This window comes from Corythoichthys intestinalis, chromosome 1 (genome assembly GCF_030265065.1).
Source record: "Corythoichthys intestinalis isolate RoL2023-P3 chromosome 1, ASM3026506v1, whole genome shotgun sequence".
NCBI classification, from domain to species: domain Eukaryota; kingdom Metazoa; phylum Chordata; class Actinopteri; order Syngnathiformes; family Syngnathidae; genus Corythoichthys; species Corythoichthys intestinalis.
Window position 1 is genome coordinate 70,278,401 of NC_080395.1, and position 122,185 is coordinate 70,400,585.

The following is a 122,185-nucleotide window of genomic DNA, read 5'->3' on the forward strand; positions in this document are numbered from 1 at the left end:
TTTCTTTGGCGCTTCCAAACAGAAGACATAAATCATAAGACATGAGAACCCTGTGCTCTTTTCTTAATGCATCACTGTCACACACTCACTTTTTCAACCTCTGCCCTTTTTTTTATGTCTCATATACGCACACACGCACACACACTCACACACACATTCTTTGAAATGATTAAATAACAAAATGAATGTATACATATGCGTATACAGTATGTATATGCATAAATATGGATCTATACCGTACTTTTTGGGTTATTACGGGTTTTTTAAAGTCACCACTGAGTATGTTCCCAAAACCTAAGGATTGAAAGTACATACACCTGCACATTCTTCGCCATATTGACAGAGCTCTTTCCAAAAGGCCTTCTTTTCTGAAGCTCTTTCAGGAGGGAATGATTGAAATTCCTGCTAACCAGTCCTGTGACTAGTTTGGAATTGAATTCAGGAGGGAATGATAGACATTTTAGTGAACCAATCCTCTGATTAGTTTGGTCTTGATAGATTAATAATATTTTGTTAATAAATAATTAGAAGAAAAATAATTGTTTGGGACAGCCCTAATTTAAAAAAAAAATCATGATCCACATACCTACTGTATTGCCTAAATGTGGTAGTTCAGTGAAGAATAACAATTGCGCAGATTAGGAGGGTAAAAATCTAAACTGATGAATTTAATTGTTGTTAATGTACTGTATGAAGTACGCAGCAGAAAGAGCGGCTTAAGGAAAGTTAGGGAGTTGCACAGCGTTTACTTGGGGTGAGGAGAGAAGAAAACACTGTTAGTGACAGGGGTTGGACAAAATAATGGAAACACCTAACATTTTGGCATCTTAATCATAGAACATAATTGTTAAAGAATGGCATGAAGAACATTCTAATCAAGTTGAGCATCTCTTACGACCAGCACAATCCCTAGACCTCAACATTAATGAGCATTTATAGTCAGTTTCAGAGATTCAGTTAGGACGTCGATTTCCACCACCATCGTCTCTAAAAGAGTCAGAGTGTATTCTAACTTAAGAATGGCATACAACTAATTTGGAAACAATTCACAAGATGTATGAATCAATAATCAAGGCGGACCGACACCATATTAAACTTGTTATTAAATTTTTGTTGATGTTTTTAAGGTGTTTCCATTATTTTGTCCAACCCCTGTATGTCAGCAAAGCACTTTTTATCTTAAATAAATTTGGTGTATAGATTGTAAGGGTGGAGCGATGGGTGCCTCAAACGCTTGTACAGTAGGTGGCATTATGCACAGTAGGTGGCAGTCTGCACCTAATAGTTGCTGCAATCCCCAATCTCCCACCAAAAGACGAAGAAATCCGTCACGCATGCGCAGTAGATGCTAGAAGACCGTCACCCCTACTTCCGCCCCAGAATGGCGGGAACAGAAAACAGGATAATAGACATATATAATTTTTATCTCTCCGTTGTTATAGAGTATTAAAGCGCTACATTTATCAGGCACCGTTATGTTCAATTTAAACGTATGTTGTTGAACAAAATGTTGGTTAATTATTAGCATGCCTTGGTTGCTACTTAAAGCATTAAACCCATGAATACTTCCAAGTCCACACAAAATTGGGTAAAAGAAAATATGCGCCTTACCTTTCACCAGCCAGCCAAGCTAAGCAGGATAGCAAGTTGACAAACTGACCATAAATATCATAAATATGGCGCAAGATGTCTGATCTGCTGTGAGCCAATGGGACAAACGTCGTCACTTTTCGGCCATGTTGCGACAGAGACAGACAGTAGTTCACTCATTTCTACTGATTTTTAAACATGAGTTTCAAAACTTCAGAAATGCAGTAAATTTATTATCCATCTAAAACTAATTTTAACAATTAAAAAAAAAAAGGCAGATAATGCAGTTTGTTATCAACAAAACCGTTTGTAAAGGATATCTATCGTGGTCAAGGCACTCACTCTCTTTAGCAATCTTTAAGGAAGGTGTCAGATTTTCACAACAGTACTTGTATTCGATCTTTACATTTGTTTAGTGTTATTTCAGAAGTATAATGGTCCTTTGGATATTTCAAATATTAAAAAAAGAGAAAAAAAATCAAATCAGATAAAATTACAGTAAATATGAACAAGTTCCAAAGTAATTTTATTTTGAAATGTCATATAATTTTAGAGTTGATTTTTGTTCGTCTCCTGGGGTGATCCTGCATGCACCTGGAATGGACCCGTTCTTGGATTCTCTCCGTTTTTTGGGGTGGGGTGGGGGGGATAAAGGGCTTTCACTTGAAGCCACCACGTTGCCTTACCGTTAGGGGATAAAAACCTAGTATATGTTTATAATGTCATTTTGTTACCGTGAAAATACTTCATTTGCAAATACAGATATTTTAAGATAAACCCTTGTTTTGAACATCGGATGATCCGTCCACGAAAAGAAACCAAATATGTGGTTGGGTTCCAAAATAAAAGCCAACCAAATTCTGCACACAAACCTAATAAAAATGATGGTGTGGCTTTACTGTGGACTTTGCCACCTGGGCCATCTCATTTTATTTTTTAAAAATATTTATTTTTATTCAAAATTATCTTTTTAAATCAGTATGCATCAGCATATATAAAACACATGCATCCAAACAACATGTTTTGTTGACTTTTATTTTTGAGGTGGACGACGCAGCACGTTGCTGGTATGATACGGTAATGAACAATGAGCGAATTTAGTCCAATTTAGGATCGGACTGGCTTGGCTCGATCAGGTTTGTTGCCACTTGGGTGTAAAACACCCAAAAGGTAAACTAACCAAGAAGAATTTGTTTGAATTGTTGTACTATAACACATTTTTGTGGCTTGACTATCACAGAGTACTTTTGAAAACAAATGTTAGCTACTTATGTAGGTCGCTGTTTGCTTTATTTTAGCCAGCAATAGCCTAAGTGAACAAATGCAATCTTTTCAAATGAGAAGACATGAAGCTTAAACATTTTTTTTTTTAAAAAGGGGTGGCGGCCATTAAAAATTTTCAAATGTTTAACCTGATGTGCTTGTAATGTTTACAGGCACGACGCGATGTTCCCCTATGTCACGTTTAAAGCACTAGACTATGTCTACGAGGTAAGTTAATGTTTATAATAGTTTCAAGAACCGATAAAGCAACCAGGTACACATAATTTCGTTTTAAAAATAAATATAAAACTGACTTTCAGGCCAGCAATAGTATAAAAGTGACGAAGAACTTGTTGGCACTACCCACACCCAACATATCTTTCAAAGAGGACCATTATCTTCACAGCTGCCCTCCGGTGAAGGTCCCCTTCTGGATGCCATGGGTCACAGGTACACTTACACATGTTTTCTCAGGGGTTTGGTCGCATATGGAACGTTAAAAATCTATTCTGCAATTGAGATTTTTTTTTTTTTCACATTTAGAGAAGCCATTCTCCATCTGCACATTCAACACTTCTGTTTTAGATGACCTCAGAAGAATAGCACAACACATCAACTCCACGGAAATGTAAGGTACCACTTAAATCAAAGGTAGTCATAAAAACCCTATGAATTTTTTTTAGTGAAGAACGGGGTTGGTTGTCACATTTTTGAGTCATGAATATCTTTCCATCAAGAAAAGGTTTGGCTTGGATGTTTTTATTTACTTTGCAGTGATTTGTGAACAAATCAAAGACAGGCTGACACTAAATTGTGACAACCATCCCATTATCAGGCATGACAATCTCTCACCTTTCGGCGAAACTCGCCATTTTGAAGTCCAAAAGGGTGACCTACGTAAATTGTGTAGATCCGAGGAGAAAATTTTTTGGAAGGGGGCGGATTTTTTTTTAATGTCGGATGCATGGTATGCAAGCGGGAAAGCAGCACAAAGCTAAAAAAAAAGCGCACCACAGTGGCCAAAACATTGACTTTTTTCAACGAAACAAAGGAGGGTTCACTGTAGTGTCCTGTATCTTCAATGCTAAGCTTGGCTGCACGTCGGTTGTGAATGAACACCTAAAGCGCCGTCACCAAGTTGTAATTTTGGAAGACGACAGGAGACAAGCTGGCAGATTTTGAGTCCATCTAACTAACTAATGACATGTTTTATTGAAGTTGCTAAGCCTGTCGCGATATGCAATGAGTCCATTTAACGCACGGTAAATAAAAATGAGGGCGGTAATTTTCACAGCTGCGTTTTATTGGCGCGTGCGTTCATACATTTGTGCGTTCGTGTACACGTGCGTGTTGATGGCATATGAGACTCCAGTTCTTTTCACAGATGTTTGTTGGTCATTAACACGCCGTAGAATTAAAGTTCAGACACACAAAATAAGGAAACAAATCTATATCAAACGATCATCTATATTAAACGTTAGCATTGCTACATTGAGGCTAATGGGGACAAAAGACAACCTACTTTAGCTTGCTATAAAACATTGGCAGTCTTCTCCAAAACGCAAACTTGCGGTTAAAAGGTGACACTTCAAACATGAAAAATCGCTTCTTAACAGCATTTGCAAACGAAGAAAATGGTGAAAAAAATTGATTACTGACACTACATGCAATGACAAAGAGAGCCTTTTTTGCTGAGTGTAAAGCTTCCTGTTAGCGGTTTAGCGAATGTACTTCCAGTGACCTTTTCAAAGATAAAAGCACGTCATGTTCGTCATATAAATAACGATTTCTGGAGTTATTCCCACTTACTTCAGAATTCAGATTCTACACTAAGAGTAACTTTAAAATAACAGCCTTTATGAAAAATCAGATTGCAATGAATAATTATTATACTTCTATTATACTGTATATATAGTAGTATACCATAATATTAAAGCTAGATATTTTTTTTAAGAATTGTTTTGAATCATTTTGGAAAGGCGAAGTCAGTGTTCTGAATCTGTTTATATTCCATCTTTTGCACTAGTTAATGCTATGAGCATTTGACATCATTGTTTATTTGCGATTTATTGTTGTTATTTACGTGTTTATTTGTACTTTGATAAAGAATTTAAGAGTTCCAAAATGTTTAATAAGCGTCATCAAAAATGTCATTGCTAAATTAGTTTAAAAAAAAAAAAAGAAAAGAAAAAAAAAAAAAAACATTTAATGTGTGGAAAATTACAAATTGGCATATGGATATATTTTTACAATTTTTATTTTTGTATTTACTTTTATTTAAATTTTTTATAATGAATCCTTAAGTTTTGGGCCACCCTAGACAGTAGGGGTGGGCATTACGTCGATCGCGATCGACCAGTCGATCGCAACGCTAGTGTGGGTAGCTCGCAGCATCAAAACCGTCCATTTTTTATTTATATTTTTTTAAATGTACACAGTTATTTGTGTTTTGTGAGCAACATAACCTCATATGTTGCTCACAAAGCATAATTACTGTAACTGTACATTTAAATTTTTTTCTTTTTTTTAGTTCACCCTCCTCTCTTAAGGTAGATCGCGGGAGGTTGTCTCATTTAAAAGTAGATCTTGGAGCAAAAAACTTTGAGCACCCCTGCTATACAGTATATCAGAGATTTAGCCCACTAACTTTTTGTCGCATCTTCATCGCTGCTATTATGTTTGTGTTACTACTGTTAATACTTGAATGGTCTCAATGGACAAAGGCAGTCTAAACAGGAACGCCAAAAAAACATATATGACAAGAAATCGGATTTGTGCATTAAGACCTGTAGTATGAACCTAGCCTAAGTCGCACCAGCCCAAAAATGCGCAATGAAGAGGGGGGGAAAAAATCCGCACCGGAGTATAATTTGCACTTTGGGGGGAATTTTAATTAATAAAATCCAACACATACAGTAGAACAGATATGTCATCTTGAAAGGTAATTTAAAATAAAAATACAATAGATGCATGAAAACAAAACGCAAACATGGCCGGTATGTTAACGTAAGATAGCTATTAAGACTTACTCAGATAACTATAGCATAAAGAACATTGTAACAAGTTTACCAAACCATCGGTGTTACTCCAAAAACCCAAAATAACATGTGAAATGGTATTATAATGTGTTATTAATTTCACACATAAGTCGCTCCACAGTATAAATCGCACCCCCAGCCAAACTATGAAAAAAACTGCGACTTATAGTTCGAGAAATACGGTACATGCCCGCATGGTATGCCTCCTAGAGTCATGACATAACACAAACAAAATTATATGTACCGTATCTTTTTCAAACACACTATTTCAATTTACAATGTATTTTGTGTAAGTGTTTTAATGGATAATTTATAAACTGTGTAATATAGTATCTATGCTGTATACACGTACTATATATATATATATAGTGCAGCATAACCTTAATTTTCAGTTTTTTAGAAGACCAGTTTGTTCCACTCTAGACTTGATGTCCCTGAGAGTATCAAGCACAAGATGGAGAACATAGGGGGCTGTTCTGTCGAATTAGCAGAGCTTCTCCACCAGAATGATGTGTCGAAGCCTACCCGCTTGTGTATGGAGTCCTTTTTCCAGTTGAATGTACAGAGGGACCCCACAAGAGACAATGGTAATAAATACCCGTTTTGATATCTGCATTAGAATAAGTTAATGCCTTGACTCAAAATATTCAATTTAAAGAGCCACTAAATTCATTTTCCAATACTTTAACTGCTTCATGCAAAAGATGAGTAAGTAGGTCAAAATAAGTGCAAGGGTCTGCGGTCGTAATGACGGAAATCCGTCAGCAGGGAGTGCTAGAAGTCAATCACTAGCATTGGCGTGTCCTGGCAGGACCGGGTTGGGCGGCAAATTGGTTCATGCGTCTGCTCCGTCAATGATGATGTGAGTAAAGTGAACTAAAGACGCTGCACATACATTGTGAACATTCCTCACAATACTAGGTGGAGGAAGAGTTGTGTTAAATAGTCTTTCCGTGTGTGTAGGTTTTTTTTTTATCGCCAATGCTCATAATTTTTTAGTTTTTAGCTTGTTTTTTTCATCGGCTCCGATTGTTCGCATCATATCAAAATAATTAATGTGAGCAGTGAATGTAGTGGTTTAAAGGGCGATAGCGTGCAAATGTTCACTATAGTTGGTTTATAGTTAAAATGATTTGATTTAATGTTTAATAAGCTAAAAACAATAAGAGCTCTGTGAATGTTGAATATATGTCTGTATGTTATTCACCAGATAAAATGTGTGCACATGTATGCTAGGACCAAACGATATTAGAAGAAAATTGACATTGCGATTTTTTTTGGGGGGGTTGCGATATATTGCGATATTTAAGTGCCTATGACATGATAAAAAAAAGATTAAATAGTGTGGCAGATGCGATGTGTGAGTCTTGTTGGCCCGTTGAGCAGACGAGTTGCTGTGTTCGGCCGCTTGGGACTCTGCTCGGGACTGCCAACTTAGCCGGAACGTACACAGCTCTTAAGCATCTGTTGCCGGAAACGCACACGGCAAAATATAGTTTCCCCCCGGAACACAACGTTCAGTAGTGGCGCGGGTACCGGGACAGAAGTACGACTGCGAGGAACCAGGGCGGAAGCGACGCCATCGTTGGCAGTAGGGCTCTCGAGGCAGGCACCTTGGGCGTCTTTGAAGTCAATTTGTACGACGGTTCAAAAAGTCTGAGGAGATGAGCCTTGAGCCCCGTATACTTGTCCACCTTTGGCGGATAAACCACAAAGCGCTGTGCTCTAACCGCCGTTGAGTGACCGAGCGCAGCCACCACGTAGTAGAAGCGCATGGTATCGTCGGCAATACCGCGGAGGGTGAACTGCGCCTCCGTGCACGCGGCAGCAGAAGACTCGGTGAACATCGGTAGCTCGAGAAAGCTAGTAGCTGCCATTGCAATAAAGTGTTCGAAAAATGCCTCTGAGACTTCAGTGAGGCCAGTTGGGGTCACCAGTGTGGCGGATGCGATACGTGAGTCTTGTTGGCCCATTGAGGAGACGAGTTGCTGTGTCCGGCCGCTTGGGACTCTGCTCTGGACTGCCAACTTACCCGGAACGCACACAGCTGTTAAGCCACTGTTGCCGGAAACGCGCACGCAAAATATAGTTTCCCCCGGAACACAACATGCCCCACATAAGTTCCCTAGGTGAATTCTGTCAAAAGGTAGTGGACACCACAATAGCATTATTATTGGAATTAAAATCATATTTTTAGACGAGTCGACTATATACAACAATTTGGCAAAGCGCAGATGATGAGAAATGAGTCTTTAAATCTGCCGTTCATCTCCTCCTGTCATTATAGCGCTCTGGCGCCTCCATCTGCCTCCATCCATAACCACTTAATTACCATAGCAATGAAACAGCCTTACTTTCAATTACAAACGGCCTCCTCAATAGCTTCTAACTCTGGTTTATTATCAATCGTTGTCCTTCGTGATCTCACTGCTGCCTTCAACACCATTTCTTATTGGGCTACCCATTTTCAGTGATTCCCCAAAAAGTGATGTGGGATTTATCAACCCTTTTTTTCAAACTGGACAAAGACACCCAGCAAGCCTGTATCCAAATAATGAAAATATGTTGATTTACCTTCAAGATTTAACACCCCCTCTCCCCCCAATGTTTAGTCTCAGAAATGTAAAACAATAAAAATAAAAAAAACAATCAATACAATAGAATAGAAAGATTTTCTTTTCTTTTTACAGAGTCCAACAACATTTAAAGATTAGCCATAATGTGCATCACATTAAACAAAAAGAAAAGTACAATAAGGCAATTATAAAACACAGGCTACCGTGTACACAGATGGGGAATAAAGTGACTAGCAGCAAGTGGTGGTGTAGTGGTGATATGATATGATATGATATGATATGATATGATATGATATGATATGATATGATATGATATGATATGATGGTGCAAATGACAGTTTTTGCATAGATATTTATGTAACTGCAAAAATGCTATAATGTAACTGCAAATACTGGAAAGAAAATCAGATACAGTATCTGTGTATCAGATAATCAATCAGATATTAGTGTTAATCTTATTACGGTATCTTTCTAAAATGCAGCTAAAAGAGCAATTGGTATGGCTTTTGTTGACCAAATAATCACACATTTAGTGAGAGAGACGGTATATCAGTCACTCATTTGTGTTTTCACTGCTTTTTATAAATAAACCAGGCTATCTGCTATGTTTAATAAAATGTTCTTAAATGTGATTTTGAAAGGTCTTTAAAATCTATTGACGTGACTTTTATTTAGAACGTAAATAAACTTCAGTCTCGCTTTTAAAGGTTTCAATTTTCGAGGACGCCAAAACCTAACTACAACGTGTGCTGCCTGCTCATTTTCCTTCGTCTTGTTTTTAATTTTTTTAATGTTTTTTGGGGGGGGGGCAGTATTGATATGAAATTGGTCTTAAACTGTATTTAATCTGTTTTTAAAAAGTCCTTAAAAGTCTTAAATTCGGCCTGTTGAAACTTGCAGAGACCCTGGAAACGGATTGGACGTCTACTGGTAACAAATCAGAGGGATGAAAAGAGCCACATGATATCATTGCCAATGCCACTGAAAGAGTTAAATTCATTTGTTTGGTTTTGGCAGATCTGCTCCTGCCAGAAGAAATCTTGGCTGCCAATTTTCTACCACAGCTTAATCATTTGCCCACCCTCAAGCTCATGTTGTCTCGGCTGAAGACCATGTTGGTGGTCGATCCGCTAATTACCTTGAATGAAGTCTTCGTCACACAGCAAAAAATATTCAGATGCCAGAAGAGGTAAAAGTGCTCACACTTCGATGCTTAAAGGGTGCCTTGGGCATTTGCACTTACAGTATGAAGTACTCTAGGTCCGTATGTAAACATGATTTTACCAGTAAAATTCACACCCCTAAAATACTCTGTAGTCCTTTGTGTCAGCTTTCAGCTCATATTTGGACATCAGCATAGGGAACACCACAGCATTTACTACTGTTTATTACTAAGTTAATTTTTCTCCAAAGGAATTTGGAGCATTTAAGCAAATACTGTATGTCTATCAGGTGCATTGGGGCTGGGTGTACCAAAACCTCAAGAAAAAGGGTCACTCTGCAGAGAAATGTAATGCAATGCTTTTGACTTCCATTTTGGGGTGGATAGCTGAAAAGGCTCCTTCTAATTTGTTGTCGGCAGAATGGGTATACAAAGATGAATAAAAATTCATCCGAAAAATCAAAGTCAATCGTCAAATGAATGTGCACATCACTACTCATCCCCACTTCAATCTCTAAAAAAAGCGGGAGAAAATTTAAATGTTTATAATTCAAATTTTGAACTAAAGTTCATGGTTCAAAAAATGAACTTTCCTAGTTCTTTCACTCTTTCTCCTTTCCAATAATTGATTTAAGCTATTATTACTGGGTCAATATTGCACCACAGACAGTAATTATTTTAACCACTTTAACACTGAAACTGTGTCAGATTCAGTCTCATATTCCAAATTTAAAACCGCGTCGGTACTCACCTGTTTGTAATGACGACCTACTAGTTAAACTAATTTGACAAATTTCATAAAAACGAAAACATCGAGGAGTTTTAATCATTATAACTCATACTAACATTTATCCTTTAAGAACTACAAGTCTTTATACCCGTGGTTCCCTCTAAGGTTTGTTTGTTCAGTGTTTTTCGCCTATGGCTTAGTCTGCAGTTTTGTCGAAATTGCTCTAATTCTGAATTCATGAACGATGTTATGAATGCCTCTCACAACCGCTAGAATGAGCGCATTCACAATAATGTTCATGGAACAGAAATATGCATTCAATTCACGTTCGCCCAAAATATTAACGTGTTCATGAATGATCGTTGGTTGAACGCTTTCATGTACAACATTGACTGGTACTTTTTTTTATTTTCAAAGAACAAATGCTAAACATCCGAAAGACTTGCAGAGTTAGGTCTGTCTTTGACTCTCAGTGCAAAGTTGTGGAAAGTTTGGCGGTCTGCTGCGCTTTGAACAAGACTCTACGCTGTAGCTTTTAAAATCGAGTCGCGTACAGCAGCCTCTTCGTCAGATATACCTAAAATAAGAAAAGAACGTACAACACCTTCCCAAACTCCCAGGATTGTAAGGTTTTTGTCATTGCCACCTTCATATTTCATCACAAAGTCCTGCCCAGCGTACTGCCATGCATCGATCGATATTGGACCGTCGTTGAAATCAAATTGGAACCACACAGTGTTGTTTTTGTCAATAATGACGAGAACGAAAATAAATTTTCAAATCATTTTTTTCATGACAATGACGTCATGATGACGAGCTAAAAACGAGAAGAATGCCAGTTTTCGTCTGAGGAGACGACGAGATGAAAATACGATATAGTTTCTGTCTATGTATATGTTCACAATGCGTGACATTTTCATTTTGTACGTGGAGTACTTTATCTTGCATCGTAGCAGTGTTTAGGTCTTGTCACAAATGTGAGATGTGCTGCGCTTCTCCCTCACTCTCCTCACAGAGTTTAGGATGTGTCTAAAGCAGTGGTTCTTAACCTCACTAAAGGTACCGAACCCCACAGGCTTCACAGGTGCATTCACCGAACCCTTCGGAATTTCATAATGAATTTTTACGAATTCAAAACCTAGCAATCTAACGTCTAAGTCAGGGGTCAGCACCCCAAAATGTTAAAGGAGACATACTGGAGCAAAAAAGAAAATACATAAATAAATAAATAAATAAATATATATATTTTTAATTATTAAATTTATTAGGATCATGGAAGCTTCCACTTGGGGAAAATATATACATACAGTATATCCTGTATATACATAATAAAATAAAAATATACAGTACTGTGCAAAAGTTTTAGGCAGGATACCTGCCTAAAACTTTTGCACAGTACTATATATATATATATATATATATATATATATATACATACATATATATATATATATATATATATATATCTGGAGCCACAAAAAATTGGAAGCTTTACTGTATATTAGGGCTGTCAAATTTAACGCGTTAACGGGCGGTAATTAATTTTTTTAATTAATCACGTTAAAATATTTAACGCATGCGCGGAATGACCCGCTCTTACATTGCCTCAAACAGATTACAATGACGCACTTGAGAGCTAAGAGGCAGAGAAAGGTCTTGTTTTGTGCTTTTTCTTAACATAGGTATACCACACGCGACATGCTGGCACTTTGTTTCTTTATTAGCACATTCAGCTTCAACATTAACACAGCTTACGGCTCTCAGCAGGGCGTAACTGTAACTCACTCCTGCATCATGTGAGTAAACAACAAGTTGGCGCCGCGTGCACTTCAAGGTACCTCCGATAATTCTATATCAGAATATTAAAAAAGGCGAGTGGACACAGGCGTCCATTGGACTGCGCCGTTTATTGGCTTAAGCTTCGGCAACTCCTTCACAACAAACATAAGTATCATTTAGTGAAAGCACAACAAAAATAAGATCTCTCAAAAAAAAAAAAATGTTCACAAAAAGAAAAGCGCTTCAATCTATTATTTCATTTTCACACATTTTTTGTTTGCATGTCAATATTCTCATTTTATTGTCGCATCCTTGCGTCACATACTATTTTCATGGCATAAAATAACACAATTATTTTTTTTTTTAGATTATCTACGCAGTTTACGCTGTCTGTAAGTCTTATCCCAAGTGCCAATCAATCTTCCATTGAGCAAACCGATTTCTCCTCCCATTAGATAGAGGACCAGCATTCGAAAATTGAGGGCAAACCAGTCCAAAACCTGGTCTAAAACACCACTTTGCCATGATTTAGTCAGCGTACGAAATAGGGCTCTGCGTTTCTTAACCTTCACCGAACCCCTGGGGTTTGATCGAACCCCAGTTAAGAACCACTGGTCTAAAGCTAAGCTGTGCTCCATATTGCTTGTTTGGAAACACGGGAAGATTTGTTTTTTTATCTTGGCAAAAGAGAATATGCAATGCTGCTTTAGTCTTTAAAGGTCTGTGCTTAGTGATCAGACGCTAAATGTAATATGTCATTGAATATAACGTCATTCAACACGACGTACCCCACAGTATCTTATTTTTACTTTACCTTTTCAATGGAACATATAATACATGTTTTTGGACAGGTATTTTGAGGTTCAGGAGATATCTTGGAGTACTTAAAGGGTTAATTCTGACTTGCGCGTAAATTTGGGTGATATCGCCAGCCTAAGAAAGGAACTCGTTCGAAACACGGGGACTACCTGTACGGATTTGTTTTCAAATTTAGAGGGTAGAAGTAAAATGTCATCTAAGCAATACATAATTTCAAAATTGTCTTCAGGATAGTAACAAAGTATAATTTAAATACCACATTGCTATTGTCATAAATGCTTTTTTTTTTTTTTGTAAACATTTGCAGCTACCGTGCAACTTATGACGGGCTCAATGATGTACAGCATATTGCATGTATCACAGAGGCGTTTTCCAAAGCGTCACTAACTGAGGTAAATGAAAAAAAACTTTTTTTCTTGCCTGAGTAGCTAAAATAATATATTTCACCACGGTAGTCTTTGCTGTTACCCAAGCTTCTGATACCCAAGATGACCGTCGATGCTACCAGCAGCATGTCAAGCATTTGTTATCTTCTGAATGTTGGTGCTGAACAGCTGGATGAAAAACTTCCTGACTTGCAAGCTCTTTATAAAAGTAAAAGACAGGCTGTTGATTTTTTTAAAATGTATTTATTGTTAAACATACAAACAATAACGTTTATCTTTCAGATGAATCAGCTTCAGTGGAAATTTCACCGTTATCTTCCGTACAGAGTATCAGCAAAGAAGACAGGACTGAAGACGAGATTCCAGGTAGAAATACAAAATTTGGAGGCACTGGTTGTAGATTTGAGAAAACTTGGTATTGTCCAATGTCAAAAATACAAAAGGAATTTGTTTGCATTAATTCGATCCTTTCCCACATTGCAACAAACAAGTTACTATTAACTAAATCTACATACAGTACAAAAAAGAACACATACATACTAAAAACCACTGAGCAATGTAACTAAGGATACCTGTGGCAATTTAGTACTGAGCAATGCCAGCTTTGCACATATTTATATAATTAAATACAGTAAACAGTTATATTATAGACATAGGCGGAGTTTGACTTTTGGAGCTGGAGGGGGCACAACATGTTGATGACCCCGAAAGCAGTGTCAGCAATGAAATTAACTTACAAGAATATTTATAATAATAAGCTGAAAATGAGCGTTTCCCATCATTCTTGAGTGGTATTCTAAATCAGGCTGCCTAGGACAGTGATACTTTTCGCCAAGATTGTCATCCATTGAATATGGTACGCCTGTCGGTGTCATGCCAATGTAGTTACCCCCGTCAAAAATTGTGTCCCCTGGGCGGAGCCACTGCGCTGCACTGATTTGCTTGATTTCCGTGTTTTGGTGATGTAGCTATCTACGAGGTTTTAAAACATGGCCCATCCATAAAAAAAAAAAAAAATTCTGTCATATAACGTAACATACGTACTGAACGTAAAATAGGCAATATTTTACAGTTTTATTCGTAGGATGACCTATAACTGTTATTACTGTAATTTGGGTCCTATATGGAGTTTCCCCAGTTTAATAAACATCATTGTCCAAAAAAGTGGTTTTTTTCTGGCTTCGTTTAATTGTTTAAGTCGACATACAGTAACTCATAACTAATGTGTGTGTGTGCGCTCCCGCGGCCGGGGGATACAATTTTTGACGTGGGTAACTACATTGGCGAGACACCGGTGGTGGCTCTGTTGTACAATTAGCATCTTTAGGGGGCAAATTGAAATTCTGCTCCCATTTTGGCGGTGCTCTCTGGCGTTTCATGTTCCACGTTTTCAATCCTTGGTTTTTGATCAGTAGTTGTTGTCGCTTTTGAAAGCTTAGGTTTGAAAAAAAAAACGTATATCCATCTTGCCTCTTCAGTCCTTGGATGGTTTGGGCTAAGCAAAGCAAATGACTAAGGTGCTAGTCAGACGATCTGTTCGAAAAATAATTTTGACCCTTTATAGAATATCTTTTTTTGTTCATTTCATTCATTTTTGTTGTTTGTTTGATTGCTTTACAACTTTTATAGACAATATTTTACCGGAAAACTTCTCATTTTAAAATCATAAATAGGAAAGTCAATTACATGCAATGACACTTCGGCCACCAGGGGGGTCCAGGCCCCCCCTTAAACTCTGCGTATGATTATAGAGTTATATTTGGTGACATATTAACTTGTGTTTGTATGAAAAACATTTTTACTTAAGCAAAAATTATTTTTGAGAAAATTACACACAAAAAAAAAAATCTGTTTTAAAGTAGTGTTAAGTAGTGTTTTTTGTAAAATGGCAACAAAATACTGTATATAGTCCAGGCCTCCACTCATGATCTTGTGTCAGACCGAGAAAGTGACTTTTCTGCAGAACTGGGAGGGAATAGAGCAGGGCCGCAGTGCAGTGGGTCATGGTCCTTGTTACAGATCCAACACAGACAGTTCAACCAATGAGGTTTCTGCTAAAACAAGCAGCACATGACTGCAATCAACTAATTAGACTTGTAAAGCCTAATTTATGCTTCTGCATTGCGGTGATGGAGTAGCGATGGCATAGACCCTACGTCATCAATGAGCATTCAAAGTCCTGCTTTGCTCTGTAATTCACCGCCAAGCCACTTGAGGGGTGTTGCGTTGTGTTTGTGCGGTTTTGGGGGACTCTTGTCGACTTCCTCTAGTTTTCTTCCGGTTAAACAACAATGGCAACGGAAATGAAACTCTTGAATGTGGATCTTCAGCTCACCAACATTGAACAACAAATGTTGATCATACAAATGTTGAGGCGCAGGCGACACAAAAGACGATTGCGGAGGTAGTCTGTCCGACTGTTGATGCCGCGCCGCACAGACTGGCAGTCACATTACGAATTCTAGCATCAGGTGGAAGCCAGCAAGCTGTGGCGGTAGATACAACCTGGCATTTTGTCTGATTTCTTTGCCGTGTCCTACAACCAGCCAGTCGGGAGCCGTACCAGATTTCTGCCGGCTATGGAACTTCCCGAACTGCGTTGGAAGCCTTGATGGTAAACACGCTATCATAAAAGCACCGAGGCACTCTCAATTAGTGATGATGTATCAAGTGTATAAACAGTCTGTTGTTGAAAATTAAACATCTAAATTCTTTTGACACCAAACCTGTGCTTTATTCTTCATATATTTGAAGTGTAAAATGTAAACAAGTCATAGACTCACAGCAAACAAAAATACGCAATAAATGATAAAGTGCACCAACCAAAAACGAGACATAAAGTGATAAAAAGTTGGCAGTTTTTGGTCACCGCTTCATGTGGCCATTCGCTTGCTCCGAACACACACACATTTGTCTCGGAGGTTCTTCCATTTTTTTATGCATTCGCTGACCTCCAGCCCCGTATTTTCATCAATCTTCTTCCACGAATTGCTTGCCATTTTGAAATCTTTATAATGCGTTGACGAAACATTGTACAGGTGGTCGCACTTGAGGACCTCTTCGATGATCCTCTCGTCGGCTTGGTCCATTTTTAAGTATAGCGCAAGATTGTTTGTATGGCAGCGATTTCGTGCTGAACCGGAAACAACAGTCTGAATGGACCAATCACAGTTCATTTGCGTCATGTCACCACGCGTTGACGTGAAGCGTAGTCAAGATTTTGTGGAGGTGCACGTCAAGCTACGGCGGAGAGTCTTAAATCAGGTCTGCCTTGATGGCGTAGGTCCCCGCTAGGCATGTGCCAGTTACCGGTTTTACGGTTTACCGTGGTGTGAAAACGACGCGGTTTCAAAACCACTAAAATTTTCCGTCAGACCGTAGTACGGTATACGCTACTTTTCATGTGTTAAAAATGCAGCCAGAAATGGCTTGGCGCGGCAGCGCTCACACCCTCCCGTTAGTTGCTGTGAGTGAAAGTGACGCTATCGGCTAGACTGCCCAGCGAACTCGAAAACAAATACTCCATACATAAGGCGTACTTTTCTTCAATTTATTGAGCTCTCAAATCGTGGTAAGTGGAATATACAAAATGAATATATTTAAACGTTGTACAATTGTATTTTTCCATGTGTGAGCAGCTTCAACAGATTAGCACCATGAAAAAGTTCGCCAAAAACAAAACACACATTTTCCTTTCAAATTCAATATACAAACTAACTAAAAACTTACAAAGACAAATGTTAGCCTAGGCTTAGCTGGGAGAGGAACTTCGTCAAGTGTTACAGCCGCAGAGTGAGAAAACAAGCTTGATTTGCTTGAATGAAGGGGAAACGGGGATAGCGTCAAAGATCGCTATTTGCGAAAGATGATCTTGCCCTAAGCACAAATCCACGTTCGCTGGATCAAGAAAAGGTCTCACTCCCAATGTTTTTTTTTTTTTTTTTTTTTAGATGAAACCTTTCCACAACAATATATACATTTTAACTAACTTATACATTTTTAACTAACTTATGAGTTCTTTATGTTCTTTTTAACACAAAGGCATGACATCCTGTACACTAGAGTTGACACAGTGGCTGAAAATGGCGAAACTTCACTTGAGCTTTTCTGCCCTCAAAAAACAGTCATGCAGTATAAATTTTTAAAAATTTAGTACAGAAGTCCATCCATCCATTATTTTCCGCTTGTTCCGGGGTCGGGTCGCGGGGGCAGCAGCTTTATCAGGGAAGCCCAGACTTCCCTGTCCTCAGCCACTTCAACCTGCTCCTCCGGCGGGATCCCAAGGCGTTCCCAGGCTAGCCGAGAGACATAGTCTCTCCAGCGTGTCCTGGGTCGTCCCCGGGGCCTCCAGCTGGTGGGACATGCCCGGAACACCTCTCCAGGGAGGCGTCCAGGAGGCATCCGAACCAGATGCCCGAGCCACCTCAGCTGGCTCCTCTCTACGCAGAGGAGTAGCGGCTCGACGCCGAGTCCCTCCCGGATGACCGAGCTTCTCACCCTATCTCTAAGGGAGAGCCGGACACTCTGCGGAGGAAACTCATTTAGGCCGCTTGTATCCGGGATCTTGTTTTTTCGGTCACGACCTGAAAGCTTGTGACCATAGGTGAGGGTAGGAACGTAAATCGACTGGTAAATCGAGAGCTTTGCCTTTCAGCTCAGCTCCTTCTTCACCACTATGGAACGGTGCAGAGTCCGCATTACTGCAGACGCTGCACCGATTGGCCTGTCGATCTCCCGCTCCCTCCTACCGTCACTCGTGAACAAGACCCCAAGATACTTGAACTCCTCCACTTGGGGCAGGATCTCATCCCGGACCTGGAGAGGGCACTTCACCCTTTTCGACTGATGACCATGGTCTCGGATTTGGAGGTGCTGATCTTCATCCCAACCGCTTCACACTCAGCTGCGAACCGCTCCAGTGAGAGTTGGAGGTCACGGCTTGGTGAAGCCAACAGCACTACATCATCTGCAAAAAGCAGAGATTCAATGCTGAGGTGACCAAACCGGACCGCCTCAACGCTTGGGCTGCGCCTAGAAATTCTGTCCATAAAAATTATGAACAAAATCAGTGACAAAGGGCATCTTTCGCGGAGTCCAACCCTCACTGGAACGAATTCGACTTACTGCCGGAAATGCGGACCAAACTCTGACACCGGTTGTACAGGGACCTAACTGCCCTTAATTTAGAAGTGTTTTTACTTTTTTAGATAAATTATATTGTTCTTGCTCTAATCTTGAGCTGTGGGTATAGTCTATAAGTTATATTTATTTTAATTTTATTTAAAATATATATTTTTTTTATATTCATGTTCCAATTTGCAACTATGTTCTGAAAAATAAAATAAAATCCTGTTCAATGGGAAAAAAAAGTAATTTTTTTTTCTAACCCATACATCTCAAAATAATACATTTCGGAGCTATAATTGCAATACCGTGAAACCGCGGTATTTTTGCTCAAGGTTATCGTACCGCCAAAATCTCATAGCAGCACATGCTTAGTCCCCGCAGAAGCACAAACCAGGCTTAAGACACAAGATTGGTGAAAAGGTACTCCTCTCGTTTTGTTGGAATGAAATCTAGCACCCACTGTGGCCGTTTGAGGACCTGTTTGACACCCCTGGTATAAAGACTGCAGCAGGACACATCTGATTTCTATGCTAGTTTTGCACGTTAGAGGGGAGGTGCTATTAGAGCCGGGCGGTATGCCGAAAATGTACCGTTACCGAAATTCTTCCCGATGACCGACGTAATTTTGACCATGCCGGTAAATTCGGTAATGTAATAAAACAAGAAAATATAGTCGTTTCATCCCATTTTGACTCTGTGTTGTTCGGCTATGGTCATTCTCTTTTAAGAAAGCAGTCAGTGTCCTTAGGGACGAAGTCACGTGATCATCAGGAACTCAAACAAACAGAAGCCTGTAAGGCTAACGCTAGCGGCTATCACTACAAGCAAACGTGGTGATGGAGTCGGGCTTAAGGGAGCTTCGCCAAACTTTCACCCGACATTAAGTAGACCCTTGGCGGCCTCCAAACAGGCTTTCACCTGCTTTCCTCCCTGGTTCTCAAGACTTCAGGAGAGGGTGCTTTCTACTGGTAGCCAGGCCACAGGCTACGCTAGCATCTAACGCTATAAAATAAACTTGATGGAGTCGGATAGTGGCTCTAACCTTGTCAAAATGGCTAAACTTAATGAGTGGATTGGGCACGGACTGCATCTAGCAATTAGTATGTCACGCTATTTTGTATCTGTGTGTGTGAATTCTTTAATATCTTTTATGAGGGTAAAGCAGTCATCATAAATTATAATGCAACAGTGAAGCCTAAAATATGACCGTTTAATGGCCACAGCTATTTTTCTGTATGTGCTTGCTTCATTCTGTGTCATTGCTGCCATGATAAAATCAATGTTTCATTGGCAAAAGAGCAATATAGCTTTAATGTGTGTCTGTGTGGGGAGTGCATGTGTGCGTCCATGTATTAAAAAATGCTCTGGAGAAAAAAACCTGAACCCTTGAAGTAAACTCTTGTGTTGAATAACTGTCGCAGCAGCCATTAACAATAAGTTGTCTGTTTGAAGTGTTTTGTTCAAACTGTAAGTCATTTGTTTTACAATGACATGTTTGCACAGTTGTCGTATTGATTATTATAATATAATTATATAGTAATATAATCATAATTATAAATGTTCATACTTGAATTCTTATGGTTTACAAGAATTTTTTATATACTTAATGTTAAGACTGCATGTACTATTGTTTAAATATGTTAAATTGAAACCTGTTCAATAAATCAACGAGAAACAGTTAATTTGTATTTCGCGCATTGATTCAGATTTTTTAAAATTTATAACAGTCGGCTTGGGTGAATTTATGATCATTTATCGTTATCGAGGTAAATCTGCTGAATTTACCTTGATACGTACTTAAGGCCATATCGCCCAGCCCTAGGTGCTATGCATAAAAGGCTCTGCAGGACCGCACATTTCAGCAGCTCCCACTGGCAGACAGAAAAGATTAAACTATTTCTCAAACATTCATGACTGGTTAAAAAAAAAAAGGCTCCTGTTATGTTTTTAACAATGGAATGATCAGTTAATATGATTAAAAGCTCCCAAAAGCTAATTTTGTTTACCACCCCCCTTTAAAGTCTGACTATCACCTCAGGGGGTACTTTACTGAATTAAATCTTCCGCTGATAGCCGTTGATGTCGCCATCAGCAACTGGAAGTGATGTCTGGAAAGAAAGGCTTTTTTGACCACAGCATGCTCATCTGTGTAGTTTCATTGTCGTGGCGTCCAGTGGTTTAGGTGTTTTATTTTTCCAAGGAACTATATGTGTGTGTGTGTATATATATATATATATATACCTATGTATATATGTGTATGTTTAAAACGTGTAGTGTAGGAAATCAGTCAAACACATCATTGGTTCGAAGTATGTCGAGGCAAACCACTACAAAAAAAGATGTACTACAATTCCAATAGTAATGGGTCTGTGTGAGTCTTGATAACTAATTTTTGAATACCTTTTCACAATATTCAATCATTTTATTAGTGTGGAAAGAAATGACAGTGTGACTTTAAAAAATATATATAATATGTGTTTAAATTTTAAAGATACAGTATGTATATTTCAGTTAACCTCATCATTCGGTGTTTAATGTTACTTTTTCCCATTAGAATGGATAATGCATCCCAAGAAGCTAGATATGGTTTTGGTTCCAACTACTGCCGTCACCACTTACTACTGCTGCTGTCTAAGTCTATGTGATCTACAGAGGGAAGAATTGTCTACAGAGGGCCCAATGTTAGTGAAGATGTTACAATCTATCTTTAGTATTAGAATAATATATTGACGTTGGATATAACTCTTATAGCTGTGCAATTAGGTGTATATATTTTGCCTACCCTAAATCTATTCGTTTCAGATCTTTGGTATCAGCGGTAGATAAGATGGAAGCTGCAGTCTGGATGGCTGACAAGTATCCTGACTATGTGCTAAGCTTCCTTTTTGAAGGTACTCTTAAGAACTCCTTGCGCTAACATCTAACTTACTGTATAGCAGAGTGAAGCTTCGATGAATGACCATACAGACGGGTTTTTCCCGATACGAGCCATACCTTTCTTTTTTGGCCTTAGATCCGCAGAACATTTTGGTTACTTGCACTATGGAGGTAACCAAGCTAAAACAAGCAGGAGACATACAGTGCCTTGCAAAAGTATTCGGCCCCCATGAATCTTGCAACCTTTCGCCACATTTCAGGTTTCAAACATAAAGATATGAAATTTAATTTTTTGGTCAAGAATCAACAACAAGTGGGACATAATCGTGAAGTGGAACAACATTTATTGGATAATTTAAACTTTTTTCACAAATAAAAAACTGAAAAGTGGGGCGTGCAATATTATTCGGCCCCTTTACTTTCAGTGCAGCAAACTCACTCCAGAAGTTCAGTGAGGATCTCTGAATGATCCAATGTTGTCCTAAATGACCGATGATGATAAATAGAATCCACCAGTGTGTAATCAAGTCTCCATATAAATGCACCCGCTCTGTGATAGTCTCAGGGTTCTGTTTAAAGTGCAGAGAGCATTATGAAAACCAAGGAACACACCAGGCAGGTCCGAGATACTGCTGTGGAGAAGTTTAAAGCCGGATTTGGATACAAAAAGATTTCCCAAGCTTTAAACATCTCAAGGAGCACTGTGCAAGCCATCATATTGAAATGGAAGGAGCATCAGACCACTGCAAATCTACCAAGACCCGGCCGTCCTTCCAAACTTTCTTCTCAAACAAGGAGAAAACTGATCAGAGATGCAGCCAAGAGGCCCATGATCACTCTGGATGAACTGCAGAGATCTACAGCTGAGGTGGGAGAGTCTGTCCATAGGACAACAATCAGTCGTACACTGCACAAATCTGGCCTTTATGGAAGAGTGGCAAGAAGAAAGCCATTTCTCAAAGATATCCATAAAAAGTCTCGTTTAAAGTTTGCCACAAGCCACCTGGGAGACACACCAAACATGTGGAAGAATGTGCTCTGGTCAGATGAAACCAAAATGGAACTTTTTGGCCACAATGCAAAACGATATGTTTGGCGTAAAAGCAACACAGCTCATCACCCTGAACACACCATCCCCACTGTCAAACATGGTGGTGGCAGCATCATGGTTTGGGCCTGCTTTTCTTCAGCAGGGACAGGGAAGATGGTTAAAATTGACGGGAAGATGGATGCAGCCAAATACAGGAACATTCTGGAAGAAAACCTGTTGGTATCTGCACAAGACCTGAGACTGGGACGGAGATTTATCTTCCAACAGCACAATGATCCAAAACATAAAGCCAAATCTGCAATGGAATGGTTAAAAAATAAACGTATCCAGGTGTTAGAATGGCCAAGTCAAAGTCCAGACCTGAATCCAATCGAGAATCTGTGGAAAGAGCTGAAGACTGCTGTTCACAAACACTCTCCATCCAACCTCACTGAGCTCAAGCTGTTTTGCAATGAAGAATGGGCAAGAATGTCAGTCTCTCGATGTGCAAAACTGATAGAAACATACCCCAAGCGACTTGCAGCTGTAATTGGAGCAAAAGGTGGCGCTACAAAGTATTAACGCAAGGGGGCTGAATAATATTGCACGCCCCACTTTTCAGTTTTTTATTTGTTAAAAAAGTTTAAATTATCCAATAAATTTTGTTCCACTTCACGATTGTGTCCCACTTGTTGTTGATTCTTGACAAAAAATTAAAATGTTATATCTTTATGTTTGAAGCCTGAAATGTGGCGAAAGGTTGCAAGGTTCAAGGGGGCCGAATACTTTTGCAAGGCACTGTATGAACAATTAAAAAAAAATTTGTGCAGTTTTCCAGTATTTCCACTTTCAGTCAGCGTTTACTGTAAAACTGACCATGAAACAATGAATTTCACTTTGTACAGTATATAACATAACTTAGCTGAATGTCCTGTACCTCAAAGGGCCTAAATCATCAAGATTGTTCAATTTTTTTCCTAACATCTCACATAATGTATTTTTTGCTCAGGACGGGTCTACCTGTGCCTTTGCGGCAAATCTTCATCACACCCTTGATTGTTTTAACCTTGTGCAGCATATTGACGACCCTACTCACACCTAAACCCACACCATGGACCTTGTGTCCACATATTTTGCTCTTATGAACAATATTCAGGCGCATGATCTGACAACAAGGCCATTTCCCTGTCCAGATCATTTAGGGAGAAGTGGCTATAACTGCTCATATTTCAGGGCCATCAAAGGCATTGGACGTACAATCTATTTGGTCTGGGGCAGTCAAATGAACATTTGTAGCGCCGTCAGTGGCAGCCTATGAGTTCAATAAGTGCTTTATATAGAGTCAATATTAACATGAAATAGAAACAGCCTTAAGCTTTTACACAACTTATACTTGAACAGAAAATGCTAGCAAACATACACGGACTAAGTATACAACAGTACTTTATTTTCCTTTTTTGTTATGTGAAAAATATATTCTGTGCATCCTTGCCTGCCATGGTATTCTTCCAAATTTCATTACCAACTCTACTGTTTGTCAACATAATATGTTTACAATATGTACTGTCTTATACTACTTGCTGATGGCCAATAAGGTGCAGTAAAATAAAAGCCTGAAATCATGATACCCAAACCGTTTTTCTTTTACATTGGATTTAAGGTGCCTACGAAAGGATTTTAAAAAGTCTTAAATAGCAATATTATGTGAATTAGAATCATATTGTGAGACGATTCGACGATATACAACAATTTGGCAAAGCGCAGATGACGAGAAATTAGTCTTTTAATCTGCCGTTTATTCAAGCCTCCCATTATAGGGCTCTAGAGTCCCCAACAGGAGGATGATGTCGGCAGGGTCATGGTTTCATCTGATTTAGAATTCAGCCCATTGAGGGGGAATTATTCAGAATAAGGAAAATGCGACGAAGAGAGCCACAAATTGTCTCAGTCTCTCTACTCCAATATTTTTACAGGATATTCTTTTTATCGAAGTATTTTTCCCCAATTGCTAAAAAAATGTTATGGCCATGACAAATAACAGTCTTGTGCTAAATCGAAAATGTAATATTAAAAATGCATTTATTCAGTACGACATGGCAAAATTACTCCATAATGGTCAAACCTGTCCACTTCTTGCACCTCCCAAAAGATATTTTATTCCACCGTGGTTTGTCGGGGTTTTGTGATTTCCCTGCCCCAGCTTTCGAGAGCGTAAACAAACCAGGAGGCATGACAGCTAGCCGCCATGCTAACCCGAACCTAGCGATATTTTAAAGTCTATTCCCGGCTTTCGAAGCTAAAAATCACTCAAAACTACCCGGGATCATGGCACACGGCGGCAGGGTTGTCAATGGTCTTCGCCGATCGGCAACCCGCCTCGTGGCGAGCAAGTTACAGCTCGTCAGACTCGTTCCCCTGCTGCGGGCAGGAGAGATCGTTTGCCGAGGAAGCAGCTGGAAAATGACTGCCGGACAAACCGGCCGACATCGGAGCAGCGCGTAGCTGCCACATGGTCAACACGAATCTGGCGCAAATTAATGCTTAAAAACGCGGCGAAGACGTAAACAGTGAGAGAGCAGTGTGCAGTTGTTGTGTGCAGCTAAAAAGGCATGATGTGTCTGAGAATATTTCTGTCCGTCCATGATCAAACGTAAGTAAATATTCCTTTAGTTAAAGAAAGTTTGTTGCGTTTACTTTATAATCGCTGTATTCGCAGCAATCTTTAACACAAAGTTGCAATTTCTGATGGGGTGGAAAACTGACAGAACACCGGGCACACGAAGAGGACAAAAAGCCGAGTATAGCGCTCTCCCGGCGGCGGGGTATGTGACAAGCCGCCGGTCTTCTGCGAAGTGGACAAGGAGCATGTCAGCCACAAAATGCAAGCCACGTGTGTATTAAAATGTGTGCCAAAACAACAATTTTACATGCTGTTTTCTATGTCAACAATGGATTTCGTGAGTGTTTTTGGGAGGCTCGAACAGTCAAACTGCATTCCAATTCATTTTAATGGGAGCAGTTCATGACATGAGTGTTCTCAGCAATGTTCATGATCACATTATGCATTTAACTAACAAATTAGGTGACCTCTTTCCATGTAAACAACTCATTCACTCTTTTTTTTTTTTTTTTTTTGGAAGAACCTGATTTAGCAGAAGCAGCATTTGACTTCCAGCCACTGAGAAGAGCCTTGAAGTTGATAACCCTGCAAAGTGTGGTAGTGGAAATGGAGACCGAAGAGTGTTTTGGTAGCATCAAAGAGTCTCTGGAGAAGCTGAGCATGAATGTTACTACTCATGTGGATGACCATGTGGTGGAGGGATTTCAAAAAGTGCCTCCAGAACCTGTTGAAGCCTGTAAGTTTCCTACATTTAACTTCTCACCATGCATCAAATCATCACAGAAAAATGCTTAGTCAAGCTCCCACTTCATGGAGTTGACTTACTACAGTTTTGTGTTTATGGTGATTAATCAAATTTTGCAACCATGCTACTTATTGTTGTTACTAATCCCCTGCCTAATGTTTTGTGCATGGTTTTGTGACTTCCGGTGTAATTGAAAATTTGCCCACCAGTCCCAGATACCAGCTTCCGGTTAAACCTTCAGAAGAGAGAATGCCAACACAACCCTAGCCCAGGATGCAGCAGTACAGTTATTGAAGTCCAAGCAAGTGGTATGACTAAACAGACACAAATTATGAGTCAGTATAAACAATAACCAACCATTACAATGAAAGCCATGATTTATTAAATTAAGTACCGGTATAATAATTGAAAAGATCAGGCCCACTAGCATCATGTCCCTGATCTCCATCGTTTCCCCGGACTATGTCACACACGCCTACGCCAAGAGCCAGACTCAACCCCCCGCTGTCACAATCCCCAAAAGAATGCTGATAATAAGTCTTAAAAATGTCAACATGACACACCTGTTTAGACTTTCGCTGACCTGGCGTGCAAAACAATCAAGTCAGAAAGCCTCTCCTTCAAAACAAAAGGGCCTGAATACCTTGCCGGAAAAGGAGAGCACATGAGAGGCTTCATCGAACTTTCATGTCCATCCAGGCCAAACAACCAGCCGTATACAAACAGTCCCAAAAATCAGTCACTAACGTCATGTCTTGTGAAAGTGCTGGCTTAAACTTTTGATTCGTCTTAACCGCCAATTGGCACAGATGACATGATTTAACACACTGTGCAACATACTTTTCCATATGTCACAAGAAAAATTGCTTAAGAGTACACTGGTGCGTCCTGCGTACCCTGAAATGACCATTTTGATAATGGGCGGCCTTCAATACATGCGACCTAAACGCCTTCAGGACAACCAGCTAAAATTTACGGATGAGCAAGCCGCCTTGCATAAAATAGCCCTGGGCCAAATTTCGAATGTCGTCCGGCGACACAACCAGTTCTCGGGGGACAAAATGGAAATATCATTCCCTAGCACGACAACCCATTCCCCCCTTGAAACAGGACCAGGCAAAAATGGCAACACAACCAACTCTGCTAGAGCAGACGCCCCTACCACTAGCTCCACAGTCGTTCTAGACTGAACACGCGTCACAACACAACATGGTGAAGGACCTTTACCATTCCCCACCAAAGCCATTGGCGCATCCTAAAACAGAGAAGGGGGACCAACAGCAAAAACACTGTCCTCGTAAATATCGATGCCCAAAATCATCTCCACCCCGTCCACTGGCAACAAACCGCGACCTACGCCATGACAGAATGGACACGGCTCCAGGGTCCGGACAAATACAATAAAACAACAAGCGGGCGTCTCTCGAGTCATGAGGTGGCCATGCTGCAGGCTGATGGCATGACTGAACCTCACGCTGAGGTAGATCATCTCCTTGAATAAGAGATAGGCCATGAAGGAGCCCAACTGATAGAGAATCACAAACATGTAGCTCATCCAGGTAAATGAAACAAGTGGCGGCCCCCAGACCTATGGAGGAGAGGCTTAACAACCAGACAGCCCCCTGCATCCACAGGCCAGGCGCCTTCACATTAGAAACAGCAATGATGTCCCCAAAACAGTTTGGTTAGACCCATGACCCATAACAATACAGAAAGTTAATTATTGTTAAATACATCAAAGAAGAAGTAAAGATTTGTTTTAATGTGTCACACAGAAAGTCAGCGTCTGGCTTACTATGAGTTGCTGTCCTTGGCCCAGCCCTGTCTGTCCTGTTCCAAAGAGCTGGGCCTCCATGTCCCTGCCTGGAGGGACTTTAAGCACCTGGCACCGGACCAGACGCGCTATGTGCTCAAACAGCAGGAGGTTGCACTGCGCAGGAGGACGCCAGTGGTGGCAGTAGGTAGGACACGTTTAGGAATGATGAAGTTGTTGTTAGAGGAACCAAAACTGTTGACATGGTGTTGCGTGCAGATGAGGTGCAGCTGTTCAATAAGGTGCTTGTCATCCACATGCTGGTCAAGGCCAAGGAGCTGCTGTTAAAGTGTCACCTAACAGCTGCTTTGGGTTAGTAAGAGTATTTTCGCCCTCAGTTCTTCAGAGCAGCAATTCTCAGCTGGGGTCTGCAAACCTTAACTTGGCTGTCAGCGAAATCATTTTAAATAAATTATGTGGTATAGTTCGTATTGTTTTTTAAAAGCCTGTCCTATTTAGCTGGTGAGAATCGAAGAATGGGAATCTGAGTGTCCTTATGGGCTAAAGGGGTTTAATATGCCATATGGGAGTTTGGTATACTCCCATTGTGGTTGTTTACAGTATATTGTTTTGTTTATTATGGGGAGCACTGGCAAACTCATCGCTGCCACTGCCATCCGAGGGGGGAGTGAGCGCATTGTGCCATCCCAACCACCCGGAGGGAGCGACACCCCACCACTGCTAACAGCCCAGTGAGGGCCGCTGAGGTCCAAGGAGGACACCCGCGTAGATGGGGAGAAGAAGATGGTGGTAGGACAAGAGGCCCCTGCAGGGCGGAGTGGGGCTGTAGCCTTGAACACCAACGAACCACCCACCCTCCGCAGATGATAGGGCAAACGAGGAATTATGGATTTGTAGGTGTACCATTGTTATAAAAACAAAAAGTGGGCGAGGAGGTTCAAAAGAGTCAACATTTTAATTTCTGTGACATTTCATGCTATAAGTTATTTTTATTTGACGTTGGGAGTATGAGAGGGTCATTGAACAGTGTCATGAAGTTTGAGATCCCTACTTTAGAGTACCTGAGCAAAGCAAAAGAGAGATGCCGCGATAAAGATCTGCGTCTGCTGTTAAGGAGGCTACATGTCATCCTACACCTCAGTTGCCGAAACAGCGAGTCCAACATCAAATTGCTGAAATTGCAGGATCTGGTGGTGTCATGGCAGCACGATGACAAAGTCAGAAATTAAAGTTGTTTTTGTTACAAGACACATTAACTAACACACTTTTTTCTTTGTTGCAGATTCTTATCCTCACATCACTTAACTATGACGAGAGCAGCTCTACAATCATGCAATGCTTGAAACATCTGACGGGTAAGCTTTAAGTAACTTCCACAATATATTACATCTCTACAAATAGCAAGAACAAAGCATTTATGAAATGGATGGGTAAATCTAAGTGAGCAATTTACACACAAGGTGACATTATTTCACTGCATTCAATAGCACGAGCAACCATTCTTACATTTTCATCATAGTACTGAGGTTCTATAGAACCATGAACTGCATAGTGAAACAGTCTTGTAACAACTATTAACTGTTTCTGCAGCTGTAAGTGCCCTTCGTCCCAACAGCAATAAGGGGAAACTAATGGCTGCCAGTGTTGTCAGCAGGTGGGTTCATTGATTACAAAGCATGTCATGTACAGTTGTAGGACACCTAATTCACATTTATACATTCAGGGATCACAACTCCCTAAACCGATCCGCACCTGTTCTGATCTTCACACATACAAAAAATTGTTAAAAACTCACCTATTTAAACTGGCTTTTAATTTATAATTCTTTTTTTCCATTGTTTTGTACTGCGCACGTTCTGGGAGCCTTTTCTTTGTTTCAACTGTAAAGTGTCTTTGAGCAACCTTAAAATGGCTCTATAAATAAAATGTATTTTTATTTATTACTACAATTAAGACTGCCCTGTCTTTCTTCAAGATACTCTGATTGAAGAAAAATACTGTAATCTACAAGGGTCATACCAGAATTGAAGGACATTTTACGTCTCAAACAACGAGACAGGATCGTAACTCTGAGTACCGTGAGACCAGGAAAGGGCGTTATTAACACTGATAGTTTATGCGCTGTATCAATTTGCTGTGCGAGTAGACGGTGCCTAAAGGGCACAATTGAGAATGCCAGCATTTTAAAAGAAACATTGCGTGGATGTCGAGGTACCACTGTGTAGAGCAGGGGTCCTCAAATGCAAATCTTGAAGGTCCACAATAATTTTTTTCATACAAGCATGGGTCTATTTATTGATGTCGGTCAAGTACAAGGCAGGTCGAAGGTGGTAATGGTGGTTTTCTTTTGGCCAAACAAAAATACAATGTACATTGTGATTAAAATAAAACAACAAAACATTGTTTGGACTTAAAAATTAAAAAAAAAAAAAAAAACATGCAAATACAATGTTTACACATGTACACTAAATAATTGTCAAGATCTGTCATTAAAGTCCAAACAATAACTATTGACAGAACATTTTGTAACTGTAAAACACTGCTGGACGAAAAAGAAAACATGTGCAAGTAGTACAGTACATGTTTACTTGTTCAGAACATAAATGACAAGCTCTGTGATTAAGGTGCAAACATAACAATTATTGACAGTAACTTTAATTGTAAAACACTGCTCAATTAGAGAAATGGCATTTGGGGGGGTCACAAAGCTGTTTACTCACATCATTAGCCAGTACTTCAGTGTGTCTTGTGGTTGATAAATCTGAGAGTGAGATTTGTTTGATTTTTGTTGTCATTTCCTCCTTTTCTTTCCCTTTGAACATTGCTGTCATTACTTCAGTCATGCACTATTTTATTATTTCTCAATCAGAGAACTGCTTCTGTTGTTTGGCCAACACCCAGACACTCTGAGTGAGCACTCCATTGCAATTTGTTGTCCTGTCATAGATTTAACAATAACCTTGCTTGACTCTTTATATGACTGCTTCAACCTGTTAATTTCTTGCCTTCTCAATTCATTTAGGAAGAAACATCTTCAAAAGAGCTGTGCTCTTTAACAGAATGGCGTTTCACATTTTCACTTTTTATCAGAGCAACTGTCTTTAAGCATATTAAGCACTTGCAGTTGGTAAAATGGACGCATATTTGTCATTCCTTTTTTTTTTTTTTTTTTTTTTTTTTTTTTTTTAAACCTGTCCTGTTCAGCTGTTTGACACAGAGAATGGAAGTCTAAGTGCCCAGATTCTGAACAGTTTTAATGTTTCACATTGAGAGTCTGACATACTCCCATTGTGATCATTCAAAATACCTTTTTATTATGACAAAGCAGCGAACAGGAAGGGATTATGGGGGGACAGAAGAAAAGAAATACAAGAGAAGAAGGAAAAGAAACACATACACAAACAACAACTAGAAACACATTGAACATCTAAACTAGTTACTAATATGCTGGTGCTATCGTCAGCGAGATGTATTTCCGGTTTACACCATGTGGGGGCCTATTGGCCAGTGAAAGAGGAGAATGGGGGTGGGGGTGTCTATAAGCCTATAAGCTAAGTGATTGAAAGGGGTAGAGTGTACACAAATCAGTTCTGTGATCTAGAACCCAGTAATCGTGTGAATCTCTTATGAGTAAGCCCGTTGGCGACCAACCCTACGCCGCCGCATCGCCAATCCCGGCACCGGGACCCCCGACCCGAGAACGCCCTACCACATCCAGCAGCACGCAGGCCCCACCGGGCGCGCGACAGCCACGCAGACGGGTGGAGAAGCCGCGCGGGCGCCAACCCAGGGCCACGGCCCCCACCCAGCCAGCCCGGGGAGGGAGGGCGGGCGTGGGGGCGGGGGGCCATGCGCAGCCCATCCCTCTTCCCGCAGCCCAGCAAAGGAGCCATCGTCCCCCCCCCCGGGACCCAGGGTGGTCCCCCGGGCCACCCGCGCACCCATCAACCGGCCCTCAGGGATGGCAGGAGGGGACGCATCACCAACCCCACGCCTACACCCACCCCCGCCCGCCCACCCGGGCCACGAGCCACAGTCGCAGCCCCCCAACCGGCACGGCACGCCACGGGACCCCCAGCGGCCCACCAAGCCCCAGGCAAGGCAGGGTCCCCCGCCAGTGCAGGCGACACCCCGCTGATACACCGGCGCCCAGTCAGCGACCCGCGACGGAGCGCAGGGCGGATGCCCAGCCAGAGAAGAGAGGGGAAGGCGGAGGCAGGAGAACGCCCAGGAACTGCCACGGGGCGATGCACGATCGGAGACCCGACCCCCCAACCTACTCCCGCGGCCGGCAGCTGAGGCAGAGGGGAGGCCACACCCCAGGAGCCACGCCATATAAAAAAGTGTGGGACCCACCTACCACCCTATTACTGTGGCTGCCAGGTTCCCGACTGGCAGCCATCACCCAGCACCGTGATGGGGGTGTGAGGGGAGGGTAGTGCAATGTATGCATTAAAATAGGAGAGCTTGGCTTGGGGCAGTGGGACCGCAGCATGGAGCTTCTGCCCAGCCGCCCGTCCCACCGCCCTTTGCCAGAGCTCTCCTGTGGAGTATGATGTGTGGTGCATTTAAAAAAGGTGCAGAGATGGCGGGGCCTGTGGTGAGGAGGCAGCCGTGAGGTACCCCCACCCCCCAACAGGTCCCAACCATCCCACAACCTTGGTGTGTGGTGCATTAAAAACAGGGGGGAGCCGGGCCGGGACTGTAAAGCCCCGTCCCAACTCTCCCCGGAGAAATGTATGAGCATGTAAGTGCCAAGGTGAAAAATATTTACAGTGCCGAAGTGAGAAGTGCGTGAGTTAAGAGGCAGGCTCCCGCGGGCGTGGCCCGGTCCACCAGAACCACCGGCCGCAGGGCAGAAGAGGCGTCAGGGCCCCGATCAATCTCCGCCCCAGACCACCCACGGCGCCTCCGCGACCGCCCACCCCCCCCCCCCCCCCCCACCCACCGAGCACCCACCCCGCACTCCGAGCAGGCGCCACACCAAGCGCCGGCGACCAGGGGACGTCCACCCCACCGGCAAGGGACAGCAAGCCTCACCCAAGGCCCCGCGGGCCCCAAGAGGCCCCGCGAACGACCCCGCCGGCCGGGGGGCAGCAGCGGCCGCCGCGGCCCAGGGAGGCGGACAGGGCCGGAAGCAGACCAAGGGGACGGAAGCGCGCCCCCCACAACCCACCCCCGGGCCAGGAGGGGCGCGCGGCATGACACCAGAGGGCACCTCCCCGGCACCCGGTACAGGGAGACGCGGCTCCGGCCGGGCGGACCTGGGAGGGAACCATGGCTGCCGCATGCCCCCCCCTGGCCCCCACCCCAACTCCACCCCACCCCGGCCGGCCGGGGAAGGGCCGCGGCCCCGGACCGGCACCCGCGCGGCCCCCCCACCCGCCCACGACACCAGCGCGCGCCCGACGGGACCCCCGCACAGCCAGACGCAACCAGACAAGCCCCGGCCGAAAATCCCGGGGGCCAAGACCGGCGACGGGACGGCCCAGGGCAGGACGCCAACAAACTCCACCTGTAAAGCTGACAGAAGAAGAAGAAGCATATTTGTCATTCCGTTCCTCATTGAAACGGCGATTTTCGTTGTCCACTTTTCTTCTCTTGGTCAACTTTGAGCATGCCATTTTGTTAGATTCGGTCTTCTACTGGTGGCATCATGTGTGGTGTTACTGAACGTTGCTTAACGTTGTGATCTTGAACGTTGCCCGCATGCAGCGAGAGTGCCGGGGTAACACGGGGAGAATAAATAAACCACATTTTCTCACAGTATGACCCACGTTCTTGAATGAAAAATAAAGCACATGACAGCATGTACAAACAGATTACAAAGTGCCGAGTGCGACTCGTGTTTGAGGTTGCTGACACTGCTGCGGTTCGTCCACGCTAGCTAGTAGCATGCAGGCGCTCTCAGCCAATCAGCGCATCCATGCACGCTCTCTCAGGCAATCAGCATAACACGCATGCTCTCTCAGCCAATCAGCGCATCCATGCAGGCTCTCTCAGCCAATCAGTGCATCGTTGTCATAGAGATGACAACAGAAGTGACAACCTGGAAGATATTTGACTAAAAATGAAACAGAATTTAACGATAGAATAGTAGCGCATAGATAAATCGGTGATTCATACAAATGATATATGTTGAAAAAATGTTTTTTCGTTCGTCCGTTGGTCCACAGAGAGGTGTGGCGTGGTCCGGTCGTGGACTGCAGTCCGCTAATCGAGGACTCGGGTGTAGAGTATACCTATATGGTTAGGGTTGTTCCGATCATGTTTTTTTTGCTCCCGATCCGACCCCGATCGTTTTAGTTTGAGTATCTGCCGTCCCGATATTTCCCGATCCGATTTCTTTTTTTTGCTCCCAATTCAATTCCAATCATTCCCGATAATTTTTCCCGATCATATACATTTTGGCAATGCATTAAGAAAAAAATGAATAAAACTCGGACAAATATTTACATTCAACATACAGTACATACAGTGGGGAGAACAAGTATTTGATTGGGACACTGCCAATGGGAAATACTTGTTCTCCCCATTGGCAGTGTATCAAATACTTGTTCTCCCCACTGTAAGTACTGTATTTTTTTTATTATGACAATAAATCCTCAAGATGGCATTTACATTATTAACATTCTTTCTGTGAGAGGGATCCATAGATGGAAAGACTTGTAATTCTTAAAGGATAAATGTGACTTTGTATATTGTGACTAAATATTGCCATGTACTGTATTTGTTGAGCTTTCAGTAAATGATACTGTAGCCCTTTAACTGTTCTGCCCAAATGCATGATGGGAAGTGCAACCATGAATGGCGTAGTGGCACCAATTGATATATCTTCTCTGCGTTGGGAAATAACATAGTGTGTTAAGAAAATGATCAACTACTAACTTTCTTCCCTACATTGCCTCCCACGTTATTTCTTACTGCTGAGAGAGGGATTGTCAAAATTATCTCTACTCATTATACGCTTCCTTTCAGCTCTATACAGTGCCTTGCAAAAGTATTCGGCCCCCTTGAATCTTGCAACCTTTCGCCACATTTCAGGCTTCAAACATAAAGATATGAAATTTAATTTTTTTGTCAAGAATCAACAACAAGTGGGACACAATCGTGAAGTGGAACAACATTTATTGGATAATTTAAACTTTTTTAACAAATAAAAAACTGAAAAGTGGGGCGTGCATTATTATTCGGCCCCCTTGCGTTAATACTTTGTAGCGCCACCTTTTGCTCCAATTACAGCTGCAAGTCGCTTGGGGTATGTTTCTATCAGTTCTGCACATCGAGAGACCGACATTCTTGCCCATTCTTCCGTGCAAAACAGCTCGAGCTCAGTGAGGTTGGATGGAGAGTGTTTGTGAACAGCAGTCTTCAGCTCTTTCCACAGATTCTCGATTGGATTTAGGTCTGGACTTTGACTTGGCCATTCTAACACCTGGATATGTTTATTTTTGAACCAGTTCATTGTAGATTTGGCTTTATGTTTTGGATCATTGTCCTGTTGGAAGATAAATCTCCGTCCCAGTCTCAGGTCTTGTGCAGATACCAACAGGTTTTCTTCCAGAATGTTCCTGTATTTGGCTGCATCCATCTTCCCGTCAATTTTAACCATCTTCCCTGTCCCTGCTGAAGAAAAGCAGGCCCAAACCATGATGCTGCCACCACCATGTTTGACAGTGGAGATGGTGTGTTCAGGGTGATGAGCTGTGTTGCTTTTACGCCAAACATATCGTTTTGCATTGTGGCCAAAAAGTTCAATTTTGGTTTCATCTGATCAGAGCACCTTCTTCCACATGTTTGGTGTGTCTCCCAGGTGGCTTGTGGCAAACTTTAAACGAGACTTTTTATGGATATCTTTGAGAAATGGCTTTCTTCTTGCCACTCTTCCATAAAGGCCAGATTTGTGCAGTGTACGACTGATTGTTGTCCTATGGACAGACTCTCCCACCTCAGCTGTAGATCTCTGCAGTTCATCCAGAGTGATCATGGGCCTCTTGGCTGCATCTCTGATCAGTTTTCTCCTTGTTTGAGAAGAAAGTTTGGAAGGACGGCCGGGTCTTGGTAGATTTGCAGTGGTCTGATGCTCCTTCCATTTCAATATGATGGCTTGCACAGTGCTCCTTGAGATGTTTAAAGCTTGGGAAATCTTTTTGTATCCAAATCCGGCTTTAAACTTCTCCACAACAGTATCTCGGACCTGCCTGGTGTGTTCCTTGGTTTTCATAATGCTCTCTGCACTTTAAACAGAACCCTGAGACTATCACAGAGCAGGTGCATTTATACGGAGACTTGATTACACACATTTGGATTCTATTTATCATCATCGGTCATTTACGACAACAGTGGATCATTCAGAGATCCTCACTGAACTTCTGGAGTGAGTTTGCTGCACTGAAAGTAAAGGGGCCGAATAATATTGCACGCCCCACTTTTCAGTTTTTTATTTGTTAAAAAAGTTTAAATTATCCAATAAATGTTGTTCCACTTCACGATTGTGTCCCACTTGTTGTTGATTCTTGACAAAAAAATTTAATTTCATATCTTTATGTTTGAAGCCTGAAATGTGGCGAAAGGTTGCAAGATTCAAGGGGGCCGAATACTTTTGCAAGGCACTGTATATAGGTAAAACGGAAAAAATGAATTACCGCTGTTAACGCAATAAATTTGGTAGCCCTACTTTAAGCCAAAACTACTCTGGATGAGTGTAAGACATTTATTCTGTAACGTTAAATACAATTAGAAAACGATTTAAAAAATAAAATTAAATTAAATTTAAAAAATAAAATATATATATATATATATTTTCGGGCTGTCAAACGATTAAAATTTTTAATCGAGTTAATTACAGCTTAAAAATTAATCGCAATTAATCGCAATTCAAACCATCTATAAAATATGCCATATTTTTCTGTAAATTATATATATGTTCTGTAAAATAAATTGTTGGAATGGAAAGATAAGACACAAGATGGATATATACATTCAACATACGGTACATAAGGATTGTAGTGGGCATTTCACTCTACTGTCATTTAAATCTGTCTATGCTATTCTCACTCTGAAGCGTCTACTTTTTCCAAAGCTGGACAGCTAGTGAACGACGCCTTAATAATCAGACTTCTTCCTTTTTCATCTGATTTATTAATAAAATGGCCTCAAACCATTATCTTCTTTAGACCGTCGTAAAACTACAAAAAAAAAGTACACAAGCATTGCATTAGCAACAACGTTAGCTTAGCACGCTATACAGGTTCACTAAACATAAACAAAAAGCGTCTCATACAAAAAATATAACATTTCGCTAACTAACATAATATGTACATTCTTTACAACAACCATACTTACGGACAAATCTTGTCAAAGGATCATATAAGCACAACATTACAACGTAGGCGTCAGCCCAAGACGTCGTGCAGCCATATTGAACTGGCAAGAAAACAATAAACCATGTCGCAAAGCGACCACAAGAGTTCGCTGTTAGACAGCACAAAAAGCCTTGCTGTAAAACTTACCAAAAGGCAGAATACTGTCTGAGCGGGACATGTGCGTTAATTGCGTCAAATTTTGACAGCCCAAATATATATATATACATATATATATATATATATATATATATTAGGGCTGCAGCTATCGAATATTTTAGTAATCGAGTAATCGACTGAAAATTCTATCGATTAATCGAGTAATCGGATAAAACAAATATATTTTTAGGTGAAGAGCAATTATACATATACATGAGAAAACAAGACATTTCATCTAATCTTGAACCATTTTCAGTCAATGTCTTTATTTTCGATGTATATTGTTGAAAACAGCCAACAATTGCATCTCAGATGTAACTAGAATTAAAAAAAAAAAAGACTAATTCACTGCTTTCACTCAAAAAACTTTTAGATCTTATAAAAAAATATATATATATATATGTATATATATATATATATATATATATATATATATATATGTATATCTTACCTAAAAAGGCCGTTACGCTTGATAACACACATCACTTAAAAGTTAGGATTTTTTCCCCACGTGTTTCAATTGAATTTCTCTTTGTGTCAAGCCATTTTTAAGTTCTAGTTAAGTTTTAAGTTAGTCTAAACTGTAAGTCCTGATAGGATTTTGAGTTTTTGCAGTGTTCAAAATAAATGTATGATACAGGCTGTATTGGAGCACATTAGGGACCAGTGCTACTTGGTGTTTTATCCAGCAATGACTACTGAGCTAAAATTGATAGTTAGCATTATTGAGTTTTTATTTTACACCCTGATCACTCCACCTCCACAATGCTATGTTATGTTAAAGCCTGTATGTAAGACACGTTAGCCACGCATCGACAGTGGTCATAATTAATTGAAACCTAGCCCTCCGCAGGGCTAACGTTACGTGAGCTAGTAGCGACAGTAACGTTAATCTTATTTATTAGCACTTAGCGCTCTTTATTAGCGCTTAGCGATGTACTGCTTTAAGATGGCGGCTGTTTACAAACGCTGCCCAGACGCAGCCAAGTTTGTCAATTCGCACCTAGTTCAACATACATATGATCTCTATGAGACGCACCAGACGCTACCTGTTACCAATGTAGCATTGTGCGGGCTAGTATTTAGCAACGTCGGCGTCGTTTGTGGCGGCTGTCGGCTGCGGTAAGTTTTTTTTTTCCCCCTTCTTCCTCTCCGCACGTGACAGCGCGTTGTCCCGCATTAAAAGTAGTCCTAGCAAAACGTGATGCTTAGAGCTGTCAAAATAAAGGATTACTCGAGGTGAATAAAATTACTCGGATCAGTTTTTAAACTCGAGTTACTCGAGTTGCTCGAGTACTCGTTTCAGCTCTAATATATATACACACATATATATTTATATATATATATATATATATATACACACATATATATATATATATACACATACACACATATATATATATATATATACATATGACCCGATCGATCGGGACATCTTTATATATGATCCCTTTTGTCTGGTCTGCCCAGTGTTCAAGACAGTAGGTGCGTGCTTGTGTACGAGCAGCATCTTGGCCCCGACTTCCCATGGGATCTTTTTTCACTGGTAGTAGAGTACGACTGCCCGGGCCTGACGCCGTGGGCAACTGTATGCAAGGATAGGAGAGTAAAGCACCTCACCTTCGACACTGTCCTCCCTGACAGAGGTGAACACTTGTGATTCGCTCTCTTTCTTCAGTGGTCCAGATGGTCATTTTGTTTTGAAATCTACAGATGAGGAAGAGAGTCTGGAGAACAAGGTGGCGTATATGGTGTTCGTGACTGATTCGCTCCTCAACAACCCACCTTTGCTTCAGACACTGGAATCTTCGTAAGTGTTGCTGATGATAAAGAAAACGATATACAAAAACCATATAAAATATAAATCATACTTGCTGTTTTTGAAAATTTTGTTGCTGAAATCTCGAATGTCTTCCTGTGAATTATGGGGTATTTCCAGATTATTTACTGTTGACTATGCACTCAAAAAATGGGGTGTAGAACTGACATAAACAAATTATGGAAAGAATTTGCACCTGATAATATTGCTTTCCTTCAGCATTTAGCAATTGTGTCCTTTTAACATAAAGCACACATGTCTAGCCGACATAAGGCACTCATGTTCGCCCCAAAAAACATGTTGAACCGACATTAAAGAAATACAGGTACATAATTTGCACCTGATTAAATTGCTTTCCTTCAGTATTTAGCAATTGTGTTCTTTTAACATAAAGCACACATGTTGAGCCAACATAAGGCACAACTAGGGCTGTCAAATTTATCGCGTTAACGGGCGGTCATGATTTTTTTTTGATAATAAATGCACGGAATGACCCACTCACGCATTGCCACAAATAGACTACATTGACGCAGTTTTACGTATATACAGAGCTAAGAGGCAGACATGTTAGTGGAGTGGATACAGGCATTCATTTGGGCCATGCATTTAATTGCCAAAAGCTTTGACATCTCTTCCACAACAATTATAACTATTGGACGAGCGATGTGGGGAAGAGTGACAGGAGTTGATCTTTTTCTTAACACCCTGCATTGCACACATCGCAGAGAAGATATAGCATTTGCAGCCACCACACACAGTCATGGTTGCCCCACTTCCCATCATGCATTTGGGCAGAACAGTTAAGTCACTACAGTATAATTTACTGAAAGCTCAACAATTACACTAGATGGCAATATTTAGCCACAATATACAAACTCACATTTATCCATTACGAATCTATCCGTGGATCCCTTTCACAGAAAGAATGTTAATAATGTTAATGCTATCTTGTGGATTTATTGTTATAATAAATAAATACAGTCCTTGTCTACAGTATGTTGAATGTAACGTATTTTTCGGACTACAAGTCGCTCCTGAGTATAAGTCGATCCAGCCATAAAATGCCCAACGAAGAGAAAAAAAACATATACAAGTCGCACCGGAGTATAAGTCGAATTTTTGGGGGAAATTTACTTGATAAAATCCAACACATAGAACAGACATGTCATCTTGAAAGGCAATTTAATATAAAAATACAATAGAGAACAACATGCTAAATAAATGTACAGTGTACAGTGTATGAACAACGAAATCCTACGTTACTGCTCGGTCCTGGCTATACAGCGAACTCCCAAAAGACAATGCTGGACGTCCGTATAATTTGCTGAATCAATTTGGTCCTCGATAGAAAACAGGTTCGCATCAACGTAAATAAATGATAATTAGGTACTATTAGTAATAAGTAACAGGTTAGCATGCGTTCGCTATCATTAGCACATCGTTCAAACAACCACACAACTGGCTCTAAGTGTCCGATCGCGGGTGGAAAACACACAACAACAACAGAAAAGATGATACACGCAGACGTTGCCTCTGTAGAGATGATTTAAAAGCATAAACAATGAAAGTAGGTTCGCAGCCGTCTATTCTCTCTCGCTAACTCGCCCCTCACTCACTCAGAGCTACGTAGCTGTCCGTCTTCTTCTGGCGTGTGAGCACTCTTCACGTAAACAAGTGCGATTGCGCCCTCACGTGGGCGTGAAAGCGCCACAAACTAAATGCAGCCATTTCAAGTTAAAAAAGTCAATAATACAATTGAACATACAGTGCCAAAGGCAGAACGCAAACGTGGCCATAGCTATAAAGAGTTATTCAGATAACTATAGGATAAGAACATGCTAACAACTTTACAAAACCATCAGTGTCACTGCAAAACACCAAAATAACGTGAAATTATATCATAATGTGTTAATAATTCCACACATAAATCGCTCCTGAGTATAAGTGGCAGCCCCAGCCAAAATATGAAAAAAAACGCGACTTATAGTCCGAAAAATACGGTATATATCCGTCTTGTCATATCTGTCCATTCCAACAATAATTTACAGAAAAATATGGCATTTTTTAGAGATGGTTTGAATTGCGATTAATTTCGATTAATTAATTTCTAAACTGTGATTAACTCAATTAAAAATTTTAATCGTTTGACAGCCCTAATTTTAACGTAAATGGCTGTCAATGGCATTAATCTATATATGCCTCAGTGGAATCCAGTACATTGGCATCAATAGTAGCGACATTCATGATAGTCAATGGCATGGACGTACATAGCTGTCAGTGGTATTGACTTACTTAGGCGCCAGTTCAATGTCAATGGGTTGTAATGGTAAGTGGTCAAAAATCACCTATGTTTTCCTGTCATTGAAAATGAAGAGAAAATGCTTGCCATTAAAAATGAATGTAATTCCGGTCATTTTGATATTTAAACGGTTCCGGTCGGTCAAACGGTTTGGAGTCTCTAGTGCACCGAAAAAACGTGGATAATAAGATTATGAAAGAAAGAAAGAAAAATAAAGTTGAGGAATTTTACGAGCTGGGCGTGTGCCTTGCAAAGCCCCATCTAATAAAAATAAATCACTTTTCACAAACAAAATAATAATTAAATGGTGACGGTTATTGAGCCGGCCGGCTCTACCAATGTAGCCTGGTACTCCAGACTCACCGCTGTTCAGCTATTGAGTCTGGCCACCATTAAGCGGATAAAATTACCAGGGCGGAGCAAGCCACAGCAAACAGACAGCGGAGTGGACCAATCAGCGACGGGCAGGACGAGGGACTTGCGCGCCGAAGTAAACATACGAGGAGAGTGGAGTTTATTCAACAAGGCTCGCGCGAGACAGACTGTGGTCATTGACTTGTGTGGATGTGTTTTTGGTAATGTAAAACTGATTTTACCGTGGATTGGAACATATTCTCGGCTTTCCTGTTCGCCATCTGTGTTGTTGCGGAGACGACTTCCAGCGCGAAAGAGTGACGTTGCTCGTTAAGAGCACGTCACGCAAATAAACAAATCTGATTTGTCAATTGATTTTGTACTTGCTTGAGAGGCCGTTAATGGGCTGGGTCCCAGACTACCCTCTCAGTGTTTGAAAAACACAGGGAGAATAGTCTGGCCGTGCCAGGCAACTACCAATGAGGTGTCACTTATTTTTTCAGGGAGTTGGCAACCCTACTTTTAAATCTCGCAAGAAATGACGAGACTATTGCAATTGTTTGGAAAGGCACGTTAACATTATGTTGCATCAACATGATCTAATCTAGCTACTCATTCATTGTTCATGTTTATGTATGGACTGCATGATTTAATCATGCTCACCTTGGAAACATGATGTGTTTTTGCTGAAAATGCACATTGTCTTTTAGTAAACTTTACAACCTACCGGAATCATTTTTTTTGAATGTGTGTTGACTTTTTGTCACTTTCTGTTAAATTTTAGTGGCAACGCAGGTCACTTTCTGTTGCTTTTGGGTCACCTTTTGTCAGTATAAATTCAATGAGCAAAGTCACTGTAACTATTACTTCCCTTCGGTAACATCGACGACCACACCATAGTTCAGCTTGCAGCTGATATTTATGAATTTCTCACCGTCAAACTGACACAACCAGAAAAACAAAACACAACAATGACAAAGATCCCACAACAATGCAACTATTTAAACCAATACAGACACACCTATTTACAATTTAAAAAAAACATAACTCAATGGTTGCACAATACCGAGGGAAATAAGATAGCGGCCTAATAGCGAGCTAATGGGGGCATTGCCGAACCCGCGCCATACAGTGGGGCAAATAAGTATTTAGTCAACCACTAATTGTGCTCTCACTTGAAAATATTAGAGAGGCCTGTAATTGTCAACATGAGTAAACCTCAACCATGAGAGACAGAATGTGGAGAAAAAAAAAACAGAAAATCACAGTGTTTGATTTTTATAGAATTTATTTGCAAATCATGGTGGAAAATAAGTATTTGGTCAATACCAAAAGCTCATCTCAATACTTTGTTATGTACCCTTTGTTGGCAATAATGGAGGCCAAATGTTTTCTGTAACTCTTCACAAGCTTTTCACACACTGTTGCTGGTATTTTGGCCCATTCCTCCATGCAGATCAGATCAGAGTAGTGATGTTTTGGGGCTGTCGTTGGGCAACACGGACTTTCAACTTCCCGTGGCGTCAAAATGATAACAAGAACAGTGAGCAAAAATCCCAGAACCAGACGGGGGGACCTAGTGAATGACCTACAGAGAGCTGGGACCACAGTAACAAAGGCTACTATCAGTAACAATGCGCCGCCAGGGACTCAAATCCTGCACTGCCAGACGTGTCCCCCTGCTGAAGAAAGTACACGTCCAGGCCAGGGGTCGCGTTAACCGAATATTTTCCGTCGTTGACCGGTTTTTTAAAACGGTGACGGAAAAAACTGAAGTCCATCCGTCATTTTGACAGGTTGCAATTCACACCCCAGACCACAGGATGGCGAGTTAGCATATTAATTAGCTATTGACCCTCTTGATGCATGACGTCGTTGACCTTACTCGGAAAAATGTCAAGGCAACTGAGCGTCCGAACTAAGGCTACGTTCACACTACAGGTCTTAATGCACGAATACGATTTTTTCGTGTTTTTCCGACTCGAGTGAGGCATTAACTTGACGGTCTGAACGTGACAAGTCGCATAGAACGGGACCATTTCAAATCCGATCTGGGTCACTTTCGTATGTGGTCTAAATCCAATCTGGGCCACATTTTTCCAGACTGTCGTGGCGGTCTGTACTGTCCAGTCCCGCAAATCGGATTTAATGCAGCATTTACGTCATCAAAAAGCGAGAGACGGTACGGTAGCTACGGTAGCGATGCAGCTGTGCGTTATTAGCGCCTAGCTTGCCTTGAACACGGCTTTTTAGGAAAGGTCGGACTTGACAACAGTCATAAAAAAATAAAAATAGGTTTGAGGATAAGCCTGCTCCATATAAGCAATATTTCAACATTGCTTACACAGCCGAGAGTCGGGGCAAACTGCTCGTATGTGTGTGTGACATGCACGGACAGTGCGTGCATGCTACCGATCCATATACTTTGAATATAAACCTGTACAGGGATTATTTATGCCTGTTATTTGTATCCTCTTTTTAATAAGCAAAATATGATACCCCTGGAATGACGGATGACAGCCAGCATGTGTGATTGTATGGTCATTTGTTTTGATGCTTCTGCGCATGCGGGTCATCTTGCTCAGCGCATGTCGGACTTATGTCGGGCGTATGCGTAATACTTGAATGGTCTCAATGGACAAAGGCAGTCTGAACGGGCACGCCAAAAAAACAGATATGACAAAAAATCGGATTCGTGCATTAAGACCTGTAGTACGAACGTAGCCATATGCTTGTTGCTGTTAAAAAGAGGACACAAATAACAGGCATATATAATCCCCGTTTAGGCTTATATTGAAAGTATATGGATCGATAGCATGCACGCACTGTTCGTGCATGTCACACACACATACGGGCAGTTTGCCCCGACTCTCGGCCGTGTAAGCAATGTTGAAATATTGCTTATATGGAGCAGAGAGAAGCACAGCTGCTTGATGTGTGATGGCGCGGTGTGGATTCTGTTACGCTTGTTCGGACAGAATATCAATTAAAGATGAATGAAAACTAAATACTATTGAATATGTCATTATTAACATTTCAAAAATTTAAGTGACGGGTAAAAATAGATTATGACCGGATTTTTATGACCCTGTCAGTCAAAATGACAGACAACGAAAAAGTCTAGCGCAACCTCTGGTCCAGGCCCATCTGAGGTTTGCTAGAGAGCATTTGGATGATCCAGAAGAGGACTGCGAGAATGTGTTATGTCCTGGATGTGGGGGACATGTATGGCAGTGCAGGATTTAAGTCCTTCGTGGTTGAGGTTTAGCCATGTTGACAATTACAGGCCTCTCTAATATTTTCAAGAGGGATAACTTCCAAAATTAGTGGTTAACTAAATACTTCTTTGCCCCACTGTATACCTATTTGTCAGAGGGCAGACAAAAGGCTTGTGAGAGAAAATAAAGACCTTTGGATTCTACTTAATATAATTACAGATTTATATAAACTAACCGTTTCTCCGCCTTCTTGATGTAAACTGGCGTTCACTCCTGCCTCCCAACTAAGCCTGTCGCGATAACAAATTTTAGTGGGCAATAAATTCTCTCATAAATTATTGCGATAAGCGATATTATTACGCCCCCCCCCCCCTTTTTTTTTTTACCAATTTACAATAACACAGTATACAGTATATATTAATAATACTAAGTAATACTAAGTAAACCCATTTAAATGCAATAAACATTTACTCTTAAATTCAAAAATACTTTTTAAGAAATCACAACGAAAAACAATAGACCATGCCTCTTTTAAGTAAAAGACAACAATATCAATACCACACAGAAACACAGAATAAATAAAATGTCTTTTTCAAGAAAAAATAAAATTGCACTCCAATAACAGGGGTCTGCAAACATTAACTTGGCAGTCAGCAAAATTATTTTAAATAAATTATGTGGTATAGTTCTTATTGTTTTTTAAAGCCTGTCCTATTTAGCTGCTGAGAATCGAAGAATGAGAATCTGAGTGTCCTTATGGGCTGAAGGGTTTTAATATGCCACATGGGAGTTTGGTATAAAGTTCTAGTAACACAAACAATTGCACTTCAACAACAACAGAGAAAAATACATTAATTAAGTAGCAGGAACAAAAAATTTGGCTTCACTAAGGCTAGGTTCATACTGCAGTTCTTAATGCACAAATCCGATTTTTTGTCATGTCTGTTTTTTTGGCATGCCCATTCAGACTGCCTTTGTCCATGGAGCCCATTCAAGTATCACGCATACGAACTAATTCACAGTCCCAGATGCGCTGAGCAAATTGACCCGCATGCGCAGAAGCATCAAAACAAATTACACATGCTACCTGTATGTCATTCCAGGGTGATTATATTTTGATTTCCAAAAAGATGACACAAATAAGACATTAATAATCCCTGTTTAGTCTTTTTTTCAAAGTTTATATGGGCTGATAGAACGCACACACGCATGCACATAAGCCTTGACTTGTGTGCGTGACATGATGTGGGTGTGTCAATTTGCCCCGTCTCGGCCATCTAAGCAGTACTGAAATATTGCTCATTCGGCGCATAGAATGAAAATCGAAAATTGTAAGGCTTATCCTTTTCTTTCTTTATTTTTTTATGAATGTGGTCAAGCCCACTTCTGCATAAAAGCAGTGTTCAAGCTAGAAGCTAAGTCACAGCTACTTCGATCCCGTCCTGCGTGCCGCTTTCGCTTTGCTGACGTAATTGCTGCATGAATTCCGATTCGGGAAACTTGAAAGTTCAGACCGCCAGCTACAATCTGGAAAAATGTGGCCCAGATCGGATTTAGACCATATACGAAAGTGACCCAGATCGGATTTGAAATGATCCACTTCTATGCGACTTGTCACATTCAGACCGTCGAGTTAATGCTTCACTTGAGTCGGAAAAACACGAAAAAATTGGATTCGTGCGTTAAGACCTGCAGTATGAACCTAGCCTAAGTGTCAAACAACATTAAAAAGAGGTAAAACGGTCTCATTTCTTCAGCAATGTAGCGGACTACACTTTCCGTGATGGAACGCCATTTTGCGGGATCTCGTTTGTATTTCTCAAATCAAGCGATTACCTCTGTAATTGTCGATTGACGAGACGAGGAAGCAATCTTCTTACCAAGCAATGAAAACTAAAGATGGTGATAGTGTTTCAAATGAGCATCTAGGTTTGTTATGTTGGCCCTCTTTGTTGAAACAACCTCCAAACACATTTTGCAGACTGGTTCATCCTTTTTGGTTGCCTCGCCATTTTAATTTTATTAAATATTCCCACACCCCAGGGCTGTGGTGTTTGGCTTGAAAATCAGCAATTTCCGTCCATTTTCGTCTTCCTCACTCTGCTCCCTCATTGCTGTACGCCGACATTGCACTCGGTCCCGCCTCCAACCATTGAATGATGGTCACGCAAACTCAAATGTATAAAACGAACATACGCAGAAGTCAATAAAACAGAGTGAGTCCTCGTCACAGCATATTGCGCTGTAGGTAACAAGGAAGCCGGACTTTAACAGCACGTCTGCCGCACATCTGCCGCACGCGCACGCACGCACGCACGTACGCATGCACGTGAGGCGATAAATCGCAGCGGGAAAATTACCGCCTTCATTTTCATTTACCGTGCGATTATTGGAATTATTACATATCGCGACAGGTTTATTCCCAACGTGAAGTAACGCTTAAGACCAGACCGGAAGTAGCGCTGGCGTGATGTCAAACATGTCCGAGTGCAACAGAGGAAAGCGGAGCGCTCTTAAATAGTATAAATAACAAATTAAATGACAAATGCTAATTTGGCAGTTAAAGTAGCCGTGTCTCCATTCAGGGGCAGCACACTGCGAAGTGTCTATTCAAATGAAGTTAAGCCAGAGAATTGCACTGAGTGCTGTCCCACTCCATTCAAACCAAAAGAACACTTTACCCACGCATTCCTCTTATGTACTTCTTGTCAGGCATTTTGGGACAATTTGGAAGGATACATCACAATTGTCCTATTCACCCTTATCTTTGCGAACTGTATTCAGGATGCTTTACATGCTGCCGCTACAGTTTAAAGTAATCTGTCTCAAATTGCGGCATCTACTGGTGACACGATGTATAAAAGTATTCAAATTTCACTCACACTTTAAATTTGACTTATTTCAACATCCACGCTATTTGCAGTACAGGGGTACCTCGACATACGATCGGTTCGACACATGATCTTTTCGCTATCCGGCGTAAAATTTGACTCGCTATTTGTTTCTACATCCGACGACATGCTCGAAATACGACGATTTTTGACAGCGCCGCAGTTTCTTTGTTTTGCGGGAAGACAGACGCATGGCTGATTTTCTTGTGAGAGAAATCAACACTGGATCCAAAAAGGTTAGCGCTGGTAGAGAAAAAAAGAAGAGGTCACGCTTACCATTGAAATGAAGATGTAAATGATAGCAAAATATAAGCATGATGTCTGATGTGTGCATCCATGAACTGGGTCGACAATAGGGCGGTAGAATGTTGATCTCGGCCGGCGGTCCTCCTCCGTTCGCCAGTCTTTATAAATTAAGGTGACAATCCTTATTGTGGGAACACCGCCAAAGAAATCGTCAGCTACCTCAGGTTTCTAATCATTTACAGCCTAGTGTCCGCTGCTGTTGAGGCCGGCATCAAAACAGTAAAATAGAACGTCAGCCCCGCGGTGCGTTCAGGTACAGCAAAAAAAAGTCTGCCACATTACAACCCAATTCGTTACATTATCGCAGGTATTATTACTATTATCAAATTATTATTATTATGATTTTTATTCATAATCTATTACTTTTGCTCTTTGTAATTGCTATTTGCAATAGTAACAGCAGTATTTATTAGGGATTTAGTGTAGGTTTTTGGGGTGTGGAACAAATTAATGGAATAATAATGTCTTCTTATGGAAAAATAACCTAATCCTAGAGGTACCACTGTATATTAAAAATAAAACCTTAATATTTAATTAAAATCTGTGACTTTTAATGCTGAGCAATGTGTTTGCTTTATGCAATAAATACATCACTTTCAAATGTTTAATGGTTCAAATTTTGTATTAATTTAACGGACAATGTTAAAGTAGTAAAACGATGAATACACCGAAGGGTAGACTGTCCGCTCTGGTTATCGAGGAAGAGTGTCCTCCCCGATGTATCCACTGTTGGTAGCATCAGGGCCGGCCCAGGCAATTTGGTGGCCCTAAGCAAAATGATGCCAAGGGGCCCATATTTTTAGCCCACCATTTCGTCACAGTGTACTGTGAAACCCATACATGCTATCCAACCCATACGTCCATATTTTGTATATTAATCAGATTTTGTTGCACTGCATACTTCAAACTTCTCACCCCAAATGATTGTCAGTACTTACAGTAAATGGCGCCAAACCTTTTTCTGATTGGCATACTACTTGGTAATAATGTCCCATATAAATAAAATGACTATATCTACGCTCTCCAGTCCAAATGCATATTATGCCAATATTTCGTTTTACAACAATCAGCGGAAGCCATACATTTGCCGTTGCCGACAGGTGACAACTTGCTCGGCTTTACTTGATTCGCTCCGGGCCTTCGCCCTGCGGCTAATGGCAATTACCAGTACGACATATTGACAAGCTCGGCTGACAACGACGTTCAAGTGTCTTGCACAACAACAACAACAACATCAACAACATGCTCTATTACCTTGATACTGTTGTTTCTTTTCTTCTAAGATTTTCTTCTTCTTACGTTTCTCTGCTCCAGAAGGATAAATTCTCTTTGACAAATTCGTGCATCTATTTTCCAAGCAAGTTTGAGTACCAATCATCGCAAAGCAGGTTCAACGTCATTCCCCAGGTTGCCAGATTGTAACGACAAAAAAATGGGTGTTTGCATAGATCAACGGCAAAACGTGCCACATCATTCACGATGCTCTGTTAACAACGTATGAAATGAGGTTTCCAGATTGGGGGCCTCCTAGTGGTCAGGGGCTCTAAGCAGCTGCGTAGTCTGCGTATAGACTGGGCCGGCCTTGGGTAGCATGGTGTTGTGTCCTTCCTCCACGGCATTGGGAGCTGCCCACACAGCCCTGAATTGAGATATGACTTGTGTTGGTTGAATGTGCTGTTGGAAATGAATGGACCAGGTGCCCTCTGGGAGCTCAAGGCTGGCCTAGTGGCCAGCATTGTTGGCGTGGCCGTCAAAGCTGACCCAGTGGAAAATTCCTGTGAATAAATGCTTAAATCCCCAAATTCTTTATAGATATGGATTTAAAACAGTCTTGATCTTGGTTAAGATTAAAAAAAAAAAAACGTGCAGTTAGCGTTTTCTTTAATGTAAATTTGTCGAGGTACAATGCTACTCTGTTAGTAAATGTAGCTTGAAGCCCCCTGATGTAAACAGAGCTTTTCCGGTGGATATTCTTGTGACTAAATGCTTAAATCCCCAAATTCTTTATAGATATGGACGTAAAACAGTCTCGATTCTTGGTTAAAAGCACACACAAAAAAAACGTGCAGTTAGCGTTTGTTCCATGTAAATATGTCGAAGTACAATGCTATTCTGTTAGCGAATGTAGCAAGAAGCCCCCTGATGTAAACAAAGCTTTTCCGGTGAAAATTATTGTGAATAAATGCTTAAATCCCCGAATTCTTTATAGATATGGACGTAAAACAGTCTTGATTCTTTGTCAAAGCAAAACAAACCATGTAGGAAGCATTTATTTTACTGAAATATGTCGAATTTGCAGCTCGTCTTTACATTCACTGTGGCGCCGCCTAACCACAAGTCCACAACAAAGAGCTTTTTACATTGAAATTCTTGTGAATAAATGCTTAAATCCCTGAATTCTTTATGGACGTAAAACAGTCGCGATTCTTGATTAAAAGCAAAAAAACTGGCCAGTTTGAATTTACTTTACGTAAATATGTCAAAGAATGATGCTAGTCTGTTAGCTCTTTGTTATGATAAGGGGGCTGCCACAATGGCTTTTTCGCTGAAAATTCTTGTGAATAAATGCTTAAATCACTGAATTCCTTTTAGATATGGACGTAAAACAGTCTTGATTCTTGGTTAAAAGCGAAAACCGGGCAGTTGGCAGTTATTTTACGTAAATATTACGAGGTATGGAGCGGCTAATTTCGCCATTGATTTTTTTCACAATGTTTTAAAATGCCTGCATGGTACGAAAAATATAATAATTACCTTGTAAAAACGATATCTCGATTCTTTGCATAAGCGCATTGATAACCTTTTAGGATGCAAAGTATCACGATATATCACCATTTCGATATTTTGTCACACCCCTACTATCAAGAAGACAACTTTTATCCAAGTTGGTAAAATCAGTGGACTACAATCAGGCACTGCTTATTTCATTAGAAACTACACTAGTTAAACTGTCTGTGCTGTATCGGTTGGAAGAAGTACATTGCCTGCACCCACAACGGCCATTAAAGACTAGTTAGGACACCCCTTGCTGATAGGGTTATTTGTTAGTCTTTTTTTTTCTTTACGCTATATAGTTGTGTTATATTCAAAATATGTAATTCTTTTTCACGCACCTTGGTCAGGTGTCAAACTTCACATCTTGGTCCCTTTATGTTGGAATACCCTGAAAAGCAGTAGATTATTTTTGGTCTCCCTCTGTGTTTTAGGTTTAATATAACCCTGCTGGAAAGGCGCCACTGTATGTCCCTGCAGTTGCTGGGCATAACCAATCCCTTCTCTGTCATTACAGTTGATGAGAGCACAGCCATTGTTATTCAGGTGCACAAGCACGCGACCTACTGAGCTTCTATAGTATTGCAACCTACCTCCACGCTTATTTTCTGTGTTTTGTAGGATCAGGACGAGCTGTGTAAGGAGCGAGCTTATGAAGTGATTGTCAGGAGGCTCATTGCTCTGGCACTGCAATACAACTACTGTTGGATCATACTTAACTGCCCTGACTGCAAGGGGGGAGGGTCAGTTCTCATGTCAAAATCTATCTATAAATTAGCAAAGCAGCGGCTAGTATGTTACTATTTTGCATTGTTCAGTTCTTTAGGAATAACAGAAAGTGAACATCCATCCATCCATCCATTTTTTGCCGCTTATCTGACATCGAATCATGACGGCAGTACGTTGAGCAGGGTTGCACAGGCTTTCCCAGCCACGTCGTTTAGCTCTTCTGGAAGGATTCTGATGTGTTCCCTAGCCAGTCGAGAAACTCTTTCCAGTGTGTCTTGGATCAATCCATATGCCTCCTCCTAGTAAAGGGGTCTGCAACCCTGCATTTAATACACCTGAATCAAATGATCAGCTCATCAGCAAGCTCTGCAGGAACCTGATACAGTGCCTTGCAAAAGTATTATACCCCCTTGAATCTTGCAACCTTTCGCCACATTTCAGGCTTCAAACATAAAGACATGAAATTTAATTTTTTTGTCAAGAATCAACAACAAGTGGGACACAATCGTGAAGTGGAACAACATTTATTCGATAATTTAAACTTTTTTAACAAATAAAAAACTGAAAAGTGGGGCGTGCAATATTATTCGGCCCCTTTACTTTCAGTGCAGCAAACTCACTCCAGAAGTTCAGTGAGGATCTCTGAATGATCCAATGTTGTCCTAAATGACCGATGATGATAAATAGAATCCACCTGTGTGTAATCAAGTCTCCGTATAAATGCACCTGCTCTGTGATAGTCTCAGGGTTCTGTTTAAAGTGCAGAGAGCATTATGAAAACCAAGGAACACACCAGGCAGGTCCGAGATACTGTTGTGGAGAAGTTTAAAGCCGGATTTGGATACAAAAAGATTTCCCAAGCTTTAAACATCTCAAGGAGCACTGTGCAAGCCATCATATTGAAATGGGAGGAGCATCAGACCACTGCAAATCTACCAAGACCCGGCCGTCCTTCCAAACTTTCTTCTCAAACAAGGAGAAAACTGATCAGAGATGCAGCCAAGAGGCCCATGATCACTCTGGATGAACTGCAGAGATCTACAGCTGAGGTGGGAGAGTCTGTCCATGGGACAACAATCAGTCGTACACTGCACAAATCTGGCCTTTATGGAAGAGTGGCAAGAAGAAAGCCATTTCTCAAAGATATCCATAAAAAGTCTCGTTTAAAGTTTGCCACAAGCCACCTGGGAGACACACCAAACATGTGGAAGAAGGTGCTCTGGTCAGATGAAACCAAAATTGAACTTTTTGGCCATAATGCAAAACGATATGTTTGGCGTAAAAGCAACACAGCTCATCACCCTGAACACACCATCCCCACTGTCAAACATGGTGGTGGCAGCATCATGGTTTGCGCCTGCTTTTCTTCAGCAGGGACAGGGAAGATGGTTAAAATTGACGGGAAGATGGATGCAGCCAAATACAGGAACATTCTGGAAGAAAACCTGTTGGTATCTGCACAAGACCTGAGACTGGGACGGAGATTTATCTTCCAACAGGACAATGATCCAAAACATAAAGCCAAATCTACAATGGAATGGTTCAAAAAATAAACGTATCCAGGTGTTAGAATGGCCAAGTCAAAGTCCAAACCTGAATCCAATCGAGAATCTGTGGAAAGAGCTGAAGACTGCTGTTCACAAACACTCTCCATCCAACCTCCCTGAGCTCGAGCTGTTTTGTAAGGAAGAATGGGCAAGAATGTCAGTCTCTCGATGTGCAAAACTGATAGAAACATACCCCAAGCGACTTGCAGCTGTAATTGGAGCAAAAGGTGGCGCTACAAAGTATTAACGCAAGGGGGCCGAATAATATTGCACGCCCCACTTTTCAGTTTTTTATTTGTTAAAAAAGTTTTAATTATCCAGTAAATTTTGTTCCACTTCACGATTGTGTCCCACTTGTTGTTGATTCTTGACAAAAAATTAAAATTTTATATCTTTATGTTTGAAGCCTGAAATGTGGCGAGAGGTTGCAAGGTTCAAGTGGGCCGAATACTTTTGCAAGGCACTGTAACAATCCTGATTATTTGATCCATGTGTGTTTAAGGAGGGAGACATGGTACAAGCTGGATAGCAGCTCTCGAGGACCAGGGTTGCAGACCCCTGTCCTAGTGGGATGTGCACCTGACCAGGCAGGGAGGCATCCAAAAGGCATCCTAACCAGATGCCCGAGCCACCTCATCTTTCTCTTCTTGACCTGACCCAGAAAGGGCATTCCACTTTTTTCCCCATCTGACGACCATGGTTACAGATTTGGAGGTGCTGATTCTCATCCCAACTGCTTCACACTCCACTGCGAACCATTCCAGTTAGAATTGAATATCATGGCCTGATGAGGCCACCAGAAAAAAAATCATCTGCAAAAAGCAGAGATGCAATACGGAGGCCACCAATCCAAACACCCTCAACACCTCGGCTGCACAACGATATCCTGTTCATGAAAGTGATGAGAATCTGTAATTTGGGGCAGCCTTTGCAGAATACAACCATCACCAGGAACGAACTTGACTTACAGCCATTCAACCAGACCAAACTCCAACACTGGTCGTATAGGCACCAAACCACCCTCATCAGGGGTTCAGGTGCCTCATACTCCCAGAGCACCCCTAAATGTCACTGATGGACACGGTTGAACACCTCCAATTCCACAAAACACATGTAGACTGGTTGGATGAACTCCCATGGGGCCCTCCAGAACCCTGCTGAGGGTATAGGACTGATTCATTGTTTCGCGGCCGGTACAAAAACCACACTGCTCCTCCTGGATCAGAGATTCGAATTCCTGACAGACCGTCCTCTCCAGTACCCCTGAATGTACCTTCCCAGAGAGGCTGAGGAGTGTGAGCCCCCTATAGGTGGAACACACGGTCTGGGGGACTACTACTCTGGTTCAGAGGCACTGGTCCAGATGTCCACGTGATGTTGCAGGGGTGGGTCAACCAAGACATCTCCACAACTTCCACAGCCTTTAGAAACTCCAGCCAGATCTCATCCCTCCCCTGGGCCATGTCACCGAGGAGTTTTTTAAACCACCTCAATCACTTCAACCCCAGAGTTAAAGTTAGGAGAGTCTGCCTCAGAGTCCATGGGCTCTGCTTCCTCATGGAATTGTGTGTTGGTGGAGTTGAGCAGGTCTTCAAAGTCTGGCTCACTGACTCACAATGTCCTAGTTCAAGGTCAGCAGTGCCCCATCCCCACTATACACTGTGCTGTTGGTCCGCTGCTTTCCCCTACTGAGATGCCGAATGATGGACTAAAATTACTTTAAAGCCATACGGAAGTCATTCTTCATGGCCTCGCCGAACTCCTCCAATGCCGGGTTTTGCCTCAGCGACTACTAGAGCCTCTTGGCCAGCCAGGACCCATCAGTTACCTCTAGAGTCCCACAGGCCTGATAGGATTCCTTCTTCAGCTTGACTGCCTCTCGTTCTTGTATTGCCGTTGTGACAGGCACCCAAACAGCTTACAACCGCAGCTCTGGTCAGCTGCCTGAGCAATGGGCTATGGAGGGGCTAGCGGTCCACTCAGACTCAGTGCCCGCCGTCTCACCCCGGAGATGAGTGATGCTCTGCCGGAAATGGGACTCCACCAAGCACTCCCAGCAGACTCTCACAGAATGTTTGGGGCTGCCAGACTGTATCGGTATCTTACCCCACCATCAGAGCCAATTCACCCCCATGTGATGATCAGTTGAGCGCGCCACCCCACTCCTCAGCTGGGTGTCCAAGACATGCGGCTGCAAGTTCATTGACACGACTACAAAGTCAATCAATTTACTGAGGTTTAGGGTGCACTGGTGCCAAGTGCACATATGGATACCCTGATGCTTGGTGTTTTAAATACAAGGTGTTAATTTTTGACAATCCCCGACGAGCACAGAAGTCCAATAATAGAACACCATTCAGTTGTGATCGAGTGGGGGCTTTACTCTGAATCACTCCCCTCTAGGTCATTGACTATGTGAGCATTTAAGTCCCCCAGCAGCAACAATGAAGTCCTCCAAAGGGACGCTTTCCAGCACCCCCTCCAGGTTCTCCAAAAAAAGTTGTTATTCTGAGCTGCTATTTGGTGCATAAGCTCTAACCATAGTAAGGAGCCGTCTCAACTCTGGAAAATGGAGGATGGCTACCCTCTCGTCAACCAGGTTGAACCCAAATATGCTGTAGTATTCACTTTTATTTATTCATGTATTCCACTTCATGAATAGGACCCTTTTTCACCAATCTGATATCATACAGTACATATGGTAGAAATCATTGATCATAGTCAAGTGCTGTTTGTTTCAGCAGAAACCTCATTGGTTAAATTGTCTTTGCTGAATTGGTTGGAATAAAAACCTGTACCCAGCACAGCCCTGAAGGACCTGTCTGGACACCCCTGGTTTAGGGGAAGGTTCTTATGCATTTTGCGCTCATCCTGAAATTTCACCCCAAAGTCCAATTTTCCCAACATTTGAATACTGAGTGTATCATAGCGTAGCAAATGTTAATCCAACATATGTTAAAAATTTGCTGAAGTCATACATGTCTCCCTTGGTGCAGGTTCTCCAGCAAAGCTTTTAGAAACCTGGCGGTAGTCTACTCATCACTGGTACTCTTGAAGATGGAAGACCTGGATGTCAAGGTACCAAGATCAGGAAGTAAAAAAGTAGTACAAAAGTAGATCGTTACTGCTGTGCTTGTATGGAAGGTGCTGATGGCATCCGAGGTATTAGAGGTGGCCATGTGGGTCAACCGGATCTGCTTCCTCAGCTTGATGTCCAGCGATTCCGATCCCGTCGATTACCTGGAGCGAGATTGGCTGGCTGTCACGTCGTCACAGGTAAGCTCTATGTAAACTCTTCAAGTTGGTCACGAGCTTATATCCCTCCTCCCTCTGTATCCGTCAGGAGGAGCAATGCTTGTCGAACTTCCCCTGCGTTAACCCTCTGGTGGCACAGCTCATGCTCAGAAGGGCGCCTTCTGTGCAATGGCTACTGGCTGCCACCCTTACGCAAATTGAGGAGATGTTGCCAGAAGTGCCGCGCAAGGTCATCAAGGTATTCTCGCAGTACAACTTATGTGTGATGTAACAGTGTAAGGTGTACAAATGTGGTTTTTTCCTCATTCTCAGCTATTTAGAAATGCTACTTCAACTTGTGAAGCTCAGACTGTCCAGTTGGGTCTAGACCCCGAAAGTGGAAAGATCAGCTTCAACCACAACCTGAAAAGGCCGGACCAAAGCTTGCATCTTCACAGATTTTCCACAGCTGATCAGTGGAATGACAGAACCAGTCAGGAGGTGGTGTTAACAGTTCGCACGGCTCGAGCTCCATCAGGGAGCAGTGGGGTCGAGAGGGGAAACAACGAGCGGTTGCCACAAGGTTTGGGCTGCTCAGACACTAACTTGAACAACCTGGGCCTGCCTTCACAAACCCCCCAGAAAGGAGGTTCGACAGATAAAGGCTCGGACACAGGACGTGGATTGTCAGCTGAATATAAGTCAAGATTCTTGCTGGGACAAGAGAGGAAGAGGAGTGACCAGTTGGCAGACTTGGCTGGAATAGGTGGGATATAGTAGTACATATCTTTGCATTTAGACAATCTGTAGGGAGATGGGTAATGATGTTGCTATAATATGATGGGTTTGTGGTTGTACTTTCATTTCTGTTGTACTGGTACATAATGTCCTCCTCCTGGTGGTGCCCATGCTCCAAAATCGAAGTACTACCTGCATAGTAATTTCAAAGTTTGGGATTTGTTGTGCTCAGACATGGACAGTGAGTACTCGAGTTATGAATGAGTTCCTGGCGATGTAACCCAAAATATTCGCGCAAGTCTGGTTTAACCGTTGAAGTTGAAATTTAAATCAAAATACTTGAAAAAAGTATTGTAATGGATCGGGTTGCATGTATTTTTCCGGCTGCAATGTTGATGAGGCGAGTCTTGTGTTGTAAATACTATCCCTAAACGCACAGCATGAATGACTGGTACGAGACGGGGAGGGGACCGCGAAGGCTTTTGTTTTGGTTTTGTTGGTGTGGGTTACGGCTTTGGCTACGGTTCCGTGCTTTCTGTTGCAAATAAACTGTTGAAAGGTCTAACAAAGTTGGCGTTGTCCCTGCAGGTGTTACAATACATTTAGAAATATAAAAATAACATGCTGTACTTGCCATTACTGCTGAGAGGTGGATGAAGAAGAAAGAGGGGAGGCTGTGGGAGGTTTTTCTGTGGAAGCATGTGCACCGACTGACTGTTGGTTACATTAAGGTCTGTGTCATCACAAAAAAATTTTTGGGCCCGATCAGGCTTTTTCGTACAACGGTTTAACTTGGTCTGAACGCAGCATACCTTCACCGATGTTTGCCAGTGTCCCTACTTTCTCCAATGTTTTTGTGACATTAAGCTTCGTTTCAATGGTCATTGCTTTTCGTTGGGCTGGATCACCTTTGCCAGCAAATCCAGCTTTCTTCTTTGGGGTCATAATGTGACAAAAGGAGGGTGAAAAAGGCAACGACATCCCCGGTGCACAAACAAGACATGTACTAGGCCCGTGTTTTTCAACCTGGGTACTACAGCAAACAAGTGTGCCGTCAGAGATCGTCACGTGCGCGGCGAAAAATGATCAAATATTGCTTTTTTTAAATTCAAATAACATTGTTAGGGTGGCCGCTGGCGGTATTTTGAAGGACACTCAGTGTAACAGCTGTCAAGTTTCCCTGCAATTTTTTTGTTCTGCCATTAAGCAGAGCTGTTGTCTTGCTAAAATTAATTGAATTTTTACATGATGCGCAATTTGTTATTTTTTGTGTGTATTATTTTTGTTTTCCTGTTGTCATTGTGGAATTCTTGGTAGTATATTGTTAATAATTTGGTTAGAGGTTCATTTAAGATGGTGAAATTCATAAGTTTAATTACAGTGAGCGCATGTCGAATCAGGTCGCTTCCTGTTTTCAACTAAGAAAGTAAAGTCTAATGCAGCAGCAGTGTAGCATAAGCAGCTTAACCTCTGCCATGTTGCTGAACGTAACCTACAAATAAGGTTAACAAGTCAAATCAATTTCCCTGTCTGTTCATTAGCAGGCCAGAGTGGTATGTACATTTTCGTTTGTATTTTATATTTTTGCAAATGTGCGTTTATTCAACTGTACAACACTTCGTATCACCAGTTCAACCATGTGTCTATGGTTAAAAGCAAGACTGCAGTAAACATCAGTACAACAAGAACTCTTGAGTCTCCGTTTGGGAACAAGCCAGCATATTTAGCCTTGTTAACAGCGCGTGGATGTCGTCGGGGGGAGTTGCAGTTGGAAGGAAGGAGTAGGTGCAGGCAAGCGAGTTAATACTCATGTCTCATTCAAGAACTGCTCGACTTTTTAACCATCAGCCACCTTGCTGTACATGACAATGTGTTGGAATAAAACGCAGGGGGAGGATTGACGTTCATATGGCTAAAATGGATACTTTCATGTAAATCGGTCAATTGACGAGTCTAATCAAATGATGTACAGTAGGACGTGCTGGGGTCCACATTGTCGCGGACAGCAAGGTGGCTGATGGCTATAATTCTGAGCAGAGAACCTTCCTTGTGCATGGATAAGTTTTTAAAATGGACAACTTTGAAATCCAAACTGACCCCTGGACAAGATTCTGGCTCAGATGAAGGCCTTAGTATGAGTCGTGGTAAAAAGAAAGTGAAGACGGAGAGCTCAAAGGCAAAGCAATACAGTGAAAGCTATATTTCGTTCAGATTTACTTTCACCGGCGATGAGACAAAACCTACTCCATTGTGTTTCACGTTCCATCAAACACTACACTGAATAAGTATAAATATTGAGAAATTATAATTAAATATACTTTACAGAAATTCATTTTGGAACATTTCTAGATTGTGGTGTGTCGCAAAAAAATTTTCCAATGTAAAAACGTGCCTTGACTCAGAAAAGGTTGAAAAACACTGCACTAGGCACTAGTTGGGGACCAAATGCCACATGAAGCACAGGTGTCGTGAAGTTGAAACGTCTTCGCTCGAATGCATCGTAACACAAGGACTCCCTGTACTGTACTTTATGGTGCAAATTCTCTTATTTTGCAAACAGTTTTTGGATTATTTTGCCTTCCAGGTTAAATAAACTGGTTCTGTCCTGCCCACAGCAGTTTAAGACAGAGTTTCAACAATGAAAATTGTAAACATTAACGCACTAATAAAACCCCGACTGTAAGGTTTTTACAGAAATGCGTGGTAGTCAGGAACAATAAAGGTGTTAACTCTTTGAGCCTAGTGCGCTTGTGCCCCACTGTTTATCAAGCGCCAAAAGAAAAATGTCAATGTCCTGGAATTAATTTGTAACAATAGACATTAGGGGGTGTTCAGAAGTTCAAGCTGATAAACAATGTTTTACACATCCAGGTTTCACGATAAAATTAAATTAAAATTCAATTTCTATTTTGTGGAAACACAAATCCAGGTAAGGCAGTTGATTGCAGGGAACAAAGATCTTGTCCTGGCCAATCAGTACATTAATATGTGAACACCTGACACTTTCCCCCCGTGAATACGTAAATGGATAATTTTGAGCAAAAAAAGCGTGTTTTAGATTGTTAGCGTTAGTGTTGTCTTTTTTATGTCAAACTATCCTCATACTGTATATCAAGATGGACGTGGTGGTGTCACCGATGTGGGCGTTAGGGCAATATCACTCCATTATTTCTCTTGTTTTCCAGATCAGACACCGGTGGTCAGATGTGAAATATCAACATTTACTCACACATTATAAAAGTATGTGTGCTTGTGTGCTTCTCAGCGGTGAGCCCTCTGAAGAAAAGCAGGATGAGCTAGGAGGAGATGATGAAATGATATCGTAGATCCAGTCCAGCATGAATACTGCAGTTGTTGTGGGGTTTGTCTTTCAACACCTTACTGATGTTTGAAATGTTTGGAGCTATTGTTTTGTCTCAGTAAATTATTCAAAATACAAAGAATGATGTGATTATTGTTTGATCTATTGCTAGTCTATGAATTTTTGAGTTTTTATATGACGTTGTGTAATATTTGACATGTTTGTAACACATGGGGCAGTGTGGCTCATTTGAAGAGTACTTGCTCCCCAACACAGAGGTTGTGGGTCCGATTTCCTGCTCTGGTGACCTTGTCTTAGTATCCTTGAGCAAGATACTGAACCCCAACTTTTTCCTGATGCTGCGTCACCAGTAGATAAGTGAGGAGATTGATTGATTGATTGATTGATTGATTGATTGATTGATTGATTCATTCATTGATTGATTGATTGACCGACAGACAGATTTGCAGTTTAAAGGTACACTCGGTATAATGAATATAACTTTTTTTTTTATAACTTTGGATGCAATTTAACAAGGTTTACACAACAATTGTTGTTGAAAGTGCCCAGATTTTAATTTTTAAGCCAATTTAGGCCATGTCTACACCAGCAGGTTTTTTATTTTTTATTTTTTTTAAACCAAGGATCCTGCCCTCATATGCGCGGGAAAAAAATGATTACACTATGATGTGATACTGATTTACACTATCACATTTGTAGAAAAAAAAAAGCATCCACAGCCAACAACAATTCATTCATTTTTAAGTACATTCATAGCAATGCGTGAAAAATAATTTACGTAATCTCGTCCTCCGCATGTGTTCTTCAATATGGATCAATGTAAGAGTTTGTAAGTAAATGGTAGAAAAACCACCCGTCTACATAATTACATCAAAACCCACTACGAAGGTTTTAAAAAATATATATTTTATAAAGTTAGATATACATATACAACAGAATTGGTACAATAACCCATTACACAACCATATTAAGCCAAAGAAATACAAAAAAAATAAAATCATTGAATTCCAGCAAGAGGAAAAAAAAGACAGAAATGAAGCATTATTTGTCCAAAGAGCATGAGTGCCCTCTAGTGGAGAAAATATGTCCTAATTTGAATAGTGAATAATTCCTTCATAGTACTATTATGAGATTAAAAAGGATCATATCTCTGTATTTCCGTGGTCAGTTTGTCCCAAATAAAAACTGGGAGAGAGGTTTAAATCCGTGCTTTCGAGTCATGTTGAGGGCAGCACTCTATGTCAAATACTTCATTTTTTACGGTGCTTTGAAGACGCTACGTGATTAAAAAGGCTGGCGTGATCATAAAACGGCAAGCTTCCGTCAGATTGGTGTAATGGAGTCATGTGATTATTGTTGCGACGTCTCATCGGTGAAATTGGTTGAGCTGCTCTTGGCATTGCTGGCAAAAAAAATACATCTAATATGTAGAATAAAGAGGAAAAATGTAAACACTCTTGTGTAGCCCAATGTAACGGAGTAAAAGTAGCGTTTTTTTCTTCACAAATCTACTCAAGTAAAAGCTTAGTAAATCTACTCTTAGAAGTACATGTTTCTCAAATAGTTACTCAAGTAAATGCAACGGAGTACATGTAACGCATTATGACCCACTTCTAGTTGACTCCAAATGTAAACATTGGTCTTATGTGTGACGACAGAACAAAGTTTGTCGCAAACAGTGACATTTGCACAGCTAAATCTTTGGTTATCGGCGTCCATATGAACGAGGAATTTGCATATCTTCACTATGGTTGGAGTTATTAAGAACCCTGGTTTTCGATGCCCAAAATGTCCGCATGCGTGTGGATGATAGGCCACACCGTAGAAAAAGTTATTTTTGCAAAATACAGTACCCTTAGAAACTCTCAGGTTAAACTCAGAACAACAGAAGGAAAATTAAAAAAAGCCTACCATGGATGTGAAAACAACAAGATTGCTGATTCGCTCATTTCGCTGTCAATCAAAAAGGGATTCAGCCTCAGACAGATCATCCAATCTTCATGCAGAGAAGCAGAGCGTTCGGGCCAGCCGAGCCCCACCCACAGAACATAGACCCTGAGATGCAAAGAATCCAATGGACAGGATCAACCCAGCCTTTAGCCAATGGCTGAAGTGGAACAATGCGCTCTCAACTCTAGAGACTCACAGCAGCCTAGCGTCCACACTGTATAAAGGACTGTGAAGCTACGCGAACTAGTGATAAGAAGCTAATTCTGAACAAAAGTTGAGCGCGTTGTAATACATATAATATTGATCCTTTGCTACTTCGCACTTCAAACTTCAAGCCCTCAGTCCATCTTGGATTTTTTTAAAATAATAAAACATATATATATAGATGAGCTGTCCCGAGCCAATTGCGTAGTCTCACCCTCGCTCAAGCCCTCCCTCCCTCCCTGCTCTTTGTTCGTCATTTCGTGCACTGGAGTTGCTTATTAAAGTTAATGATGTTGACAAATGTTTGGATTTGATCTTGCCAGAACCGTGGACTTCAAAGGGTGGCATGCGTCAATCATCCTTTAACTTGTTTAACAGTTGCTGTGGCAACTCATTGTGTGTAAGTCAGAAGTTTGAGTGGACAATGAAGCATTAAATAAAGCCAAACATTTTTCTATTTCAGTACTATATTCTTGTTTAAAAATAATTTGGTGGGACAGTAACATGTTGAAAATGTATCATAATTATTACATTTGGATTGCTTAAAAAACATTATTCAAATATATATATACAATTAAATTTTTTTATTATACTTTGGGGGGAAAATGTGAATAAAGATGTCTTATATATATCTCTCTTTCCAATGCTAAATTTGAATAAATACATTGAACACCCCCCCCCCCCCCCAAAAAAAAAAAAAAAAATTGGGGGGGTGCACGACTTCGCAGTTTTTTACTTAACGCAGCGGGTTCTGGTCCCCATTAACTGCGAAAAATGAGGGATCACTGTATAGTCAACAGCGTAGACATCACAGTATACATTTATTCACTTATTTTTTGACTTTTTGGTGGAAGCTAAGCTTCCTTTGCAGTCTTAGAGCAATCACCATTTTCTACTTAAATAAAACATTCGCTTGACGGCAGCACATTCATACATACTGATGATACGGTGCATGGTCTTCATCATCATCAAGTGTTGGGAGAAAACACACAGGAGATGGTTGGGGGGGGTGCTTAAAATTCATCAGATGAGGACGGCGACTCTTGGTAACTAACTTTATTAAGTTTACATATCAGTCGCTAACACTCCAAAAAAAATCTGAGTACAATTTGAGGGCCATATTGTATTTATTTCAAACTGTTGTTTTATTTATTATTTATGTTTGTATTATTTATAAGTTTTTTCCCCACGTACTTTACGTTTTTAACCTACTCTGATGCTGCTCCCGAAAGCTGTTGATCTCGACATCTCTGTGCACAGCATGCAGATTGTATTTATTTGGATCATGGAATCTCCCACTTGGGGAAAAAAATACAAATAAATATATGCTGTATATATATATATATATATATATATATATATATGTATGTGTGTGTATATATATATATATATATATATATATATATATATATATATATATATATATATATATATATATATATATATATATACATACATACATACAGTATATATATACAGTATATATATACAGTATATATCCTGTATATACATAATATAATAAAAATATATACGGAAACAAAACACTGGCCTGCATACTATAATCCATGACTGGACTAATGTTAGTTACTTTATATTATAAAGTATTATTGGGTATATACATATAGTAAGTAGTACAGTATACTATGAAATTAATACTATATATTTCATTTTTGTTACTATGACTACGTGCCTTTCATTCAAAAATAATTGTGGTAATAGTTCATTGTGCCCTCTGCTTTATCTATTTTCAGGTTAAAACAAACAAAAGTTGAACAGTTCTTCCCCTCCCCAAAAAATGCACACCAGAAACAGCATCTGAACTCACACAAAGTATTCTGAAAATGATTGTCCGGGACATGAGGCCCATTGCAATTCATTTTAACATTTAGAGCAATATAGACATACCACAAAAAGATTAAGAACTGTTTTGACTCCTGTTAAAAAGGTGAAGTCACAGTGTTTCCGTTTACATTTCTTTTGCACTAGTTAATGCCAGCAGCATTTGACCTCATTGTTTGCGATTTATTATTGATATTTATGTTATTTATTTATACGTTAATAAGAATTTAGGTGTTCCAACATGTTTTTGTGAATTAATAAGCTTAAAAAAAAAATTCATTATTAAATTAGTAAAAAAAAAAAAAAAAAATTATTAGATTAGTCGATTAATCATAAAAATAGTCGGCTGACTAATCGGGAGGAAATTAGTCTTTTGGGACAGCCCTAGATACGAGTCATACACACATGCTTTTCATGGAAAATACTTAAATTATTTTTGTTCTGATGGTAATAATGTTGAGCTGTGGCTGTGGGTTCAGGCTCACCTCAAGGACGGCATTTATTTTAATTTTATTTCGAATATTTTAGTTATGTTTTCTTATTTTTTTCCAATTTATTTTAAGTTAACATTATACTTATTCTCAAATTTGGTAATATCTTTTGAAAAATAAAAATCCTGTTCAATGGAAAAAAAGTTTTATTTATTTATGAATTTATTTATTTTTGTTTAAACTCAGTTATCTCAAAGGTAACACATTTTAGAGCTGTAATTGCAATACCGTTAAACCGTAATACTTTGGCCTAAGGTTATCATACCGTCAGAAATCATACCGGCACATACCTATCAGCAGTGCTTTTTAAATAATGTATTGTCATTGTCATTCCGATTTTTTTTTTAAACTGAGGTACTGCACACAAGGAAATGACTCTTGTACTTTGTATTATTGGCCGCTAAAAGCGTAACTCGGTAGAATGTGTGCCGCGTACATGCAATTTTCCTAGTAGAAGAAGAAATTACGGAAGTACGGCTTCTAAACAGTATACCTTTTTGGGAGAATAAAAGATAGTAGATCGTTTCTCGTGATTGAAACGAGCTCAATCTTGGACTCGCGATTATTTTTCTAAAGCAATGGGCACCAGAGATGACGAATACGATTATTTGTTCAAAGGTAAAATTACTTTTTTTTTTTGCGTGTCCTGCTTTCTGTTAGCTGTCAAGCTAAACTTAGCTGCCCGCCATACCTTTGTGCTCTAGATTGCTTTCCGCTAGTGTTTGCTAACAAATGTCAAGTAGTTTGATTAAACCACACGGCACGAAAGCGTTAACCCCTCAATACAGGTCTTGGGTTTTAAGCTTGAAAGTAAGTGTGATCTTAAAATGCTGGGCCTGCTCGTCGTGCAGGGTGCGGACTAGCGGACACGCCTAACACTAACCGTTATTACATTATCTTCATGGCTTGGTCAGCCACCAGCAGAAAAAACAGCCAGTCCACAAGCTGTAGCCTATCAAAGATATACATTTTTAGAGACATATTTTGAACTAAATGCATTGTACAGTATCGTGCCAAGTTCATGAACAAATACATTGAACAGTTTTCCATGACATTTTGTTTTAATGAGGTCATCAAACGTCAACAGGAAGCCATTTGTTCATTTTCGGCCTTCATATTCAATGACTTCAATCATTAACTAAATAATTTACAGGTAGTAATTAAACTGTATTCAGCATCTGTGTTTTTTTTCTTTCTGTATTCAAAGGAGGCGAAAACACGTTTTCCGCCGTGTTGCGAAACTTTCATGGAAAATCTTCGTTTACTAATATGCATATTTATATTCGTGGCATGTAAATAACTAAACCCTGATCACCCGTTTAAAAAATAACAGATCTTCCAAGTAAATCTTAATAAAGTCTTCCAAATCCTGTATATCTTCCACTGAAAAAATCACGGCCCACGCACAGTGACACCAGCCTAAACGATCTAATTCAATTTTTAGTCCCTAGCCAGTTTTGAAGAAAGCTTTTTACTTATTTTGTTTGATTTTCATTAACCATCAATAACCATATATGTATTTATAGAGACTATATCTTTAGTATTTAGTGCTGTAGCGAATTCGGAAAACTTAATTGACCGAGAGGTGGGTAGAGTAGCCCAAAAAAAGTATCAAGGAAGAGTAGCATTGCTTTCAAATATTATTCAAGCAAAAATAGTCATCCAAAAATTTACTCAAGTACAAGTAAAAAAGTATTCGTTCAAGAATGTGATACAGTATTTCTAACCACTTTTGGAGTTGGTTTTATTTCGTTTTCCTCCCTTTTTGCACATTCGAGTTATCAAATTTGGACTGAAATCTAATTTCCTGGTGGAAAAAACAAACAAAAAATACTGTCACCCGTCCAAAGAGCATGAGCGTCCTTTGATGGAGAAAAAAACCTTGTTACCTTTGGTATAATGGAGCATGTGGTCATTGCAACGTCTCATTGGTGAAAGTGAGACAACCTCTGTCGGCATCTCTGGCAAAAATAAAGTCAATATAGTTTGTAGAATTAAGAGGGGGGAAAAAACGACTCTAGTGTAGCCCAAAGTAGCCGCGTAAGAGTAGTATTTCTTCACATATCTACTCAAGTAAAAGTAGAAAAGTATTGTGTTGTAAAACTCCTCTAAGAAGTACATTTTTCTCAAAAGGTTACTCAAGTTAATGTAACGGAGTAAATTAACGCGTTACTACCCACTTCTGCTTATTCCTATAATTCAATTATTGTTAGTTCATATGCCGCTACAAGAGAGGCAAAACAGAAAAAGAGCTAAGTCAGCTTGTACGCCACTGTTTTTTTTTTCTTCCAACCATTAGATATCTTTTATTAAAAAATTCAAAGACCATATTACAACACCACAATACAAGGAAAAGATTAATATAATAAAATGTGTACTACAATTATACCGCATTGGGTCTCCCAGCGATCCACTTTTAAAAGGCACCTATACCAGTGCTTTCAGAATGCTGACAAGCAGCGTGTAGAACTGTGCAAAATGTAAGTCAGACTCAGGACCAAAGCAACCACATTTTTAGAACCATACAACTGACTAATAAAATTAAACACCAACATCCTTAAAACAGACTGGAGAGTATTATTTCTCTGTTGGTTAAAATAAGGCAAAATCTTTGACAGAGCTTTTAAATTATGCTACATTACAGTCAAGATGTACCTATTAGTGTGGTAAATACAGTTAAGTATATCAGAATGATTCTTATGGGCCGAGACACATTTGTCTCTTATTGAAAGCTACTCTAGTGTTACAATCAAGAAACATCTAGGAGATAATGCACAAGTAGAGAGTACAACTATTCTTCCCTCCACAGTTATGCATTAATCCTATTTTTTCTCAATTATAGTGGTCCTCATTGGTGACTCAGGCGTTGGAAAGAGTAACTTGCTATCACGTTTCACTCGCAATGAGTTCAACCTGGAAAGTAAGAGCACCATTGGAGTTGAATTCGCCACGCGCAGCATACAGGTTGATGGCAAAACTGTGAAGGCCCAGATCTGGGATACGGCTGGCCAGGAGCGCTACCGGGCCATCACTTCAGCGTGAGTACTTGACGATTTGATCAAAACATCATGGTAAATTTAAGCAAGATTTCTAGCCATAGCTTATTATTGATGGTTATTTTGATCATTTGTGTCAGGCAAGTGTGAAATGCTGCTCTGACACAGCTATTTCTCTTTTCTATTCATAAGTTTTGCTCGGCTCACACTTAAGACTTTCACAGTCTCAGACTAAAGCCTGGAAGAAAGGAGGAGTCTTTTGAGTCTTTGTGGGGTCTTTTTGGAGTCATAGCACGTTCCCTGCCGAGCGCTCAATCGTTAGGTGTGAGATGGTAGTCTATGCCGTCTTTGGACGGTCTTTTCCCTGCCCTGAATACCAAACTTATTCGATATCATCACAAGTCTTTCAGTCTTTGCGTGAGATCACACAGCCAACAACCAATAGATGAGCTCGAAAAAAACAGGAAACGGTAATGCTCACCGAGCGCAAACACTTCAAAAGATAAAACTCTCTCTGAGTTGTTTTGACTTATTAGGGCCCGAGCACTAAGCGTGCGAAGGCCCTATTGTTTTGCAAAGGATTTTTTTTTTTTTTTTTTCCCAGGGCAAATGAAAACGGCCAATTTGGAGGCCTGAACATGCACGAAAAGTCACCAAAATTTGCACCTGCGTGCGGAAAATTGTAAATTTCGATAATTTTGTAACGTTGCAAAAGAATGTAACAAAATGGCTCAGTGGCGCCCCCTTGAAATTTTAAAATTCGCCTATAACATTAGGGTCCGTCAGCATAGAGCAATGAAATTTCGGGAGTCTATACCTTGTCCAAAACCGCTCCAAAAAAGCATTGGCACCCATATTCCAAACCCAGCAGGAAATCGGTTATTTTGGATCGAATATGAAATTTTTATCGATTTACTGGGTGCACATTTGAGACCTTATCGCCGAGGGAGTTAGTTGGATCATCTTCAAAATTGGTGAGACTGTTCATGAGACATATGAGATCTTAAGTTTTTAAAATGGTGCGTTTTCATTCACGGGTCTGACCTGGGCGTGGTGCCAAAGTCGGCCATTTTTTCAGCAAAATGACAAATTCAGTAAATGACTAATAGTTCCTTGACACAACGTTCAATCTTTTTCATATCTGGCATGTATGTGCTGTATCCCACCCTTAACAGGAGTGCATTGAAACATTACTCATTAGGCCTAGCGCCCCCTAGTGAGAACAGGAAATGCCTTTTTTTACGAGACAGGCTCCTCCTCCAAGGGAAAAAAATCTGGTGACCTCAAACCTGTTTTACGGGAGCCTCAAGACATGTGTTCAGGTGCCTGATGAAAAATATTGAGTTTTCGTTGAAGCGGAAAGGTCCAAACTGGAAGTGAAAATGACCGTCAACAATTTTTCTCGCCCAAAACTTTGAACAATCATAACTCGGCAGATATACAACATATCTGCGCCAAACTTCCCGTGTTTGTTGAGAGTCATACCCTGAAGGTTCTTGTAGGGGTCATTTGCATCAACTCTACAGTGTCAACTAGTGGCGACAGAAAGAAGTTTTAAAAAAGGCCTTTCCTATTAGGTTTTTTCAACATAGAGCGAGGAAATTTGGGGAGTAGATACCTTATACAAAACTGCTCCAAAAAGTCTCTTGCACCCATATTCCAAATCCAAAGGGAAATCGGGTATTTTGGATCGAATGTGAAATTTTCATGGGTTCACAGTAACAGTTTACATTTGGAGGCTTGAATATGCACAAAAACTCACCAAAATTTGCACATACATGCAGCTTTGGATAACGTTCGATAATCTTGCAATGTTACGAAAAAATGTAACAAAATGGCTCAGTGGCACCCCCTTAAATTTTTCAAAAAGGCCTCTCCATTTAGGTTTTTTTAACATAGAGTGATGAAATTCGGAGAGTCAAAACCTTGTGCAAAACTGCTCCAAAAAGTCTCTTGCACACACATTCCAAATCCCACAGGAAATCAGGTATTTTGGATTGAATGTGAAATTTTTATCGATTTACAGTGTGCACATTTGAGACCTTGGCACGGAGGGAATTAGTTTGATCATCCTCAAAATTTGCGAGACTGTTCATGAGACATATGAAATCTTAATTTATCAAAATGGTGTGTTTTCATTCACGGGCCTGACCTAGGCGAGGTGCCAAAGTCGTCCATTTTTTCGGCTAAACGACAAATTCGGATAATGACTGATAACTCCCTCAGACAACCTTCAATCTCTTTTAAATCCGGCATGTGTGTGAGGTATCCCAGCCTGAACAGGACTGGATTGAAATATTACCAATTGTGCCTGGCGCCTCCTAGTGGGAACAGGAAATGCACTTTTTTACGGGACACACTCCTTCTCTAAGGGGAAAAAAAAAATCAATCAACCTCAAACCTGCATAAGGGAAGCCTTAAGACGTGTTGAGATGGCTGATGAAAATTATTGAGGTTTGGGTAAAGCAGAAGGGTCCAAAAGGAAAGTGATTATGACTGTCATCATTTTCTCTCTCCACATATTTTGAACAGTCATAACTTGGAAGATGTAGAGGGGGGCTGTCTGCCACCACCCCGACCTGCATGCCGTCCGAGTTTGCGTGGCGTCCGAGTTGCGCCAAACTGCGAGGGCCCGTTCAGTCCTGCTTGCAGGCCTAGTTTTCCTTATGTTTTCTGACAAACGGCATGAAGGATTGACACGCACACGGTAAATCCGTGTGAAAGCAGTCTTGTGAAGTGACTCTCGGGCTCACTGCCGGCTATATCACATGCATGCTTGTATTCGGTCTTGAATTCCAAGTTTATTATGACACATTTCAAACACTTCTTTCTTTTGAATGTGTATGAATTATTTTTGCAGTAATCATTTATTTCTCCAGATTGCTTCTGTTGGACAAGGCGCTATTATTTATACAGTATAGCAATTGCTGTATGTGCTCTTCAACCAGGCAAAATTACTGCTTGAAGGATACATTATATTCTTGCTTTAAGATACAAGTTTAGCCTTTGGGGAGGCCTACTGCATAGTATCCATTAGAGGTGTCCCGATACAGAAATGTTGACGTCCGAGCTGATATTTTCATATCATTTTTCCGATACTGATATTTTTGTAATATTAAAAATAACGCACTGTGAGACTTATCCTCTGCAGGGTACCCGCGGGTTATTACAAGTATTAAAAAAGCATTGAATTTAGTTTTCCATTATTAAAGGTATTAAAAGTATTAAATTAGCCGTCGTAAGTCTGGAATTTTTTCACCGTGGTTTTAATTTTCAAGAACATCTAAGTGCAACCTTAATTATATCCGTAACGAAGCTTTTTTTTTTTAATCCATAACGAAGATGACTCGTAGAATTTTTACGATGCACTGCGTGCGCGCCGCTAGCATCATTAGCATCAAAATCACAACAGCAGGCAATCGCACAGTACCAGGCCCGGAGTGGCCAATCGGGAGAACCGGGACAGTTCCCGGTGGGCCGGCCTGATGTTTGGGCCGGTCGTAATACACATTTTTAACGAAGCTTTCAGTTAAACTATTTACTAACGGCATCACGCAACCCCGCTTTGCGCGATAAATTGTGGCCCTTCTAGCATTCCGTAGTTTGAAATTCGATACCCCGCAACAGGTTCCCATTCTCCAATGCCGCCAGCTCTGCCTCTGGGAAAGAGTATCATGATATCATCCTGTTGACTTGATTCTGGAAAAACTTAATTTTGGGTTTTTTGGCCGAAATGGGGCCCGTTGAAGCAGCATGACGAGCGTGAACCCGTCTGACTGTTGGCGCGACCCATTATCGTTGTTTTTGAGCATGTTTGGATAAAAGTACAGCGATAAACCGTAAATGAACATGCAGAATGAAATAATTTTAATGAGAGCACCACTAAAACTTCCACCATGGAGGCTCCAGGCACTATTTTTGGGCACAAAGACGGAGGATTGGGGTGAAATCCACGTTCTCAGGCAAAACATAAATTAGGCATTTTAACCCAAAACATTGCACTCTAAGGTGGACTGATGAGCGTGCCGTGAACTACCCTGAAATGCACAGGTGTCTGAACTGTACAAGTGCATTGGGAGACAGCCGTTTTGGTGAGTTCAATTATTCTTTCAATCAATCATTCAATCTTTCACATTTAATTTACTGCGGTAATTTTTATGTCATGAATAAAATGAAAACACTCATAAATAATGATATCTTACATTATTTTTTTATTTATTTAAACTATATACAGTATGCCCACAAAATTTTGAATATCAAGTAAAAGTTGTTTTATTTTGGTAGATTAAACCAAAAAAATTGAATCAGTCAATTTGCATCTACCGCAAACCAAAAGAAAATGAATATGATGAAAAGCTTCAGTTTTGTACAAGCTTGCCACATGTGGAATTCAAAACACCTGCAAAAGGTTCCTCATTCTTTAAAAAGTCAGTCTAATATAAGATAAAATTATAGCTAGTACCCCAAAAATAAAATGGTAACTTAACACAGAACCTGCGCTTGAGCCCTTGATCTCAGAACTGTCAGTAGACATGCTCTTCCTCCGTGCCTCCCTTTTTACAAGTTATTTGGGGAAAATTCATATTTGATTCATCTTTACAAGTGTAAAGGAAAACTCTTTTGTTGTTTCTAATGAGGCTTAAATTTGATGAACTCCTGTGCTAATAGGTGTATTTAAAAATTGAAATATATAATTTATGCATTTTAAAAAATCGCAAGTTTACTATTGACAGCATGCGATTAGTCGCGATTTTAAAAAACTAATCGCTTGACAGCACGATTATTATTACAATATTTTAATAACGTAGGTCATGACATAAAGAGGGCCGGTCTGTGGCACGAAACTCCAGGGCTGAAAATGAGTCCCACTCCGGCCCTGCACAGTAGCGTGTGCTAACGCAAGGAACTGCTCAGATGCCTTAGTTGTTATGTTCGACGAAAGCCTCAACAAGACAACGAAGTCCAAACAGTTGGACCAGCATTTGAGGTATTGGATCGGCGACCAAGTCACATCCAGATACTTTGGGTCGCAGTTTATGGGTCATGCGAAGGCAGTGGACCTGCTTAACATTTCAAAGTAAGTTGCCAATTTCTCCAATTAAAATGTGTTAGATGCAATAATGTATTTCTGCACGGTTTGCCTTTCGAAAGAATGTGAATTTCACAGTTCTAACTCAAGAGTTAGCCATGTTCAATGGGGTATTGGCAGGTGCACTAGCCTTAGCATGGATAAACCGGAGTCGTAGATTCACCATCACTCTCAGATACACAACACTGTTGACACTGTCTATTATTGGAACAAGTGCGGGGTAACGCTGATCTAAATAACATGGCATGGTGATAGGCAAATTATAATGTAGGTGTTAGTAAAACACCTCCTGGTATATTTAAATGTTTTTCTTGCTTAAATAAGAGTATGGATTTTCTCTATCTGATTAAAAGAAATGTATTCAATAGCTAAAAAAGGATTAACATGTGTTTTGTATACTTCTTGTAATGTGATTAGAAAAAAACAATTACCAAGGGAAATGTTCATGTGTAGCTTTTTTATTTTGTGGTAATTAATGGTAAACTACTGCCATTTTGTGGCTGTTTTTTAAACGTTCACTGCCAATTGCAAGCACTTTACAGTTAAAGTGGCCAACTTGACAATCACCCACCTACCACCTTGACGAGGTCCTCTTAAAAGGGAAACCTGTTGTATTGCAAATGTAATTTCTGAAGTTGCTTTACAAAAATAGTGTAAAATCCATTTTATCCTGGGAAAAAAAAAATTCTGAAAGACCTTATATTTAAAAGTTTTAATTAGGGCTGTCAAAATTATCGCATTAACGCGCGGTAATTAATTTTTTTAATTAATCACGTTAAAATATTTGACGCAATTAACGCACATGTCCCGCTCAGACAGTATTCTGCCTTTTGGTAAGTTTTACAGCAAGGTTTTTTGTGCTGTCTAACAGCGAACTCTTGTGATCGCTTTGCGACATGGTTTATTGCTTTCTTGCCAGTTCAATATGGCTGCACGACGTCTCTGGCTGACGCCTACGTTGTAATGTTGTGCTTATATGATCCTTGGACAAGATTTGTCCGTAAGTATGGTTGTTGTAAAGAATGTACATATTATGTTAGTAAGCGAAATGTTCTATTTTTTGGAGACGCTTTTTGTTTATGTTTAGTGAACCTGTATAGCGTGCTAAGCTAACGTTGTTGCTAATGCAATGCTTGTGTACTTTTTTTTTTGTAGTTTCACTACGGTCTAAAGAGGACAGTGATTTGAGGCCATTTTATTAATAAATCAGATGAAAAAGGAAGAAGTCTGATTATTAAGGCGTCGTTCACTAGCTGTCTAGCTTTGGAAAAAGTAGACGCTTCGGAGTGAGGACAGCATAGACAGATTTAAATGACAGTAGAGTGAAATGCCCACTACAGTCCTTATGTACCGTATGTTTAATGTATATATCCATCTTGTGTCTTATCTTTCCATTCCAACAAATTATTTTACAGAATATATATATAATTTACAGAAAAATATGGCATATTTTATAGATGGTTTGAATTGCGATTAATTACAATTAATGAATTTTTAAGCTGTAATTAACTCGATTAAAAATTTTAATCGTTTGACAGCCCTAGTTTAAATTGTATCTTCAATAAATGTGCATTCTTTTGTCAAACACACTTATTAATTGAGGTTAAATTTGATGTTCAGTGCTTTATTTTTTTAATGATTCAATATTACCTAAATAATGGGTGCGAGAAAAGTGTTAATTTTCAGTTGAAATGGCATTAAAAAAGGTCTTAAAAGTATTGAATTTAGATTTACCTGGGGGGACCCTGCTCTGTAATTTCAATTAAAAAACAAACAAAAAAAACTGCCAAATGTTTATGAAAAAATATATGTATACAGTATTAGGCATGTACCGGTATGATATTCTGATGGTATGATAACCTTAAGCCAAAATATTACGGTTTCGCAGTATCACGGTATTGCAATTAAAGCTCTAAAATGTGTTACTTTGAGATATCTAGATTAAAAATAAACTTTTTTCCATTAAACAGGATTTTTATTTTTCAAAACATATTAGCAAATTGGAACATAAATACAATGTTAAGTAAAAAAAAAAAAAAAAAAAAAAAACTTAATAAAATGGAAATAAATGCAGTCCTTTCGGTGAACTAAACCCACAGTCACAGCTCAACATTATTACCATCATGTTTACATTATACATACACACTCTTTCTCAACACAGACAATTGCCAGAGAAAAAGTTCAGGACTTTTACCTCCTTCAGCCATCGTTGTAGCACAGCTGACTCACTGACACTGAGCAACAACCAGTGGGGGAGGGTTGAGCCTTGCAGCTGCAAGCGAGGGATTTATCCATGTATTTTTGGGACATAAAAAATAGCTAATACCTTAGGGACGGTATGACGGAAAATTTTTGCGGTTTTGAAACCTTGACGTTTCCATCCCACGGTCTTGAAACCGATAATCAGTACATGTCTATACGTATATATAAATTCCAAATACTTCAAAGTCAAAAGCAATAAAATAAGTTAAATTTTATTTTAATTTATAACTTTAACTAAAATTTTTCACAAGATTAAAAAAAAAAGGCACTCTAAATTGCTGGTGCTTTACTTTGCATACAAATAAAAATGACAAGGTGCAGGGAACAGGTAGATAAACATTGCCAAAACCATCCCGATCGATCGGGTCCGATCACGTCATTTTCAAAGTATCGGAATTGGCAAAAAAATATCGGACATGCCTTTTTTTTAATATATACATATATATATATATTTTTTTTAATTAAATTGTTTTCTAATTGTATTTAACGTTACAGACAAAATGTCTTACACTCATCCAGAGTCTTTAGTTTTGGCTTAAAGTAGGGCTAACAAATTTATCACGTTAACGGTGGTAATTAATTTTTTTTTAATTAATCACGTCTGCACGACTTACGCATTGTCGCTTTTAATATCTATTATGGTGCCGTTTCACCTATACAGTGCCTTGCAAAAGTATTCGGCCCCCTTGAACCTTGCAACCTTTCGCCATATTTCAGGCTTCAAACATAAAGATATAAAATTTTAATTTTTTTGTCAAGAATCAAAAACAAGTGGGACACAATCGTGAAGTGGAACAAAATTTATTGGATAATTTAAACTTTTTTAACAAATAAAAAAACTGAAAAGTGGGGCGTGCAATATTATTCGGCCCCCTTGCGTGAATACTTTGTAGCGCCACCTTTTGCTCCAATTACAGCTGCAAGTCGCTTGGGGTATGTTTCTATTAGTTTTGCACATCGAGAGACAGACATTCTTGCCCATTCTTCCTTGCAAAACAGCTCGAGCTCAGTGAGGTTGGATGGAGAGTGTTTGTGAACAGCGGTCTTCAGCTCTTTCCACAGATTCTCGATTGGATTCAGGTCTGGACTTTGACTTGGCCATTCTAACACCCGGATACGTTTATTTTTGAACCATTCCATTGTAGATTTGGCTTTATGTTTTGGATCATTGTCCTGTTGAAAGATAAATCTCCGTCCCAGTCTCGGGTCTTGTGCAGATACCAACAGGTTTTCTTCCAGAATGTTCCTGTATTTGGCTGCATCCATCTTCCCGTCAATTTTAACCATCTTCCCTGTCCCTGCTGAAGAAAAGCAGGCCCAAACCATGATGCTGCCACCACCATGTTTGACAGTGGGGATGGTGTGTTCAGGGTGATGAGCTGTGTTGCTTTTACGCCATACATATCGTTTTGCATTGTGGCCAAAAAGTTCAATTTTGGTTTCATCTGACCAGAGCACCTTCTTCCACATGTTTGGTGTGTCATCCAGGTGGCTTGTGGCAGACTTTAAACGAGACTTTTTATGGATATCTTTGAGGAATGGCTTTCTTCTTGCCACTCTTCCATAAAGGCCAGATTTGTGCAGTGTACGACTGATTGTTGTCCTATGGACAGACTCGCCCACCTCAGCTCTAGATCTCTGCAGTTCATCCAGAGTGATCTTGGGCCTCTTGGCTGCATCTCTGATCAGTTTTCTCCTTGTTTAAGAAGAAAGTTTGGAAGGACGGCTGGGTCTTGGTAGATTTGCAGTGGTCTGATGCTCCTTCCATTTCAATATGATGGCTTGCACTGTGCTCCTTGAGATGTTTAAAGCTTGGGAAATCTTTTTGTATCCAAATCCGGCTTTAAACTTCTCCACAACAGTATCTCGGACCTGCCTGGTGTGTTCCTTGGTTTTCATAATGCTCTCTGCACTTTAAACAGAACCCTGAGACTATCACAGAACAGGTGCATTTATACGGAGACTTGATTACACACAGGTGGATTCTATTTATCATCATCGGTCATTTAGGACAACATTGGATCATTCAGAGATCCTCACTGAACTTCTGGAGTGAGTTTGCTGCACTGAAAGTAAAGGGGCCGAATAATATTGCACGCCCCACTTTTCAGTTTTTTATTTGTTAAAAAAGTTTAAATTATCCAATAAATGTTCCACTTCACGATTGTGTCCCACTTGTTGATTCTTGACAAAAAAATTAAATTTCATATCTTTATGTTTGAAGCCTGAAATGTGGCGAAAGGTTGCAAGATTCAAGGGGGCCGAATACTTTTGCAAGGCACTGTATATAGAGCAAAAAGGCAGCGTAAAATGAGTAGAGTGAATTTTGGCAGTCTTTGGAGCCTTTTTTTACGTGGCTAAAGCCTTACAATCCCTCACAATAATTAGAACTTTCGTGGGAAGCAATGTGGGGAAGAAAGATTGTAGTTGATATTTTTCTTAACACCCTATGTTATTTCCCAACGCAGAGAAGATATATCAATTGGTGCCACTACGCACAGTCATGGTTGCACTTCCCATCATGCATTTGGGTAGAACAGTTAAATGGCTACAGTATCATTTACTGAAAGCTCAACAAATACACTAGATGGCAATATTTAGTCACAATATACAAAGTCACATTTATCCTTAAGAATTACAAGTCTTTCTATCCGTGGATCCCTCTCACAGATAGAATGTTAATAATGTAAATGCCATCTTGAGGATTTATTGTCATAATAAACACATACAGTACTTATGTACTGTATGTCGAATGTATATATTCGCCCGAGTTTTATTCATTTTTTTCTTAATGCATTGCCAAAATGTATATGATCGGAAAAAATTATCGGGAATGATTGGAATTGCATCGGGAGCAAAAAAAAAGCAATCTGATCGGGAAATATCGGGATCGGCAGATACTCAAACTAAAATGATCGGGATCGGATCGGGAGCAAAAAAACATGATCGGAACAACCCTAGTTATAACACATTACTAAATAATAGTTCAAACGCAAAAAGCCACAATACAACAACAAAAAAATGTGTAGATTAAGAAAAATAAAACACTTTAAAGTTGATGATGCAAAACTTTTACTCAAAATACTAAGAGAAAATGCGTTGTCCATTAAGATGAACACCATTGCAGAAATCGGGTTGTAAAAATAATTGTGTTGTTGGTTTTTGCGTTTAAAATTAGCACAAACACAAGTTCCCTTAAAAAAAGAAAAAAAAAAAAAAAAAAAAAGATGTGTAGTTTAAATTTTATATGCACCTATTAACACAGGAGCGGCCCAATGTTCTTGCCTTCCATATTTCATATTTAAACCTAATTATGCTTTAAGCCATAGGTGTCAAACTCTGGCCCGCGCTGTAATTATATTTGGCCCGCGAGGCAAATTCAAATTAATATAAGCGCTGGCCCGCCGGTATTACATGGCGGCAGCGCTGTAATACCACATTCACCACTTATACTACAAATCCCATTATGCTCTGCTGTTGTTTTGGCGCGTCAAAACAACGTGACAGAGGCAGATACGCCCACTCCTCTGTGTCAGAAGTGTCTATGGTAGCGGTCGTGGATGTATTAAGAAGGTAGTGATCCGTCTTTGTGTACACTTCTTTGGCTAAAAGGTGGACTCCGTATCCCCGTTCCTCTCCCGTGGAACACACTGCGACCTCATTCTACAGCTGTCACTGTGTTACCCAAACAAGAAATGGGGAAAATAAAGGCAGAAAATATAACTTTTTTGGACAGGTGGGAGACTGCTGCATTGCTCCCCATGTTTGGTAATACTTACTTATATGAGCAACTTTTCTCCTCAATGAAGATGACGAAAACGTCTCACAGGAGGTGTCTGAATGACGAGCACCTTTGTTCGTTAATGAAGGTTTCCTCAGCTCAAACTCTGAGCCCCGACATTGATCTGGTAGATCAGTGTGTTGAAAAATGAGCAGTAAATACATTTTCTATTCACTTTTTCTTGCTACTCCAAGACCTGAATGGTTGATTTATTCATAGTTATGTTTTTTTTTTTTAATTTTTTTTTTTTTTTTTAATTTATTAGCCTGTGTAAGAAGCTAATTTTGACATTTATCTCAGAAGGCTGCAAACAGAAAGGTGGCATTCAATTTTTTATTTAATTATTATTTAATATGCCATCGATTTTTTTTTTTTTTTTTTTACTTGTTATAATTACTATTGTTATTATTAGTAGTTTTATTGGCAGCTTGATTTTGCACGCCTGTACTTTTAAATTATATAAACCCTGCTTGTTCAATATTCATTGTTAAATCAAAACTTGTTTGGTTCCATATTAAAAGGTTCATTTGTTCAACCTTGGCCTGCAGCTTTGTTCAATTTAAAATTTTGGCCCCCTGTGAATTTGAGTGTGACACCCCTGCTTTAAGCAATCTTTAATGCCAGAACAAAGATTCATGCATGTTGACTAGGGAGGCAACGATACAGTTAAGTCACGGTTCGGTGCGACTTTGACAATGAAAAAGCCTTAACGATCCCTTTAACGATTCCTAAAGACGCGTATTGCGTCGTGACGTGTCTTGTTGTCCAGACGCATCAAACTAGCATGGCGCCAAGAGCCACTCGCTCCAAAGTTTGACTACACTTCACCAGGAAAGAGTGTGAAAATGAAAGGTTACGACGGGTAAGCAAGAGCATTGCAGCCATAAACATAACAATGACAGCACGTAAGTTCAAACGCTCGAAAGTGTGTCTTCACTTCACGAGGAAAAATTACAACAAAGCGACTTGCAGTCATTGCAAGGTGGAGATAACTGCATCTGGAGGGAATACGACTGCGCTGTCCTCACAGAGAGGCTAAGGCTCAGTCCTGGCTATACAGCTAGCTAAACTCCCAAATGAGATGCAGAAGACATTGGTATAATTTGCTGACTTTATTCAACCATCACTTGAAGAGTGAAACTAAGAATAGAAATGAAACATATCAATTTCGTCCCCAATAACAAACAGCTATGCATCAACGTAAATCAGCGATGATTAGCTGCTAATAACAGTAATAACAAATGGTTAGCATTCGTTCGCTAGCATTAGCACATCGTTCAAACCACTACACAACTGGATTTAAGTGTCCGATCGCGAGTGGAAACACAACAACAACAACACAAAAGATGATACATACAGGCGTTGCCTCTGTAGATATTAACATTAACAAAGAACGTAGACTCGTAGAAGTGTTTCCCTCTCTCACTAACTCGCTCACTCGCTTGGAATGCGGCATTTCTTCTTCCGGTGTAAGCGCGCTTTTCTTCACGTGAGCGCGTTCTTCTTCGCGTGAGGAAGCGCAAGGGCGCCCCCATTTGAGCGTGTAAGCGCCACAAAAACTAAAAGGCATGCATTTCAATGTAATGGTAAATAATACACGTTAACCCAGTAGTCCCCAAACTGCGGCCCGCGGCCCAAATACGACCCGCCTCCACATTTGGTCCGGCCATTTTGAATTTTTTTTTTTCTCAATCGTGTTATTTATTTCCTGGCCTTTTCCTTGAAGAATTCAGAGAGGGTTATTTGGTTATTATCTATTTAATTAATAGTGTTTTTATTATTATTATTATATTATATTGTATCATATTATATTATATTTTACTTACTTTCATTCCATGAAGAATCCAGAAAGGGTTATTTGATTGTGGCTTTCTGAAAAACAATCATTTTTTACATTTATGCACTTCTGCAATCAACACACTTTTTCTGTTACAAACTGACCCCGGCTAGGGGTGCAACGGTTCAGTTAGCCCACGGTTCGGTTTGAACCTCGGTTTTGGGATCACGGTTTCGGTTCAGTTTCGGTTTGCGTTTTTTTTTTTTTTTTTTTTTTAATTAAACTGCCTTTATTTTGCTTTTAAAAAAATGAAACAAACACTTAAAATTTAAACATTTTTGACTGTTAAAATGCCTCTTAGCTCTTTAGCAAGTGTAGTGACTGACTACTGAAATACACACACAGTAGTAAAAAAGTTACTTGGCAAAGTAACTGGTGATACCTTTCATGTTTTTTTTTTTTCATTAAAAAAAAAAAAAAAAAAAAAAAACAGTAACCTTTGCTATTTTTGGAGGTCATTTAATGTTGTGAATCAACCGATAAAGTTGATAAAATTGCTCCCGTTTTTGCCTTAGTTCCCTTCCGTCTACTTTCGACATGTGAAAATTTTATAACTGTTTCATCCTTTAAAGATAGACTCAAGTCAAGATTTTGCCGATTTAGGAGTATTTTGGATAAAAAGTTGCTAAGGTTTACTAAAACAAAGCCTTTCTGAGAAGTATACTGCTCTAAAATGGCGGCTCTTCACTAACGCTACCGAGTGTCATTTCGCTTGTAGTTCTATATGATGATTACATGTACATTACATGTACACGATACATGTAGATTGTATGATGTCGGCCACGGTCAGGAAATTGGAGCCACCTAGCCTAGCATCGCGTTTGCTACAGCGTCTCAACAAACACTCTTCCCTCTCCGTGTCTGACTTTTCTCGTGTCATTCAAGTATTAACGAACATTGGCTCCTTGCTGAAACGGTGACCAAATCCGAACGGATGAAAAAAAAACAAAAACGCAATGCACAAAAAACGTGCAGATTTTGAACGTAACGGACGGCGTACACATTTAAAAACCAGTGCTCACTTGTACAAATTACGACGAGACCGTACAACTTGACAGGTATGAATTATAGTGGACCGTCACAGTTAGGTAGTAGCACTCTGTAGCACAGGATGTCCAACTATCAGCGGTCAGGGCGAAACTATGTGCTTTCGTGAAATCATCTTCAATGGCTTTGCGTGCCATTTCTTAAATGTAGGGGATTATGTTGTGGGCGAAATATGTCCGCGAGGGAACAATATAACGCGGGTCAAGCGTTGCAATTAAATTAACGAAGCCCGCATCTTCAACCACGGAATATGGTTGCATGTCTTTTGCAATGCAAATCCCCACTGCGTGGGTTATTTTCTTGTGTTTTTCTGACCTGATATTGTAAGGCTTTTGGAACGCCTCTTCTATAGACCCGTGTGTTTTCACTGGTGTCATCTTCGGGGTTGTCCTGTTCTGAGAAAGCGATGTCTTTGGGTGATGCCGGCTGAAGTGCTGACTGCTGGGTCATGTTAGAAGTCTTGCCGTTAGCATAGGGAACAAGCGCTGAGCAATGCTTGCAAATTGTTTTATGTTTTTTTCAATATTTTCTCTCCGTCTGCATTGTAGTCCACGGGGAAACCGAAATGTTGCCACACCGCAGATTTGAAAGAAGCTGGTGCTTCCTCAAAATTCGGTCTGTCGACTCCTCTGCTCACCATAACTTTTTTTGTTTTCTTTCTTGTTTCACTTTCACCTCGCTCGTCAGCGAGAGAGGGTGTTACTCGGCTCCTATTACACAGGTGCTTGACAGCGATTGGACATTTACTCGTGGGGCGGGAATTTCTCCACAGCTGCGCTTCACGTCACACACAAGCACAGAGAGTTTGACCAATTCATTCCACAAGCGTTCGGAATAAATTACTGTAATTGCAAAACCAAAAAGGCGCGGTTCATAAAGGCGTATTGAACCGAACAGGGCAAACCGTTCGGTTCGGTTTTGAACCGCGAACCGTTGCACTGCTAACCCCGGCCCCTCATCAGAGAAGGGAAAAGTTATGTGGCCCTCACAGGAAAAAGTTTGGGGTCCCCAAATTAGAATCGATAAGAGAATCGATAAAGACAGTTCATCTCAATACTTTGCTGCACTGGGGGTCCCACTCGTCTTGCTCGGTCGTCCAGTGCCTGGCCTCCCAGGCGTCCTGTCGGTTGTTTTCTTTTCTGTCGGAGCGCCGCCTGGCATCATGCCGCTAGCGCTCCGACCGTGCTGCCCGGCCGTTCATTACTGTTGAATTGGGTTGCCTGGTCCTACAAAATGCACTACTGCCCTCCAGTGGCCAGTTTTATTGCTTTAAAATGGGTTTGGAGATTTGTTCTTTGTTTCTCAGATAGAGCGGAAGCGATATATGCTTCTTAAAAAAAAAAAACGCAAAAGACGTATAAATACGTTTTTAGGACAATGAAGCATTTAAAAATAGAACGTATTTATTAAGGGTGTAACGGTACATGTATTTGTATTGAACCGTTTCGGTACGTGGTCCTCGGTTCGGTACGTGGGCCGTACCGAACGAGTTTCTGACGTAATGTAAAGTGCTGTCAAATTTTGCTCGTTAACGGGCGGTAATTTTTTAAATTAATCACGTTAAAATATTTGACGCATTTAATGCAAGCGCGGAATGCCCGCTCATGCTTCTCATAATCCCACTGTTACGTCCCACGGACGGCTGCTAAGGGTGTAACATAAAACGAGCCACGCACACAAGTTGCAAGTGGACACAAATTTATTCACACAAGTCGAACTCGCAATGAACAAAATATACAAAATACGGAAGAAGCTTCAGGCCAAAACAACAAACAAAATGAAACTACACTTGAACCCCACCCGCTAAGTAAACCCTGATCGTAAAAAAGAAAAAACAATTCAGCCACTACCCTGGCTTCTACACTAAACAAAACGGGTTGAACGAAAACTGCAGTTTACCTCTACTGCTGCGGTGCTCTTATTTACAGTGGTGAACAAAAACGATCCAATAACGAATGAACACAAAACACCTCACCGAAAAAGCGGGAGTGTAACAAAATAGCGATCAAATGCATAGGAATGAATGGCGAGCAAACAGCTGGCGAGGAGGTACGCGGCACGTATGCTGTCAAATGCAATGTTGCGAACTCTGAGTATTGACTATAAAATGACGAGCGGTCAGATGACTTTTGTTAACGCTGCCTTTATTTGGTTAACAAGACTCAGGCACAATACAACACACACGCGGGTATGCAAGCTCAAACAACGGCCTAATAATATTACCCAGAGCCGTATTACCGTGTATCGGATTAGCTGCCGTAAAGCAAGTTTAGTTATTGGCGCAAATGTAAAAAAAGCGCTGCATAATGGATACATGTCAGACAGCGGCTAGTTTGGTTGGCCCGTCAGCGGCGATGACGTCGTCTGCCTGTCCGGCGTCAGAGTACGCCACGTTGGGAGGGGAGGCAGCCAGCTGGCGGACGCGGCGATCAGATGACTGACAGTCTCAAAAAAGATAACAATTAAACGGCCAGGGCCGTCGCACCATTCAGAAGTGCAGTGAGCAGCGTGGGTAACGGTTAAATGTTAACATGGAAGATGGTTGGCCCTCTGGGTGGGGAATTCAAATTGAAAAAGAATATAGATGAAACAAATCTTCACTTCAGTGTTGCAACTGTTAAGTTTTGCACATCAGATATTTATTTTAAAGAAAAAGTCTTAGCCAAAGTTATTTTTGTTTTTTTTTTAAATATCTGCATTTCAGAATATTGCATTTTCTATTTTTGAGCAGAATTCTAGCTTTGTATAGGCTAATGTTCCTATTGTTGAAAGCACAAAAGTGTGTAATAAACAACTAGCACATTTATATTTTGCATTTTGTTTTCTTACTGTACCGAAAATGAACCGAACCGTGACCTCAAAACCGAGGTACGTACCGAACCGAGATTTTTGTGTACCGTTACACCCCTAGTATTTATACGTTTCTGGGAGCAAATGAGTTATGAATCATACATGATGTAATGTAACTACTTACTTTTTTTTCTTTCCTCAACAACCATCAAACAAGCCTCAGGAATAAATTCAGCTTTGCAGTTGATTTACAATCAGCTGCGTTACAAAAGATCCAAGCCATTTTGTGGAAATCAGGATACAAAATGGCTGTACTGTATGTAAATTACGAGCTTTGTGAGGTTGAATTGACTCTGATGAAAATTGATAGTCGAAAATCGATGACTCTGCAGGTACTACCGCGGTGCTGTGGGCGCTCTCCTGGTCTATGACATTGCCAAGCATCTAACGTATGAGAACGTGGAGCGCTGGCTAAAGGAGCTGAGAGATCATGCTGACAGCAACATCGTTATCATGCTCGTGGGCAACAAGAGTGACCTACGTCATCTCCGTGCTGTTCCAACTGATGAGGCCCGGGCCTTTGCTGGTAAACTTAATTTTTAATTTTTTTGCTTTTAAAACAAAACCTACATTAGAGTCAGATGCACTGTACATAAAGGAATCCAAAACTTTGCTGTTAGAATGCTTTTTTTTCTACCTCTCAGTCTTTTTCAATTATGTTGTGTCCATTCATCTATTTTTCTACACTTATCTGAGGTCAAGTCATTCCAGCAGGGAAGCCATGGAGACTTGCGTGTTATAAGTATTCCCTGAGTTTGGATCCAACTCATTCATTGCAACACAAATGATGGTCCCAAACTAAAGATGCATGATAATATTGGTTATCGATAATTATCGGCTGATAATAATAATTATGACGTCACACAGATAATCCAGATTTTAAAAAAGTCAACCAATAATTATTAGTGTTGTACCGATACCATCTTTTGGCCCCAATACCTGTCTGTGCAGTTTTGGTCGGTACCGATACCATACCGATACCATATATATATGGCGGAAAACACTCAGGTGACTTGAAGTTCTGCTATGAGGCCCACAATTCGGCCAAATTTCAAAATTGTCCTGTGTGCATGTGTGATACATCATTGGAAAGCTTAAAATTTCAATTTTCTGGGGAAGGAAAATTTTGAAAAGGAGGGCATTTTTAAACTAAAAAAAATTTTAAACAGCAAAACCCTAACTGGAGGTGAGAGCACGCAAGAGCATAATTAAAGACGCCATGATTTTAACGAGATATTATCGCATACTTACCTCTTTTCGATCCAAAAACTCAGTGTAGCATGTATCACTGAGTGTCAAAACACTGGCCACAGCAGGATTTTTTAGGGATTTTATGGGTGAAACATGGTAATATAACAAGGGTCACGATGCAGAAATCGCAGACATCAGTGAGTGGTCGAGAATTTCTTTTTCATATATTTACTCTTTTAAACTTTTTTTTTTTTTTTTTTTTTTTTTTTTTTTTTAACTTTTCTTTGTTTGGATCGATTATCGTCTAACATATCAGGGAATATGCGACAGTTACAAAGAAAAAAACAATTAAGCGATGGTTATGAGGTAGATATTCGTGACTTATTTACAGACGCCATTTTTTTTGTTTAAAAGTTTCAAATATGCAAGTGAATTATTTCTTGGTCTTTTATTTTTTAAACTAAATATTAGACATCAATTAATGATTCTAAGCTAAAAATGACAGACATTTCGAATAATAAATACGATTACATACCTTTTTTTATGGCTAGGTTGAAACAAAAGCGGTTGCGCGACGTCTGTAACCGGGGGTTTCCAGGGTAAAACGGACAAATTGAAAATAGTTCGGGGGCTTAATGCATCATGAATCTGCTACAGTGGGGCAAATAAGTATTTAGTCAACCACTAATTGTGCAAGTTCTCCCACTTAAAAATATTAGAAAGGCCTGTAATTGTCAACATGGGTAAACCTCGACCATCAGAGACAGAATGTGGGGGGAAAAAAAAACAGAAAATCACATTGTTTGATTTTTAAAGAATTTATTTGCAAATCATGGTGGAAAATAAGTATTTGGTCAATACCAAAAGTTCATCTCAATACTTTGTTATGTACCCTTTGTTGGCAATAACGGAGGCCAAACGTTTTCTGTAACTCTTCAAGAGCTTTTCACACACTGTTGCTGGCATTTTGGCCCATTCCTCCATGCAGATCTCCTCTAGAGCAGTGATGTTTTGGAGCTGTCGTTGGGCAACACGGACTTTCTACTCCCTCCACAGATTTTCTATGGGGTTGAGATCTGGAGACTGGCTAGGCCACTCCAGGACCTTGAAACGCTTCTTACGAAGCCACTCCTTTGTTGCCCGGGCTGTGTGTTTGGGATCATTGTCATGCTGAAAGCCCCAGCCATGTCTCATCTTCAAAGTCCTTGCTGATGGAAGGAGATTTTCACTCAAAATCTCTCGATACATGGCCCCATTCATTCTTTCCTTTACACAGATCAGTCGTCTTGGTCCCTTTGCAGAAAAACAGCCCCAAAGCATGATGTTTCCACAGCCATGCTTCACAGTGGGCATGGTGTTCTTCGGATGCAATTCAGTATTATTTCTCCTCCAAACACGAGAACCTGTGTTGCTACCAAAAAGTTCTATTTTGGTTTCATCTGACCATAACACATTCTCCCAGTCCTCATCTGGATCATCCAAATGCTCTCTAGCGAACCGTAGACGGGCCTGAACGTGTACTTTCTTCAGCAGAGGGACACGTCTGGCAGTGCAGGATTTGAGTCCCTGGCAGCGCGTTGTGTTACTGATAGTAGCCTTTGTTACTGTAGTCCGAGCTCTCTGTAGGTCATTCACTTGATCCCCCCGTGTGGTTCTGGGATTTTTGCTCACCGTTCTTGTTATCATTTTGACGCCACGGGATGAAATCTTGCATGGAGCCCCAGATCAAGGTAGATTATCAGTGGTCTTGTATGTCTTCCATTTTTTAATAAATGCTCCCACAGTTGATTTCTTTACACCAAGCCTTTTACCTATTGCAGATTCAGTCTTCCCAGCCTGGTGCAGGTCTACAATTTTTTTATCTGGTGTCCTTCGACAGCTCTTGGTCTTGGTCATAGTGGAGTTTGGAGTGTGACTGACTGAGTTTGTGGACAGGTGTCTTTTATACCGATAATGAGTTAAAACAGGTACCATTAATACAGGTAACGAGTGGAGCCTCGTTAGAAGTTGGACCTCTTTGACAGCCAGAAATCTTCCTTGTTTGTAAGTGACCAAATACTTATTTTCCACTCTAATTTGGGAATAAATTCTTTAAAAATCAAACAATGTGATTTTCTGTTCCCCCCCCCCCCCCACATTCTGTCTCTCATGGTTGAGGTTTACCCATGTTGACCATTACAGGCCTCTCTAATCTTTTCAAGTAGGAGAACTTGACCAATTGGTGGTTGACTAAATACTTATTTGCCCCACTGTATGGCAGCGTTTAGACATATTGTTCTATCAAACACAACAGTTCTTATGGCGTAAAACACAGCAGTTTATTTTAAAGAGTGGTGCAAGAGCAGACACTGATTTTTCAGCCTTGTCTGTGTTTTCTGACAAATATATTTTAATATATATGTAAATGTTTACATACAGTGTATCACAAAAGTGAGTACACCCCTCGCGTTTCTGCAGATATTTAAGTAAATCTTTTCATGAGAGAACACTGACAAAATGACACTTTGACACAATAAAAAGTAATATGTGTGCAGCTTATATAATAGAGTTAATTTATTTTCCCCTCAAAATATAGCCAATAATATCTAAACCCCTGGCAACAAAAGTGAGTACACCCCTTTGAAAAAACGTACATCCCTAAATGTCCAATTTGAGTACTGCTTATCATTTTCCCTCCAAAATGTCATGTGACTCATTTAGAGCTGAAACGAATACTCGAGCAACTCGAGTAACTCGAGTTTAAAAACTGATCCGAGTAATTTTCTTCACCTCGAGTAATCGTTTATTTTGACAGCTCTAAGCATCACGTTTTGCTCGGACTACTTTTAATGCGGGACAACGCGCTGATGTCACGTGCGTAGAGGAAGAAGCAAAAAAAAAAAAAAAAAACTTACTGCAGCCGACAGCCGCTACAAACGACGCCGACGTTGCTAAATACTAGCCCGCACGATGCTACGTTGGTAGCAGGTAGCGTCTGATGAGTCTCATAGAGATCACATGTATGTTGAACTAGATGCAAAATGACAGACTCGGCCGCGTCTGGGCAACGTTAGTAAACAGCCGCCATCTTAAAGCAGTAGAGCGCTAAGCGCAAATAAAGAGCTCTAAGCGCTAATAAATAAGATTAACGTTACTGTCACTAACTCACGCAACGTTAGCCCTGCGGAGGGCTAGGTTTCTATTAATAATGACCACTTTCGATGCGTGGCTAACGTGTCTTACATACAGGCTTTAACATAACATAGCGTTGTGGAGTGATGAGGGTGTAAAATAAAAACTCAATAATGCTAACTATCAATTTTAGCTTAGTCGTCATTGCAGGATAAAACACCAAGGAGCACTAGTCCCTAATGTGCTCCAATACAGCCTGTATCATACATTTATTTTGAACACTGCAAAAACTCGAAATCCTATCAGGAGTTACAGTTTAGACTAACTTAAAACTAATACATATATATATATTTTTTTTAAATACGATCAAAGGTTTTTTGAGTGAAAGCAGTGAATTAGTCTTTTTTTTTTTAAATTCTAGTTACATCTGAGATGCAATTGTTGGCTGTTTTCAACAATATACATCAAAAATAAAGACATTGATTGACTGAAAATGGTTCAAGATTAGATGAAATGTCTTGTTTTCTCATGTATATTTATAATTGCTCTTCACCTAAAAATATATTTGTTTTATCCGATTACTCGATAGAATTTTCAGTCGATTACTCGATTACTAAAATATTCCATAGCTGCAGCCCTAGTTACATCCCAAACATCTGAATAATGTTTTCCTTTTACAAAATACCATGAACAACCAGACAAATAGAGCTTTTAATAGCAAAGTAACAATTTATACACACATGACTATTGAGAGATGACGGTTTGTCACCGAGATGACGCCGTTGTCACCACGTCAGCCGTGTAAACTTTTCCCTCATCGTTGTCTGTCTCACAAAGATGGATTATTGTTGCGTTTCTGCGGGGTCTGCTCAGCGAGCCGCTGCACTGGGGGTCCCACTCATTTTGCCCAGCCCCTGGCCTCCCAGGCGTCATTTCGGTTGTTTTGTTCGGTTGGAGCGCCGCCTGGCATCATGCCGCCAGTGCTCCGACCGTGCTGCCCGGCCGTTCATTGCTGTTGAATTGGGTTGCCTGGTCTTACAAAATGCGCTACTGCCCTCCAGTGGCCAGTTTTATTGCTTTAAAATGGGTTTGGAGCTTTGTTCTTTGTTTCTCAGATAGAGCGGAAGCTATATATGCTTCTTTAAAAAAAAATTTTAAAAAACGCAATAGACGTATAAATACGTTTTTGGGACAGTGAAGCATTTAAAAATAGAACGTATTTATACGTTTCTAGGAGCATATGAGTTCAACATTTTTTGTTTTTTCAATTTTTCTTTGTTTGGATCGATGATTTATCATCTAACATCGGGGAAATGCGACAGTAACAAAAAAAAATACAATTTAGCGATAGTTATGAGGTAGATATCCATGACTTTTTTACAGACGCCAATTTTTTTCATTGTGACATAATTGGTTTAAAAGTTTAAAATATGCGAGTGAATAATTTTTTAAAGTTTTTTTTTTTGTTTGTTTGTTTTTTTGTTTTTTTTTTTACAAAATATTAGACATCAATTAATGATTCTCAGCTAAAAACGACAGACATTTTGAATAATAAATATAATTACTTACCTCAGGGATTCCCCTACATTCAACAGATTGTGGCGCACCACCACACCAAACTCAAAGCCGCTACGCCATGCGAATGAGATGCATTTTATTTATTTATTAAAAAAAAAAAAAGATTAAGGCCGTTTCAAACTAGCGACAGCCAAGTGTGAAGAGTTCGGCGGAAACCTATTCACTGTGTATTGTAATGTCCGTAACTATACGGGGCCCCCTTAAGAGACGATCGGACTGGTGAGCTGTGACACAGGAGGAAGCGAATAGGAAGAATGGGAAAACGAGCGAGATAACGAGAGATAGCGGTCGCATGTCGTGGCAGCCCGCTGTTATTTTGTTATTGTTTTTTCTTTAATATTGTTACCACAATAAAGCGGGTAAGCCAATACAGACTTCTCTCCTTCATCCCCATATCCAGGACATTACAATAGTTTGGATCGGACTTTTCGGCGAAAGTGAGCGGTGGACGGCCGTCTTGGACGGAAAGCAATGTTTGACTGAATTTGCGCGGAGAGGCGGGGCCCAAAATAAAGCCTTGGTCTATTTTCAGAGCGCCGGTGTTACGCGCCAACTTCGACAACGAGGGGCAGGTGTACTGACGGATATACGCAATTACGGCTGATGAAACTTTGATAAATACGCTTTTTTCAAGTTTCGCGAGCTCTGGGACACTCGAAAAATGACTCTCATACCTCTCCTTGCTAGGTTAATAGTACCTCAATGTGTGTTTGTTTGGAAATTTAGTTCACGAACAACGAAAAAAAAACTATTCACCTTCTCACCGAATCTAGTAAAACTCTTTACACGGCTATTAGAATTCCCCCACTACTCCTTCAAATGGGTCCGTTGACAGAAGGACTGTTATTATTGTGGTAATGTAGCACTTATAAGGGCCAAATAAAAGGAAAAAGAAGGACTACGAGGGTGGTGTGCAACCTTTTTTTTTTTTTTTTTTTTTTTTTTTTGGAAAATGGAAAAAGGTGGGAGAGGGAAATATATTTTTGTTTTAATAGGACTTCTAGGAGGACAAACATGACACAAACATTCTTTCAATTCATTAATATTGTAATGAAGTTAAACTTGTGGTGGCATCGTACAACAGAGTAGTCACGTGGTGCGTCATTCTCTATAGCAGTGGTCTCCAAACTATTCCACATAGGGCCACAGTGGGTGCAGGATTTCATTCCAACAAAACAAGACCACACCTTTTCACCAATCTAGTGTTTTATAAGTGTAATCAGTTGATTGCAGTCAGGTGCTGCTTGTTTTAGTGGAAACCACATTGATTAAAAGGTCTGTGCTTGATCTGTATGAACAAAAACCAGGACCCACAGCGGTCCTTGAGGACCGGTTTGGAGACCCCTGCTCTATAGGATCCACTGCAGGAAAAATAAACATTTAATCATGAAGTCTAATTGTGTATTTTTAGCCAACTTAGTCATTTCAATAGTAGGCTAATATAGCTAGTATCAATACATACAGCCGGTGTTGCTATCATTATAAGGCTTATACAAGGCTTTTAATTTTTTGCCGCTCAAGATATACTGTATCAGTTTTTTTTTTTTTTTTGGTCAAATATGGCTCTTTCAACATTTCGGGTTGCCTACCCGAGTCCCTACAAGATCTAAGTTGCACTATTGCTACGAGAAAAAAAAAGTCGTATTATTACGTAGGGTAGCGTAGCCGTAATAAGCTACGCATTTTACGTACATGTACCGTGGCCCAGAGCTACGACATTAGCCTATCTAATGAAACATGAAAAAAAAAATTCGCCGTGACACGACATGGTGAGGCTGTCCGACTCCGATGCAACCAACCACCACAGCTTCAAAAAATCCGAGGGGAAACACTGTACCTTTTTTTCATGGCTGGGTTGAAACAAAAACGGTTGCACGACGTCTGTAAACGGGGGTTTCCAGGGTAAAACGGGCAAATTAAAAATAGTTCAGGGGATTAATACACCATGAATCTGCTATGGCAGCATATAGACATATTGTTCTATCAAACACAACAGTTGTTTTGGCTTAAAATACAGCAGTTTCTTTTAAAGAGGAGTGCAAGAGCAGAAACTGTTTTTTCAGTCTTGTCTGTGTTTTCCGCCATATATTATTAATCTCCTTGTTACCTGCGATTGGCTGGCAATCAGTTCAGGCTGTACCCCGCCTACTACCCTTAGGTAGCTGGGATAAGCGCCTCGGAAAATGAATGAAAGAATGTTTTAATTTACACTCTCATCACTCTACAGCGGGTTTTTTTTTACAGATTGAATAAACCGCACACCGCCACAACGCTATGTTATGTTAAAGCCTGTATGAAAGACGCGTTAGCCACGCATCGACAGTAGTCATAATTAATAGAAACTAGGGCTATCGAATATTTTAGTAATCGACTGAAAATTCTATCGATTAATCGAGTAATCGGATAAAACAAATATATTTTTAGGTGAAGGGCAATTATAAATATACATGAGAAAACAAGACATTTCATCTAATCGTGAACCATTTTCAGTCAATCAATGTCTTCATTTTCGATGTATATTGTTGAAAACAGCCAACAATTGCATCTCAGATGTAACTAGAATTTTAAAAAAAGGCTAATTCACTGCTTTCACTCAAAAAACTTTTAGATCTTATTTAAAAAAAAAATTATATATATATACATATATATATATATATATATATATATATATATGTAATGCCGTTACGCTTGATAACACACATCACTTAAAAGTTAGGATTTTTTCCCACGTGTTTCAATTGAATTTCTCTTTGTGTCAAGCCATTTTTAAGTTCGAGTTAAGTTTTAAGTTAGTCTAAACTGTAAGTCCTGATAGGATTTTGAGTTTTTGCAGTGTTCAAAATAAATGTATGATACAGGCGGTATTGGAGCACATTAGGGACCAGTGCTACTTGGTGTTTTATCCAGCAATGACTACTGAGCTAAAATTGATAGTTAGCATGATTAAGTTTTTATTTTACACCCTCATCACTCCACAATGCTATGTTATGTTAAAGCCTGTATGTAAGACACGTTAGCCACACATCGACAGTGGTCATAATTAATTGAAACCTAGCCCTCCGCAGGGCTAACGTTACGTGAGCTAGTAGCGACAGTAACGTTAATCTTATTTATTAGCGCTTAGCGCTCTTTATTAGCACTTAGCGCTCTACTGCTTTAAGATGGCGGCTGTTTACTAACACTGCCCAGACGCGGCCGAGTGTCATTTCGCATCTAGTTCAACATACACGTGATCTCTATGAGACGCATCAGACGCTACCTGTACCAACGTAGCATCGTGCGGGCTAGTATTTAGCAATGTCGGCGTCGTTTGTGGCGGCTGTCGGCTGCAGTAAGTTTTTTTTTTTTTTTTTTTGCTTCTTCCTCTACGCACGTGACATCAGCGCGTTGTCCCGCATTAAAAGTAGTCCGAGCAAAACGTGATGCTTAGAGCTGTCAAAATAAACGATTACTCGAGGTGAATAAAATTACTCGGATCAGTTTTTAAACTCGAGTTACTCGAGTTGCTCGAGTACTCGTTTCAGCTCTAATAGAAACCTAGCACTCCGCAGGGCTAACATTACGTTAGCAAGGTACAGTAACGTTATCAATTTAACAGTGCTGGTGGAGCGGGCGCTAGGCGGGCGGCTCGCGTAGTGACACCCGGCTCGGGTTTCGGGGGCGGTCATCGGTCGCGGGGTCCAGCCGGGAGTGCTTAAGCGTCGGTGGGGCCGCGGGTAGCCGGGTCTGGGCGGGGGTAGTGTTATACAAGCGCTGTCATACAGTAAATACATGAAACAGTGTTCCCCTTGGTCTCCATCTTGGAATTTTTTTTGACATTTTCTGCTTTTTCTTGGTGCCTTTCTCTTGGCTTTCGTTGGCTTCTTTGTCACTACCTCTATGTTCATGCGTGGTTGAAATTAAATTTATCCACTGCCTCGCTCTCCTTCCTTTACACACGTGACGTCAGCGCATTGTGTCGCATTAAAAGTAGTCCGGGCAAAATGTCATGCTTAGAGCTGATAAAATTAAACGATTCCTTGAGGCAGAGAAAATTCCTTGATCAATTTTTAAAATAGTTTCTTGAACTATCCAAGTAATCGTTTCAGCTCTGTTATGTTTATGTATATGAATATGTATATATACACTGATGGCCAAAAGTATTGGCACCCCTGCAATTCTGTCAGATAGTACTCAATTTCTCCCAGAAAATGATTGATATTACAAATGCTTTGGTAGTAATATCTTCATTTATTTTGCTTGCAATGAAAAAACAATAAAGTGAACGGGAAAAAAATAAATCATCATTTTGCACAAAACTCCAAAAAATGGCTGGACAAAAGTATTGGCACCCTTTGAAAAATCATATGATGCCTCTCTAATTTGTGTAATTAACAGCACCTGTTACTTACCTGCGGCACATAACAGGTGGTGGCAATAACTAAATCACACTTGCAGCCAGTTAAAATGGATTAAAGTTGACACAACCTCTGTCCTGTGTCCTTGTGTGTACCACATTGAGCATGGAGAAAAGAAAGAAGACCAAAGAACTGTCTGAGGACTTGAGAAGCAAAATTGTCAGGAAGCATCGGCAATCTCAAGGCTACGAGTCAATCTCCAAAGACCTGAATGTTCCTGTGTCTACTGTGCCATCAATAAGTGTAAAGCCCTTGGCGCTGTGGCTAACCTCCCTAGATGTGGACGTAAAAGAAAAATTGACGAGCGGTTTTAACGAAAGATTGTGCGGAGGGTGGATGAAGAACCTCGACTAACATCCAAACAAGTTCAAGCTGTCCTACAGTACGAGGGACAGTAGAGCCTTTTGATAGTAGAGAGTGCCTCTAATATCCGTCGGCGTCTGAATGAAAAAGGACTATGGTAGGATACCCCGGAAAGACCCCACTTCTGACCCAGAGACATACAAAAGCCAGGTTGGAGTTTGCCAAAACTTAGCTGAGAAAGCCAAAAACGTTTTGGAATGTTCTCTTGTCAGATAAGACACAAGTAGAGCTTTTTGGGAAAAGGCATCAACATAGGAAAAACAACTAGACCGTCAGAGAAAAGAACAGTGTTCCCACAGTCAAACATAGCTTAGGTTCCCTGATGTTTTGGGGGTTGCTTTGCTGCCTCTGGCACTGGACTGCTTGACCGTGTGCGTGGCATTATGAAGTCTGAACACTACCAACACATTTTGCAGCATAATGTAGGTCCCAGTGTGAGAAAGCTGGGTCTCCCCTCAGAGGTCATGGTTCTTCCAGCAGGACAATGACCCAAAACACACTTCAAACAGCATTAGAAAATGGTTTGAGAGAGAGCACTGGAGACTTCTAAAGTGGCCAGCAATGAGTCCAGACCTTAATCTCATAGAACACAAGTCGAGAGATCTGAAAATGGCAGTTTGGAGAAGGCACCCTTCAAATCTCAGAGACCTGGAGCAGTTGGCCAACAAAGAATGGTTTAAAATTCCAGCTAAGCATTGTAAGAAACTCATTGATGGATACCGGAAGCGGTTATTCGCAGTTATTTTGTCTAAAGGTTGTGCTACCAAGTATTAGGCTGAGGATTCCAATACAGTGGTACCTAGACATACAATTGCTTCGACACGCGATCTTTTTGACATCCGACGTAAAATTTGACTCGCCATTTGTTTCTACATCCGACGACAAGACAGCACCGCAAACGAACGCACGGCAGATTTTCTTGTGTGAGAAATCAACAGTTTTCAAAAAAGTTGATACAGTTGGTGAAAGAAGGAAAAAAGTGATGCTTACCTTTGAAATGAAGATGCAAATTATAGAAATTTATAAATGAATAAATGTGTTCCATATAAACACCTCATTCGGAATGAACAGGCCCAAACCGAATGGAATTTCATTCCGTTTCACAGGGGTGGAATATTCCTTTTCCCAAACCGATTAGAAGTAAAATTTTATCATGTAAACAGGGAAGCGGACTAGTGTCTGGTTGCGTTCTTTCTGCACATGTTCCGTACTGACGTGGTGACGTCACTTGGTGACGTTAGTAACGTCACTTGCAACATGGCTTCCAAGCACAGCGCACCTACCGTATTTTTGGGACTATAAGTCGCGTTTTTTTTTCATATTTTGGCTGGGGGTGCGACTTATACTCAGGAGCGACTTATGTGTGGAATTATTAACACATCATGATATAATTTCACATATTATTTTGGTGTTTTGCAGTGACACTGATGGTTTTGTAAAGTTGTTAGCATGTTCTTATGCTATAGTTATCTGAATAACTCTTTATAGCTATGGCCACGTTCGCGTTCTGCCTTTGGCAGTGTATGTTCAATTGTATTATTGACTTTTTTATCTTGAAATGGATGCATTTAGTTTGTGGCACCTTCACGCCCACGTGAGGGCGCTCTCGCACTTGTTTACGTGACACGCCAGAAGAAGACGGACAGCTACGTAGCTCTGAGTGAGTGAGTGAGTGAGTGTGGGCGAGTTACAGCGAGAGAGAATAGACGGCTGCAAACCTACTTTCATTGTTTATGCTTTTAAATCATCTCTACAGAGGCAACGCCTGCGTGTATCATCTTTTCTGTTGTTGTTGTGTGTTTTCCACCCGCGATCGGACACTTAGAGCCAGTTGTGTGGTTGTTTGAACGATGTGCTAATGATAGCGAACGCATGCTAACCTGTTACTTATAGGGAATGGGACGTACTACGTCACTGTTTGGACGCGCCTCCATGCTGGCAATATGATTTACTTCCGGTTCGGCAGAGTCAATGCGGATTGTAACGTGTGGTAGTGCTAAGCTAACTCTTTCGGTGTTTTAGAAAGAAAATATGGGTGCTTATTGTTGCGTTACCGGGTGCAACAGCATCTCCTACGACAAAAAAAGGGGTTAGGAAAAATGGACTCACTTTTCACCGTTTTCCTGCATGGAGGACCAAATATCAGATCACGAAGGTACGACGGATGGCTGGATTGCAGCGGTTCGTCGGAAAAGCATTTCTTATGATCATATTTCTGCTGGAATGAGAGTGTGTTCCTGTCATCTCTACTCTTGTAAGTTGAACGATTTATCCACTTTTGGTTTCAATACGTTTTTCTTTTTTTACACCGTTGTGTAAATCTGCCTCGGTAGCAATGCTCGCCTACTACGACCCACCTACCTGTTGTGTTCCTAGGTAAACCTGCTGACAACACATCCCGATTTGTCACCATCTCTCTTCTTGGATCATTTGACAAAGAAAATTTGTTCAATGGAGTGGTTCCATTTGTCCTGTGTCGGACTCAAACAAGCCCCTGCTGCAGACGCCATCTGGGTCTGCCCTTCTCGTTGATGAACTGCGGGCTTTTAACTTGTGAAAATGCAAGAACTGTAATGCACATATTTATTCTGCCTGGCTATTTAACTATGGCCAGTGACGTATTATTATTATTATTATTTATTTTTTTTTAAACCACTTTGACAAAGACACGTTTCATTGTAATGTTGAATTTATATATTCTATTATTATTTTTAAATTATAATATTCTTATTTGCACTTATGGAGACTTTAGACTGTCAATTCAAATAGTGTTGGAAAAGTTGCAATACCTAAAATAGAAATGCAAGAACTGTAAAGTACATATTTTTACACCTTTATTTACCTAAGATTCAGGCCACTGGATGTTTTTTAACTGCTTTGAAAAAATACAGGTTTTGTTGTGCTCTTGTATTTATATAGTATATAGCTTTTTATAATGTATTATGTATTATAATATTTGCTGTCCCCTGCCAGAGTGTGGGCCATTTTGTACTAAAAGGATTTTAAACTGTCAGTTCAAATACTGTGTTGGAGACTAGTACTTGCAATACTTAAAATGGAAATGCAAGAACTTTAAAGCACATATTTATCCTGTCTGGCAATTTACCCAAGGCCAGTAAATAGGGTTTTAAACTGCTTTGACAAAGACACGTTTATTGTGATCTTGTATTTGTGTATTACTTATAATTATATAATATTTGCTGCCACCGTCAGAGGGTGGGCCTTGTTTGCACTAATTTAAAGATTTTAAACTGTCAATTAAAATATCGTATTGGAGAAATTGCATTACTTGAAATAAATCTATTGCAACTTATCAGTCCCAGTTCTTGTCTACAACACTGTCCAAAAATTGTCAATGCATATTCCAAATAGAATAACAAAATTAAGTCACCTGACTTTGTAATTATTACACCTGTTTATTATGAAGACCTGAAGTAAAAAACAAGCAGTTACAGTTTGTCAAGAAGTTGTTCAAGTCATGTTTTGGTATTCATATTTTATTGACTTTTCACAACAACACTTGGGATCGTGTTTGTAAGAGCAGAGCAAACTGAAGTTTCAGCGTGCACTCTTCGCCTTTCCAACCTCTCATAACGCTCCGATGTGGTGCGCTTGACCTCAGAATAACCCAAGAAGAGATATGGTGACCAATCGGGATGTGTTGTCAGCATTTCATATGCAGGTTTTCCTAGTAACACAACAGGTAGGTGAGGAGGAGGAGTAGGTTAGCATTGCTACCGAGGCAGATTTACACAACAGTAAAAAAAACAACAACAAAAAAACCGGATTGAAACCAAAACGGATAAATCGTTCAATTTACAAGAGTAGAGATGAGGGGAATACTCTCATTCCAGCAGAAATATGATCATAAGAAATGCTTTTCCGACGAACCGCTGCAATCCAGCCATCAGTCGTGCCTTCGTGATCTGATATTTGGTCCTCCATGCAGGAAAACGGTGAAAAGTGAGTCCAGTTTTCCTCGCCCTTTTTTTAGTCGTAGGAGAAGCTGTTGCACCCAGTAACACAACAATACACACCCATAATTTCTTTCTAAAACACCGAAAGAGTTAGCTTAGCACGACCACACGTTACAATCCGCATTGAGTCTGCCGACCCGGAAGTGAATCATATTGCCAGCATGGAGGCGCGTCCAAACAATGACGTAGTACGTCCCATTCCCTATTACTAATAGTACCTAATTATCATTTATTTACGTTGATGCGAACCTGTTTTCTATCGAGGACCAAATTGATTCAGCAAATTATACGGACGTCCAGCATTGTCTTTTGGGAGTTCGCTGTATAGCCAGGACCGAGCTGTAGCGTAGGAAAGTATATTCACATTTCGTTGTTCATGCACTGTACACTGTATATTTATTTAGCATGTTGTTCTCTATTGTATTTTTATATTAAATTGCCTTTCAAGATGACATGTCTGTTCTATGTGTTGGATTTTATCAAGTAAATTTCCCCCAAAAATTCGACTTATACTCCGGTGCGACTTGTATATGTTTTTTTTCTCTTCGTTGGGCATTTTATGGCTGGATCGACTTATACTCAGGAGCGACTTGTAGTCCGAAAAATACGGTAATTGGAGTCCGGCGGAAAGTTTGTATTTAATTCAAACTTTAAAAGAATTGAATATAATTGCTCGCTTAGACGGGCGTAAAACGAGGAACAGTGAACTATTTTAAAAAAGTTCACGAGAGGTTACATGAAGCCGGAATAGACCGGAGCGTTGACCAGATTAGAAACCGGTGGAAAACGCCGAAAACCGGCTACTACAAGGCAAAAGAGCAAAACAGCAGAAGCGGATACGACCCCACTAACTTTCCGTTCTTCGAGCCGATGGACGAAGTGATGGGAGGACGACTACTGGCCAACGTCGATGTCCACGGCGTGGACGTGGGTTTGGAGGAGGAACTGTGTGATGGGGACAGTTCTTCTCTGAAGTTAAAACAGCAGCACTCTGACGATCGATCTCCATGTTTTGCAACGTGACACTTTGTTTTGATTAATCTGCGCATGTCAGACGGCAGTTGTCAAACGTCCTTTCGGAATAAAGGCAGACACATGTAAACGCTGGATCGGAATAGATGAAGTGACATGTAAAGAGCTGATCTGAAATTTCCATTCGGAATGATTTGAATCGGTATGAATAAAAGTCAGCATGTAAATGTGGCTACTGTTCGCCAGTATTTATAAGTTAAGGTGACAATTATTATTGTGGTAAGATTGCCAAGGAAATTGCCAGCTTCGTCACGTTTTTATCATTTATTTAAGAACTTATCCAAGACAAAACGGCCATTGTCCTCCGCAGTTGACTGTGCTCTCAAGAAAACGAAAGTATTATCTCTACCGCACTGACCTATCTCACTGTGACGTCAGCCCCGCGGTGCGTTCAGGTACAGGAAAAAGTGTCCGCCACATTAGAATCCGATTCGTTCCATTATTTACAGGAATAATTATTAATTATTCTTATTATTATTATATTATTCTGATTTTTATTTATAAGTTATTTGTTTTCCTATGTTTAATTGCCATTTGTAATAGTACCAGCAGTATTTATTAAGAATTAAGCGTAGGTTTTTGGGCTTTGGAACGAATTAATGGAATTATAATGTATTCCAATGGGAAAATCCTGCTCGACATACGACCATTTCGACGTACAAACAAGGTCCTTGAACAATTTCGTATGTAGAGGTACCACACAAAAATACACGCGGTCCCAGGCTTCAACTGGGACCATGTGCTTTGGTCAGATGAGACCAAGATTGAGCTTTTTGGCAACAAACACTCTAAGTGGGTCTGGCGTGCCACGAAAGATGCGCATGCTGAAAAGCACCTCATACCCACTGTGAAGTATGGGGGTGGGTCATTGATGCTGTGGGGCTGTTTCGCTTCCAAAGGCCCTGGGAACCTTGTTAGGGTGCATGGCATCATGAATGCTTTGAAATACAAGGACATTTTAAATCAAAATCTGTTGCCCTCTGCCCGAAAGCTGAAGATGGGTCGTCACTGGGTCTTTCAGCAAGACAGTGACCCTAAACATATGGCCAAATCTACACAGAAATGGTTCACCAGACACAAAATCAAGCTCCTCCCATGGCCATCTCAGTCCCCAGACCTTGTTTTGTTAGCAAAAGGGGGTTGCACAAAGTATTAACACCAGGGGTGCTAATAATTGTGACACACATTATTTGATGTCAAATATTTTTTTTCTTTATGTGGGATTTTTTTCCCCACTGAATGAATGCACTTGTATTGAAGGTTGGATTTTTCTCTTTTTCTATTAAGGTCCCATATTATTTGAACTAAAAAATATATGAGAAGCTAAAAAACACATCTTTTTCAGGGGTGCCAATTATTATGGAGGGCACTGTAGGTCTGCCTTTTGCGGCAATTACAGCCTCAATTCTCCGAGATATTAATTCATACAACTTGTGAACTGTTTCCAAAGGAATTTCAAGCCATTTTTCAATTAGAATACCCTCAAACTCTTAAAGACGATGGCGGTGGAAATCGACGTCTTAATTGTATTTCTAAAACTGACCATAAATGCTCAATAATGTTGAGGTTGTGTCGGCCGTACGAGATGCTCAACTTCGTGAGAATGGTCCTCATGCCATTCTTTAACAATTATGTTCAATGATTATGATGCCAAAAAGTGTCTCCATTATTTTTTCCAACCCCTTTATATGTATGTATGTTTAAACACCCTATGACGTGGGTCTGGCCTGACCAAATGAAGCTCCGCCTCATTTTAATATGGTTTATTAGCCTCCAGCTAATATTATTCAGGGTTTGTCTGATGTGCAATTTGCAAACGTGTGTTTAATCAATTTTGGATTCTTGCACATTTGGCTGTTTTGTGATATGTTTGGTTTTGCTCTGCAGAGAAAAACGGTTTATCTTTCCTGGAGACATCAGCTCTGGATTCCACCAATGTTGAAACTGCTTTCCAGACCATTCTCACAGGTGTGTTCATCCTCAAGTGTGCTAATATATATGTACACTCGTGTATTTAAACTTGTCAAAATGCAAAAGTGTTTCTCATACATATACAGTGGTACCTCAAAATACGATCCTTTCGACACACGACGTTAAATCTGACTCATTTGTTTCAACATATACGGTTTAAGACGGCGTCGCTAGTTCATTGTTTTCCCGCAAGACGGGCGCACGGCCGATTTTCTTGAAAGAAATCAACACTGGTCCAAAGAAGGTTAGTGCAGGTGGTGGAAAAAGGTGACGCTTACCATTGAAATTAAAAAAGAAATGACGAAATGAATGAAAAGGAAATATGAGCGCGGTGTGCGTGTGAGTGAGCCGGCAAGACAACACGGTTCACAGGTCCCCCCTACCTACACACCTGCTGCCTCCTCCCTCCGGCCTACATTCGCCATTAAGTTAAAGCGACAATAAAAACGTTTTATTATTTTTCATAATGTATTTGTTTTCAATGTGTCTTATTATATCATGCATGAAAATCTCTCACTTTTCGGCGAAATTTGCCGTTTTGAAGGCAAAAATGGTGACCTACGTGCATTGTGTAGATCCTAGGAGAACATTTTTAAGGAGCGGGGGGGGTTTAATGTCGAACGCTTGGTATGCAAGTGGGAAAAGCGGCACGAAGCCCAAAAAGCGCACCAGAGTGACCAAAACATTTACTTATTTCAACGAAACAAAGGAGGGTACACTGTTGTGTCCTGTGTCTTCAATGCCAAGCTTGGCTGCACATCGGCCGTGAATGAACACCTAACGCGCCGTCACCCAGTTGAAATTTTGAAGACGACAGGAGCTGGCACATCCTTAGTCCGTCTAACTAACAACATGTTTTATTGAAATTGCTAAGCCTGTCGAGATATGTAATAAGTCCATTTATCGCACGGTAAATAAAAATGAGGGCGGTGATTTCACGGCTGCGTGCGTGCTTACGTTTGTGCGTGTGTGCTGATGGCACATGAGACTGCAGTTCCTTTAACAGATGTTTATTGGTCAACACGCCGTAGAATTAAAGTTCAGACATACAAAATTGGGAAACATGTCGATATTTAACACTGTAAATCAGACATGTCCAAAGTGCGGCCCGGGGGCCAAATGCGGCCCGTGGTCAAATTTCATCCAGCCCCCAGCCTATGTCATAAGATCAATAACGTCTGGCCCGCACACAGACTTAATAAATTGGTCAGCAGTACTGCTACCAGCATATGAAGTAGCTTACACATTAAATGCTGCTCCTCATCTACCCACTAAAAGGCAGCAGCACTCTAAGCAACGTTACCCCGTGTGACGCTTGACTTCCAATTTTCTAAAATGGCAACAATCAACAACAACAAAAACTTGACTGCGACGGCTGATGCTTGAAGGATAGGTGGAAACTGGACTATTTCTTCACTAAAATGCACAACAACTGTGTCTGCCTCATTTGCAAAGAGACAGTCGCTGTTTTTAAAGAGTTCAGTGTGAGATATTACCAAACAAGACACGCTGACATGTACGACAAGATTACAGGAAAGATACGCAGTGAGAAACTGAAGCAACTTGAAGCTAGTTTAATTTCACAGCAGCAATATCCCGAGAGTCGAACACCACAAAGGCTAGTTGCGAGATTCTTGAAATTATTTAATTAAAAAATTAATAATAATGAAGCAAATGTGACACATAGAATGGCTTGCTTAAATTTGCTTAGATATATTGTTCTACGTAAAGGACGTCAGCCAAGATCGGCCCCCCACATTCTTACCACACCAAATCTGGCCCCCTATGCAAAATGTTTGGACACCCCTGCTGTAACTGTTAGCATTGCTACATTAGGGCTAAGGCGGCAAAAAAGACTAGACTAATTTAGCCTGCTATAAAACATTGGTAGTCTTCTCCAAAACGCAAACTTGGGGTTAAAAGCTGACACTTCAAACATGAAAAATTGCTGGTTAACAGCATTTGCAAATGGGGAAAAAAATGATTACCGACACCACATGCAATGACAAAGAGCCTTTTTTGCGGAGTGTAAAATTTATGGTTAGCGGTTTAGCGAACTTACTTCCGGTGAACATTTCAAAATAAAAGCATGTCATATGAATAACAATTTCTGGAGTGAGTCCCACATACTTCAGAATTCAGATTCTACACTAATAATAGCTTTAAAATGACCACCCTTTTTGAAAAAATCTGATTGGCAATGAATAATTATTATACTACTATTATATATAATAGTATACTAAAATATTAATGCTAGATATTTTTTTTAAGAATTGTTTTGAATCATGTTGGCGAAGTTAGTGTTCTTAATCTGTTTACATCCCATTCTTTTGCACTAGTTAATGCTATCAGCATTTGACTTCATTGTTTATTTTTCATTTATTTTTGTTATTTACATGTTTATTTGTACTTTAATAAGAAATTTAAGAGTTCCAAAATGTTTTTGTGAATTAATAAGCAACATCGAAAATGTCATTGCTAAATTGGTTAAAAAAAAAAAACAACAAGTGGGCCGGGGTAATTATTAGATTAGTCGACTAATCGTAAAAATAGTCGGTTGACTAATCGGGAGAAAATTTGTCGTTTGGGACAGCCCTAGTTGTACAGTGTACTGGAACATATTTCCTCCACACCCTTCTCACCTTTTTATTTTTTAACCCCTGACCCATTTTCATGCCTGTATATGCATTTGTTAAACTTGAACACGGCTCACTGTATCCACATGCACCCGCCATCTCCCACCTCTGTTCGTCAGGCTCTGTAAGTTAAGGTGACATAAAAACACTTTTTAAATTTTCCATTTATTAGTATAATTCTGATTTGTATTTGTAATTCATTTCTTTTGCTATGTGTTATTGCTATCAGTAATTGTACCTGCATTAATTATGAAGGATGTGGCCTATGTTTTATGGCTGTGAAACGATTTTAATTGAATTATAATGTATTCTTATGGGAAAATCCCGCTCGTGCATTACGAACATTTCGATTTACAAACCAGGTCCTGGAACTTATTAAATTCGTATGGAGAGGTACCACTGCAATGATGATTCTTCAGAGAGATATAACTCATTCACTACCAAAGACATATAAACAATGTTGTTTATGATGTTCAACAGTTCATGACTAAAGACTGAAAAAGAATAGAAACAAACCTTTTTTTTTTTTTTTTTTCCCCCTTAAATAATAAAAGATGGGAATGTAATTAAGCCTGTCGCGATATGCAGTAAGTCAAATTATTGCACGGTAAATGAAAATGAGGGCGGTAATTTTCCAGGCTGCGATTTATCGCCTCGTGCGTGCGTGCTTGTCCTGCGTGCACTCGGCACACGTGCGTGTTGGTTACATATGAGACTCCAGTGGCTTTCACAGATGTTTATTGGACATTAACACGCCGCGGAATAAAAAAGTTCTGACGTACATAATAAGGAAACACTTCTATATTAAACATTGTAAAACGTTAGCATTGCTACATTGAGGCTAATGGAAAAAGACAATGCACTAACCACTTTAGTCTGCTATAAAACATTGAGTCTTCCCCACAACGCAAAATTGCGGTTAAAAAGGTGACACATCAATCACTGGATTAAAGAATTTACAAGCGATGCGAACAAAAGAAGAAAAAAAAATCTATTACTGATACAACGTGCGTGACGAAAGAGAAGTGCATTTTGTTTTTGTTTCTTTTTACTGGGTGTAAAGTGGTTAGTGGCTTAGCAAACGTACTTCCTGTGAACATTTCAAAATAAAAGCATGACATGTTCTGATTTCTGGAGGCAATCGCATATACTTCAGATTCTACACTAAGACTAAATTTAGATGACACCCATTATAAAAAATCTGAATGGCAATAATAATATATTGTAAAAAATGATAATAATTTGGCTTCAAATTTGTTGCATGCGCACTTTGCAGGACAAGATGACTGTCATTTTGGATTAAATTAACACTTTTAATGGGCTCTAATTGGCAGACAACAAAAATGACAGTGGGTTTCTCACCTATTTAATATTCTGCACCTAACTAGCTTTAAAATGACTCATTATTTAGTATTTAAAATTGCCTTAAACGTTCTATACTTTAATTTTCTCACTTTTAATATGTTTAAATGTTTTAAATGATTGTACGGCGACCTTGAGTGCCAGAAAGGCACCTTCAAATAAAATGTATTATTATCATTATTATTATTATTATTATTATTATTATTATTATGCACTGTGTGCTTTTTTTAATATTATTTTAATATAACATTTTACTATAGTTTGTTTTATTTAAGAATAACAATTTATTGCATTTCAATGTGATTTATTAGGATGTATTGTCACTAGGGATGTCCCGATCCAGGTTTTTGCACTTCCAATCCGATACCGATATTGTTTTGCACTTTCGATCCGATACCGATACTGGCCGATACCGATACCGAACTATCTCAGTATGTGTTAAAGTTTAAAGTTATTTAGCCTCCTTACTTAGTTTTCAGACTCATGTTGAAAAACGTTTTAGTACTCTTGATAACAACTAGCCAGCTGAATTAGGTGAGTTTGAATAACACACTACGGCTGGTAACAAGAAACTGACCTCTTTAAAAAAGCAAAACACACCAACAACCTCAGTGGAAAATCCCACAAATCCCCCGAGCTATTAGCTGCTTTTAATGTTTCGTGCATTAGTTACAAAAATTGTATAAAAGCCTCTCAGGTTTAAATAAACAACTATTTCAATATCAAGTTAACATTTTAAAACAGCAAATAAAATACTCAAGTCCCCATTCTGTATCAGCAGCTTTAAACTACATTCAATTCAATTAATTTTGCGAATCAACTGTTAAAGTTGTTAAAATTGCTCCCGTTATTCCATAATTTCCCTTCAGTCTACTTTCGATATGTGAAAGTTTTAAAACTGTTTTGAAGATAGACTCAAGTCAAGATTTTGCAGATTTAGGAGTATTTTAGATAAAAAGTTAATTAGGTTCGCTTGGAAGGTTCACAACAGTCTACGAGGGAAGTCTTCTGCTTTAATATGGCGGCTGTTTACTAACGCATCTGGTTTTCAATACTTCAATGTTGCTAACGCAGTCAAGTCTGTCGTTTTGCATCTAGTTCTATATACATATGATATCTAATATCTCCAGTAAAACGACGTTGACGTAGTTTGTAGCGGCTGTCAGCAGCAGTCAGATATTCTTGTGTTTTTTATCCAGCGGCATGATTTAAGCTAAAGCAGTGAGTTGAGCATTGGCATTACCCGGGTCTATGACAAGCATTATGTTTACTTTCGGGACGCAATTCGATCAGTTTCTCATTGCGTATCGAAGACCGCGCTGTGTATTAGTTCCGCTTTACTTGACATATTTCAATAATCGGAATTTGGATGTTTGTGAATCGTTCTCGAATCTTCCACGGCCAAATCGCTAAAGGATGTAATGACGGCTGGGCATGTTGTACCGTAGTTCTAAGTGTTGGATGGTGCGTCTTTACTCACGAGAGATAATGGCTCGTCATCCAGAATGAATTCTTCGGCAATGATTCTTGTTATTCCCTGGGCTTTGGGACTGTTGAGTGCCAGTTTGTCATGCAAAGCAAAAGTTTCTGCCAGTGTTAGTTGCGTAGGACCTTTCTTTTTGTCTTCGGTTTTCTTAACATACTCCTTATATTGTTTGTGGTGGTATTTCGCTAAATGCTTGATTAGGTTGGTTGTATTAAAACTTCTTACAGCTTTACCACTACGCTTGACTTTATTATGGCATATGTTGCACTCTGCCTCTTTGTCTTTGTCGTCCTTTAAGGTCAAATGATCCCACACAGCTGACATTTTTACCGATAAAGTCTCTCGGTAAATTGGGAGACGGTAATGTAAATGTAGTGTGTTGAAGGTGTGCCTTAAAATGAGGACTGGACTTTAGGGAAACTGAAGCAAAAACTGGAATGAATTATGTGAGTCGGTGCGCTGGAAAACCCGGACCGGACTTTAAAAAAAAAAAAAAAAAAACTGGATCAGAAGTCTGGATCGACATTTTTCCGTGTTCCGATCCGATACCGATGCGCATTTTTTTGCCCATATCGGCGTCCGATCCGATCCAAATATCGGATCGGGACATCTCTAATTGTCACTATATTCGTGGTTGAATAGGAAAAAAAAACAGGCAATAATATCGTATATTGCAATAATTTATGAGACAATATATCGCCTACTAAAATTTGTTATCACGACAGACCTTAAATGTAATCCATTTTTTGGAGATTCTGTCTTCATTTAGCCATAGATTATATTCAGTGGCACTTGAAAGAATGGAATGTCTTGTGAAAAATGGCTAGGGGTGAATGGGTTAAACACTATATTACAACGACATGATCATCATAAGCATCCTCCCAAGCTCGTTCCCTGTCAAGTACAAATTAGATTTGGACAAAATAATGTTTGATGATGTATGGCGATAATAAACATCACATCGATTTTCAAAAAATGGATCGCGATATATTCACTAGATGCACTACCACATGATTTGAGCAGTATAGTCAGAGGTGAAAGTGGGCCAGAATAGTTAGGAACGCCGTACCGGTATGAAATCCAGGGGCGGAATGGTGCTTTGATCTCGAAAATATGACGGCAACTGTCTAACCTCAATGTTAAAAAAAATAACAAAAAAAGACTGCCAGGCTGCCACACCCATCTTCAAAAGAAAACAACGTACTAATGTCAGATTTACATGCACAAGTGTTAACAACAAGCCGAATAAAGTGCTTGTGTAGCGTCATCTGTTTCCACCGATATTTATTATCTATTTATTCCAAGGAGTCGATGTGCGCATGCGCGCAGCTAACCACCCTCCCTGGTCTAAATTCCAGTTTAATTGTCTTACATACTAATATGTAATCAGCATCGATAGTTAGCTCTGATTAGTTCAAATAGACATGTGTTCTGGGACAACAGAATAGAAAAAAAGAACAAGCTTGTTGAATTAATGCGATAAAAAAGGGCAATGCAACTGAAAATTGATCAGATCTTTAAGAGAAAGGAACGAGTTAAAGATAATTATTTTTATTTTCTCTGACTGGAATGTTCAGAACCTTTTCCATGTTAACCCTATAATGCCTGACCCCAGAAATGATGAACAAAAAATTGTTTTTTTGTTTGGTTTTTTTTTTTTGTTAATTTGTAAGCTTTTTATGGTCCTTAAACATAATCATTTTTTTTTAACATTGTGTTTGAATTAAGTTGTATATATATGTTCTCTAATGGCGTACCGCACGCATGCTATTTTTAGACCGTGACGTCGCATCATAAAGCGGAAGTAAAGCCAAAGTGGGACATTATAGACCCGGCCTCACATAGAAACAACGTAATTTGTGCTACTTTTCGCCGGTAATCTTTCAAAAACGATCACGCATTGCTTTTTTGAAACTTGTAGAAACGACTCTAGACATTATGACACATGAAGGATGTTTTCTATATACATTTCCGGAAACCAAAAACTCGGGAAAAAATGTGAAGACCGAATCAACTTGCGCGGACTTTAACACCAGCTCAATGAATCCATTCACATTTCATATGCAGTAAACATTTTGTTGGTTTGGCATGGTCTTTCAGAGGACAAAGAGGTAAGCCATTTTTATATTTTTAACTTATTTTTTTTAGCGTAACGTTGTGCCGTACTGCTTCTGTCGGACAATGAATGACCTGAAAAGAATTACAATGGTATCTGACTGCCACTGTTACCGTTTCTGTGTATGTATGTATATATATATATATATATATATATATAACACAACTTTAGCAAGGGGGAAGTGTAAATAAATGATAGGATTAAGATTTGTTATCACTGAAAAAATTAAAAGTGTTCGTTGGCTGTCACTGAGTAGCATTTGCGATCGCTACACAAAGCTAACTAAATTACCCCCAAGAACGGTCAGAGACTTAGGACAACCACAGGATATATAAGAAAGACAGGGCTGATGGTAAAGGATAGCTTGTTGAAACAGGAGAATGTCATTGTCAGTCGCGTCGATAAAAAAAGCTAAGGCTATGCTTAGGTCGGCTCGTTTTTTTCCATCTTTTTCAGCCTTCGACACTCAAGCCATCTCTTTAACTGAACATTTTTATGTTCTTACACATTTTGCCAGTGAATTTGGCACCAGGCACATCATTTTCAGAGAAAATTGGTTGGTTTGGCTCTGTTAACATCTCCTTCGCACACGATTTCCAGTCATTTCCTATTAAGGACAAACGGTGGCTTGTCCCTACTTAGCAACAGTAGCTAATTTCATGAATATTAATGAGCGGAAGTGACGTGTTGCTTGCGGTATGCCATTTGTATTAAAAATGATTAAGGATGTAACGGTACATGTATTTGTATTGAACCGTTTCGGTTCGGGGTGCTCGGTTCGAACGGAGGCGTACCGAACGAGTTTCGGACGTACTGTAAAGTGCTGTCAAATTTAGCGCGTTAACAGGTGGTAATTAATTTTTTGAATTAATCACGTTAAAATATTTTACACATTTAATGCAAGCGCGGAATGCCCGCTCATTTATCCCATAAGCCCACCGTTAATTTCGCCCCACGGATAGCTCGCTAAAGGCGTAACATAAAACGAGCCACACACACAAGTTGGAAGTGGACACAAATTTATTCACAAAAGTCGAACTCGCAATGAACAAAGTACACAAAATGCGGAAGGAGCTGGCTTCAGCGTAAGCCCAGGCCAAAACAACAAACAAAATGAAACTACACTTAAACCCCACCCGCTAAGTAAACCCTGATCGTAAAAAGGAAATAAAAAAAAGACAGCCACTACCCTGGCTTCTACACCAAACAAAACGGGTTGAACGAAAACGGCAGTTTACCTCTACTGCTGCGGTGCTCTTATTTACAGTGGTGAACAAAAATGATCCAATAACGAATTAACACAAAATACCTCACTGAAAAAGCGGGAGTGTAACAAAAATAGCGATCAAATGCGCAGGTGAATGAATGGCGATCAAACAGCTGGCGAGGAGGTACGCGGCACGTATGCTGTCAAATGCGAACTCTCAGTGTTGACTGTAAAATTTCGAGCGGTCAGATGACTATTGTTAACGCTGCCTTTATTTGGTTAACAAGACTCAGGCACAATACAACACACACGCTGGGATGCGAGCTCAAACAACGGCCTAATAGCTACCTTGTATCGGCTTAGCTGCCGTAAAGCAAGTGTCGTTATTGCCCCAAATGTAAACAAAGGGCTGCACAATGGATACATGACAGACAGCGGCTAGTTTCTGAAGTTGGCACCCTTCCTCGGGTGGCCCATCAGCGGCGGCGGCGGCGTCTGCCCGTCCGGTGTTAATCAGAGTACATCACGTTGGGAGGGGAGGCAGCCAGCTGGCGGACGCGATGATCAGCTGACTGACAGTCTCAAAAAAGATAACAATTAAACGGTCAGACCGTCGCACCACTCAAGCCGGTAACACACCAGCAACGTGAACGTCGCATCAACGATCTCGCCGCGATTACGCTTCGAAAAGCGGCCGTTAAAGTCAATCAGCCAATGCACACCAGTCGCAGTGCGTCCGTGTGTTAGACGCGTCCCAGAAGCGCTAAACGCGACGCACGCGAAAAGAACAGCAGAGTTTGTTTTTTGACGCGAGACCCGGCCCCCCTGCGTCAATACTACCAGGTAGGATCGGGCAGGCTGGAAGTCACTCGTGTAAAAATAAAAATTTTCAAAATAATATGCACTCGAAACTTACAATATAAATAAAATAAATTGAAATGAGCTAAAACACCTGTAATTAATACGAATAATACACAAATCCTGCTACACAATTATATTTATTAATTTGTGCGTGGTGCTTTAACTTGAGAAAAAACATCAATAAAGCTTAGAAAAATGTTCATAAGAAAAAACAATGATTGAGGCATTTAATTTGTAAAATACATGTTAAAATCTTTGTCATTGGGATTGCTTTTTGCTTTAGCACATGACTTCTTTTTTCTTCTTTCTTTCAAAAAGAAAGCTGGCCAATACGCGGGGTCTGAAAGGCAAAGTGTTGTTGTTTTATTACCTTTAAATACCTGCTATTCTCGCGCGATCTTGCAATCCTCGCATGAACCGATCGAGCTGCTCCACAGACGCGCTGCTCGTGAAACGCGTCCTATGGAAATTGACGCCGAGCGTCACTGGTGTGTTATCGCGGCGGGATCGTTGACGCGACGTTGACGTTTCTAGTGTGTTACCGCCGTCAGAAGTGCAGTGAGCAGCGTGGGTAACGGTTAAATGTAACATGGAAGAAAAGAAAAGCGGTTGGCCCACTGGGTGGGGAATTCAAATTAAAGATGTGATTAACTCAAAAATTTTAATCGTTTGACAACCCTTACCTAACCCTTACTTTTCGAGGTTGTGGTCACAAAGTTAATATGAGAAATTTGAAACTGTTCTGTGTTGCAACTGTTCAATTTTGCACATCAGATATTTTTTTAAAGAAAAAGTCTTATTCATTGTTATTTATTTTTATTTTGTTTTTCAAAATATCTACATTTCAGAATAATGTATTTTCTATTTTTGAGCAGAATTCTAGCTTTGTATAGGCTAATGTTCCTATTGTTGAAAGCACAAAAGTGTGTAAAAACAGCTAGCACATTTATATTTTGCATTTTGTTTTCTTACTGTACCGAAAATGTACCGAACCGAGATTTTTGTGTACCGTTACATCCCTATAAATTATACATGAAGCATCACATGCAGATCTTGTGGTAAAACAAATATAACTAAAGTTAGATATAACATAATAAGGTTTTAAACTTTTCTTTTTTAAAAAAAATTGCAATAATGTCCAGAAATGCTTGTCTCAAATGTGATACATTTGGCAATATACCGTATTGGCCCGAATATAAGACGGCCCTGATTATAAGACGACCCTCTCTTTTTCAAGACTCAAGTTTGAAAAAAGACTTTTTGAACACCAAATTAATTTTAATACAGAAGATAATTACAGTACATCCGAAACAAATGATTATAACAATATATTTGAGAGAAAAGGCATGTTATTTTGCCTCATTTAAATCTTAATATCTGAACATTTAAATATTTAAACTTAAGTGGAATCACATTTGTAAATGAATACTTGTGGTTTTTGAAATGTAAATAAACCAATCTATTGTGATAAAACAACAAAACTGCAATAACTGCATTAACCATCAAAGTGAAGTCTAACTAACTGTAGTCTTGAAACTAATCTGAATAAGGAAAAACATTGCAATAAAATAATGCCAACTGGTTAAACTTGAGATATCTGAGATCTGTCATGACAGAACATCGCTTCAATGATATCTGGCACCATCTAGCGTCGTGAATGGGTATAACGTCTAGACCTCTGAGAGTTGTCATGACAGAACATCGCTTCATTGATATCTGGCGTCATCTAGCGTCGTGAATGGGTATAATATCTAGAACGTGAATATAAGACGACTCCCTCTTTTTCAATCTTATTTCAATATAAAAAAAACACTGTCTTATATTCGGGCCAATACAGAAGGTAATGTGCACATTGAACTTATTTTTGCTCATTTACATAAGTTAGGCTACTTATTTATTACCTCATTAAAACATGTTTGCATTATCTTCAAAATTTAGTCCATTTTACTGTGCATAATGCAAGTCATTTGTACTTATTTTTGTCAATGTATGTTACTTTGAAAATTTTTATCCATATCTATTACACATCGATGAAAAAAAATACAATTTTTAATGAAAATCAGTTTCTCATGTATGCATTGTAACAGTAAGTGTAATGCCATAGCCTAACTGGCAAAAGCAGTTTTCTTTGCATTTCTGTGGTTTAAGGAGGTTTGCCCCACAGACTTACCAACCTTAACCCAAGTCAAGATGGACAAGGATCTTGCCATAACAAATAAACAATTTTGATGTTTTCTAATAAATTACTTTTAAAATCTCCGTGTCGGAGATACTAGCAAGTATCGGAGAAGCCGAGGTATCGGATCGGTACTCAAAATGGGCAGATCCTCAAAATCGGTTGACTCGAACTCGGGCGCAAAAATGTTATCGGGCATAGACTTCATAACCTATTGACGTGACACAGGAAACTGGGCCGATTCATAGGGGGCCTATTTTCAAAACTTAAAATTAAAATATTTACAAACCAACGCTGATACCGACCTAAAACCAAAACGGGCACCTACCTTAGCCATATATGAGTCTCCATGAGCAGCTGTATCAAAAAATTCAAAGTCGTTCCCTTATAAAATCCCGAATAATAATTTTCTATATAAGTATAACACAACTTAAAATTGCTATAAAGTCTCAGATTTTACACTAGATGCACAAAAATCACCAATTGCAGAGATAATCACCTACACTTTCAGGAGCAATATTTAACATATCGTATAAGGTTTTGAGAAAAATAGCAACTTAATTTTTTTTTTAATTTACTGCAAATTTTTAACAGCTAATAAATCACTCAATTTAATATCAGAAACTTACAGTAATACTTGAGGAAAACATGCCGAATCAATCATAAATAATATGTAAATAGTAGTGCTGTCAAATTTATCGCGTTAATAGGCGGTAATTTTTTTAAAAATTAATCATGTTAAAATATTTGACGCATTTAACGCATACGCGGAATGACCCGCTCATGGATTGCCTCAAACAGATTACAACAGGGGTGGGCAAACCGGTCTTCGTGGGCCGCAGTGGGTCCTGGTCTTTGTTCCAACTAATCCAGCACAGAGCTTTTAACCAATGAGGATTTAATAGAAACAAGAAGCACCTGACTGCAATCAACTGATTGCAATTATAACACACCAGATTGGTGAAAAGGTGTCCCCTTGATGGATTGCAGCAAAAACCCGCACCCACAGCGGCCCTTTGTGGAATAGATTGCCCGCCCCTGGATTACAATGACGCACTTGAGAGCTAAGAGGCAGAGAAGTGTTTCATGTTTTGTGGTTTTCTTAACAAAGGTGTACCACACGCGACGTGCTGTCACTTTGTTTCTTTATTGGCACGTTCAGCTTCAACATTAACGCAACTTACGACTCTCAGCAGGCCGTAACTCTAACTCACTCCTGCATCATGTGAGTAAACAACATTGGCGCCGCGTGCCCTTCAGGGTGCCTCGGATAATTCTCTATCAGAATATTACAAAAGGCGAGTGGACAGAGGCATTCATTGGACCGCGCCGACTTATCCAGGTAACGTAGGTGCTAATAGATAATCAGAGACGATATAAGCATTAGTGGCTGATGTGCAATATGAAACGATAAATATGGCGTTTTTGTCATCTTACATAAAAAGAACTTTGCAGCACCACTGAATATGCTTTGTAATGGAAAGTTATAGCTACATCTTGTTTGTGACAAGCAAAGTTCATACCGCATTATATAAAAAAGGTAAAATGACCATAGTGACATATTTAACAGTGAGGTGTTACTGTAACCTAAATGTGAGTCTACATTTTATTAATTTTTGATACAATGAGGACTAATCAGCCTTCATCACATTCCATAGGATAGTCAAGTGAACTACTACCAAGCAAGTTGGATATGAAAAAATATATTAATTATTACTTAACCATTTAAATAGACACATCTCCCCTTACTGTATTTCTAATATTAACTATTATTACTTTTTTTTTTTCTTTTTAAATTGCAAGTGACTATTGTTTATTGGATTTGTTTTTAAAGATCTACTATTAGAGGGCAGTAACATGCTACTATTAATTCGTTCTTTAATTAGATCAAAAGTATTTAACTTAGGTAGATTAAAATTTCATCAAATACAACGTGTAGCAGGGAAATGTTCTGCGTATGTGAATTTAAGGGTCAGGGTTAAAGAGTGAGACTGACTAATCAGATTTTGTTGTTGATGGATTGGTTTGTAAGTTTGTAGGGAAACCGCTTTGCTAGTTATTAAAAGCAGCGGTTTTTCCATTGCATTGCATATTTGACACAAAGAGACTTAATAGTTTTTGAGTGCTTGCCATAGTTGTACATTAGATATCATCAGAATGGCTGAGAACTCTGCAGGGTTGTCGGATCGGGATCGCAATATTTGGCCTTGGTATTACTTGGTATCGGATCGAATCCAAAATCACTGGAATCGCCCATCACTAGTGAATAACAGTGGATGGACCAGTAAACAGGGAACTACAACGTCAGTTGAGGGACAAAACACACTATTTAGCTTGATTTCTAAGTTAATTTAAAACTCGTCATTGACACCTTGTGGTGTATTTCAATCATTACCTTACGTAGTTAAAGACACTGTGGATGAACGGCTGTGACGACACCGCTTGGTGACGTCAACGATGGCGAGCTACTAGTTTATTTTTTGATTGAAAATTTTACTGATTTTATTTAAACGAAAACATTTAGAGGGGTTTTAATATAAAATTAGGATGACTTGTACCAACATTTATCTTTTAAGAACTACAAGTCTTTCTATCCGTGGATCCCTTTAACAGAAAGAATGTTAATGCCATCTTGTGGATTGTTATAATAAACAAATACAGTACTTATGTACAGTATGTTGAATGTATATATCCGTCTTATCTTTTCATTCCAACAATAATTTACAGAAAAATATGGCGCATTTTAGAGATGGTTTAATTTTTAAGCTGTGATTAACTCGAATAAAAATGTTTATCGTTTGACAGCCCTAGTAAATAGATTATTAATAAATTCTATATACTATACAATCACAACTTATTAGAGAATAGCATATCCTTTTATTATCATTATACACTATATACTGTTAGCGAATGAGGCTAGCGGGCGCCTGGCGTGAAAGGAGCTTTTCTGGCGAAAATTCTTGTGAATAAATGCTTAAATCTCCGAATGCTTCGTAGATATGGACGTAAAACAGTCTCGATTCTTGGTGAAAAGCAAAGAAACCGTACAGTTAGCATTTATTTCACGTATATTGACAAAGTACCATGCGACTATGTTAGCGAATGAGGCTAGCGGTCGCCTGGCGTAAAAGGAGCTTTTGTGGCGAAAATACTTGTGAAGAAATGCTTAAATCTCCGAATTCTTCGTAGATATGGACGTAAAACAGGCTCGATTCTTGGTTAAAAGCAAATAAACCGTACAGTTAGGGTTTATTTTACGTATATTGATGAAGTACCATGCTACTATGTTAGCGAATGAGGCTGGCGTAAGTGAGCTTTTCTGGCGAAAATTCTTGTGAATAAATGCTTAAATCTCCGAATGCTTCGTAGATATGGACGTAAAACAGTCTCGATTCTTGGTGAAAAGCAAAGAAACCGTACAGTTAGCATTTATTTCACGTATATTGACAAAATACCATGCGACTATGTTAGCGAATGAGGCTAGCGGTCGCCTGGCGTAAAAGGAGCTTTTGTGGCGAAAATGCTTGTGAAGAAATGCTTAAATCTCCGAATTCTTCGTAGATATGGACGTAAAACAGGCTCGATTCTTGGTTAAAAGCAAATAAACCGTACAGTTAGGGTTTATTTTACGTATATTGATGAAGTACCATGCTACTATGTTAGCGAATGAGGCTAGCGGGTGACTGGCGTAAGTGAGCTTTTCTGGCGAAAATTCTTGTGAATAAATGCTTAAATCCCCGAATTTTTCATTGATATGGATGGGAAAAAAAGTCTCGATTCTTGGTTAAAAGTAAACTATGAGGCTAGTCAGTTAGGAAAATTAGCCGCCTCCATGTGCAAACAAAGAAGAAAATTCCTGCGAATAAATGCTTCAATCATTCATGCATGACACGAAAAATAATAATAATATTTAACTTAAATCCTCGAACAAATCACTCCTGAGACAATCCTTCCTGTTTGTATGTGGTACAACTTTCGTAGTTCAATCGTAAGTAAATCCAAGCTTATATCCAACATGAGCTTGTGCCGTCTTTGGCTATTACTAAATGAAGCTCGGCCTCCTCTGATAAGGCGTCGAGCAAAGAATGACGAAGTGATACGTCATTAGTGATGTCTATGGATTGGAACATATCAATATTCACATAAAGTAAAGGTGACATAGCGGCATAAGAGAAGGGTATGAGAAAAAAAGTTGGACTACTTCCTACTCCTAATATGTAGCTTTTTTTTTTTTTTGTTTGACTTCACGCCATTTATTTTTGCGCAGCTTGGCACCAAGTGAAAAGGTACCCTGCCGCTAATTAAAGCATTTCCCCCACCAGAAATCTACCGCATCGTGTCCCAAAAGCAGATGTCAGAGCGCCAGGAGAGTGACATGTCACCCAGCAACAATGTGGTCAACATCCAAGTGCAGCCTACTGAGAACAAACCAAAGATGCAGTGCTGCCAGAACATCTAGCTGGGCACACCCTGGCAGCCCCATACCCTTGCCTTCAGAGCCCCCATCCCTTCAGTTGGTCCCTTCCCTGTCAGGGCTGTGACCTGGACACCAGTGTTCCTTGCTCCCCGACTCTCCCCATTTAATGTCTCTGTCCAAAACGTCACCACTCGACAGAGCCGCTCTGTCTTTTGGCTTGTAAGGACGGAAGACAGCAGGCCTTTCATATCACTTTAGATTTCATTCCAGTTGCGCTGACATGTCACAAAAAATGTCTTAATATTTGAATGTCACCCCACCCCCTCTTCTTTCTTTATACTTAATGCCACTATTGATTCTTTCACATTTTTTATCTTTATTTTATCAAATATGAACTACTAGTATACAAAGCACATGAAAGTTGCTCTAAAGTTAGACCTATAAATGAGCTCCTGTCATTGTAGACTCTCCTCTTTGCTACTTAATGTTGAGGAAACCACATACAGGAGTGTTTCATCCCATTGCTGTGAACGTGAGGCCCACATGCAGGAGTGTTTCATCCCATTGCTGTGAACGTGAGGCGAGTGAAATGTAAAGCCACGGAGAAGATGGAGACGTCTCGCCATGTGCTGTTACCACCTCGTTTACCAAAGGAGGCAGGTTGCATGCTTTACAGAAATTGCCATATGTCATGCTGCATGTTGTTTAATAGGCAAGAGACTGTCCGGGCTTTGCTGTTTAACATGGCCGTTGTCTCCAAAGCGTTCATTTGTGGGTTTTGGTCGCAAACGCAGTCATGGATTTCAGTTCCAAAATTAGGAGTGAGGCTCACATCACTTTTGCCAACTATGCAGCAACTAGAACGCGGCTAGTCAGATTGTACGCCCGTTGAAAGCATTGGGGGGTGGGGGGGTCACGCTGATGTAGGCTTTCTATATCTTACTGAGTTTCTGTTAAAACATGCTTGCATGTGACCACAAACTAAGACACAGTTTAACTTGTGTTTGAACCCAAGCACTGAACCTTGCTAGCTTTCATAGACTTGCTATTTAGTTAGCAAACATTTTCTGTCAGAAAACCACAGCTGAGTCTCAAAGGCTACTTTAATTTCCTAGTCATAATTAGCTTAGGCAAACAGTTGTAGATACATTAAGTTAAAGATGTTTGGAGGAATGGATGTAAGGCTTCATTCACATTATGAGCCTTTTTTGTTTGTTTGTTTGTTTTCTGGTCAGAGTGCCTCTGCCACCGTTCACCTTTCCATCTCAAGTGGTCTGTTTCTTCAATGTATGTATTCTCTGTCACATAAAGCCTATTTTACACACCAAGCTGCCTCTGAATTGAAGATAATGCATGGCTTTTGGTGAGACTCCTCCAACGTTTGCGCCTTTGCCAACGGCCATCAAATCTGCCCAGGGCTTAGCTCGGTATGCGAGTATGGTGAACCAATGGAACTACCTGAACTTAGTGTGTTGAGGTAGGGGGCGTTTGGGTAGTTGTGGAGTGTGGGAGCCTGGCTGGTAGCACCAATGGCGTTTACTCAAACAGACGGCGCCGCCAACTAAGCTTCACCACGCTCGCAAGCTGGCAGTCTGATGAAGAGTAGAGGTAATTCCTTTCATTTACAATTTTTTTCCTGAGCATATTCCACTTTTTTTGTGTGTGTGTGTTTCGATTGAATCATTTTGTCTTGTTTTAATGTTTTCATTTCGTAAACCGAGTGTAATTCCGATGTGTAAAATGTCATTTCAATTATGAAGGGTTAAATGTGAAAGGAGCTCAAAATGGGTTTTATGTTTTGTACAGAATGATGAAATTGTACTATTGTGTCTATATCTTAAGTTATCAGTTCATCTAAATAAAGTGCACCAGTCATAAACCTGTTAGAGGCTTTCGTAGTTTCATTTGGACAGGCTTTTGTACTTTCATTTGGGATGTCTGAAAATTGTTATAACACTACTCCCTGAAAGGAACAAACGAAAACGATGGGTTTTGTTGGTTGAAAACATTACCGTTATGTGAAGAATCCAATTTGGAGCAATGAAAAATACCAAAATAAAGGGCGTAGGTTTGGTCTCAATATTGGTTGGGACGATATAACAGCATAACCTGCATGTACACTTTTTGCTGGGGACGGGACATTATTAAGACCAAACATTATTGAACGGTGGTCAGGGCTACATTTCTACATTTCTCACAAATTATCAGCATAATTAATTGATAGGCCAAATGATCAATGCAAAATAAATCTATATTATAACTTGTGTATTGGTTCACGTGATACAACTCAGACTTCATAATGTATTGTCGGGGCGCGGGGCCAATAAATAGGGGGCCTGCATTGTCGGCAAGGCCGTCAAAGCTGACCGAGTGGAATCACAAAGAGCTTTTTTTCGTTTAAAATTCTTGTGACTAAATGCTTAAACCCCCGAATTCTTCATAGGTATGGACGTAAAACAGTCTCGATTCTTGGTTAAAAGCAAAAAACTGTGCAGTTAGCATTTATTTTATGTAAATATTGTGAACTATGCTGCTAGTCACTAAGCAAATTAGCAATATCACAAAGAGCTTTTTCCGTTGAAAATTCTTGTGAATAAGTGCTTAGATCCCTGAATCCTTTACAAATATGGACGTAAAACAGTCTTGATTCTTGATTAAAAGCACACACAAAAAAAAAAAAAAAACTGCAGTTGGCATTTATTTTACGTAAATATGTTAAAATACAATGCTAGTCTGTTAGGAAATGTAGCTATCAGCCGCTTAATGTAAACAGAGCTTTTCCGATGAAAATTCTTGTAAATAAATGCTTAAATCCCCGAATTCTTTATAGATGTGGACATGAAAGAATCTCGATTCTTGGTTAAATGCAAAAAAAAAGTTGCAGTTAGCATTTATTTTACGTAAATATGTCAAAAGTACAATGCTAGTCTGTTATTAAATGTAGCTAGCTGCCCCCTTATGTAAACAGAGCCTTTCCATTGAAAATTATTGTAAATAAATGCTTAAATCCCCAAATTCTTTATAGCTATGGATGTAAAACAGTCTTGATTCTTGGTTAAAAGCAAACAAAAAAAAGTGCATTTACCATTTATTTCAGGTAAATATTGCGAACTATGAAGCCAATGCAATACCGGCTAATTTATCCCATTGATTTTTTTCACAACTTTTCAAAATGCATGCATGGTACGAAAAATATAATAATTACCTTGAATCATCAAACAAATCACTCCTGAGACAATCCTTTGAATTCTCAAACAAATCACTCCTGAGACAATCCGTCCAGTTTGTATGCGGTACAGCTTTCGCGCTTTTTCAACAGAAATCCGGCGTTAGATCGCTGCGTGCTTGTATTTGTGAATAGCTCCTCTTGATGTTGGGGGGCCCCCTACTTGAAGGCGAGCCGCAGTGCATGACCGATCTGACCCGTCAATACCATTTTGAAAGCTATGTACAACCTTGGATTTGTTTTCAAAAACTACTAAATAAACATTTTGGAGTGCAAGTCCCTTAATTAAAAAAACAGGGAGCTATCCAAGAATCGGTCCACTTCTGGGGGACAATAGAGCACCCCTAGACTTAAACTGTCTATTACAATACTTTAGTTTATCACAAAAGTTAGTACACCCCTCGGATTTCTGCAGGTAAAGTATATGTTTTCATGGGATAACACTGACAAAATGACACTTTGACAC

At 40.0% G+C, this 122,185-nt stretch overlaps 2 protein-coding genes across 6 annotated transcripts; both read left to right on the forward strand.

Moving 5' to 3' along the window:
* The first annotated feature begins 2,664 nt into the window (after nucleotides 1–2,664).
* Nucleotides 2,665–60,338, forward strand: LOC130921047 (protein shortage in chiasmata 1 ortholog). Of its 5 annotated transcripts, none has more exons than XM_057844667.1 (27): nucleotides 2,665–2,760; nucleotides 3,027–3,081; nucleotides 3,174–3,303; nucleotides 3,397–3,481; nucleotides 6,315–6,478; nucleotides 9,485–9,656; nucleotides 13,265–13,349; nucleotides 13,413–13,551; nucleotides 13,626–13,709; nucleotides 21,025–21,151; nucleotides 21,273–21,361; nucleotides 25,518–25,733; nucleotides 25,952–26,050; nucleotides 27,518–27,703; nucleotides 27,775–27,867; nucleotides 28,573–28,733; nucleotides 28,799–28,871; nucleotides 29,107–29,170; nucleotides 38,508–38,683; nucleotides 38,751–38,847; nucleotides 51,131–51,242; nucleotides 51,318–51,439; nucleotides 55,969–56,050; nucleotides 56,117–56,248; nucleotides 56,316–56,465; nucleotides 56,540–56,972; nucleotides 60,210–60,338. In XM_057844667.1, exons 2-27 carry the CDS (start codon nucleotides 3,037–3,039, stop codon nucleotides 60,242–60,244), a joined length of 3,351 nt encoding a protein of 1,116 aa, XP_057700650.1. In that variant the 5' UTR covers nucleotides 2,665–2,760; nucleotides 3,027–3,036; the 3' UTR covers nucleotides 60,245–60,338. The 5 variants fall into 5 exon arrangements, with proteins under 5 accessions (XP_057700650.1, XP_057700673.1, XP_057700667.1 ...); XM_057844676.1 differs by having other exon boundaries at nucleotides 2,668–2,726; XM_057844690.1 differs by lacking the exons at nucleotides 51,131–51,242; nucleotides 51,318–51,439.
* Nucleotides 60,339–65,195: 4,857 nt separating this feature from the next.
* Nucleotides 65,196–120,379, forward strand: LOC130917089 (ras-related protein Rab-11A). Its single transcript, XM_057838178.1, has 5 exons — nucleotides 65,196–65,368; nucleotides 67,593–67,788; nucleotides 84,945–85,138; nucleotides 102,149–102,229; nucleotides 118,399–120,379. Exons 1-5 carry the CDS (start codon nucleotides 65,329–65,331, stop codon nucleotides 118,533–118,535), a joined length of 648 nt encoding a protein of 215 aa, XP_057694161.1. The 5' UTR covers nucleotides 65,196–65,328; the 3' UTR covers nucleotides 118,536–120,379.
* Nucleotides 120,380–122,185: the final 1,806 nt, after the last annotated feature.

Excerpts from the sequence above, each read along its gene's own strand:
- LOC130921047 (XM_057844667.1), top strand. The coding sequence starts at position 3,037 with ATGTTCCCCTATGTCACGTTTAAAGCACTAGACTATGTCTACGAG. Across the intron at positions 3,082-3,173 it reads CACTAGACTATGTCTACGAG|GCCAGCAATAGTATAAAAGT; the intron begins GTAAGTTAATGT and ends ACTGACTTTCAG. Across the intron at positions 28,734-28,798 it reads CATGGCAGCACGATGACAAA|ATTCTTATCCTCACATCACT; the intron begins GTCAGAAATTAA and ends TCTTTGTTGCAG.
- LOC130917089 (XM_057838178.1), top strand. The coding sequence starts at position 65,329 with ATGGGCACCAGAGATGACGAATACGATTATTTGTTCAAAG. Across the intron at positions 85,139-102,148 it reads TGAGGCCCGGGCCTTTGCTG|AGAAAAACGGTTTATCTTTC; the intron begins GTAAACTTAATT and ends TTTGCTCTGCAG. Across the intron at positions 102,230-118,398 it reads TTTCCAGACCATTCTCACAG|AAATCTACCGCATCGTGTCC; the intron begins GTGTGTTCATCC and ends TTCCCCCACCAG.